This window comes from Acanthochromis polyacanthus, chromosome 19 (assembly GCF_021347895.1).
Source record: "Acanthochromis polyacanthus isolate Apoly-LR-REF ecotype Palm Island chromosome 19, KAUST_Apoly_ChrSc, whole genome shotgun sequence".
NCBI classification, from domain to species: Eukaryota; Metazoa; Chordata; class Actinopteri; family Pomacentridae; genus Acanthochromis; species Acanthochromis polyacanthus.
In genome coordinates, this window is record NC_067131.1 from 20,463,483 (window position 1) to 20,605,898 (window position 142,416).

At 40.9% G+C, this 142,416-nt stretch overlaps 7 protein-coding genes and 4 long non-coding RNA genes across 20 annotated transcripts in view; 8 read left to right on the plus strand and 3 right to left on the minus strand.

Moving 5' to 3' along the window:
* Window positions 1-9,526: 9,526 nt before the first annotated feature.
* LOC127531045 (uncharacterized) lies at window positions 9,527-12,069 on the plus strand. The gene is made up of 4 exons (XR_007937904.1): window positions 9,527-10,220; window positions 10,464-10,602; window positions 10,727-10,882; window positions 11,382-12,069. It is a non-coding gene; the product is annotated as an uncharacterized LOC127531045 (long non-coding RNA).
* Window positions 12,070-21,648: 9,579 nt separating this feature from the next.
* On the plus strand, window positions 21,649-24,664 carry LOC127531042 (uncharacterized). 3 transcript variants are annotated; one of them, XR_007937901.1, is made up of 4 exons: window positions 21,649-21,924; window positions 22,831-22,923; window positions 23,375-23,528; window positions 24,438-24,664. It is a non-coding gene; the product is annotated as an uncharacterized LOC127531042 (long non-coding RNA). The 3 variants fall into 3 exon arrangements; XR_007937900.1 differs by having other exon boundaries at window positions 21,677-21,924; window positions 22,831-22,914; window positions 24,435-24,664; XR_007937899.1 differs by having other exon boundaries at window positions 21,693-21,924; window positions 22,831-22,914.
* A 4,979-nt stretch (window positions 24,665-29,643) lies between these two features.
* Window positions 29,644-37,601, plus strand: LOC110956171 (uncharacterized). The gene is made up of 4 exons (XR_002596034.2): window positions 29,644-30,292; window positions 33,785-33,995; window positions 35,498-36,784; window positions 37,043-37,601. It is a non-coding gene; the product is annotated as an uncharacterized LOC110956171 (long non-coding RNA).
* Window positions 37,602-39,465: 1,864 nt separating this feature from the next.
* Window positions 39,466-76,142, plus strand: sap30bp (SAP30 binding protein). 2 transcript variants are annotated; one of them, XM_022201496.2, is made up of 10 exons: window positions 39,466-39,592; window positions 47,257-47,366; window positions 49,846-49,890; window positions 57,041-57,080; window positions 68,391-68,479; window positions 73,204-73,295; window positions 73,483-73,595; window positions 73,672-73,730; window positions 74,311-74,401; window positions 75,365-76,142. In XM_022201496.2, the coding sequence occupies exons 1-10, from the start codon at window positions 39,499-39,501 to the stop codon at window positions 75,544-75,546; spliced, it is 915 nt and encodes a 304-aa protein (XP_022057188.1). In that variant the 5' UTR covers window positions 39,466-39,498; the 3' UTR covers window positions 75,547-76,142. The 2 variants fall into 2 exon arrangements, with proteins under 2 accessions (XP_022057188.1, XP_022057189.1); XM_022201497.2 differs by having other exon boundaries at window positions 75,368-76,142.
* A 4,188-nt stretch (window positions 76,143-80,330) lies between these two features.
* itgb4 (integrin, beta 4) lies at window positions 80,331-120,475 on the plus strand. Of its 4 annotated transcripts, none has more exons than XM_051939218.1 (42): window positions 80,331-81,342; window positions 97,795-97,877; window positions 98,461-98,543; window positions 99,219-99,320; window positions 99,431-99,635; window positions 99,722-99,818; window positions 99,930-100,101; window positions 101,624-101,887; window positions 101,981-102,070; window positions 102,159-102,281; window positions 102,592-102,759; window positions 102,860-102,936; window positions 103,062-103,270; window positions 103,357-103,460; window positions 103,556-103,651; window positions 103,794-103,926; window positions 104,087-104,212; window positions 105,136-105,254; window positions 105,344-105,377; window positions 105,474-105,668; window positions 105,798-105,901; window positions 105,992-106,050; window positions 106,854-106,877; window positions 106,995-107,143; window positions 107,265-107,444; window positions 107,615-107,763; window positions 107,994-108,201; window positions 108,315-108,623; window positions 108,781-108,953; window positions 109,056-109,236; window positions 110,502-110,639; window positions 110,729-110,911; window positions 111,010-111,138; window positions 113,203-113,370; window positions 113,458-113,607; window positions 114,012-114,146; window positions 115,642-115,791; window positions 115,881-116,069; window positions 116,178-116,333; window positions 116,444-116,608; window positions 117,395-117,514; window positions 119,174-120,475. In XM_051939218.1, the coding sequence occupies exons 2-42, from the start codon at window positions 97,802-97,804 to the stop codon at window positions 119,302-119,304; spliced, it is 5,823 nt and encodes a 1,940-aa protein (XP_051795178.1). In that variant the 5' UTR covers window positions 80,331-81,342; window positions 97,795-97,801; the 3' UTR covers window positions 119,305-120,475. The 4 variants fall into 4 exon arrangements, with proteins under 4 accessions (XP_051795178.1, XP_051795179.1, XP_051795175.1 ...); XM_051939215.1 differs by lacking the exon at window positions 80,331-81,342 and adding an exon at window positions 93,551-95,062; XM_051939217.1 differs by lacking the exon at window positions 80,331-81,342 and adding an exon at window positions 93,551-94,950.
* Window positions 86,635-88,980, plus strand: LOC127531200 (uncharacterized). Its single transcript, XM_051939997.1, is given in 4 exon segments — window positions 86,635-87,097; window positions 87,203-87,499; window positions 87,730-87,945; window positions 87,948-88,980. Coding segments are annotated over 4 exon segments (1,980 nt in total). The 3' UTR covers window positions 88,952-88,980.
* Window positions 120,476-120,530: 55 nt separating the features above from the next.
* zgc:194990 (uncharacterized protein LOC568410 homolog) lies at window positions 120,531-126,573 on the minus strand. Of its 2 annotated transcripts, XM_022201491.2 has the most exons (10): window positions 126,420-126,573; window positions 124,699-124,790; window positions 124,474-124,572; window positions 124,290-124,397; window positions 124,034-124,192; window positions 123,642-123,782; window positions 123,279-123,330; window positions 122,895-122,921; window positions 121,863-121,889; window positions 120,531-121,773 (listed from the first exon to the last, which is right to left on the minus strand). In XM_022201491.2, the coding sequence occupies exons 2-10, from the start codon at window positions 124,759-124,761 to the stop codon at window positions 121,214-121,216; spliced, it is 1,236 nt and encodes a 411-aa protein (XP_022057183.1). In that variant the 5' UTR covers window positions 124,762-124,790; window positions 126,420-126,573; the 3' UTR covers window positions 120,531-121,213. The 2 variants fall into 2 exon arrangements, with proteins under 2 accessions (XP_022057183.1, XP_022057182.1); XM_022201490.2 differs by lacking the exon at window positions 126,420-126,573 and having other exon boundaries at window positions 124,699-126,165.
* A 743-nt stretch (window positions 126,574-127,316) lies between these two features.
* Window positions 127,317-128,472, minus strand: LOC127531047 (uncharacterized). The gene is made up of 2 exons (XR_007937908.1): window positions 128,367-128,472; window positions 127,317-127,933 (listed from the first exon to the last, which is right to left on the minus strand). It is a non-coding gene; the product is annotated as an uncharacterized LOC127531047 (long non-coding RNA).
* si:ch211-250n8.1 (uncharacterized) lies at window positions 127,376-136,693 on the plus strand. Of its 2 annotated transcripts, XM_022201492.2 has the most exons (16): window positions 127,376-127,500; window positions 127,800-127,907; window positions 128,119-128,194; window positions 128,417-128,573; window positions 128,739-128,784; window positions 128,924-128,982; window positions 129,173-129,208; window positions 129,356-129,408; window positions 132,001-132,133; window positions 135,316-135,530; window positions 135,626-135,671; window positions 135,761-135,826; window positions 135,941-136,000; window positions 136,097-136,182; window positions 136,437-136,531; window positions 136,606-136,693. In XM_022201492.2, exons 1-16 carry the CDS (start codon window positions 127,464-127,466, stop codon window positions 136,638-136,640), a joined length of 1,308 nt encoding a protein of 435 aa, XP_022057184.1. In that variant the 5' UTR covers window positions 127,376-127,463; the 3' UTR covers window positions 136,641-136,693. The 2 variants fall into 2 exon arrangements, with proteins under 2 accessions (XP_022057184.1, XP_051795189.1); XM_051939229.1 differs by lacking the exons at window positions 135,626-135,671; window positions 135,941-136,000; window positions 136,097-136,182; window positions 136,437-136,531; window positions 136,606-136,693 and having other exon boundaries at window positions 135,704-135,821.
* Window positions 136,694-136,741: 48 nt separating this feature from the next.
* On the minus strand, window positions 136,742-139,147 carry LOC110956168 (histone H3.3A). Its single transcript, XM_022201493.2, has 4 exons — window positions 139,005-139,147; window positions 138,092-138,229; window positions 137,834-137,987; window positions 136,742-137,737 (listed from the first exon to the last, which is right to left on the minus strand). Exons 2-4 carry the CDS (start codon window positions 138,217-138,219, stop codon window positions 137,609-137,611), a joined length of 411 nt encoding a protein of 136 aa, XP_022057185.1. The 5' UTR covers window positions 138,220-138,229; window positions 139,005-139,147; the 3' UTR covers window positions 136,742-137,608.
* A 189-nt stretch (window positions 139,148-139,336) lies between these two features.
* Window positions 139,337-142,416, plus strand: part of unk (unk zinc finger) — an 11,178-nt gene continuing 8,098 nt past the window's right edge. Inside the window, exons 1-4 of one of the 2 annotated variants that reach the window (XM_022201489.2) lie at window positions 139,337-139,665; window positions 140,175-140,384; window positions 141,840-142,016; window positions 142,111-142,241. In XM_022201489.2, coding sequence (XP_022057181.1) covers window positions 139,517-139,665; window positions 140,175-140,384; window positions 141,840-142,016; window positions 142,111-142,241 — 667 coding nt within the window. In that variant the 5' untranslated portion in view covers window positions 139,337-139,516. The remainder of the gene's footprint in view (window positions 139,666-140,174; window positions 140,385-141,839; window positions 142,017-142,110; window positions 142,242-142,416) is intronic. The other variant, XM_022201488.2, reaches the window with a different exon arrangement.

A 142,416-nucleotide genomic window follows, 5' to 3' on the forward strand; every position in this document is an offset into this window, starting at 1 on the left:
CCTCGCATGTTTACCAGCCCAGATGAAAGTGAGTATCAAACTATCGATTGTATTGAAAAATGAACGAGGAAGGTAGATAGGTAAGCACTGGAAGAGGTAAAGGTATCTTGGCAGAGTATTCATCTTTACAGTTTGCACTCTACTTGCTAGAGATAGTGGTATCCGATTCCATTTCTGGAAGTCTGACTTAACTGTTGTTGTTAATGCTGTGAAATTTAGCTCTTTTAAAGAGCGCAGAGATCGAGTGACTGTTATACCTAGATATTTTATGCCCAAGTCAGCAGCCCGAAATGGTATAAGCGAAGTTGGGATTTCTACAGCATGTTGGTTAATTGGTAAGTATTCACTTTTAGAAACATTCAGCTTATACCCAGCAAAGATGCTGAAAGAATTTAAAGTAGAAAGAATGTGTGGAATGCTTGATACAGGGTCGCTAACATAAAGAAGAAGATCGTCGGCATACAACGAAACCTTGTGTTCAGTACCATATCGACTTATTCCTTGGAAATTTTTTCAGCTTTTAACGCTATGGACAGCGGTTCAATGGAGAGGGCAAACAAAAGTGGCGAGAGAGGGCATCCCTGCCGTGTGCCCCGGAAAAGAGGGAAAGAGTCAGAGCGTTGAGTGTTTGTACAGACTGAAGCTTGGGGAGAAAGATATAGTAACTTAATCCAAGAAATGAATTTGTTGCTGAACCCAAAATGTAGCAAGGAGGAGAAAAGATAGGGCCATTCCACTCTGTCGAAGGCCTTCTCCGCGTCAAGCGAAATCACTACCTCAGGGTCTTCGGACTGTTTTTCAATAGTTTTGCATTTGGCTAGGGTCACTGTCACTACTGCTAGCATGAGGCGATACCTGGACCCTACAGAGGTTGAAGAGGCAGTCCAACTCCTCCACAATGGCACATCAATACGTGCTATTACCAGAAGGTTTGCTGTGTTGCCCAGCACAGTCTCAAGAGCATGGAGGAGGTTCCAGGAGACAGGCAGTTACTCAAGGAGAGCTGGACAGGGCTGCAGAAGGTCCTCAACCCATCAGCAGGACAGCTATCTGATTAGCATTTGCCATAGAACACAGGAACTGGCAGGTCTGCCAATGGTGCCCTTTGATTTTCACAGATGAGAGCAGGTTCATTGTGAGCACATGTCACTAGGGCTGGACCCGAATATCCGAATATTCATTCGCTACAGCACTATCCAGATATTAATTTTGGTATCCGAATATTCGCCCCCACCCGTATATATATATCATGGTAGAGACTGTGATTTGGTAGAATTGAAGTCTCTACCAGTAGAGATTGCGATCGCAATCTCTACCAGTAGAAACTCCAATCCTACCAGTAGAGATTTGTCAGGGCTAAGGTTAGACTTTTAAGGTTAGGGTCAGGGGTCAGGGCAGGGGTTAGATTAAAAGGTCAGGGTCAGTTAAGGTTAGGGTCAGGGGTCAGGGCAGGGGTCAGATTTAAAGTTCCATCTCTACTGGTAGAGACTCCAATCGCAATCTCTACTGGTAGAAACTCCAATTCTACCAAATCGCAGTCTCTACCCTGACATATATATATATATATATATATATATATATATATATATATATATATATATATATACACGGTATATATATCTATATAAAAGAAAGAGTACAACAGATGCAATATTTGCTTTGAGGATGTTGATAGAAGCCCTGCGACAGACTGGCGACCTGTCCAGGGTGTCCCCTGCCTTCGCCCGAGTCAGCTGGGATAGGCTCCAGCACCCCCCGCGACCCTAGTAAGGATAAAGCGGTGTGTAGAGAATGGATCGATGGATGGATGTTGATAGAGAAGTACAGAGAAGGTCAGAAGGAGCTGCATTGTGTCTTTGTAGATCTGGAGAAAGCTTATGACAGGGTGCCCAGAGAGGATCTACGGTTTTGTATGAGGAAGTCTGGAGTGGCAGAGAAGTATGTTAGAGTGGTGCAGGGCATGTATGAGGACTGTAAGACAGTGGTGAGGTGTGGTGTAGGAGTAACAAAGGAGTTCAAGGTGGAGGTGGGACTACATCAGGAATCAGCTCTGAGCCCCTTCTTGTTTGCTATGGTGATGGACAGGATGACAGACGAGGTTAGACAGGAGTCTCCATGGACTATGATGTTTGCAGATGACATTGTGATCTGTAGTGAGAGCAGGGAACAGGTGGAGGAGAAGCTAGTGGCGTGGAGGTTTGCCCTGGAAAGAAGAGGAATGAAGGTTAGCCGCAGCAAGACGGAGTATCCGTGTGTGAATGAGAGGGACCCAAGTGGAAGAGTGAGGTTACAGGGAGAAGAGATCAAGAAGGTGGAGAAAAGTGTCAGGTGTGATGTGTGATAGAAGAGTTTCAGCGAAAATGAAAGGAAAGGTTTACAAAACTGTGTTGAGACCAGCCATGTTGAATGGCCTGGAGACAGTGTCCCTGAGGAAAAGACAGGAGGCAGAGCTGGAAGTAGCAGAAGTGAAGATGCTGAGGTTCTCTCTGGGAGTGACCAGGATGGATAGGATCAGGAATGAGTACATCAGGGGGACAGCACATGTTAGAGGCTTTGGAGATAAAGTCAGAGAGGCCAGACTGAGATGGTTCGGACATGTCCAGAGGAGAGAGAGTGAATATACTGGTAGAAGGATGCTGAGTTTCCCACTGCCAGGCAGGAGGCCTAGAGGAAGACCAAAGAGGAGGTTTATGGATGTGGTTAAAGAGGACATGAAGGTAGTTGGTGTGAGAGAAGAGGATGCAGCAGACAGGGTTAGATGGAGGCAATTGATTCGCAAACGGTGAGACCGGCTGGGGGTGACGGCGGTGGGGCCGGTGTTGTGGCCGCGGGTCCCGCGGGTGCGGGGGCTGCTGCCGGTTCCTCGGAGCCAGAGGCTGCGATTGCCTGCTCCGAGGGCTCGGTGGCTGTTGCCGGTCCCGTGGGCTCGGCGGCGGCTGCCGCTGGCGCGCCGCTGGAGTGGCTGTTTTATTCTCCCCATCCATACATGTTACGACTTTATCCAGCTGTGAGATCATGGCGGGCAGAGCTTTAATGGTAAAGGTAGAAATCATGGGGTTTGTTTTCAATTTATTTAACATTTATGCACCCAATCAAAACTCTGAACGTTTAGTTTTATTTAATCTGTTAAAAAACAGTTTACACTGTAAATAGTAGTTCAGTGGTGAAGTTCATATTACTTTAGTTTACAAAACATATCTGCTCCAAAAAATCTATTTAAATTTTATTTTGTATTTCTGAAAGTTACAGATAAGTAATAAGTGTGAATATTCAACGGACAAGGTACGTTTTATCCGTTTGTTTCCTGGCTATAAAAGACACAAGCAGAAACAAAAAATCAAGCCGTTTTTTCGTTTTGAGCAAAAAAACAAAAAAAACAGGAAACGGTTCATTTTTTCGTTTTCACCCCCAAAATGAAAATAAGACTCCATATTCCGTTTCATTGGTGGGCGGGGCTTCGGAGCCTGCCAGTGCACAATAAAGCTCCTGCCCATCACAATAAAGCTCTTGCGCTGGCATTCATAGACAGACTGACTTTCATTGTATTGCCTGCCCCCACTGCACTTCCCCTAACTCTAAATCAAAGCAAGTCGTGTACACAGTAATGACAGTCATAACCAGTGGTGTAGTCTAGTTTTTTCTAGTGGGTATACTCCAACCTCATAAACCACAGCCAGGTCAGGTTCTCATATATGTGCGCGTGCACTCACATGTCCACGCGCGCGCGCACACACACACACACACACACACACACACACACACACACACACACACACACACACACACACACAGCAGCAGCAGCTCCTTTATTTCAAACTACCAATTAGATACTTATAGAAATTATAGCGTCAGCAGCTCCTCCTCCTGCCATCAGGTAGACCTGATGTTTCCTCTTCATCAGGCTCCCTTTCCTAAACTTTAACCTTATCTCCAGCTGTAGTGTTCCCTAAAGTGGCAGTATTCACAGGACAAGCAACAGGCTTATTAAAACACTGAAATAGTTTCATTTAGCTTTGCTTTCTTTTTCTTATTTTTTCTCCACTGACTGATGTTGGGTCATTAGAAGTTGTAGACTCATGTCCCTCTTCTTCTAAGCCAGGGGTATTCAGCTAAAATTCAGAGAGGTCCAGTCAGCAAAGGTCCAGAACATCATAATGTCTAACTTGAGTTACTGTGATATATGCTGATGTAACCTGGTAGTTTTATTAAAGTCTGCCTGTAATCAAAAACTGACCGTCAAATAAATTCAGTACGGTTCAAAAACATTTTGACATTTATTAATAAATAACTTATATGTAACTGTATATCTTAGAATAAAGTGCAGAACTTAAAAAAGCATGACTGAACAACCTGAATTAACTTCTATACATCTTTTACAATACCTAAATCTCATAAATGTAAACATTTGAACACTTACATTTTTGTCTGTCTCATATCACTCCCCTAATATCTCTGCAGCTTCATGGGAGAGCTGAGCTGCTGCTTGTTTGAGCCGTTCTCAAAACATATTTTGATTATGTTCATAGTTGAGAAAGCTGCCTTACAGCTGTTTGCTGAGCCAAACATGGTCAGCATGTGACCACAGTCTGTCCTCTAGAGATGTATAAGGCACAAAAGATACGACTCTCAGAGCCGATGCTTTGTAGTGAATCTGAAGAGCCGACTCCTAACGTATTTAATGGAGTATGGAGTTTAACACTGTCCTAGCAGAAAACATGTTACTGGATCCTAGATTAAAGAAGCTTGCCTTCAGTGACAACAGAGCTGTTGATGAGAAACTTCAGAGAATAAGAGCAGCAGCAGCAGCAGTCTGACACCTCCACCATTAGAGGACCAAGTGGAGGAGGAACCTCAAACTTCTGCTGTGTGGAGGCTCTTTGATGGAAGAGCTACAGGAGATGATTCAGGAGAAATCCTACAGCTGATGTGGTAATGGAGGATCATATCTAGAGGAACCCCTCATCCAACCAGCAGACGACCCACTGAGCTGGAGCAGGACAAGGCCTCAGTCTGCCCCACCTGGTGAAGGTGATGGAGGAGAGACAACTTCTTCCATCTGAGAGAATCTTCTCAAAAACACGGCAGATATTCACTGAAAGAAGAAATGCATCAGCCCATCCAAGCTCAGCCATCTGATTTTTCTAAATGTCAGCCTGCTCTGAGGACATTTATACTGTTTGAATACTGAGTCTGGTTCTGTTTCTGTTCTGGTTCAGTGGGTTCATGTGCAGAGTTTTGTTCATTTGTTTTTTGTGCAAAAAAGTTTGGTTGAAATAATAAACAAAAGCAAGAATACCTGTTTTTGTAACAGAGCAAATGTACAAAATGAGTCAATTATAAGGCTTCTCATAAAAACACTGAATGAAAGAGTTTGTCAAAATACAAATGATTCATATTTGCCTGGTTAGGCAAAAACATGAGGCTACAAAGAATAATAAATTAGGAGCCATTTGGGAGCTGAAAGAACCGGCTTTTCTTTGGAAGCAGTGCCAAAAGCTCTCTGAAAAGAGCTGAACTTCCATCACTACTGTCCTCTCTGTCCCTCATCTCTCAGCTGCTTCTTGAAGGCAGAGCTGCGATGCGATTCAGCGACGTCATTGGCTGAGTAGCGTCACGTGGGATGCCTGAACTCGTACATAATTGGTCTGTGCGTTTCTGAGCCGATAGACCAATGATAAACACTGGAAAGCTGCACCGGTAAAATAGAAGCGACCTGTCAAATTTACACCCGTACAGACGGCGTCTGGGTCCAGATCCGGACCGCAGTCGGCCTTTAGTGAGCCCTGTTCTCAGCCAGACACCTTCCCCTGTCCCATACAGCTTCACCGCTTCCTGACACAGAGAAAAATGAACATTATGTCAAAAAAACATACTAATACATGTGTTTGCGCATTTTTAAGTGGTTATATGGAAATTCGGACCGTATCTTTTGTGCCTTATACATCTCTAGAGGACAGACTGTGGTCACATGCTGACCATGTTCGGCTCAGCAAACAGCTGTAAGGCAGCTTTCTCAACTATGAACATAATCAAAATATGTTTTGAGAACGGCTCAAACAAGCAGCAGCTCAGTTCTCCCATTAAGCAGCAGAGATATTAGGGGAGTGATATGAGACAGACAAAATGTAAAAGTGTTCAAATGTTTACATTTATGAGATTTAGGTATTGTAAAAGATGTACAGAAGTTGATTCAGGTTGTTCAGTCATGCTTTTTTAAGTTCTGCACTTTATTCTAAGATATACAGTTACATATAAGTTATTTATTAATAAATGTCAAAATGTTTTTGAACCGTACTGAATTTATTTGACGGTCAGTTTTTGATTACAGGCAGACTCTAATAAAACTACCAGGTTACATATATCACAGTAACTCAAGTTAGACATTATGATGTTCTGGACCTTTGCTGACTGGACCTCTCTGAATTTTAGCTGAATACCCCTGGCTTAGAAGAAGAGGGACATGAGTCTACAACTTCTAATGACCCAACATCAGTCAGTGGAGAAAAAATAAGAAAAAGAAAGCAAAGCTAAATGAAACTATTTCAGTGTTTTAATAAGCCTGTTGCTTGTCCTGTGAATACTGCCACTTTAGGGAACACTACAGCTGGAGATAAGGTTAAAGTTTAGGAAAGGGAGCCTGATGAAGAGGAAACATCAGGTCTACCTGATGAAGAGGAAACATCAGCTCTACCTGATGGCAGGAGGAGGAGCTGCGGACGCTATGTCTATAAGTATCTAATTGGTAGTTTGAAATAAAGGAGCTGCTGTGTGTGTGTGTGTGTGTGTGTGTGTGTGTGTGTGTGTGTGTGTGTGTGTGTGTGTGTGTGTGTGTGTGTGTGTGTGTGTGTGTGTGCGCGCGCGCATGGACATGTGAGTGCACGCGCACATATATGAGAACCTGACCTGGCTTTGGTTTATGAGGTTGGAGTATACCCAGTAGAAAAAAATAGACTTCACCACTGGTTATGACTGTCATTACTGTGTACACAACTTGCTTTGATTTAGAGTTAGGGGAAGTGCAGTGGGGGCAGGCAATACAATGAACGTCAGTCTGTCTATGAATGCCAGCGCAAGAGCTTTATTGTGATGGGCAGGAGCTTTATTGTGCACTGGCAGGCTCCGAAGCCCCGCCCACCAATGAAACGGAATATGGAGTCGTATTTTCATTTTGGGGGTGAAAACAAAAAAACGAAAAAACGAACCGTTTCCTGTTTTTTTTGTTTTTTGTTCAAAACGAAAAAACGAAAAAACGAACCGTTTCCTGTTTTTTTGTTTTTTGCTCAAAACGAAAAAACGAAAAAATGGCTTGATTTTTTGTTTCTGCTTGTCTCTTTTATAGCCAGGAAACAAACGGATAAAACGTACCTTGTCCTTCAATTAACTTAAAATTTTCTATCCTAAAATTGATTTTACTGAACTTCTCAAAAAATTGATTAAGCAAACTCAATTTTAGAGAGTTTACTAAAAGTAAAGCTTTAGGTTTTAGCCAAATGAACATGAGGCTGCTGCAATATTCAATCCCGACTTTAATGCAGAAGCATGGCTTGTCTTGTTTTCCCACTATGTTAGCCAGTATTGTAGGCCACAAGGTCAGTAATGTTGCTTAATGTGGTGTAGTGAAAAACGGCTAACCTTACAAAGTCTATTTCGTAGACAAATGAGGTTTCTACTGTATATTATCCTCAAGCGTTGTCTTCATGATCGTTTTCTAGTAGGATTATAATTATTTTCATTCTGTTACTGCAACTGTTATCTATTTTTTACTGCTACTGGTACTGTAGAAATTCCAGCTAGCAGCTAGCAGTGCTGCGGGGCTAATGCTAACATGCAAGCTAATCATTAGCAGCGCTGTTTGTAGTTCCTGTTCGATTCTGTACGGATGGTTTCAATTTCTAGGGCACTGTTAAACATAGACATATATACGTAGACGCCTCATTGACTGCGGCTGCCCACTCGAGCGATGTGCCTGCAGCGCCGCCATCTTGGACCGGGGCCAGCCGAGGCAGCGGTGCATAGACATCTATGGAGGAGAGAGGTACTGCTGAATCTAAAAGTGGAATTATTCGCCGAATTTTGAACCGATTGCCAAACTGTTTGATTTTTAGAAACGTCACACGTGTAGCTACTATACAAGGTGCTCGGATATTTTTTTACAATGCAGGTTTTGCCATACTGCTATTATTACTACTGTTAATAATAATAATTATTATTATTACTACTCTTAATATTATATCAGTTATTACTATTATTACTGCTATTATTACTATTATTTTTATCATTATTATTACTGTTATTATTACTATTATATCACGTGTATAAATCACGTTCTTTGGGAAAGCTTAAACGTGAGAAAAGTAGCTAGAGATAAAGAATTGTCTACAACAAAAATAGTTCCATCATAAATCAGGGCTATTAGATCAATCAGATGCGGTATTCTAACCCACCAATTACTGCAGTAAGTTGCTAGGAACGCTAGATTCATAACATCGAATTTTAAACAAAAAATTGTCTCAGATTAGTTATTTCACCGGTAAGCAGCTGTGTAATACCAGGCGTAAACTAACCGTGACGTCACCCGTTGGTTTCAACGCCGAGAAAATGAAGCCCGGATTTTGCTACTTCCTGGTCGCCGTTTTGGATTTTTTGGAGCCAGTGACGTAAAAAGCGTCATCAAACAGACTGGACCAGAGAGCAACTAGGGGCAGGATTGGCTGAAGACTCTCTTATCTCGCCCACATTTTACTGCAGAGGCTTCTGTTGCTGTCTATCAAGTATAGCCACGCCCCCTGGCTCCGCCAACTTTAACGATTTATTTAAAATTCAGTATTGATTTATTTTAAGATCAGCCACCTGATCTCTCATTTTGACCATGAAAACTAACGGGAAAAAATCCTGAGCCGTAGAAAATCAGTTTATCAAATTTTATTTTTTCCAAAAATGAATTGGGGTCTATGGAGAAAAAGCTTTTTGGAGCCAACCCTAGCGGACGGCGTGATATTGCAAGTTTTTGACACTTCCGGGTTGGCTTCAATTCTGGAGCCAGATGCTACGTCCACTATATATACAGTCTATGTGTAATACACAGGATGATGCAGAGAGCTGGTTAGATCATGGGTAGTAGAAGCCAGACACGGAGCTGAGGGGTTCTATCCGTCCTCTCGGCGTTTATTTCACTCTAGCTATGACAACCTGCTAACAATATATTATTCCTTACATACATCTTACATGTGAAAAGTAATCCCACATGCTCTTGTTCCCTTACAGCGCTCATTAGAGCATCCATAGGCTGAACAGAAGTCCGGCATCTAAGTGTTGAGTGGCAAAACCAGCATTGTAAAAAAATATCCGAGCACTTTGTATAGTAGCTACACGTGTGACGTTTCTAAAAATCAAACAGTTTGGCAATCGGTTCAAAATTCGGCGAATAATTCCACTTTTAGATTCAGCAGTACCTCTCTCCTCCATAGACTTCTATGCACCGCTGCCTCGGCTGGCCCCGGTCCAAGATGGCGGCGCTGTAAGCACGTCTTTCGACAGCCTATGAGGCGTCTACCTCAACAGGGCTGTCTACCTTTATATGTCTATGCTGTTAAACACCGTTTTTGGGGCTCCGGATAGTGAAGCTAATGCTAGCAGTGCATGGTGACTGGTGGCTTCAACCAGGAGCATTTCTTCTAAATCGCTGTGGCTGCAGAACAGCTGCAGACGGGTGGTGTCTGAGCGCTGCATGCACACTCACAGACTTAGTACTTACTGCTGTTATGGCAAAGAAAATGACTAAACGGCATATAAAAACAGCTCTCCCATGGATAGGGAACGGCAGGCATAGGTGGTGTGGTCTGTGGAAATTGTTTTTGTGGTCTGTGGAAACAATGTGAGATAATGTATGTCAGATTTGCATGACCTATTATTAAAATGTACACAGGCTTGAAATATTTTACTGCCCATCCAAGTAAAATAGAATATATAAAGGTATAATTTTTAACCAAATTATTAAACTAATGAACTTTTCAAAATATTATTATTTATTGAGATTCACTAGTAGATTTTTAATCCACTTGTTATATAGTAATATTTTTTATCACTTGTTTCTTTGCATTGAAATCCTTTTTGATGTTCTTGTGGCTTCTTCAGAAGACCTTCGGATCAGAGAAATACAACCCAGAAGCTCTGTGTCAACATCAGGTGCAGCAATTTATATCCTGAAGTAAATCAACCAGGTTAGAGGCCATTGCAGTACATGGTTTTTGTGTTATACTGTAATTTAGACACAGATTTAAGGTGTTCATTCATCTCCTCACCCCTTATGGATAGTCAGGTGAAGTTAAATAGTCCATTTTAAAGCTTTACAGGAAAACATAGGTTAAATCATTTTCAGCATTCTGCTGAACTGTTGCTACAAAGTGGGACTTTTGTTAAAGCCTATACCCATAGTATTACCTCTTTATTTTGTTCTGTGACAGATGGGATGGCCCTGTAAATTATAGTATTAGTTACATGATGGCCAAAACATACAGCTACAGAAGAATGGAAGTGGTTGTGCAGTCCCCAGGAGTGGCAGAATTTAAAGAAAGGTGGCCTCCCCTCTTCGAACCATTCCAGGTAAATCATTTCTCGTTTTACTGTTCCTGAACCTACACTTATTTTAAACAGTAATAATGATTGCATAAAATTCAAAGGCTGTGTTTACACCTCCTGAAAGTCCCTAACACCTGCTGTCTTTCAGATCTGTGAGGAGTTTTGTAGGTGCACTGCAGTTCCACTACAGTCAACATTGATGTCCCAGCTGGACAGGTACACTGCAAAGCTCCTGCAGCTGTTCGATGCAATGGGAGGAGCAGAGGGTCAGCACATCAAGAACATGCTGATGGAACTGATACAGGTCAGGCAAGAGGGGTTTATTAAGCCCCAAATCATACAACCACACTGAAATCTCAAAACTACTCAGACATGATGGGGTTTACTTTCCAAATAACAGTAAGTTTAGTTTCTGTTTTGTTGATTTATAGTATGTTGTTGTTCCCATCCTCCTTGTCTCCCATCCCTCCTGTTCCCCCTCCATCTTCCCCTCCCTCTACCTCTATCTTTCTACCTCTCTACCTCTTCTGTCCCTCTCATCCTGCCCGGCCAGCAGGCAGGTGGGTTCCCCCACATAAAGAGCTAGGTTCTACTTGAGGTTTTTTTCCCTGTTAAAGGGGTGTTTTTCTTGCCACTGTCACCTTAGGGCTGCTCTGGGGGTTCAGGCATATGGGTTCTGTAAAGCATCTTGAGAAAATTTGACTGCAATTGGTGCTATATAAATAAAATTGAATTGAATTTATTTATTATTTCAACAAATGAGACATTTCATCCTAACTGTGTTCTGTTTGTACGTCACACAGGGAACAACAGAGACAAATATACACGAGGAACTGAAAACTCAAATGTTGAGAATCTACACTTGCTAGATGCTGCTGATATTCTCATCGAGGATGTCCCAGTGCTTCCTGGTCTTGAAACTCCAGCAAGAGTATGCTGCCTACTCCTCGGATTAACATATGTCCTAAATCTGGAATATACACCCAAACTCTGACATTTGATGTCTTCTAAAGACTTTGTTGGACTAGACTTGCTGCGGCCAAAACCAACAGCAAGCTTCTTGCCTAAGCTGGTCCAACAGTTTTAGCTCCTGTTCAACAACGTCATACCTGGGTTTCAAAGACAGCTGTGGAGCTCAATGGAGAGCACCCACCAACAAGTCAATCGTTCTTTTGTTAATTGTCCTTGTAGGCAGGTGTAGGTGGAGTTTATGACAAATGTTTTCACTGTGAAGATTTTATCAGCTGCAGGTCAGAATTTGTATTCTGTAAATTGTTTAAGTGTTCTAATATGAGTCTTAAAATCAAAAACTTTGTTTTGTTATCATACCCTTGGACATATGTACATATGCTAAAACACTGTTCTGTTCAGCACTTGAAGATCGGGTCACAGTTTATTTTGATCTATTTCAGTTTTTAAAACGGAAATTGTATTTAAACAGTTAAGAAGTTGAAGAAAATGCTTTTGATTAATAAATGTTGGACACAAATACGTTTCTTTCTTCAATGTACCAGATTTTATTGTTTTTTCATACTAATTTTATAAAGTAATTTAGACTTTCAAAACATGCAAAATATTTTTTTAAATCAATAAGATTGAGTGTATGACATAATCTTACTTAATTTTATTAAGTATGATGTCATTAACTACTGACTGTTTTTTAAGTTAGTTCAACTCAGTTTTTTTGGCTTTTTCTTCAAGGCTATACTCAAAACTTTTAACTTGGTAAAATTCACATTTTTGAGTTTTCCTAAATCAAAAAAGAGAGAAGTTCACTAAACTACTGAAAAATGCTTGGAAAATGTTGCCTCATTTTTTTGATTAGGATCTAAGCAACAGTTTTTACAGTGGAGTAGCAGTCAGGGGGAGTGCATCATACTGGGGGGGGACTGGAACTGCTGCACTGATGGCACTTTGGACAGGATAGGACAGGAGATTCAGTCTCTGTCATCCTCTTTCCTGGCCCAGATGGTCGCAGAGGCAAACCTTGTTGACATCTGGAGGTTAAAACACCCCTCCACTCGACAGTACACCTGGGTAAGAGTCTCTGACGGCATGGTCAGTACAGCGAGACTGGACAGATTTTATATTTCATCGTCTTTTATTACTCGTGCAGCCAAGAGTCAAATCCAACCAGTCGATTTCTCTGACCATCACCTGGTTTTATTAGAATTGGTTTTGGCTTCAGGTCAAGTTCAGGTCATTCTGGCATTTTAATATAAAACTTTTAAATGATTTTAATTTTTGTAAAAATTTTAAACTGTTTTGGGCAGAGTGGAGGTCCAGGAAAGAATTTTTTGTGTCTCTTAGTCAGTGGTGGGAGGTAGGAAAGGGTTAGATTAGGGTTTTCTGCCAACAGTACTCCGCCCAGTCCACTGCAGAAGTCCGAAGGGCCATGGAGGAGCTGGAGTGCATGTCCGTGGAGAATCCTGAACAGTTGCTCTCCAAGAAACAGCAGCTGAACTCTTTCCTCCTGGAGAAAGCTAAAGGAGCCCTGGTCCGAGCCCACTTCACCACCATCAGAGACATTGATGCCCCAACGTCCTTCTTTTTCAACTTGGAGAAGTCACAAGGCCAAAGAAAACAAATGGTGTGTCTGCATCTGCTTGATGGGGGGTTAACCTCAGACCCCACTGAGATGCTGTGGCTTTCTACTCCAAGCTGTTCAGAGCTGAGCGCTGTGATGTGGAGGCTGCAGCTGAGCTTCTCCAGGACCTTCCTCAGCTGAGCCCAGCAGATCAGGACACCCTGGGCTGCCACATCACCATGGAGGAGCTGACCTCTGCGGTAACAAAGATGGCCTCAGGGAAAGCACCGGGTATGGACGGTTTACCAGCGGATTTCTTTAAACACTTCTGGAGCACCCTGGGACCAGACCTGCTGGATGTGTTTCAGGAGTCTTTCCTGAGGGGAACCCTTCCGGCCTCCTGCAGGCGGGCGGTGATATTGCTTCTGCCAAAGAAGGGGGACCTGACCCTGCTGAAGAACTGGAGATCCGTAGCCCTTTTATGTACGGACTATAAAATATTGTCAAAGGTTTTAGCCAACAGACTGAAGGGTTTTATGGATTTTATCATTGGTGCTGATTAATCTTACTGTGTCCCTGACAGATCCATGTTGGACAATTTGTTTTTAATGCGGGACACTTTCGATGTGTGCAAACTGTACAACTTAAAGACTGGAATAATATCTATTGACCAGGAGAAAGCCTTCGATCGTATCGATCACTCCTTTTTATTTTCTACATTGCAGGCTTTTGGTGTTGGGGAGCACTTCCTATCCTGGGTGAAGCTTTTGTACAGTGGTGCATGTTGTGTAGTGAAGGTGGTCGGTGGGCTCAGAAGTCCTGTTACAGTTGGCAGAGGTATCAGGCAGGGTTGCCCTCTCTCTGGCCAACTGTACAGTGTGGCCATTGAGCCTCTTCTTTGTAGACTCAGAAAGCAATTGAGGGGCATATGTTTACCTGAACCAGCTCAGAACAGGTCTTTAGTTGTGTCTGCTTATGCTGATGACGTTGATGTTTTTGTGCAGGGTCAGGAGGACACTCAGCAGCTAAAACACTGCCTGGGCCTCTATGAGAAGGCTGCTTCAGCTAAAGTTAACTGGGACAAAGGTGAGGCATGTTTGGTTGTCCACTGGAGTGCAGGGAACATTCCCAGTCTTCCTGGTGGCCTCAGGTGGGGAAACAGGGGGCTAGGTCTTGGGAGTGTATTTGGGAAGTGAGGACATAATAGCTCAAAACTGGGAGGGAGTGCTGGAAAAGGTAGAAGCCAAGTTATCTAAATGGAAATGGTTGCTACCTCAGATGTCTTACAGGGGAAGACCTCTGATTGTCAACAATCTGGTGGCGTCATCCATGTGGCACTGACTCTATGTGCTGAACCCTCCATTTGAACTGATGAAACATCTGCAACGACTCCTGGTGGATTTTTTCTGGTCTGGTCATCACTGGCTTCGAGCATCCGTCCTGTACCTCCCAGTGGCAGAGGGGGGACAGGGCCTGACTGACATCGCCTCCAGGACTGCAGCATTCAGGCTTCAGGCAGCTCAGCGGCTGCTGTATAGATCATCTCTCAGCTGGTCGGCATTAACTATGCTGCTGCTCCGGAGAGCTGGGGGACTGGGACTGGACAAGCAGCTGTTCCTGCTGAAGCCCCCTGCTTCACTGAACTCTCACCTTTTTACATCTCTGTGTTTGAGGCCTGGAGGACTCTAGTGTTCACTCGAATGTCTGACCCAAAGCCTGGGACGTGGCTGTTTGAGGAGCTACTTTTCAGTAACGATCTCCTGGTTAGCACCGTGCTGTCCTCCGTCACGCTGAAAAGTGCCTTCGTTAAAGCAGGAGTCACAACGCTTGGACACCTTGCAAGAACCCCCGTTAGGGTGGTCCTTATTTGGAAATTTTGGAAATTTTATCGTCTGACCCCCCTAAAATGCTCCAATCAACTAAAAAATGGGACTTGCAAAGTTATAGAAGAATACATTAATATTTAGAGGTTGCTCAGTAGCCCAGAAGTTTTTTTTCATTGATGCTATTGGGTTGGTGTATACTACGGACTGGATCAAATTCTCTTCACTGTCTTCATAGTCAGTGGAGTAGTGGTTAGCACTTTTGCCTTGCAGCAAGAAGGTCCCGGTTCAAATCCCGGGGTGGGCTTGGGATTTTTTTGCATGGAGTTTGCATGTTCTCCCTGTGCATGCATGGGTTTTCTCCAGGTACTCCAGGTTCCTCCCACAGTCCAAAAATACGCTATTCTAAATTGTCTGTAGGTGTGAATGTGAGAGTGATTGTTTGTTTGTGTGTGTGGCCCTGCAAAGGACTGGCGACCTGTCCGGGGTGTCCCCTGTCTTCGCCCGAGTCGGCCGAGTCGGCAGGGATGGGCTCCAGCGACCCTAGTGAGGATATATAATTTCCTAAACGGCATGTATGGCATGCCGTTTAGGAAATTATATATATAATGAAAGTCGATATATATATAATGAAACTTGATATATATATATATATATATATATATAATGAAAGTTGATATATATATATATAATGAAAGTCGATATATATATAATGAAAGTCGATATATATATAATGAAAGTTGATATATATATATATATAATGAAAGTTGATATATATATATATAATGAAAGTCGATATATATATAATGAAAGTTGATATATCGACTTTCATTATATATATATCGACTTTCATTATATATATATATCAACTTTCATTATATATATATATATATATATATATATATATATATATATATATATATATATCGACTTTCATTATATATATATCGACTTTCATTATATATATATATCAACTTTCATTATATATATATATATATATATATATATATATATATATATATATATATATATATATATATATATATATATATATATATATATATATCGACTTTCATTATATATACATCAACTTTCATTATATATACGGTATATCAAATCTTTTTTTCCTACCGAGCCCCGGAAGGGACATGTCCGTATGGCGAAGCGACAATGGAGGACACTCACCCGGACGAGAATTTTATTGAGTTTTATTTTGAAATCGGCCTGAAATACACAGACATTCAAGCAGTGCGATGCGCTAAGAGTCTGCCATGCAGACCAGCGATCCTGATAATGGTAAGTTTTATTTCTCCAACATCCTGCTGTTATCCTACTATGAATACGCTAGCTACAACAGTCCCACATCAGTATTATGAACGTTCCGCCAGCTAACGCGGTCCGGACACCGGATCAGTGATCAGAGGTTGGCATTGAACTATTGTTTGCCAGCCAGTTAGCCGCTGGTAAGCTAACAAGCTATGAAACAACTCCTTATAAAACCGGAGGAAAGCAGCAGCAATATTTCAGTCCAAGACCTGTATTCAGAACCTCCCACGCTGTTACACAATGACCCATTCATCATATTACTGAACTATATGGTTATCATTGAAATTTCCCTTGAAGAACCAGTGAACTCTTTGCAAACACATTTTAATTTATGTGTTGATTATGTTTCGTATCAGTAATACAAGTCTAAAAAACTGATTCAAATGATCAAGTTAACACAATGAAGTAAAGAGTACTGGTAATCTGCAGCTATTTTCTTAATTTCAAGGTAAAATTCTGATGTGTGATTTTCTAGCTTTGCAGATGTGGAAATCCAATGCACTGATTTCTTATACACAGATGCTTTTGGTGTTTTTTGTTGTAAAATAAAACAAGGCATTTATCACTGTTGGAAATTATTACAGGTATTATTTGTAACACTTTCTAACATTGTATGGACAAAGCAATAAATCAGTTAATGGATAAAATCATTTGTATTACAGATGCTATCAACAGCATGTCTTGTTCATTTTATTTAGTTGTCGGCCTTGGATGATGAGGTCCGGTTACCAGGAGCAGTAGTCTGCAGCTTACTGGTTCCATCCTGCAGCTCCTCCACGCCATCCTCCTCTCTACAGATCAAATCAAGTAAGATCTGATTAGACTATGCAGACATCAACATGATCAGTATGTTATCGTTTGACTCATCCTAAAATCACAAAATAGAACATTTACTTTAAGTTAACTGTGTTTATGAAAATAGAAAATAATTACTGACAACTGGTACTTTTTGGTGCTTTTATGCAGGAAAAGGGAACCAGGAAGCTGCTGTGGATCCTCTGCAGTGTCTGGAGAGGTCAGAGGAACGGTTCTTGGAACAGATCGGAAGACACCAAGACGTGACCTCTGCCATTCTCCAGAACATCCAGAAGATGAATGAAAACCTTGGTTGCACTGATGGGACGCATGGTGTCGGTGCTGGAGCAACTGTCCCAGAATTAAACTGCATTGTTGACTATTGGCTTTTCTAGAAAATAAATCTTTTCTAGTACTTCACCTGTTTTGTATTTTACCCATGCACTTTGGGTGAATAAACAGAAATTTGTGATGAGAGATGCAAATTTTGTCTATAATCTACAGAGACTTTATTCAGTGTTCAGTGCACACTTTTGTTACACACATTTTGACAGATAAGCAGTTGTGCTTTTCAAGCAGATTTAGTCAGAAACATCAGTAGCATATGTTGTTTTTTTACTGTTACACCAATCTAGGTAGATAAACTGCACTACTGCAGCAGATATATTATTGAAATGTGCTTCTATTATGTGTCTACATACACTGCTCACAAATAGTTATTCAACTTTTGGGTGAAATTGATGGAAAATATAAAAAGTGCATGCTGTAGTCATATATCATAAAAGTAGGGTATTTAACTAGAAACATGCAATAGTGATTTCCTCATCTCAAAAAAATTTATTGAATCAAAAGCTAACAACAGTGGAGGGTATGTCACAATAAAAATGTCTCAGTTTGGACAGAACAGCAGCCTTCAGCTGAAATCCAGTACAATTGTGTCCCACCAGTGGCGTGATCATGGATGTGTCCAGGCAGCAGCTGACCTCTGCCTCGTAATTAGCCTTAAGACCAACTATAAAGATAAACATAGATATTATCATTATCATCAACATATGGTGCATGTGTTTAACCTTTAAGCTATGTAGGGATGCAAATGTAGTCGAAGCTAAGTAGCTAAGCTAATGCTAACACGTTCAGTGTTCAGAATCAAAACATCTCTAAAAATTACCTGTTTTCTCAAACGTAGTCGCCGTTCCCTGTGACAACCATGAAGACAGATAGATAATCACAGAAGAGCTCATCTGAAGAGCAAATGTCCAATAAGGTTCCTGTTTTTGTTTGCCATGTCCTTCCAGGGCTCAGTAGGAAAAAGTCTGAATATATGGAATGAAACTTTGAATAGATGGAATGAAAATCTGAACATTCTATATTCCGACTTTCATTATATATATATCAACTTTCATTATATATATATCAACTTTCATTATATATATATATCGACTTTCATTATATATATATATATCAACTTTCATTATATATATATCAACTTTCATGATATATATATCAATTTTCATTATATATATATCAATTTTCATTATATATATATCAAGTTTCATTATATATATATCGACTTTCATTATATATATATATATCAAGTTTCATTATATATATATATCAAGTTTCATTATATATATATCGACTTTCATTATATATATATATATATATATATATATATATATATCAATTTTCATTATATATATATCAAGTTTCATTATATATATATCAAGTTTCATTATATATATATATATCAATTTTCATTATATATATATATCAAGTTTCATTATATATATATATCGACTTTCATTATATATATATCGACTTTCATTATATATTTAATTTCCTAAACGGCATGCCATAGGCATGCCATACATATATATATATATATACATATATATATATATATATATATATATATATATACACACATATACATACAGTGGGTACGGAAAATATTCAGATCCCTTGAAATTTTTAACTCTCTGTGTCATTGCAGCCATTTGCCAAAATCAAAAAAAGTTCATTTTATTTCTCATTAATGAACACTCAGCACCCCATCTTAACAGAAAAAAACAGAAATGTAGAAATTTTTGCAAATTTATTAAAAAAGAAAAACTGCTTGGTAAAATTACATTTTACCTATATTAATAACATTTTTAAACTGATCTCATCAGTGTATTTACTTCATATTTGCAACAAGACCACAAAATGTTTTGCACTAAAGTGCTTTGTAGTAGATTTTATGTTTGGCTGCTTGCTCAGCAGAATGTAAGGTCAAGCAACAAACAATGAGCAACAACAGCATTTCTTCTCTATCGTATATTCAGGCTTGGCTCTGTGGGTGTAGAACAATAAAACACAGTTATCTAACAGAGCACACTCATGCTGTTGCTGTGCAGTAAAGACAACTCTACTATAGAGACCCACTGACCGAGTCCCATTGAACACAACAGGCCATGTCCGTGGGCGTGGGGTCAGCGAGGGAACATGCTGTACTGAGACTTGAATGCTTTTTACTGGATTCCTTGCCTACAATCTGTGCCAAAAAATGAATAAAAGAAGGTGAACACAATTACCTCAGGCTGTGTTATCAGTATTTGACATGACCTCATGATGTACAGCATATCTGTCTGTAAGAGCTGTGCAGTGAGCGGTGGGGAGAGGGGATTGTGTATGTAGGGCTGGGTGAGTTGATGTTCTTCATTCTTTCAAATCGCAACACAGGAGTTCATTAAATACAATATGCACCAATCCACCACAACTTTAAAACCGCTGACAGGTGAAACATAACTATTACAGTGATCATTTCATTCAATTACAATCTAATATTTTGCTGTGAACCTTTGGGTTCTGGTATTTATGTGGATCTTAGTTTTACACAAACCACCACACCTAAACATTTTTGCACCACCAGAGGTCCTGTATCCATGTTGTGATGGGTCAAAGCCAAAGCTGCTTTGCACAGAAGGATTTATACATAAAAGCCAATGGAAGGAAAAAAGGAGGAAGAAAAGTATATTTTCTATTTAAAGCAACCTGAGAATTTCTCATTTGCCTCATTTCAATGCTCTTTTTTGTGGCTTCAAATTAAATTAAGAAAGTCATTATTTTTTTGTGTGTTTTTTTGTTGTTGTTGTTTTTTGTTCTTTCTTATTTTGACTCTTCTAATGCACTCTTGTTAAGAGTGTATATACACTACTGCTCAAATGTTTGGCAGTCACCCAGACAATTTCATGTTTTCCATGAAAACTCACTCTTTTTTCATGTGCTAACATATTTGCACAAGAGTTTTCTACTCATCAATTAGCCCTTGAAAACCATTAGCTAACACAATTCAGCATTAGAACACAGGAGTGATGGTTGCTGGAAATGTTCCTCTGTACTCCTATGTAGATATTCCATTAAAAATCAGCTGTTTCCAGCTAGAATAGTCATTTACCACATTTACAATGTCTAGACTGTATTTCTGATTATCTTCTGGTTATATTTATTGTAAAAAATGCTTTTCTTTCCAAAATAAGGACATTCCTACGTGACCCCAAATTTTTAAATGGTAGTGCAGGCCCGAATGTGAGTCAAAACTTCTCGATACTGGTACCAATAAAATAAATGTTTTTTTTTCTGAAAAAGGCCTTTCACTGCTTTTAACCCTGTAAAAACCCACTGCTGTAAAAGTACACCATCAGTTTTATTTTTCTTCAATTATTGTTATTTTACTATTATATAGTATATATATAATTATGTATACTAAAAGTCCAAAAATTGGGCCCACCTTCTCATTTAATGCTTTTTATTTATTTATATTATTTTCTACATTGTAGATTAATACTGAAGATTGACATTCTTGATTGCAACATAATTCCATATGTATTATTTTATAGTTTTGACGTCTTCAGTATTAATCTACAATATAGAAAAAAATTAAATAAAAACCACTGAATGAGAAGGTGTGTCTAAACTTTTGACTGGTAGTACATGTTGCATATATTATTTATTATTTATGTATTATTTTTGCTATTTTTTTCTATATTTGAGTGTAACAGGGTTAATAAAACAAGTTAATATAAAATAATCTAATATTTTTAGTTGAATTTGAAAAAAACTACATCTCTAATTTTCTCTGATCTGAGCACATTTTGGTCAGTGCTGAATTGTTAGTGAGATTTTATAGACTTGTCTCAGCAAATGTAAATGGAGTGTGGTGTAAATCATATTTTATGCCCCACAATTTGCTAGTAGTTCCTTGAACCTGCTTTGGAAATAGAGTTTTGCAGCAGTAGGTGCTGAGTGAACTGTGTAGTTTAACTTTAAGTAGCTGCTGAAAATGATACAGCTCAGTCAGCTACACCAGTGTTATGTGTTATTTAGACCACTAGAGGGCGAGCTGGTGTTTTTTCAGTAAACCTACCTACTTCGGATATTACTTCCATCTGTTAGTCCCTTGGAAGCAATTCCTTACTGTGATTCCATTATTCAGTGAGATACTATGGGTAAACATATATATATATATAGATTTAACTAATCTTTAGGATAACATTATTAGGCGATGGGCCGAGTACGTCTATCTGCTTTCGTTTACGAAACAATTGATCCCCTGCCGGTAATTTTCAGATTTTTTAGTATTGTGTAGATAAATTATCATATAACATATAAGTTAATGTTTCCAACCTCAAAAGTTGCACATTTTCATAAATAACGTTGATATATTCGTCACACGAGCTAATGGATATGCTGTTAGCTCCAGCAACCACAAACCAATGAGAGCTCTTGTTACTATTTCGTGGACTTCAGTTGGCCAATCAGATTCCTCGTACTTCTGGTAAAGCCATAACACGACGTTAACAACTGGTTAAGGGATGAGAGCAAACGAAGGAAAAGGTAAGATATTATATTATTACTCTATTGTCATGTGGAAACTTTTGATTATTATGAGAAATTGATGCAATGGGTGCAAACGAAGCATATTGACAGCACATTGTAATGCCGAAATTAATGTTAATGTTTAATGAAACGTAACGTCGCTGCAGGTAGCATGTCACCAGTCACAACAGCTGCAGTTGTTTAAGCTAACAAGCGGCAGTAACTAGATGTCCAACACGTTTAAACGAGAAAAAGGTCAGATATTATTAATTACTCGATTATCATGTAATATTTTTAATATGAAAAGTTTATGCAATGGGTGCAAACGAAGCTTATGTTTATTGAAACGTAACGTCGCTGCAGGTAGCATGTCAAGATCCACCAGGAACAACAGCTGCAGGTGTTTAAGATAACAAGTGGCAGTAATTAGATGTCCAACACGTTAGATTTCCCGATCTGATCAGCTTTGCTATTGATACATATTTAATTAATTTCTATTTTTTTAGATGAAGTTTGTAGTTTTGTTAGAGCTTCAGTTGTTGTGCATCAGTGACTAGGATATACAAGCGTAGGTTATCATACGGACATTAAATGAACTGACACCAGAAAAAAAAATAACTTGAACAAGATGAACTTTATACAAAAAGTGCTATGAAAGCCACAAATTTGGCATAAGTATGCCCATGAAGCTTGCTCTCTTTTTTTCCTCTTATGTTTCATGTCCTGCAGAATTGGAGCAGTCAATACATGCACACATGTCTGTGCATGGTAGCTGGTGCTGTTTGCATGTGCATCTCCCCTGCACACATTTTAGTGCTTTGCACCGGCAACACTGGAGGCAGTGTCCATCTTAAGGTCTTGTGATGTTGGTGGCCAGGGCATTTTTGGAGTCACTTTACACTTGGTCTCTATGATCTCTTTCAGTAGCATGGCTGAATGGTACAGGTGTCTGTCTGTGGAGAAGTCAGAGACTGTCACTACACAACCAGGTATAATGGTGAAATGCAGGTAAGCAAGGTGTGTAACATCAACTTAACTATAATTACAAGGACAATATAGATTAAAAAATGTCAAACCAACCTATGCTTGTTGATGGCCTAAATGAGTGGGTTCCATGCCATCCTCCTCTCAGTCACTGCTGTCTGATGAAGGCTGTGCCGGTTCATCCTGGATGACCTCTTCAGCAGTTAGGTCCTCTACATAGACAAAGTCATTTCTGGCTGCTTTAAGGAATTTAAGGCATGGATGGGACTTAGGAAGCGTTGATTTTAAGCTAAATGCTTTATAAGTCGAAATGTCCAGTCCTTCCTTATCTCTAACAATTTCCTTAAAGAGGTCATTTAGCCGTGAAAGCCTCAACACTTCACGGTTTGCCAGTAGGCGCTCTTCCACCACTGTCTGACAGAAATGTCTGTAGCCTGCCTGATACGGATTGGCCTCTTCAGAAACCTCTCTTTGTTCCTCTCAGGTATCGTGTGTAATTTGCAAAGCAACTGTGGTGATACATGGCCTCTGACACAACAAGATCTCTTCCATGGATTTGAAGCAACAGGTGTTCATCCTTCTTCCTCTCAGCAGCACGAAGGAGTTGATCTGCTGTGGTAAACAAAGTTTATACTCAGGTAAATATATTTTTTTTTATTTACATTTTTGATTAAAACAACACAACACACATACACAAATAACAAGAAAAAAAACCAAATTAAAATCAATTCACACAAATAAATCAGCCAAGCAACAGCAAAAACAACAAAAAAAAGAAAAAAAGGGGGGGTTGAAACAAAAATACACAAACAGATCAGTACAAATACTACGTACAACAAAAAATGACAAAGATAAAACAAAAAAGATGTCAGGGAGCAGTAAATTAGCTGTCAAATCACACATTCATGAGATGGTGTGCATTAAATCATAATTTCTTTCTTTTATCTATGTAAATAGGAGAAAAAAAGATAATAAAAAAAAGAAATTAAAAACAAAGCAAGAAGGTAAGAGATGCTAATTGTAATGTCTTTCTTAAATATATTTGTGAACATATGACCACAAATTTCCAAGTTTCCCATCCCTGCAGGATGGAGCTGCTTGCTCCATCATTAGCAGATCAGCAAAATCATTAAGCCATGAATCTAGACAAAAGCATCCTGGCTTTCTTACTTTCCAGTTCATCAACATTTTTCTTTTAACAGCAAGAAATGCCAGTGACAAAAGGTGTTTATACTCAATACTATTAGTAAATATTAGTACTTAGTCATTTGTCTTTCTGAATACTTTAGTATTTACCTGAGTATATAGTAAAGTATTCAGAAAGACAAATGACTAATTCATAAAATAAAAAAAAGAAATTGTCATAAATAGGGGATGTAGCTGATATTTTTATCAGGCATATTGCTTGACATAAAAAAGGTCACATAAAGATCTTACAAGGCAACTGTCCACCCCTGTTTACCTGCTGTAAATGTTAGACACTGAGAGAGTTTTTCCCTCTTTCTGTTGTGCCAGATGTTGATATATCTGTTCTCCTTGCATAGCAGGCATGCAACAGGCAGGAGGTGTGGAGCCCTTTTGGGTTGTTCTGGGCCACTTGAAGAGCGCAAAACCCGAACCTTGGATGCAGCACCATCACTGGTATCTGGCAGCAGTTCTTCTGAACATTGTAATGGCACTAAAATGTAAGTTACAAGTGATCAATAAATGGAAATGATCTAAATTCACATTGTTTCTAACAATTGTAAATAAATAAAAAAAAACATACTTCTGATGTTGTGGAGAGTTTCATTTTGCTGTGGTGGTGCATTACAATCAAGTTGTCAAAACTGTATTGGCTTGCAATGAGTTAGTATGTCACATCTTTAACATATTTGGTCATCATACTTGCAGTATTGCAATATAGATAATGGATTTGATACAAACCTTCATTTTCTTGGACTGACTTGGCTTGCTTACAGTTTGCTCTTCGGATGTGGTCTTTGTTTGTGAAGGCACTGTAGCATTCTCTGTGGTATCCCACATTGCTCGGCATGTCAGGGACATCTTGCTGATATTAAATGCTGAAAATGCTGTCCCTGTGTAAGATGCTCTTCTGGGGGTACAGTATGTGTGTAAGTGTGTGTGCGGAACTACAGTGCAGAGGTCAAGTGAGAGGACAGACCAAGGGACGGACCACAGCAGTAGAGACCATGGTAAGAGACTTATCCATCATTGAAAATAGCCAAAACAATCTAGTACATAGTTTTATTCTTGTAATTCAATTATGCCCATAGTTACACCTCAAAGTTGTGGGATATAAATAACACAGAGACAATTTAACAGACAATGTATGTTTTATTTGGACATTCTGGTATTTAAATAAAAACTGCTTTAAATATTGTTCATTTGACACTGTAATAGTGGCAGCTGTGTTGAATTGGAAAGATAATGTAGTATGAAATATGACAAAGAACGTCAAAGAACGTTGGATATTTAACGCCAGGAGAAAACAATAGCGTTGATTTTTGCCGTGCAAGTGTACCATAACACTGTTAGGAATTAATAATTAGGACCATGTAGTCTAGCTTGTAAGCTCATTCGGAGGAAAAACGTATTCTGTTTATTTTAAGTCTTTCCGAAGCCGGCGTTAGCACATTTTGCCGCGGCTTCTTCCTGGTTGTCATGGAGATGACGTAAGTAGCCCCCTTCGTTTGCCTGCTCAAAATTAAAAGTTATTACTTGCTCTCTTTCATTAATGTGCACGAACTGAAGTTGGAAACAACTACTAATATACTTAGAATAATTTTATCTGTCTGCTGTGAAAAATATTCCTACTTACGCGGCGGGGATCAATGAATAACACGTTTTTTGGCTTCGGCCCACAGCCTATATATTCTGATCTCTCTCTGAGCCATAGTTGCAATAAATGACATTCAAAAAAAAGTAAATGTCACAATATTACAGTTGAACTCAGCACATTGTTCTTGTCTTTAACTCCTCAGTACTTTCTTCAGAAAACCAGTGAACTAGAGCATTTTACATCATAAAAGCTATTTTTGTGTCACTGTTCCTTGAGAGGTGGGTCATTAAATCCCCTATAGCAAGTCCTGCAACTATTTATAGAGGATTGGGATGGAGCCGTGGGCTTTTCAGGCCAATAATACAGTGGTTGTCAGGGAAAAAAAAAAAAAAAAGACATCATTGGAGCCCTAAGTTATGAAAACATGTCAAATGTAGGATGTATTTGTGCGTATGTGGTTTGAGTTAACATTGATCTGTTCGAAATACACTGACATGACTCCCCCACAGAACAGAGATATCTATAGCCTTGATGAGACACTGGAGCTACAGATGGTGACCAGACTCAAGCTGGAGATCCAGTCAGAAGAGCTGTTTTCACTCTTTCTGACAATCTGTTGCTCTGCAAGGACTGATGGCTGTGAGGAGACGTGTCCTCTGAGGGTTGTGGCCGAATAACTTGGTTGGGCAAACACATTCTTTTTTTTTATTTATTTTATTTTTTTATTATTACAACAGTGAACATTAAAGACATACAAACAGGTCACTTTTACAATATAGAAGATAGTGTTAAACAAAGTAGAGAGCAAACAATAATAATGAGTAATAACGATTATATATGCAACAAAGACGAAACGGAGAAAAGAAAGGTAAAAAATAAATGGAAATGAAAGCAGAAATAGCTGTTCTCTGTGTGTATGAAGGAGGGAGTGTGTGTGTGTGTGTGTGTGTGTGTGTGTGTATGTGTGTGTGTGTGTGTGTGTGTGTGTGTGTGTGTGTGCGCGCGCGAGTGTGTTCGCGCATATTCCATATATGATGTATAATATATATGCTGATAATGATAGTGATATAAATAAGGAGATCAATGAATAATAACAGTTATTTACCTCATTACAATAATAATAGAAAACATAACAATTGTCAAAACAAGTGATTGAAACCGGACAATCCCCACACACAGAAACCAAACACATTCTGAAAATAGTTGCCTTATCTATACCAGCTGTTGTTGAGATGAGTGTAATTGGACATTTCTGAGTTGCAGCTGAGGCAGATATGACCTGTATTAATTTCACTGACTATTGTGCCATGACAGCATATGACTTTAGAATTAATTGTCCATAAGTGACAGACTTGTCAGAAGTGTCATCTTCCCCCATGGCTTAATCACTGTGTTGCAACACACTTATGAAAAGTCATCAAACTCTGGTTACAGTAAACAGGAAAAATGTGACTGAGGGCTATAATAGATCTGATTCAAACAGGCTCTCAAAAGACCTTGTAACCAACACAGACCAGCCTTGTGTTGGTTACAATGTGACAGAAAATGACCAGTTTTGCAATTCAAATGGATGTTTTGATGTTTAGTGTGGTATTTACCTTAATACATACACTACCAGTCAAAAATTTAGACACACTTTCTCATTCAATGCTTTTTATTTATTTGTATTATTTTCTACATTGTAGATTAATACTGAAGATTAACTTTCTTGATTGCATTTTTGTTCACAACATAATTCCATATGTTTTCTTTTATATCTTTGATGTCTTCAATATTAATCAGCAATGTACAAAATAATTAAATAAAAACTGTTGAATTAGAAGGTGTGTACCATCAGTCTGACTGTGGGTTAATGGATGAGCTTTTTTTCAGCTAATGGCTCAGCTGTGGTGAAGGATAAGTGCCATTAAATGTGGGGGACATGACTACAAAACACAGAAGGCAGTTTTGGACCACTATAAATGGAATTATGGGGCTGATAATCATGCTGTTGTCTCTCTTCTCTTCATGTGCACAATGTTTTAACACAGAATTTCACTCTGCTGTTATTCACACACCGGCCTTTCCTTTCTTCACCAAACTTCAGGCACACTACTATACATACACTACTATTCAAAAGATTGGAGTCATGTAGAAATGTCCTTATTTTTGAAAGAAAATTATTTTTTCCAATGAAGATAACATGAAATTAATCAGAAACACAATCTAGACACTGAGAATGTGCTAAATGACTATTCTAGCTGAAAACGGCTGATTTTAATGGAACATCTACATAAGGGTACAGAGGAACATTTCTAGCAACCATCACTCCTGTGTTCTAATGCTGAATTGTGTTAGCTAATGGTGTTGAAAGGCTAATTGATGAGTAGAAAACCCTTGTGGAACTTTGTTAGCACTTAAATAAAAGTGTGAGTTTTCATAGAAAACATGATATTGTCTGTCTATCTTTTGTATGTGAGATAGTGTTTTTTTCTTTAATTGACTCATCTGCACATTTATAGTAACTGCCAATTCTAACAATCAAATGCAATATTTAAAAAAACAGAGCCACAACAAAACAACACAATTGACATATGCAGCAGTAAAGGAATGTTTTCCATCTGTTTTTAATTTGAAACACATTTTATACAAAGCCAGGACCTTAAAAAATATGCATCATCAACAAATGTGCATTTTGCCATCAGAGAAACAGATGACTGTAGAGAGTCTGACATTCAAACAGGGCCATGCGAGGCCTTGTAGACAGAAACAGTGGATTGGAGTTATTCTACTGTTATTATTCATCGTGTGAACAGGTCAATGGTAGACATTGTAAGGTGCTTTGTGAACTGCTCAGGTAGAAAAGTACTGCAAAGTAACACCCATATTCATATTCCTGCATCTCTGAAGGTGAGAAATTATTGAAAAGAAAGAATTATTCCATCATAAATTCCAAAGAACCAAAGCGATCCATGTAGTAGATGTACTTGGAGAAGGTGCTGATAGAAGGGCTGAAATGTATCTGTTACAAATGTAATTAGTGGCTCCCATTAAGTGTATAACAGTTGAAACCTGATCTTCAACCATACAAAAATGTTTGATTTTGACAAATTAAAGGAAAAAACATAAAGCGTTGGACCAACATTTGCTGCTAGTACAGTTTAAGCACACCTTTGATTCTCGAAGTCTCTAGAGTACTACTGGAGGGATGGATGCCACTTTCCTAATTCGCATTTGATGTTTTGATGATGGCGGTGCAGAGTGTTGTCAAACACATCAACCCGGAATCTTCCTCAAGGATGTTCAGTTGTGTTGAGATCAGGGGACTAAAGGCCACAGCATGTGAAGTACTTCATCACAACATTAAGGTGATCGGTGCCCTCCACAGCATGACAGAGCCATCAGATCCTCTCACCATAGAGGTCAAGGGTTCAGGTTTTTCTTTTAACTTGTCAAGCATCTGTATGTTTTTCCAGAACACAACAAAATGAGCTCTGACCAAGACCCAGTATTCAAGGCATCGTCTTTCAAAACATTCAACTATAACACATTTCCATTCCAGGAACTATGTGTTGAGCTGTGATAAACTTTTGGGAAATGAGTAATCTCCATTTGTGGATGAATCAGCTCAGCCTGGAATGTCGAAATATCCTCTGAAGCACCCCCACTCCATTGGCTTTCATCAAAGCTCTTGAGCTAAGTCCATTTTTCACAAAAAAACAATAAAACAACGGAGAACACGCACAAACCAGAATGGTATTTTGGAAAATAAACAACAGCAAAGCAACAGAACAGGCTTCATTGTTCCTTTCATTCTTTGTCACACCCCAACCTCTGGTATAGATGGAAGAGGAACTCACAGGGGGAAAAATCAGACACACCTCTCGTCTTACAAATGTCCCCTGCAATAGTTTGAGCATGTGCCCATGGAGGAAACATGAGGGAATTAACAGCAAATGCAGAAGAACATGTTCTTAAGAAATAAGGGAGTCAGCTGGCAGGACACCAGACGGATGCACACAAGCACACCACCCCCTGCTCCTTTTAGAAGGGGCCTCGTCTCCACGGCGACTGAAGACAAAAAAGGAGGCCCTGGCACAGCTGGTCTATAGCAACAGAGAGAGAGAGACAGGAGGGGAAAAAACAGTGAATAAGTGTTCAGATGTACAGACAGCACAGAGGGTGAGGGGGAGTGAGAGACAGTGAAAGCAGCAGTGCCGAAGTCGATTTGGGAAAAGGAAGAAGAGGGAGAGACAGAGAGGGAGGGTGAAAGAGGGGGAGGAGAGGGAAGACATATACAAACTCCCAGAGAACAGGAGGAGAAAGTGGAGCAAGGCTGCAAAAGGAACAGTTGCACAGAAACGGCTGCTGATCTGCTCAAAGAGTCAAATTACCTCCAGAGCTAGTGACTCAGGCTGAACTGGAACAGGCTAATTAGATGAAGAGCCTGAGAAGCAGCAGGCACCACAAACAAACTTGAGAAAAAAGGAGAAAGAGAAGGGGAAGGTGAAAACAAGAAGTCTGTGAAACATCGTGGTGACAGTTTTATGCACTGCTGAGTTTGGTTCTCGTTTCAAAGAAGAGTTCAGAGATGGAAGCAGTGACGCTGTCACTGTGAAGCTGCACACATTCACTGCAGAGGTAAGAACTTGTACTTTACATGTGTCAATGCACTTTATGCAATCTTTATTCATTTAAGTTTAAAGATCATTATCAATATCATTTACAATGCATGTCAAGAACAGGCTTTATACTTAGTTTTTGCTTGGCAATATGTAAATACTAAAGCACAGAAAGGGAAGAAAAACAACTGCAAAGGCCTATTGAGGACACCGACTTACTTACACTAGTTTCAAAGAAAGCATTGTTCCCTTTATCAAGATTTCTTCCGCATGTTTTGATCCCTGTCTGACTGTGTCCTGCTGCTTATGAAACATAACGTGGGAGTGCAGTGGAAGGACAAAGACAAGAGTAAAGAGGGAGTAAAGAGCAGAGATCACACATTCTTTAACTTAACTCTGGCAGGTGGTGGAGATCAGCTGCAGGAGCTGCCAGAAAACCAGACAGAAATATCAATATATAGGTACCAATTAGAAATGTATGCACACGTATATACAGCAACTGGAAACATTGAAATATTAGGACATTTTAAGGACAACATTTTTAAAAACACACAATATCCTGTGGACTTGCACAACATAGTAATATCAGATGTCAAATTTGGTTCTTCTTGTAAGAACTGCAGACTGATGTTTCATCTCTAAACCAAATCATGAGACAAGCAAAACAGCCACACACACACACACACACACACACACACACACACACACACACACACACACACACACACACACACACACACACACACACACACACAAATGTATGCAAACTGGTAGCCATGTGCCATTTAAACACTTGCTGAACTGACCAACAACAGGTAGAAACAAAACATCAGCGAAATATTTCTGAATAATTATTTTTATTTCCTGTATTGATCACAATGTTATTTCCTTTTTACACAGTTTTTGCAATACAATGCAAAATGTACACTATGGAATAGCATAATCAGATATGTTTTCAGTTTAATATCTTCATTACAGTTGTGCATACATTGTAAAAGATATAGTGCAGTAGTATGTAGTAGAATATAGATGGTTCAGTATACAAGCAATGAGGTTTAGCTAAGGAGAATATGCAAATATACATTAAAAAAATCAATCTTTTTTTCCAAATATGTAAGAATACAGAAAGAAGAAATCTGAGAAAGTTATTCAAAGGCATGAAAACTGACAAAATATGTATATCTTAAAATAAAAATAAGATGTCAGAAAACTACTCAGAACATTAAGATATTTGTACACACATTAAATTATAACAAATGCACATATATAATTATCCATCCAAAATATATAAATGAAAATGTAAATTTAGAAATATATCAGTTTGTAAATGATTCTTTTTTAAAAAAATTACTAGATTTCATGTAGTTATCATAATAACTCCTAACTACTGAACAGTGAGATCCATATGGGTCTGCTAACTGTCCCTGTTGTTTTAATTCTGTTGCCTAGCAACACAAGCGGCAGGAGTTCCAAGGTACAGCATACGGTCTAGTTTAAAGTCAAATAAGTAGTTATTTAGGTAAATGAAAACTGTTACTCTAAATTTAACTTGAAATGACATTTATTTGTCCGTTCCATAAGCGGTATTATGTGTAATGCCTTTCTGGCATTAGTTAAGCAGGACCTGTAGAATTCACTGAACAGCTAATTAGCATTAAAGTAGAATCTAGCATTAGCTTAGCTGTTGAAAAAGTCATGACTTTGGTAAAATTAGGCGTAATTACTGATTTGTAGTTTTGAATGGTAGTGCACATATTTGTATGTGTAGCTTCAGTATTAATAATAAATGTCAGACATATCACGGTTATTAAAAGGATCATCATCTTAATCGTTCAGTTTGTCATCAGGCATATTATAAGGCTGTAGGGTGGAAGAGAATACCTCAATCTGTCATGAGAAGAACAACTTTCTAAAGTGCTGTTTAGCTAGCTTAGCACAGCAGCAGTAACTACCATTCTACACAACTTTGCTAAGCTACCTAAGAGTAAAGCTACATATTACAATAACACTTTATCACTACACTACCGTTCAAAAGTTTGAGGTCACCCAGACAATTTCATGCTTTCCATGAAAACTCACACTTTTATTCATGTGCTAACATAATTGAACAAGGGTTTTTTTTAAAATCATCAATTAGCCTTTCAACACCATTAGCTAACACAATGTAGCATTAAAACACAGGAGTGATGGTTGCTGGAAATGGGCCTCTGTACCTTTATGTAGATTTTCCATTAAAACCAGCCATTTCTGGCTAGAATACTAATTTACCACATTAACAATGTGTAACTGTATTTATGATTAATTTAATGTTATCTTGTAAAAAAAATGCTTTTCTGTCCAAAATAAGGAGATTTCTACGTGACACTAAAGTTTTGAATGGTAGTGCACATATTTGTATGTGTAGCTTCAGTATTAATAATAAATGCCAGACCTTTTGCAAAATAGAAGCACACTATGAACTACATAGTGCATAGTGTTGTATTAGAAAGAAACAGAAAAACTTAAGAAGCAAGGACATTTTCCTTCAGATTTCATCAGGATTGTTCAAAAGCTATGCCTAAGTGTTTTGGATATTATGCAGGTGATTTCAAAGACTTTAAGTGATAATCAGCCTAAAAAGTTTTAAAATAAGGCATTATAAGCTTTCTATGACTAATTCAGTTTCAACTTATCTGCTTGTGTTGCTCTCTGGCTTTAATTAGGGCAGCACAGTGTAGTACTATGAAAGGAAGAGAGTAAAATGTTGATTTGCTGTGTATGTACTGAAGCAGCCTAGAGGTACATGCTCTACTGACTGTATTTTAAGCAACAAAGTAAGAACAAATCATATTCAAGGAATACAAAATATTTGTAACAGTTTTCTCTCTCTTTTTGCTCAATAAATGTAAAATACAAGAGCTTCTAATGCAGAAAATGAATTCGTGTTCATTGCTGACACACACTTGTCCATTCAGAATTTCTCTCTCAAAACTGGCTGTGTTTCATGTCCTGTTCTTTAGCCACAGCCCTGTGCCCTTATCTCCTGCACACCCTGTCTAGTATCAGCCTGTATGCGATCTCACCCACACACAGCTGCTCCAGTAATGATGACAGGCCTCAGTCTTGAAATGCCAGGCCTGAAATAGTTAGTCTTGTTTATAATTAAACTGAACATGCAGAATGCTTTCTCCTGTGTGTGTACAAAGCCTTGAACAGGGGGTCACACATAATCTGTCTACAAACAAACACAATATAGACACGTGGCATATCCATACACCTACACAAGCAGGAAGTTCATCAGTTGGCTAAGTAGGGGTGCTGATACATAATGACTGAGTACTCACTGAGCACATGGAGTATTTAGGGATCAAGGACGCATGTTAGGCTTGAGGGGTAATTGCAGGGTGGGAGTATAAAATCACAGTAGTGAAGGGTGGAGCTGAAGATGAAAGTAACTTTTCTACATTCAGAGCATTTTCCTCAAGACAGTATAACACTCATTCATTCACTTTATCGTCCTCATTTTTTCTAGTGAAACAAGTTCTGCAGTTACCCGTTTGCTTCGAAAGAAAAGCCTAAGCCATTACTGCATCTTGTCTTGCCTCACCTGCATCTGAAAGTCAGCATGGATGCGAAAAACGAGATAATGGATATTCTTCAGAAGGTGTGGACCAAACTGCAGGGTCTCCCACAAGCAACTTCACTGGAGCTGGGAGCCTTCTTTGTGCTCGTTCTGTTTGTTGGTGAGTTTTGCCCATCCTTTCTAAGACACAGTTGCATTGAGTTATGTTTAAATGACTTACGTTTAAATCCTAAATATGAGCAGAACTGTAACCTACATGTTTGGCATATTGTGTGGTCTTAAAGTTACCACTGTTTCACAAACTTACTCCCAGCTAGAATTTTCTTGTACTAAAAATGTTGTGTAAAAAGTTTTAGTCATGTTTCAGGGGAGATTTTTTTTTTTTCATTTCCTAGAAAGTTCTTATTAACAGTAAGATAACATTCTCTAAAGACATTCTAAAAATGTTTGCTGATAACACTATTCGACTATTGTTCCCTAATATCCTTAAAACATTGTCTGAATGTTGCATTGAGAATATCCTTCTTATGTTATCATGTCACACTGATGTGGGAATGTTTTAAAAAAGTGTTCTATAATGTGTTACCTCAGCAATGTCTGGAAAACATCCTCAGAATTTTGCAGGAAAAATGATCTACCTTTATTTATATAGTGTTTCAAAATGCTCTGTCACCTAAATATTGGTCTAACAATGTTTTCCCTCTGTTATCATTTAACATAATCTGTGACTTTTACAACATCCTAAAAAACATCATTTTAGTGTTGCAGTGAAAAACATTACATCTGAGTCAACTCTTCACCTTTTAATCTTTTTTTTTTTTAAATGAGAAACATCTTCAGGATGTTCTTTGAACATTAGATTAAAACAGTTTTTTTGTGACATTAAAACATACCTACAAACAGAATTTGTAGGTAATGTTAGCTAATGTTGTGGAAACATTCCCTGCTTCCTCAGCTTCCACCACCAACCTCAGCAACTTTTGACCAAGAATATCTACGTGGCTCTCTGTCTTTTTTTTTTCTTTTTTTTTTTAATTGTTGGCATAAAGATATTTAGATTAAACTCAATGTCAGTTTATTTTCTGGCCACTTGAGAGAAGCCATACGTGCTGTAAACTAAACACTTGCATATTATTTTCTTATAAAGCTGATAGGGCAAAGGTGTTAGAATAGAATAGAATAGAATAGAATAGAATAGAATAGAATAGAATAGAATATCCTTTATTAGTGCCACAAGGGGAAATTTGCAATGTCACAGCAGCAAAGTGACAGTAAGAAAAATAAAAAAAAACACATCTATATATTAAAGATGTAAGATATATACACTATATATACAATATAAATAAGAAAAACAGAAGAACACAAGGACACAACACAAATCAATTGCACTTAGGTGTATTTGCACATGACAGTTGGCTGTCATTAAGTGAGTGTATTATGTAGTATTGTGTTAGCAGACATTTGAATATTTACACATCCAACAGATGCAGGACATTATCATTTAGTATCATTTTTCTTCAGTAAGACCTCTGGTTTGAGCTCCACCTCCACATATTTTAAATACACGTCTCTGTAGTTGCTAAATGCCCCTCTGTGCTCACTAGGTTCATATTACCTCCCCCAGCATGAGCTGACCCCACCCTGTGTCTTCTGTCTTTGTAGCCATGGTTATCTTCATGGTCGTGTTGTCTTGCATCCACTGCTGTTGCTGTGGGAAGCCAAAGTACCAGGGCTCAAGAGTCCAGCCTTTACAGCCCGTCTGAGAAGAAGACAGAGAGAAGAATCCACCAACAAATACAGCCTTCACCTTTCTTTCTGCCCTCCATGGAATCACCCACGTGATAAAGGGCATTTACTCACACACATTTCAAATGAGCAAACGATTTTCAGAGCCACTGATTTCTTTAAAGGGCATCAAATGAGATTAATCGAGGGACGACAGAGAAGTCATTGCCATTTATCCAGCTGCGGGTTAAAGACTGAATCAGCATCCAGAGAGCCACTGGAATCCATATAAATCAACAGACTGGCACGACTCATCAAGATTCATCACAAAGGAGAACAATGAAACACTGTGTGGCTGCATTTCATGGACACAAAGATATAAGAAGCTGATTTGTGCTCAAACGTCACAGAGACACCAGTCTTACAAATGTAGTAGTTTGGTATGCTGTTGACATTCATTGAGAATGTGAAGAACAGCAATGAAAATATGCATTCCAATAAGTGAATGTGTCATGGACTTGAAGTTACATGTTTTGAACAACAAAAAAGAGAGAGAAAGACAGAGCGCCCTCTGCTGGTTAATTTGCAAGCATTTGTTTTTGAAAGTTGCGCCAATAGAAAATGTGATCTGTTGTCCCAGCAGTTACAACTGTATATTCTCTTTATATGAATCAAACTGTCTGCTACGCTTAGTTGCTCTTATTTGTATAAATGTAATAAATGTTCAATGTATTTACAAAAAAGAAATATATGTTTCTGGTTGTTGGATTCTCTGTAAAGATACCAGAGGGTGTGTGAGCATATTAACAATGGTAAATACTGCTCAATTTTATTCCTATAACAACATTTTTATCTAAATCCCATGAGCGAAACACTGAACAAGTGTGCAAGCCTTATCATTACACTTCTATTTGCCTCCACCAGTATTTTGAGTTTAAACATTAACCAGGCACTGTTGCTTTCATTTTGCCAACACGTAGCAAATGTCATTGTCACCTGGAAAGCAACAGGAACTGTTCAGAGTTTGGATTTATAGAAAGCCTCTTTTGTTCACAGAGCGACAGTAAACTGCAATGTTTGGGCTTTTTAAATAGTTCTGACGCTGTGTGTGGATCAAAACAGTAGCTGAAGCTGGGCTCTGACACACAACTACAGTTTATTCACCGTCTGTTAGAACTCACTGAGCCGTGAGAGGATCATTTAGCAGGACATGGCGGTGGAGAGGTGAGTGTTTGAACAGGAATGTGTTGGGTGACAATACCCGGAAACATCAGCAGAACACTGTGGAGCTTGTTCATAAAAATATACCTTTAGCTCAGCTTTTGAAATGCTTTACAACTTTAACAGACGTATTATCATTAGCAGGCGATGCACATCTGTCAGCTTTATGAAGTATTATTGTTGGCAGCTAGTGGTACAAAAAAACATTGTGTCATCTGTTCACTAGTTCAGCTCTTATCTGGTTTGTTGCTTCTTGTGCAGTTTAATAGAGCAGCAAAAACCTGCAGGCTCACCAGAGGACTGGGTGGAGTGGTTCCTGTATCGACTACAACGGGAGCCGTGGGCACTGGGTGGTTTTGTGGTCATTGGAGTGTTCGCTCTGGGAACTCTGTCTCTGACAATCTTCGCTCTCCTGTATGGATGCTGCTGCAGCCCTGGAGAAGGAAAACCAAACAAGAAGAGGCAGCAGAAGAAGTCAGAGGATACAGTGATCTAGATGTGCGAAGAGAACAGACTCATGCTGCAGAATGAATGTCAACTTCACGTGGAATTGTGTATTTTTTTCTTTTTTAGATGTGGTGTAAATCAAAATTGAGAGTTTTCAGTTTTATAGATATCAATTTCTTCAAGATAATTTTACATCAAATCAAAATGTTTTTTTTTCCCTATAATCTTTATTTCTGTATTTGGAGAACATTAGGATCATATCACCAAAATCTAATCGTTGTTTCAGTTTAGAATGGTGCAGATGTTACACACAAAATTAAACCAGCACTGTTTTTCTAAGGTCAGCTGTATAAAAACCTTTTTGTAAAATTAATTTTGTGATTTCATTATTATTATTATTATTATTATTATTTATTTTACCAGGTAAGATCAGTGGAGAACAATTTCCCATTTACAATGATGACCTGGCAAAAGGCCCCAGCAGGAAGAAATATAACACATAAATAAACAAGTACACATACAAAAAAATGACACACAAGTGTTTAAACAGAGATCAAAAACACACTAAATTAATACTAGAAATTTAATGAAAAATTCAGCATGTACAGTGGTCAACAAGGGTCTGCTGCAGCTTCCGCTTAAAAATGTAAGTTGATGGAAGCGATGACAGTTTCAGAGATTTTTGGAGGGAATTCCAATCGATTGCTGCAGCAAAGCGAAAGGAATTCTGGCCAAAGACAGTGTGAACCTTCGGAATAGAGAGTGTTAAGAAATCCCTTGACCTCAGGTGGTAGTTGTTATGGGAGGGGTGCAGGAGGTTGGAGAATTAGAGTCTTGTAAATGAGTAAAAGCCAGTGTTGGAGTCGCCTGGTGTAAAAGGTGGGCCAACCCACCAGTTTGTAAAGGTCGCAATGGTGGGTGGAGAATGGAGCACCGGTAGCAAGACAGATGGCTGAGTGATGGGGACATCAAGCCTGTTAAGGTCACACTTAGGGGCCATTTTATAGATGACATTGCCGTAGTCAAATATGGGAAGGATGGTCATCATATCTAATGTCATTTCTAAATATCTGTAGCCATCCTCTGTTCAAAATGTGAACAGAATCAGCGCTTTTTTTGTAAATTTTATATTTTGTATATTTTAAACATAATAAAGACACTATGAAAAAACACAAATCACTGATGTCGCAGTCAGATCATTTGCATATAGAATGGCTACGTTTTGGTGTGCTTTACTTTCAAATACAGTCATTTACTGCTGTTGAGGCAAACTCACCCATCAAGTCAAAATACTCAAGGCAAAAAAACCCAGTTCTCACTTAGATAATGCAGAATAGGGCTGCAAATGATTAAATCAATACCTATCTGTTGTAAGCATTAATCAGTACTACAGGCTGGGGGTACTATAAAATGCAACCATCAGAGGTGGATCAGTAACAGTGCTGTCAAACAACAAAATAAAATTCTGCATGGTAAGTTTTACTTTAAATTGTTTTAACTCAAACATTACAGTCATCTCCATGACAAATTTATAGGTTTTGCAGCTTCATACTTCATATAAAGTCGAATATTGCACAAACTATGTGTAAAGCAGGCATTACTCAAATACTGATGGGAAACTAGATGTGAGAACTGGGTTGTCAGTGTGTGACAGCATAATAAACCTTAACCGAGGTTTATTAAAAAATACAAATCGCAAATCGTTAGGCATGTAGGTATGTTAACTTCTCATAAGATATGTTAGTGGGAAGTACATGTTTAGTGTTGACTCAGTAGCTTGAAGCCTCAAAGTTTCCTTTATAGTAGGAACTAATGTTTTTATTTGCACAACTCTGTCTCTGCTACACAGGAAAAGTATACAATATAAAAAGTATTTATCTTCCTTGGAAGTTTTGTTCCTTTTCAACATTGGCTAATAGTCAATTTAATGTCTTTTTTTAAAACAAGAATTTACAACAAATACAAAGTGAAAACAGATTTCCTCAACGTAAAGGCCATTGATTTAAATATAAAACTTAAATTACTTACTTTTATCTTTTCTTGCCTTTTACATTTTAAGTAAATTGCAATATTTTTTAGAATTCGATTTTCACTTTGAAGTGTTTTTTCCCCCCTTTTAGCATGGCCTGAGAAACGAAAGGACTACATCCATAGATATCTTCAAGATGTATGACTACATCTTCCAGAGCTACACTGAACCTACTCACTGCACAGGACCGTTTCAGTGACGTTATTACTCTGCGACCAGGCGTTTATGCGGGCATACAGTTATGGCGAGCGGTAAAAAGAGTGTTCCACTGTCGTCTTTGGCAGACTATGGAGACGATTCGGAGCCCGACTCTGACCCCGAACCAGAAGAGACAGGTATATTATAACAAACCGAAAACTTTCAGCAAATCCAGTGGCCGTAGAACACTGTCTGATGCTGCGCGAATCTAACCCCGGAACTTCATGTGGTGGCTAACGTTAGCTTGTGGCTAACCTAGCTTATAGTAGTTTGCTGAGTTTTTTTCATGATGTAAACACTTACTTGTTAAAACGTATATATAGAATTCAGGCATATAAAATAATTTTACCAAGGGATTTTTGGAGATAAAGTGTCGTTGGAGATGCTCACAGTGGTATGGTTTAAAACGTGAATGCTTCGTTAACGGAGGTGTTGCTTTGTGTCAAGTTCCCGGTTCACTTCATCACTCAAGTCAGTGAGATGAGTTAGTTTTAACCTTCGTGTGATTTTACAGAACAGTGAAGTTATATTGCTTTCTGAATGCACTGTGGCTTTGCATGTCTTTCTGTTGTCGCGATCCTAGTGTCACAATAGCTGCATGATGTCTTCAGTACGATGTCTCGATACTGATATTGAAACAGTACCACAGCAGCCACCTACAACTTTAGGAAACGTTACAATGTGACAGTGTATGACGGAAAATGGAAATTCTCATGCATGGGGAATTTCTGCTGCAGCCATATTGAAATCTATTGAAAATCATATCAAAGTATTGACAATAATTCCAAACACAGCTGAGTGTAGTTGTCAGCTGAAAACCGATTCAGGTGATCCGTGTTTGGCCTCATCAGAAACCGTATAGAAGGAGATACTCAAAAAGGTTCTAGCCACAGTGCATCGCCAGAGAAGACAATAGATGTGATGTGGATGGAAACATGGCCAAATGCAGATGACACGGTGCGAATGTTACAGTATACATGTACATGTTGTTAGTTTTTGACTTTTATCTCTTGATTTCTATTCTGCCCACTGAATTCTGAGATTCTGCATTTTTTTTTGATTACGGTAAACTTTATTTTTTGTAAGGTCCTAAAGTTTCATAGCCTAGCTGCGCTAGACCCATGCTCTCAAGACGCAAAGGTCGAGGCACGCTCGACAGGGAGGGAGGCGGGCTAAAAGGTTGTCTATCAAATCACTCTGCAGCAACTGGGTAGGTATACAACCAATCAGCGCAACGAATAGGCTCCTAGAGCGCCGGAAATCGGAGGATGCGGTAGTTCGGTGAAGCCTTATTTATACAGTCAATGGGTGAAGCTCAAGTATATTACAGACATGTTAACAGAAAGATTATTCAGAGTCGGTGCTAATGGAGCTCAACGACTGTTGTCGTTTTTGTTGTCGACCCTGGCAGAGAATTAAATTCGTTGCCATGCTGTTGTTTCTGTCAGAATCGTCGCGCCTCTGTCGTCACTTAGTTACGCCCGGCTTCTGACTCTACACTTCATGGTGATTCGTCCTGCCAGTTTTAGGAGCATCCAACCTCGAGCCTTATGGAGAGTAACTAGACCCACCCTGGCAGAGAATTAAATTCGCTGCCGTGGGTTGTCTAGTGTGGCTAGGCTAAAAGTTTCATGCAAAGGCACAGAGAAAATATGTAAATGTTGTTGAAGTAAACTGCTGCATTCCTGATTCATTCTCGTTGCAATATATTACAATGATTTAACACTCAATGTGTAAAGATCTTATTTTATAATAAAATACTGATTTATCTAAAAAGAAATCATTCAAACTTGAAAGATTACAATTTATTTCATGTGATGCTCTCTGTTGTTGGTATTTTGTGGTTCAGCGTGCTCAGAGTAACAGCGTTTGTTTCCAAAGTGAGACTATTTTCTAGTGTTGTGGTTGAATGAGCTTATTTTGAGACATGTATGAAGTGTTTTGTTGATGAGAAACAGTTTTTGGGACAAGATTTACTGTTTAGCTGAGATACATGATGGAAATGCAGGCTGTGTTAAGAGTTTTGAACATGTGACTTCAGTTTGGACCAATGCTTGTTAGCAATCGGAAAAAACTGTAATCACCCACTGAAATTCTAATTTCAGTTTTGTAATTTACATTTTTTTTTTTACAAGTGTCAGTGATCTTACACTGTTTCCCCTGGGTTGAAATGGCTGTGAGGTGGTGGGGTGTAGGCAAGGGCCAAAGGCCCTTGCATCGGTGAGCGCCACAGGCGTGAAACAACTAGGGGGGTCCGGGGGCATGCCCCCCTGGAAAAATTTTGTAAATCAAGATGGGGCATTCTGGCACAATTTGGAGCACATTTTGTTGTATTTGTAGCCATTTCCAAAAACTAAATTAAATAAAATTTTCATGTTTCTTTTCTAAAAATTAGCGATAGGGAGAAAATATGACAAATATAAACTCACTTGTCCTTGCGATCCAAACATGTCAACTAGTCCAGTCTATTATATTCTGGTCAGATTTCCACAAGCCATTCCAAAATGCCACATCAGTTCTTATTACAAATTTGAAGAAGATGACAAAGGACTTGAATCTAGAATCAAGTGGTGACTTTTACTTTTTTCTAAAAACAACTACATGTTAGGTACCAAATTCCCACTTCATTTTTATTTATAATAAAAAGGTTATGTCATGAGTCATGACCCTCATTTTACTTAAAAATGTGAAAGGAAACTTCAACTCTGAGTTAACAACTGGTTTTCTGAAGGAGTTAGTTCTGTTTTCAAAACTGTTACCTTTTTGAACAAAGAAATAACTTCTTTAGAATACCAGTTGTTAACCTTGAGTTAGAATACATAATTTTGCACTGTGATATGTGTCAGGTAGCTGAATTAAAGACTTTAAGTAAACATTCTTGAAAACACAAACACCAAATTTGAACACATGCTCTCTTTATTACATGAGGCAAATCAAATATAAGTGGGGATTAATGATGATCAGTCTAAGCTTTCCATTGGTGTATAGTGTTTCTATAATCGCGTAGGCAGTGTCGTTCTATTTTGAAAAATGCTTATGCAGATATCAAAACTGCACGGCTGCGGGCTGCTGAACCGTTGAAATTACAGAATTTGTTTTGCCATTGAATGATATAATTTCGGGCACTCTATAAATCATTTTATCAAAAGAAACTAGGGACTTTATATTCCATTGAAATCATTTGTCTCGTTCGTGAGAATGGGTTTTGTCGTGCCTAAATGTTTTAACGGGAGCCATTTGTGAAAGTCACTGTCAATTCGTATGGCCGCGGACAACCAAACAGTAAGCAAACTCAGTAAAGGAAGCGAGATTGATGCCTACACCGTGTTGCTCACTTTATTTTGATGACATGCGATAGTTTTGATACTTAATTTGACATATGTCTGTGATACACACCTGCTTTTAGCCCCGAAAAACGAAACCATGGAGCGCTGCCGCTTCTTGTCCGCAATGGGGATGTGCCTTGCTGTCTTCAGCCACGGCGAGAAAAGGCTGCCATTCTGGCTTGTTGATTTCAGCGGCGAATATACCGGACTTATGTGTCAATGCTTTCTAATATTTAGCATTACTTTTTTTTTTTCTTTTTTTTTTTTGGCGCGGACCAGTGAGGTGGCAATGTCGGCAAAATTGTAATGAGGCGGTGGCCTATACCAGCGAGGCGGCCCGCCTCGTCGGTCATATAGGAGGGGAAACACTGATCTTTATAGTTGTACTATGGTGAAGTTAATGTTATCAGTGTGAATGCAGCATTAGAGATGCTTTGTATTTAAAAGCAAAAGATCAAGGTATTAAAGTAAAATATTAAGCAGTTATCTTATCTCTTAGCAGATTTTTTTGTCAAACTCTGATGGTTAAAAAGAACCCCAAACTGTTAGAAAATTAATCACTTTTTTTTTTAACTTATATTTGAGAGCTTAGAATTTTTTTGTAGAAGCCAGCATATCTGTCAGTGAGATGGTTTGCTAAGTTGGATGTGTGAGCTGCCTTGGTCTGCATAGCTTTAAAACATGTTCTGCTGATAGGCTGTGGGGTATATGTGGACTTTTCTTCACTGTCGGATACCTAATCGTAATAATTCCATATTTAACTTTGTGCGTCTGTCTTATCCACAAACTGAAGGTGGTTGGCATCAGCAGTTGGATTTGCTGCCATGCTTTAGGACTGTGAAACCTGCCAGAGAGAAAAAAATTGTAGTTGGTATGCCCACTTTCCCTGCAAGGATTGGAAGCAGAGAGATACAAACACACACTTGAATTGCTGTGGTACATCAGAAATGCTGCTTGTAGCAAAAGACTGCAGATCTATTAAAGTATTAGCCTAGCCATGCTAGATCCCATGTTTCTGACGGCACAAGGGTCTAGGGAAGCTCGACAGGGAGGGAGGCGGGCTAAAAGGTTGTCTATCAAATCCCTCTGCAGCAATTGGGTAGGTATACAACCAATCAACGCAACGAATAGGCTGACATGGTTCCGAGAGCACCGACGGATTGTGGCTAAGTCCCATTAGCTTCCCAACCAGCGGAGCCGCGGAGCCAACTGGTATATTAACAGGGTACCCGCGGATCCTTAAAAAGTCTTAAAAAGTCTTAAATTCGTGTATGTAAAATTAAGGCATTAAAATGTCTTAAATTCATTAGAAATTCCTTAAATACAGTAGTCAGTGGTCTTAAATTGTCGGGTCTGTTTTTTTTTTTTACTCAGGGGGACTTTGAGTGACGTAAAAGTTGCGCCGAAAGTTTAATTTTAGTCGCGCGCAGACTCCTTCTTTCCTTTCTTCCTCGTGTCACCGGTCAGTCAGGATGGGTAAGTGCAAATTTAAGCAGTGTTGGCTGGAGGACAGACGGTTTCAAAGCTGGTTGAAACCTGTTGCCAATCTCGAGGAGGCCAGGTCAGGGCTTAAAGTTTTCCGGCGCCGCGCCGGAAGTGTACCATTTAAAAAATTTCATTCATCTCCGTCCCGAAGGCTCCAAGCATGTGCGTCATTGTGCATTCAGTTGCTCCGCTTTAATCAACTCAATCAAACTCCAAATCCTACATTAAAAAATATACACCTTCTGTCCAGGCATGCGACTTTCTGATAGAACTTTTATCCAATTACAGTTTTCTAACTGCGAGTGCGCATCGACTGCTGGGCGCACGATATGCTGCGCCCTCTTGGTTCGGCATCGTCAGTGCTGCTGAGCCACTGATAAGAAATAACAGTATCCCACAAACAAAAATCCAAATTTGCAATATTTGTTGGTGTTTTTTGTAATTATATTTAAAGGGAATTAATGGAAACACATTGATATATATTGCAAATTATTTTATTTCTGCTTGGACTGTATACCCATTCCACGTGTCCCAGCCCTGTGGCTGCCTGGTCTCTCCAGAGCGCACGGAGCTCCAATCCAGAGTGGTGCAGTGAAGAATTGAGCAGCTGATCACTGGTCAGTAGCGTTGGAGCTTGTGTTTGGCCCAAAGACGCAGATACTAAAGTTTGCTCAGATTTTGTGTGACAGAGGAGAGAGGATGTGTCTCTGCTGATTAACAAAGAGAACAGCCGCTGCCGCGATCCCTGAGCCGCGGTGTGTTGACTCGCCCCATTGGCGTAAGTGCGTGCCGTGGAGAACTGCAGGTAGTGGCGATGCGCGTGCACGCCCCACAGTCCCCATGGTTTCGCCACAAAATAAAAACAAACGGGCTTAGGTATTGAATTTTTAAAAAAAGTAACAAAAACAGAAGGTGTTGATTTTGTTTGATTTCTTAATCTTTAAACATTTTCTATGTTTTACAACGGCAAAAGGAAAAAAGGAAACAGCTATTTAGTTTGCTGGATTTTATTTTGAAAGGAAAAAAAATCAAAGATCAAGCCATACGGATTTGTCCCATTATTCTCCTCAGAACATCTGTTTAGTTAAATATGCACAAACTGAATGTAGCTTAGGTGATATGAACTTCTTTTATTTGAGGACATATAGGATGTTTGTAATAATGAGTTAAATAGCTCTCAGCAGATTTTGTGACCTTATGCATCTGAATGATGTCTAGCCACAAACAAAAAGTCTCCAATCTTCAGCAAATATTATTAGTAAGAACAGGACGAACGTATGGGTTGTGTGAAATGAATAATGGATAGATAGTTAAATAAGAATGTTCTTAGCCTGCTTTTCACCGTTTTTTCTTCCCAAAATATAGATAAAAAATATTTAAATTGAGTTAGTTTTGTAGCAGTTTTGTTGTGGTTGGTGTTGTTTTGAGTTCTTGTTAAATCTACTGAAGAGATAAAAATTATTTAAAGGTATTAATAAGACATGTACTTGATTTTCATGATTTTTTTCCCCTTTACACTAAAATAAAGTTTTGCCATTATAGTGATGTGGTATTGAAACATCAGCACAAAAAAAATCTGACTTGGGGCACTTTCTAAAATGCCTTGAGTTTAAAGTAAGGTATGCCAAGTAAGGTTTTACATTTGAGCAACAATAAAATAGTGGGATCATAATGGGCATTATTTTCACCAGATGACCTCATATTTGCTCTGAATTAATAGAATCTCATATATATTGTGTTTTAGTGAGTTTTAAAACACATTTAAATATGTTTATTGACACTATAAATTGGATCTTAGAAGTTCAGGCTCAGGATTTTTTCTCACTTTAAGCCCTGGGCCAGGTGCATTCTTTGCAAGAAGGATTTCAAACTCAGCACCATGGGAATTAAAGCGGTCAAATCGCACATGCAGGGCGCTAAGCATAAAATGGCGACAGAGAGCCAAAAACAAACGCCGGGCATCTCTCATTTTTGTGTGGGTCCAGCGCCCCAGCTAACAACAACCGCCGCTGCTACCGGTGCTGCTACTGCCGGTGCTAGCAGCACTGACCTGACGGTTATCTTTGGTGGGACAGCAACACTCAAATCCGAGGTGTTATGGATCTTGAACACTGAGTGTGTGTTCAGTGTTTTGTCGTTGACATATAGTACTGTTATTGCACTTGTAATTTTATGTGTTTGACCAAATGCAATGTGCTTTTACTCACGCCAAGTCTCGTTGGCAAAGCAGTGTTTTGTATTGATCAGTATTGTATCAGTTTGTTTAATAAACTGACAATAAGTAAACTTGAATGATTGTCATTGAGGTTCTAGTACAGCGGGATCCCTAGCCATCGCTTGTATTTATAGGATTTTTTTTTTTTAAATGCAGTCTTAAATTTCATTCAAGACAGCATTAAAAAGGTCTTAAAAAGTCTTAAATTTGACTTGCTGAAACCTGCAGATACCCTGATTAAGGATTTGCCATATCCCGTCGGCATAAGTCCAAATACGTCTTTCTTCTCAATGAAACACTTAAGTGCCGTCCTTTGTTTATCTTTCGAGTTGAATTTTAGCTTCAAATCTTTAAGTGCTGTGGCCAAAGCCGAGTCGAAAGATAACTGTTTATTGTGCGCCGGTTGTTTCTGTCAGAATCGTCACGCCTCTGTCGTCACTTCGTTACGCCCGCCTTCTGACTCTACACTTCATGGTGATTGGTCCAGCCAGTTTTAGGAGAATCCAGCCTCGAGCCTTATGGAGGGTAACTAGACCCACCCTGGCAGAGAATTAAATTCGTTGCCGTGGGTTGTCTAGCGCGGCTAGGCTATTAAAGTATAGGTGCTGATAAGGCAGGATTTAGTATTGTTGTTAACAGTAAGGTATCATGACACTAGTATCAGTATACCATGCAATGATATCCGATCCACTGCTGCTCCTTTAAAAAATAGCAACATAGAGTTTCTGTTGTCTCTGTGTGATGTTACTCTCCCTGTATTTCTGTCCAAAACCAGGGGGGCGTGGAGGAGGCTTGGTGTACGGCTATGGAGACGATGACCTGAATCGAACGGAGGACATTGATGACAAAGAGTCTGTCGATGAAGACAGTAGAGAGAGCAACTCGGTCAGTATTTGCGTTTTGTATTTGTAGGTTTAATTTATCCCTGGGTCTTTGTTTTTTGTGGCCTACATGGTGTGTGGTGTTTTTTCCCATGTTCATAATTGGATATCTTGTCACGTGCTGAGACTTTACTGAACTCTGAGGGGATGAGGAATCTCATAGATTGGTTGTGGCAGTGGCTGCATCTTATTCAAGAGGAGCTATGTTTCTGAGTACAGCATTAGTATTTGTTTGTACTGTTGAAAGGGATCTTCTCATCTCCATCTCACATTATTTATGTTTGCATTCACATTTAGACATTGTCTGTGGACCATGAAGTAATTAATGACAGTGTGCTGAGAATAATATCCCTGGGAGTCATTGTGAGATAGACCTGTAAAAAAGATAATGCTTATTTTGAAGTATCTGTGTTGGAAGTATCTCAACCGTTAAAGCTGACTTTGAAGCTCAAATTAGTGTCACAACACTTAAATGTTCAGTCCTGTATTGCAGTGAAACCATGATGTCCGATCTTAAAGGTATAATCTGTGACAAAGCTTTTAGTTACTTTTTAATTGTTTACAATTCAAATAATCACAGCCCCAAAGTTAAAGAACTGTAAACTTTCTGAACTGTAAAGCCCACCACTAGATTTGAAAGGTGTATTACCTTGATTAAAATCACCAACATTTCTCCATCTGTCAGAGCCATAAACTGTAACAACAAAGCAAAAAAATTCAACTTTCTAACAGTCCTTGAACTAATCCAGTATTTTGTGCAGGTCAGCCAGGAAAATTTATCAAATCTTAGCTTTAAATAGTTAAATCACAATTACTTGATTATGTCTCACTTCAAATTTCACCAAAAAAGCAGAATCCATAAAATGCAAAAACATCTGTCAGCTGACAAGCTGTGACTGACTCAACTGTCATGTGATGAAAAGCAACTGAATATTTGGCTAAACAAATTCAGAGAGACTGAGAGAAAATAAAACATATACTGGATTAATAAAATGCATCATGGTTCAGAAATGGTATACAGAGTAACAAGTTATCAGCAAATTTTTGGAAAATATATTCAGTACGATGAAATGTATTTCTGGAGCAGAATGATGGACAGAGTTGTGTGAATCCCTAGGTTGTAGAGAATATAAAATGTTGTACATGCTGACTCTAGATCTTTCCAATTTTTGAAAAGTCCCTAATCAAAGTAATTCAACTTTTTTGTTTCTATATCCAATATTTGCAGCATTGTAACTTTGTCATACTGCACAAAAGACATGTTTAATTATCTCTATGTCTGGCCATGATTGTACTGTTTCCATAGAGGTGCAGGACTTTATACTGTGATTAAGAATGGGCACACAGTAACTAAGAATGTACAAGGAGAAAAATAACTGCCCAGAAAGTGTTTGGGGTTCAGAGTGTTAAAGACTTTGTGGTTTAAGGACGAGCTGAGTAGTTTTAAAATGCTTTCCTGGGAGCTGGTTGTCATTCAATTCAATTCAATTCAATTCAATTTTATTTTATTTATATAGCGTCAATTACAGTCAAATCATCTCAAGACGCTTTACAGAACCCATATGCCTGACCCCCAGAGCAAGCCCAAAGGCGACAGTGGCAAGGAAAACACCCTTTAAACAGGGAAGAAACCTCGAGCAGAACCTGGCTCTATATAGGGGGGACCCTATATAGCTGGCCGGGCGGGTTGAGAGGGACAGAGGAGGGCAAGGGGGAGGGATGGGAGAAGAGGGAGGGGTGGGAAAGCAAGGAAAACACAACACACATTTGGATACATGTATGACAAGATATGTGACACAAACAAAGTATAAGCTAACATTGAAAACTGACTCATAGTTTACTCTTATGATGTATGGCTCTGACATTAAGCATACTCCATACATAGCTAGCAGTAAAATTCAAACAGTATGTAAGTTAGCATAACAAGTATAGTGAAGGCGATGCAGAGTTGACTGGTGGAAAAGGGGAGCTGGAAGCAGAGGGCTGGAGGAAGGTCAGCAGCAGCATCCCACAGTGGACATGGTGGAGACTGGACCAGTTGGTGGAACATCAACCGCAGATCTGAAGCATCCAGCTCTGGGACCAGGGACACTCGGAGAAATAGCACAGGGGGAAACAGAGTGAATGTACTGCAATAACGGTATACATATTAAATGTAAAGGTAGATAGAGAAGGGCTCAGTGCGTCAAGAGAAGTCCCCCAGCAGCCTAGGCCTATAGCAGCATGACTAGGGGCAGAACTAAGGGACGTCCAAGAGGGAGTCAGCTGTGCAATGAAGACACAGGCCGAACCCCTGTGGGTCACCCAGTCAGCCCTAACTATAAGATTTGTCAAAAAGGAACGTTTTAAGCCTGGTCTTAAAAATAGAGAGGGTATCTGCCTCCCGAACCCAAACTGGTCTGTTCTGTTGCTTGGTTCCCCATTCTGGTCCCCTCTCCTTTTGACCCTTACAGTGTTAACCTTTTGCATTTTTGTTTTTATAGGAAATGGAAGAATCTGACGAGGGGAGGGACCCAGATGATGTTGAGGTATTTGAACACCCACCTGCTACGGGATGGGATGGATTGGATTTGGAAAACAATTTAACCTGACTCATTTGTGTTTTTGCTTTGTGACTAACCAAAGCGAAGGTATGGCTGTCACCACGTGCTATGAAGGAGCATGTTCACTAGATGGTGCTGTGAGTTTATGTATGTCTCGTGGATATTTAAATATCTAATGGGACACTGTATGTTGTAGTTAAAGCTGCTGTCCGGAGTTTGAATCGCAGCATCTCCCAGAACACTGTTGGTCCCACCCTCCCTCCCTCTGATTTCGCCCCTTTATTTGTGCACGCGTGCAGTACATGAGAGAAGTGCCCGGAGTGCTGCAGCATCTCGCCTGTTTTGCTGTTTTCCCCTCTTCTACATTTAGTACATTTAGTAAATAATAAAGGAATTACGTTAGAATGCTGTATTGAGTCTAACTTGTCCTAATACCAAAATAACATGAATCTGCTAGGACGAACTAGTAAAGTTTCAATATGTGATTACACTCGTGTATCCCTCTCAATGACGTTGTTTATCAAACTTAGTGCATTTACGCGTGTATATGTGTTACATTGTTTATTTATTTCTATCTAGAGTTCAGAATTGCATGACTCCTCTGACGAAGAGTATGTCCCAGACGCCCCAACATCTTCCTCCAGAGGTTGGGCATCTAAACGAAGCCGTCAGGCGGGCTATGGAGGGCCGTGGTCGGGGAGCGAGGCGAGCACCCCGACCACGGCATCTAAACGAAGCCGTCAGCCGGGCTATGGAGGGCCGTGGTCGGGGAGCGACGCGAGCACCCCGAGCCAAAAAACGTCCTGCAGTCTCTTGGCCTGACAAGCCGTGGGATTGGTAACTTTTCTGGAAGTTGCTGATCCCTGATGCTCTCTCCTCCACAAGCAAAACAAATGTGCGCGCGGTTGCGTAGTGCGTAGCTCGCCCACCTCTGCATGGGCTTGCTTGCTGTGCGCGTAACCGTTGATTGACAGCATGACAAAGCTGAAGCTCGAACTTGATTGGTCGGCAGCAACCGGCGCTTTTTGGAATAACATGGGGGTCTATGAGAGGAAGGCGGAGCTCAGGAATAAATTTTCATATCGCGTTATTCTAACTTTATATTATAGTATCGAACTAGACTAACACATTTAAGCTTTGTTAAAAAATGATACATAGATTGAAAACAAACGGAAACTCCGGACAGCAGCTTTAAAGTGTCCCTTGATTTGCTTGACTGATGCTTCTTCATGTGTGCCGTAAATCTCTTCTCAAGTGAAGAGCTCAACCAACAGTGTCGTTTTTCAGAGCACACTGCTTGGACATTCACGCCATACTAACCCCACCCTGTGTGTGGTACAGGCCACTCAGGTGAGAGTGACTCACAATCCTAACAAGTAGAAGCAATAATTCAAAGGACGTCTACCGTCTGAGGCTTTTTTTTTACAACATAGGGATCTGATAAGCTGTTGTTTTGTGAGTTTTGTCTGTTGGTGTGCTATGCCAAAAACAGGAGATAGCAGCCATGGCAATAGGGTAATTGTTAGTGTGCGTCATGATGTGGTTTCCTAATAATGCATGTATCAACATGTGGATATTTTTTTCCAAGAAAGAGAAGCAGGGTAGTCATGAAAATAATAATCTTGACTTTGCAAGATAATGCTCAACATTTGTGCTCTCATAAGAGATGTTTTTTGTTGTATTCTTTAGCAATTCAGGATTTGAGATCATGTGTATGTTTTCCAGCTTAGGGCTGGTTGTTTAGCCTGGTCTTTGCGTTTAGCTTTCACTCTGTCCTCCTATATTATTACTATTCCTTGCAGTTGTCTCATCAGCTAGCTAGCGGCTGCTATTTGGGTTTTCATACAGTTCTGATAAGAGTTGCAATGCAATGCTTGGACCTCATTTAACCAGAGAAACTGAATACACCAGAACTCTTTGAAATATTGCTGCAGTGTGGTTGCAGATGCAAATGATCTTACCAAGATTTAATTGAGTCACAGTACATTTAGTTTGGACTGTCATTGGTCCAGGAACTGTCTGGAGGATCACAGGCAGAATCTGTATCTTAAACCAGTCAGTCTTTGTGAAATGTGATTTTGATATAGTTGACACCTCTAACAAGTGGAGAGGGTTCCCTTCCAACTGTGTGTCAGAGTTGCAGGTTCCAAACTAGGAAACATGGATGTCTTTTTTGTTTTGTTTTTAAGTTGGTCCTGATTGAAATATCTGTAGTAATCCAGTTATGTTGATGATATTGTCTGTTTTATGCAGCACCATCAACAGGTTAGTATTTTTTAATTTGACTGAAATAGCATTTAAATGGACTATTGTGAAATCTGATACAGACATTTAAGGTTTCTTGAGGATAAATAATTTGGGTATTCCCCAGACCCTCCATGCACAAACATCAAGTGAAAATTTCAGTTTCCTAACATGTATTTTGAATCAGTTGACTTTCTCATCAGCCTTAGCTTTACTGTGTTTAGGGCTTATTGTTACCATGCTAACTTGATTGTACTACACCTACTAAACATTAGCATTTTACCATTGGCACTGTGTCTCACTGCATCTTCACAGAGATGATTTTGTGGTTAATGTGTTTTTCCTGAATGAAAACAAGGCAATGGAGCTACCTCTACCATATACTGCTGAGTGTTTCATTTCTTATGCAAATCTCATTGTAAAGCTCCCCCATCACTATTCATATAAGATACAACAGCTAAGATGCTGTGGTGTTATAGTTCTATGCTTGGATCTAATATTTGTGTTGAAAACCATATATATATATATATATATATATATATATATATAGAGAGAGAGAGAGAGAGATAGAGAGAGAGAGACAGAGAGAGACAGAGACTCCAGTTTTTTGTTTGTGAACTGTCATTTAAAGCAGGAAAGGGAAAAGATATACTGACAGCTGAGTAACAACGAGACAGAACTTCATGTGTAACATCACTGGAGTGGTGCTTTATTAGAGAAATAGAGGTAATTTGTTTGTAAGGTACTCAAAGCAAAAACAACAAAGCACCTACTTTGCCACCCACATGATATCCAACCAAGATCTCTTCCACAGTTTGGAACATATACACATCATTCTAAAATAAAGATGTGCTATCTAAGGTCTAATGCAGCCTCCCTGCAACAAATCCCTCCATGATAAAAATGCCAGCGCTCTGTGGTTGCAAAGGCAGATGATAATAAGGCAGTATTTTATGGCATTGCTTTACTTTACTTAAGTTGTAAAATAATTTTTCAAACAAATAGATTCATGGGTAACACTTTATAATAACTATACACTATTAAGCATTAGTTAAGCATTGGTTCAGCATAATTTAAGCATTAGTTAATCCTTAAATCCTCATGAACTCATCATGAATTCACCATTAGTAATGCATTACAAAGCATTAGTAAAGACAGTTTTAAATGTTCAACTAACACATTATTAAGCATTAGTTAAACATTAGTGAAGTGCTTAATTCATTGTTAACTCATCATTTGTAACTAATTAGTTATACGTGCTTAATTAATCATGAATTCATGATCTGTATGGCATTTATTATGCATTACTAAGCACTTAATAAATCCGGTTAAAATGTTTTGTTGCTCATTGATAATCTCAGTTGTTAATACTTTATAAAGGGTTAGCAACTGTGTTAGTATATGATTTACAAACACATATTCATACTCAATGAATAACTTATTAATGCGGCTACTACTCATTAGTTCAGTATATTCCGTGAGCCCATCTAAAGTGAGGACTATCTATGCTTTATAAAGCATTTATAAATGACACAGAAGCAAAGATATACAAAGTGTCAGTTTTATTGGTCCCAAACAATACAAGCTCTTTTAAATACACACTTTAAACAAATACAATCTATAAAATTTCAAGTAAACTTGACAAACATCTTCAAATAACAACAGTCTGTGATCGTATAAAATAGAAAAATAAAATACAAGCTCTTTTAAATACACTTTGCAATCCTTAACATTTCAAGTAAACTGGTGAATTATCTCTTTAGGTCACACACACACCAGAGGTAAGTGGCTGCCTGATTCTGGGATTCCGCCAGTGCATTTCAATGGGAAACGAGTACATTCCTCCTCCTGCCAAAGGTAAAAGTTGCAGGAGGAGGAATCCGCTCGTTTCCCATTGAATTACATTGGCGGAATCCCAGAATCAGGCAGCCACCTACTTCTGGTGTGTGTGCCCTTGAATTGCACAAAGTGCTTTACAGTAAAACAAATATACCGTTTTCAAATATTGCAAGATAACACTAGATAATTTCTGCAACCTGTTTGCCTCTACGATCAGCTGCCATCTCTCCAGCGGGTTCTCTCTCCGACTTCCGCATTTGAGAAAAATTTAAAAACCCGCGCGGTCTCGCTCTCCAGAACCGCGGAGGAGACTGGGACTTGTAGGACTCTGGGACGCATAAGACGCTACTGCGCATGCTCTTACCGTCCAAAACGCTAGTGCGCATGCTCCAAAATGCAGAAGTCACGCTGGTAAGATGACAGCTGATCGTAGAGGCAAACAGGTTGCAGAAATTATCTCGTGTTATCTTGCAATATTTGAAAACGGTATATTTGTCTTACTGTAAAGCACTTTGTGCACTTCAAGGGCACCCACTTACCTCTGGCGTGTGTGTGCCCTAAAGAGATAGTTCACCAGTTTACTTGAAATGTTAAGGATTGCAAAGTGTGTATTTAAAAGAGCTTGTATTTTATGTTTCTATTTTATACGATCACAGACTGTTGTTATTTGAAGATGTTTGTCAAGTTTACTTGAAATTTTATAGATTGTATTTGTTTAAAGTGTGTATTTAAAAGAGCTTGTATTGTTTGGGACCAATAAAACTGACACTTTGTATATCTTTGCTTCTGTGCCATTTATAAATGCTTTATAAAGCATAGATAGTCCTCACTTTAGATGGGCTCACGGAATATACTGAACTAATGAGTAGTAGCCGCATTAATAAGTTATTCATTGAGTATGAATATGTGTTTGTAAATCATATACTAACACAGTTGCTAACCCTTTATAAAGTATTAACAACTGAGATTATCAATGAGCAACAAAACATTTTAACCGGATTTATTAAGTGCTTAGTAATGCATAATAAATGCCATACAGATCATGAATTCATGATTAATTAAGCACGTATAACTAATTAGTTACAAATGATGAGTTAACAATGAATTAAGCACTTTACTAATGTTTAACTAATGCTTAATAATGTGTTAGTTGAACATTTTAAAACTGTCTTTACTAATGCTTTGTAATGTATTACTAATGGTGAATTCATGATGAGTTCATGAGGATTTAAGGATTAACTAATGCTTAAATTATGCTGAACCAATGCTTAACTAATGCTTAATAGTGTATAGTTATTATAAAGTGTTACCGATTCATGCTAAAAAAAAAGATCAATTTTCTAGGAGTGTAACGAAATGGTCAACTCACGAAACAATACAAAATACGAAACAGGGCTCACGAGACGAAATACTCACGATACGAAATAAAGATTAAAGAAAATCCCCAACAGTAGGAAGTTATGCAAAAATCTCATTTTCTTTATTTTCTTCCTTATACAGACATACAAAAAATAATGCTGCATCAGTACAAAATACATGCTCTTTGGGGGAAAAAAAAACCAAAATTGTAGTTTTTTCCCCTTATTTAGACTACAGTGCAAATACAAACATAAAATCTCAATAAAAAAGTGCTTTGTTAATGTAATAATCAGGATAACTACATTCTTGAATGAAAAGGAAAACAAATAGCAGTCCTAGGAGCTGCAGTCTAGATCTATAAATGTCTGAACTGTGAACTAGTTGTACTCGCCGCAGTATACGGCGAACTGTAGTGGCATATTTTGCACACAGTTTTTGTTTTATCTGCAATCTTCTCTCCGTTCTCTCGTCGTTTACATAGGAAGCCAAAATAGGTCCACACAACCAATTTATTTGACGAAGGAGCATCAGCTAATTCCTCAACCTCATCTTCCTCCGTTTTGGAGCGAGTGTTTTGCTTCGGTAGGCGAGGAGGGTCAAAAATCATCAGTCTCAGTGATGCGCGGCGCCCCTTCGCGTTTTTTATTTTGTGCTTTTATTTCGTGCGTCTTTGAATTTTATTTCACCATTTTTTATTTCGCGCCTACAATTTTCCTATTATCATGGTCAGAGTGGTTCCATGTGGCACTGTTATTTATACGGGACAGATGACTGAATGACATGCAATTGCCTGAAATTGGAAGTGGTTTATTTTGATTAGAAGTGTTGGTTATATTTTATCCTCTACCCAGAAAAACCTTGAAAACCCTGAATGTTATTACTTGCAGTGCTGCCATTTTTTTCCGGCTTACTGCGACCCCTGACCTTACTGTGAAGGGCAGCCAGATGGGAAAGAAATGTCAGGTGGGAAAATCAATGAAATGATGAGCATTTATTGGCTCTGTCTCAAACAGTATGTGCATCAGCTGCATTTATTTCTTTATTTTTTCGGTTTGGACTATCTCCAGCGGGCTCTGCTGTACCTCCATTCCTTTCTGTCCTCCTCCCGTCTCCCTCCTTCTTGTCATTTGGCCAAGTTCAGCACAATTCTTTGATGTGCCCATGCAGTTGCTAGGTGACGATGTGATTCCTGTGAATAACAGCACTGTTCTTTTGTGCTGAACCTGTGTTATGCCCACAATGCTGGCACAACAGGCAGCATATTTTAGCGGCTGTACAAGACTCCTCCTCGTGTCGAGCAAAAGCATTCACTGGAAGCTGCCTAGATTTAGTATTCTGGTTCCTATTGCTTCTTAGAAACTATTCTCCTATGTGCTTTGTTTTGTGCAGTCTGCACCACTGGCCTCTATGATTTGCAGGTGTCAGGTACACATGGAATGAGGTTTCGTCTCCAGCTCCACATCTTGCACCAGAACTGGCTTTGCTTGTTTGCACAAGTCATCCCATTAGCTTTCCTATACTTGCCTGTAATTAACTATACCAAAACTGAGAACATGGTTTCATAATATATGCAACTAATGCTCTTTATATTTCCCACTCCCGAGTGTTAATGATTAGATTCTCCTGAGTAAAGGAGACCTAAAGATCCCATGTGTCTCTTTTTCTCTCCTCTTCCCTCTTCTTTTTTTTACAGATCCCAGAAGCAGAAAAAAAGGACCCCAATGAGCTTGTTGGTGAGTACAGACTTCCATCTACATACACACATAACATTGACCAATTCCTGAAGGATAGGGCTGGTGTTTATAGTCAGTAATATCCAAAGCTTGCTATATCTTCTTCCTCTGTTCCATAGAGCTCCACTGAAACTATTAAACTGTAGGTTTTAAAAAGTATGTCCTCAAAAATGCCTTCAAAGGCATTTACATAGGCATCTCAGTACAGCTACGGGCAGTAGAGGTGGATTTTTGTGTCTGATAGTGGGCAGTCAGGATTCAGTGCTGCTAGCTACAGTAGTTAGGAAGCTCATTGTGTCATACTGGGAAGTTTAAGTTTTGGATTTGTCTGTGTCCAGCTACCTTTCATTTGAGTCAATATAAATTGGAAATAAAATGTGATAGAAATAATGCTACAGGGTGGGCCTCCTTCTCATACGTAGGAAAAATAAACATTTTATATTGGACAACCGTTTCTATTTATATAATGTGCTCTATATGATTACCATTGTTTCGAAAACACATATTAATATTTGTTTTCAACTGATGATGAACTAGCATTAGCACAGTTGACGTTATGCGTGTAATGGCAGGGTTCTCGCCAGCGCATTTCAGCGTAACGGGCCGTTACGCTGTCATAACGTCCCGTTACACTGTCTAACGGGCCGTTACGCAGTCTTAACGGCCCGTTACGCTCAGTTTAAAAGATTAGGCTGTGATTAGGGCCTGCTACACCAGCGCATTTCAAAGATTACGCTGTTATGACAGTGTGTGGCTCCGTCATGAGAGTGGGAGAGAGAGCAGCGTGTGTGTGGGAGGGAGGGGGAGAGCGAGTGAGACAGACGGGCAGTCGGAGGAGGACAGAAGGTGTGTAGTTGCTGCTTTGGCGGTACTGTGCGGTTCAGCCACTGTTTATAGACAATAAAGGCTGCAGTGTTCTTCGATACAGCTGGGCTCCTGTGTCTTTGCCTCTACGGCTGATGAGGAAGTGAAGGGGTTAACCCCGGGCTTCCTGACCACGGTCGGGGGCCGAACAGGAAGGGTTAACACTGTGATTAGGGCCGCTGCGCTGTTATTTTGACAGATAACGCCATGTGCGTTTGTTTTTATCGACTGGGTGCCTATCTAGGCTAATTTATGTCTCCCCACCTCAGCCGTACTTTCCTGTCGATTGACCCGTTCCCGTCTATTGCGCGCGCGCGTTCTCGTCTATTGCGCGCGTGCGTGCAGGAGGACCTGCCGTTACGCTGAAAAAAAAATCCTGGCGAGAACCCTGAATGGTGTTGGTGATACGTTCGAGATGATTTATGTCTCATATCTTTACCTGATACATCATGGCCATCAAGTGCCCCCAAAGATAGCGTCAAACGCATCTTCTAGAGCAGGAGTCAGAAACCCGCGGCTCTGGAGCCGCATGCGGCTCTTTCATCTCTCTGTTGCAGCTCCCTGTAGCTTTGGAAAATAAATAATCAGCAGGCTAATTAAAATTTATTTTAGTTTGTTAGTTTTTAAAATTTAATTCTGAATTTGAAGATTATGGTGATCTTGTAACATCAAAATAAAACGTCTTAATTTTTTTGTCTGTCAAAATATGCGTCCCAGCCGTCAATCTGCGACACTCGCCGGCCTGCGTGTATTCATTTGGAGTCCTGTTGATCTTTGGATCCCAGTGTTTGCTCTACATTCATTCGGCAGTGGCGAGCCACCATTCCTAAATCCTAGCCGTCGCTCCTTCAAATTTCTTTCTTTTTTTGTTCTCGCAAATACACCACTGCCGCACGTCTCCGCCTTCCCAGCAGAGTCCTGCAATTGTGTCGGGTACTCCAGGGTTCTCACCAGAATTTTTTTTCAGCGTAACGGCAGGTCCTCCCGCACACGCGCGCGGGAGGACCTGCCGTTACGCAATAGACGGGAACGGGTCAATCGACAGGAAAGTACGGCTGAGGTGGGGAGACATAAATTAACCTAGATAGGAACCCAGTCGATAAAAACAAACGCACATGGCATTATCTGTCAAAATAACAACGCAGCGGCCCTAATCACAGTGTTAACCCTTCCTGGTCGGCCCCTGACCGTGGTCAGGAAGCCCGGGGTTAACCCCTTCACTTCATCAGCAGCCGTATAGGCAAAGACACAGGAGCCCAGCCGTATCGAAGAACACTGCAGCCTTTATTGTCTATTAACAGTGGCTGAACCGCACAGTACTGCCAACCCAGCAACTACACACCTTCTCTCCTCCTCTCAGAACTGCCGTCTCTCTCGCTCGCGCTGCATTAAGGGTCGCTCGGACATCTCGCTCTCCTCCTCTCTCACACTCTGCTCTCTCTCCAGCTCTCATGACGGAGCCACACACTCTCATAACAATATTTTAAACTGATAGTGTAACTGGCCGTTACGACTGCGTAATGGGCCGTTAGACAGTGTAACGGGTCGTTACGCTGAAATGCGCTGGCGAGAACCCTGTACTCGTGAGTACTAAGGTAAACTACGGATAATTGTCTTGCTCAGTATCTACTCTTTGATACGTCAGATTAATACGACGTTACTCGTGAGAGCACAGCTCGATGTCACGTCCAGCATCCAGGCAGCAGGTCAGAGAGTCAGAGGAGTGTCGTCTAGGAAAATAGGGCAGCGACTTCCCAGAGAAAATTTATTAGCTTAAGATAAATGGATAAATAGATTTTACAAGTTAAATAGACATTCGCAAAATATTGATTTCCAGCTAACATTACGTAACATATGAGGTCCAGGAGCAAAAATGACATTAACCAAGTAAGATAAATATTAGTGGTAGGACACAATTTAAAAAATGAATTTATCTAATTAGAGGCTTTGTAATTAATTCATCACGACTGATGGCATCAAATAGCAATATCTGACATAATCAGCAAAGTTTTTCAATTTAAGTAATTTTTGGTTGATGACTGAATTGGTGAACAGACATATACGTTAACTTAAACAAGAAGTATATTTCATTTATATTTATCTGCATTTTTCATCTGTCTACTACATTTACAGATTACTGCAAACTCAAAGTTCATTTAGAACGATTATATTCAATATTTTTCAAGCTTTTTGTAAACTCAAGCACCTTTAGCATCTCGAAAAGTGGTCTATTATGGGATGGATACACTGGCTTGAAGTGCTGCGGTGATCAGAAAACTATTTGTTGCACAATTTCCAAATAACCACGCTTTTATCCAAGCTGCCATCAGGAAGATTTTTAAATGAAACTTTCTGCCCAACACACTCAGAGTGTTCTCGTCTTCAATCACTGTTCACCAAACTTTATTGTGCGCTGACAGTGCATCCTGTGAATCTTCTTCACAGCTGGAAAACAGACTTTAGGTTCATTAGCGCTACCTACCTGGCTGGAGTGTTCATCAGTGTTATCGGTGTGCCAGAAATTTGGGAACTGAGAAAGGTGCGGTTAAATACATTATTTTTTTAATTCATTATTTTTTTTATTAATTAATTAGTCAAAATTAACCCCTTAAAGCTGCTGTCCGGAGTTTGAATCGCAGCGTCTCCCAGAACACTGTTGGTCCCACCCTCCCTCCCTCTGATTTCGCCCCTTTATTTGTGCACGCGCGCAGTACATGAGAGAAGTGCCCGGAGTGCTGCAGCATCTCGCCTGTTTTGCTGTTTTCCCCTCTTCTACATTTAGTACATTTAGTAAATAATAAAGGAATTACGTTAGAATGCTGTATTGAGTCTAACTTGTCCTAATACCAAAATAACATGAATCTGCTAGGACGAACTAGTAAAGTTTCAATATGTGATTACACTCGTGTATCCCTCTCAATGACGTTGTTTATCAAACTTAGTGCATTTACGCATGTATATGTGTTACATTGTTTATTTATTTCTATCTAGAGTTCAGAATTGCATGACTCCTCTGACGAAGAGTATGTCCCAGACGCCCCAACATCTTCCTCCAGAGGTCGGGCATCTAAACGAAGCCGTCAGGCGGGCTATGGAGGGCCGTGGTCGGGGAGCGAGGCGAGCACCCCGACCACGGCATCTAAACGAAACCGTCAGCCGGGCTATGGAGGGCCGTGGTCGGGGAGTGACGCGAGCACCCCGAGCCAAAAAACGTCCTGCAGTCTCTTGGCCTGACAAGCCGTGGGATTGGTAACTTTTCTGGAAGTTGCTGAGCCCTGATGCTCTCTCCTCCACAAGCAAAACAAATGTGCGCGCGGTTGCGTAGCGCGTAGCTCGCCCACCTCTGCATGGGCTTGCTTGCTGTGCGCGTAACCGTTGATTGACAGCATGACAAAGCTGAAGCTCGAACTTGATTGGTCGGCAGCAACCGGCGCTTTTTGGAATAACATGGGGGTCTATGAGAGGAAGGCGGAGCTCAGGAATAAATTTTCATATCGCGTTATACTAACTTTATATTATAGTATCGAACTAGACTAACACATTTAAGCTTTGTTAAAAAATGATACATAAATTGAAAACAAACGGAAACTCCGGACAGCAGCTTTAAGCTTCAGTGTACCGCCGGCGGTACACCTACTAATTTGCATAGGAATTTCAAGAATGTCCGACGGCTGCAAACACGATTATACAAACACTATACGCCGATGGAAAGCTTTGATTCTCATGAATCCGCCGGTATAAACCACTTTCAGATGCGATTACCACAGTGGGTGAGAAAAACACATTTGTCCGACAAAAATGAATATTCATCCATCCGTTCTCTATACACGGCTTCAACGCACACAGCACGACTCACATTTCCGGGTTTATTATTACACACAAAAAAAGATTCCACAAAAAACGGCCATAATCCAACCTTTTACATCCAGATGACACAAGCCAGTAAACTATTTTATCCAAAACATGTCCTGAAGTCGGTATAAAATCCCCGAATCGGTCATTTTCAAGGAAATGCACCTCGCGATGCCCGTCCAATATTCCCTGTATTTTTCATAATTTTTTTTATTTAAAAATAGAATATTAACGATTTTTTTGTACTGAAAACGGCTGGAATTTACTGAAGCTTAAAGGGTTAACAAGGGCATAGGGGTACAAAGCAATTTATGCAGTGTTGTCTTCATTTTAAATGCCAAAAGGATTTTGCGGCTCCCGGCGTTTTCTTTTCTGTGGGAAACGGGTCGAAATGGCTCTTTGAGTGTTAAAGGTTGCAGACCACTGTTCTCGAGTATCTGAAACATAAAAAATATATACATTATACATTTCCTATGTATGGAAACTTCTGGCCCACTCTGTAGATCTTAGTGTCTCGACCAGGTTTCATGTTTTGGCTTGTATGAATGTCAGACAAGTAATAGACTTATCTGTGTCAGTTTAAGAATCAGTTTTGTTAGGTGGGTGTTGGTGCAATGAATGTCTGAATCACGAACTAGACCTAGCTGACTTATGAAAGTCTCTTTGTCGAATGACTAACAGATGGGTTGTGAAGGTCAAGTAGGGGTTAGCTGGCAAAGGTTTGTGAGGAATGACTGACCTGTACAGGTGTGCTTGTGTGTGAGTAGCAGATCAGACAGGATATGAGTGTTCCAGGGAGTGGCATTTTATACAACAGTCTGTTTGACCATAAACTTTCAGCTGGTACAATTCCCCCTCTGCTGTTTGTTTATGCAGGCTCTTAGCTGGATGCACATGATAGCACACTTTTGCAATGCAACACTCATCCACATCCAATATTCAACTGTGAAATGATGCACATAGAAATGTGTTGCAGTGAGTCGAGAACTGATTACAGTAATTCAAATATTATGATTCCTCACAAAGAAAATATTTAGTTTCAAAATTACTGTCACCCTGAATCCAAGCAGGAGATGATTTGTTGAGTGGATTTGTTTCTAAACCGGATGTAGATGATTGTGTCTTTGTATGCTGCCATTGTGTTTTAAAAGTGTAGTTACCAAAACGGTTCAGTTCTGACACCCAGCCGCTCCATAAAGCAGATAACAGAAGCTGAGTGAACTGAGTGGCTTCTGCCCACAGCTTTGCTCCCTCTATCATCATCACTTCCACTCTTCTGGTTTGTTGCAACCATAAAAATATATGACAGACAAAAGGGAACTGCACTAGAGCAGTTTTTAGTTTTCAGAGCAGCCCCCGTTGCTATCAGCTTACTGTAGTGTCAGAATGCAACTCATAGCCTGGACCCCTGACATTCCTTCAGCAGAGCTTGGCTCCTCTGTCTTGTCTGTCAGTAAATGTCACAGTTCGTCTGGCAGAAAGCCTCCTGTCAGCAAGCTGAACACGGCTCTTTGTCTGTTCACTGAAGGGACAGACATTGTCCATCTGTCCAGAAAGACCCTCAGGGCACAGACTGTGACTTTCTGTCTGTTTTTAGGAAGAAAGATGGAAATTTGGAACCAATATAATCTCTTCTCTGTCAGTTTATTACTGTCTTGGTCTTCCTGACTGTGCTTCCCGGTGTATTAGCATATTCCTCACATGCTTAGCTGAATTGTAAACAAGAATATTTATCACACAGGCTGGGATGTATTCACACCTCTGCTGCTACTGTGAAGCTACAGAGTTTATTTTAGTGTTTAAATTAGAGTTTGTCCAACAAGGCAACAGAGTTATCAAATAAATCTCAGGTTGTCTTGAGCGGATTACTCGGCTTCTACAGTACAAAACCCTTGTTGCAGCTGGACTGCATAAGTGTCTGTGACAGTGTGTGCCTGTGAGAGAGTTTAATGAAATACCAAGCTACCACCTAATCCCTCTGAGTCATCGGACTTGCCTTGTCAGGTTTTTTGTTGTTGGAGGCGACAGTATTTTCTGTGTCCATAATATATGCTGGATAGACTAGTTTAGATGGGACCATTAATCATCTGTTGACTTTTTTTTCTGGAAAAAATGTACATGAACTTGCATACATGCATGCTCTGCATTACTTTAGTATCTTTTCAACAAAGGCAACGTCCTGCCCCTCCTTTGCCCTGCGCGGGGAAGTTAACCATTACCATATCAGCTATGGAGCAAATGAAAAGGGAGGTACTGCTCCTCCTCTGAAATTTCCAGACGTAGGGGAGATGAGTGTTGCAAGTCGGCATCCACACGTGTAAATCTGTGGTCTCACATGATCAGCAGACCAGGGAAAAGATACTGAAAGGAGGGGCTGCTAGAAAGAGTGTGTCAGTAAATGATGACCACCTGTCTGCATATAAGCGCTTCTTAATTTATAAGATGCAGCTACTGAACCTTCAGCTGTACTGATACCAAAACAGTATTTTTTTTTTCAATATCATTTTTGTTTAAAGAGCTCTTCCAGTGAGAATGAAGTTTTTTGTTTTTTTTACCTCATTAACGTATTCACATGGGGTTTTTCATATGTTTTTTCATATGGACAACACCATGACTGAGCATTTCCACTTCCAAACTGCAGTGTACTAATGACAGTCTTAAATGCATGGATTCAGACTTCAATGGTTTCCCATTGAAAGGAAGCAATTCTGTTGACTTGCAGGATGGGACTTTGTGCATAATTAGTCTTCAAATCAGTGTCTGGTTTGAACATGTACCGTTGGATTCATTCATTCATTCATTCAATCAGGGACCATGCAATTATCATAGAACACATAGAACTGATGCATATGAGTTGTGCAGCGATTACTTTTTCAAGAACCTTAGACAGGACAGGTAAAATAGAGATTGGACGATAGTTATTTATATTATCCTGACTTCTTGATTTAAAAACTGGTGCAATGACAGCCTTTTTCCAGTCAGATGGAGATTTACAGGATCAAATAGAGAAATTAATTAGATGAGTCAGTGATTTTATTAATATTTTTCTGTGCGTTTTGAGAAAAGCAGTACTCATGTTATAATTGTCATTAGTTTTAGAGTTAGATAATGTATTTATAATCTTAGCAACTAATTCCTCATTTACCTCATTAATGTGAAACCTGTAGAAATTATCGCTTTGCCCTGGTGTAAAATATTTGGCAGCTCAAAGTTTTTTGTTAATTTTTCCACAGACTCTACAAAATATGAGTTAAATGTATTTGCTAAGGAGGCATTGTTAGTGATAGACTCGCCCTAGATTATAAGTTCCTTAGCCCTTTCTGATTGTTTGTTCTGTTGGTTAAGTTACTTACAGTGCCTTGTGAAAGTATTCGGCCCCCTTGAACTTTTCAACCTTTTGCCATATTTCAAGCTTCAAACATAAAGATATAAAATTTTAATTTTTTGTCAAGAATCAACAACAATTGGGGCACAATCGTGAAGTGGAATGAAATTTATTGGATATTTTATACTTTTTTAACAAATAAAACTGAAAAGTGGGGTGTGCAATATTATTCGGCCCCTTTACTTTCAGTGCAGCAAACTCACTCCAGAAGTTCAGTGAGGATCTCTGAATGATCCAATGTTGTCCTAAATGACTGATGATGATAAATAGAATCCACCTGTGTGTAATCAAGTCTCCGTATAAATGCACCTGCTCTGTGATAGTCTCAGGGTTCTGTTTTAAGCACAGAGAGCATCATGAAGACCAAGGAACACACCAGGCAGGTCCGAGATACTGTTGTGGAGAAGTTTAAAGCCGGATTTGGATACAAAAAGATTTTCCAAGCTTTAAACATCTCAAGGAGCACTGTGCAAGCAATCATATTGAAATGGAAGGAGTATCAGACCACTGCAAATCTACCAAGACTCGGCCATCCCTCTAAACTTTCACCTCGAACAAGGAGAAGACTGATCAGAGATGCAGCCAAGAGGCCCATGATCACTCTGGATGAACTGCAGAGATCTACAGCTGAGGTGGGAGAGTCTGTCCATAGGACAACAATCAGTCGTACACTGCACAAATCTGGCCTTTATGGAAGAGTGGCAAGAAGAAAGCCATTTCTCAAAGATATCCATAAAAAGTCTCGTTTAAAGTTTGCCACAAGCCACCTGGGAGACACACCAAACATGTGGAAGAAGGTGCTCTGGTCAGATGAAACCAAAATCCAACTTTTTGGCCACAATGCAAAACGATATGTTTGGCGTAAAAGCAACACAGCTCATCACCCTGAACACACCATCCCCACTGTCAAACATGGTGGTGGCAGCCTCATGGTTTGGGCCTGCTTTTCTTCAGCAGGGACAGGGAAGATGGTTAAAATTGATGGGAAGATGAATGGAGCCAAATACAGGAGCATTCTGGAAGAAAACCTGTTGGAGTCTGCAAAAGACCTGAGACTGGGACGGAGATTTATCTTCCAACAGGACAATGATCCAAAACATAAAGCCAAATCTACAATGGAATGGTTCACAAATAAACGTATCCAGTTGTTAGAATGGCCAAGTCAAAGTCCAGACCTGAATCCAATCGAGAATCTGTGGGCAGAGCTGAAGACTGCTGTTCACAAACGCTCTCCATCCAACCTCACTGAGCTCGAGCTGTTTTGCAAGGAAGAATGGGCAAGAATTTCAGTCTCTCGATGTGCAAAACTGATAGAGACATACCCCAAGCGACTTTCAGCTGTAATTGCAGCAAAAGGTGGCGCTACAAAGTATTAATGCAAGGGGGCCGAATAATATTGCACGCCCCACTTTTCAGGTTTTTATTTGTTAAAAAAGTTTAAAATATCCAATAAATTTCGTTCCACTTCACGATTGTGTCCCACTTGTTGTTGATTCTTGACAAAAAATTACAATTTTATATTTTTATGTTTGAAGCCTGAAATGTGGCGAAAGGTTGAAAAGTTCAAGGGGGCCGAATACTTTCACAAGGCACTGTAAGTGCTTCCATAAAGAAGTGCTATTACCCCTTGCATTATCTATTAGTTTACTATAGTAAGGTACTTTAGATTTGCGTAGTTCCTGTTCCACTTTATTGAACAAACTTGCTTATCTTATTTGTATTTTATTAAATTGTCTGAACAATCCTTTTTTTGTGCTTCCAGTTTTAGGTTATTAGTGTTCTTTAGTAAACAGTTAAATGTAAAATCTGCTTTCAGCCTTTACAAAGGCTGAACAAAAGAAGTAATGATTATCACAGTAAATCACCCTAGCAATGCACTCCTATTTGTTTATATTTAAACAAGCTTTGCTGCTCCTGCTCATTCTATAATCTGTCCCATCAGTTCAGGCAGGCAGAGCATCAATACTACACAGTTATGAAAAACACCAGCTGCTTGACTGCTGCTCATATTGAACATATTTGTACTAAACAAATATTTGCCAATGTTCCCATTTTAGGGTTAGGGTTAGGAAACACTGACAAGTATGTTTTTCTACGGCTAAATGCCCTACTCAGTATATATCTGTATGGTCATTTAAAAATACACACACAAAGAGGGGATCTTAGATTGCTTGTGTTCATGTAAAATACCTGACCATCAGCCAATTCTTAGTTGTTTGCAGCCATGTTTGAAGGAATGTTGGAATGTATACTTGAAATAACAATTTGTGACATGAGCATTTTTAAAAGCAAACCTGTTTCTGGTTCTTCACTGAATCCTACTGGACAGAAGATTTCTATTACTCGATTGTTTAGTCCATTCCACATCACACATAGGTAGGGCAGCTGAGGTTTGATACCCAGGCTTATGTGAGGCTGCAGTCAGGAAATATTGAAAATTGTAACTTCAAGTAAAAGTAGTCGACATAGGCGAAGTGGTGTGAGAGTACATGCTGGTGGAATTTTCCTGAAATGTTTTGTAAGTGTTCAGCATGACAAAGTCAGCACTTTAGAAAATTATCTTCTCATGTCCAGTCAAGTTTTTACTTGTCGACATTCTTCAGTGAGTCAGCAGACACATCTCCTGCATTTAGAAATGTGCACAGATACATATACTTGCTGCTCTTATTCACAGTATGACAGACAGCGCTGAATGAATATTAAGAATGTCAGTCTCTAAGTGACACTGAAGAATGTCTGGGCTGCAGTCAGAGAAAGCAGAAGGTTGATCAAGGAAAACAGAACAAGGGACAGGTCAAAAAAGGAGGGAAAGGAGCCTCCCTTCACCGTACAAGCCCCAACAACAGCCACTCCCTGCCTGGGACGTTCACTCCTAATACCACACATCCCTATAAAATCTACTGACATACACTTAGGATGAAGATGAACAACAGGATACTCAGGGATTCACCAGAGATGTTTGCTTAACACACAGTGAACCTTTGTTTCATTAGCTGAGTTCAATTCTCCAGCACATATCCACATCCCATCTTCCTTCTAATTTGTCATCTGTCAGATTTGGTCCTCCTGTTTCATTACCTTTGTCTATGAGCAGTTTCCCAGTTAATCCGTACTCTGCCTGTGAAGACATGCAGGGTGGAGCAGAAAGGGAAAGCCACTGAGGTGAAAACACAGAAGAGCTCATGTTTATGTTTCTGTCTTCTTGCCAGCTCTATTCTCAGAGAAGGTGAGGAACATGTCACCTGATGAGATCAGGATCCCACCCGAGCCACCTGGTCGCTGCTCGAGCCAACTACAGGTAAACACCACCACTGTTAAATATCTATTTAATTACATCAATTTCACTTTGAGCACGCCATTAATTCAATATACTGCTGCTATCATCTGGTGAAAGCTGTTTTTATATCGCCACCAAGGCCACAAATATCCCTGCTAATCAGACCAGAGCAGTGGGTGTGTGGATTTAGTTGAAGTTATGGGCTTTATTAGCACTCAGTGCCTTGTGTTGTGTGTCTTAGTGTGGCTGTAGGCTTGTTTATGCACTGAATAAACACTTTGCAGGTGGTAAATTCATCTTACTCAAAGGAGAAAACTTGTCATTGGCTCCTAAGGAAGATGTTGGTGCCATAAGTACAGACGGTCTGCACCCGCTCCCCTTTGGCACATGTGTAAGGTTTAGAGTGAAGATTTCAACATTAAGACATAAAGTTTATAACGTTAAGGGCTGAAAACTACCTCATCTTGGATGTTGATGCACTCAAAATAACCTTTTCTTGACGCCAAGTGAATAATTTTGTACTTCAACTCACTCCCTCTGGGGTTCGAAATGCATTCTCGTGGCTACATAAATTCTGAGACTCGCCCCTGTAATTAAACCAGCACACAGTGTCATCTTCAGTCAGCGTATTCTCACCACCACTGTGCTCTCTTTCTGCGTTGCTGCTGTGCATGAGGTGCTTCTGACTCCAAAAAGGTTTGTTTTGTGTGGAGCTAAGGCAGGTCAGGACACACAGCTGACTTTGTAAGTGAACAGCTCAGCAATATCCCCTCTGGGCTGACACTCCCCCACCTATCAGATGACTAATGATTCACCTTCCCTAGAACAGCCTGGATATCCCTGCCCTCAGGTAACAAAGGAGCAGGAACGTATGCACTCAGAGTGGGGTTTAATTGGATTTCGCAATTATTGCATTTTTGCAATAAAGTGGCTGTTTTTTTTCTGTAATTTTCACCATCACTGGAATGCATCCATTTGTGAACTCTTTCCAAGTGCCTTTGGCAATCGTGCCCTGACCTTGGGATTAGAACCAACACTGACATTCCAGGAAAACAGGCTGAATGAAAAAGGAAAGAAAACTACCTTCATTTATGTTCACCTGACACAGATATCCAGGGGTCATGTGACTTATGAATTCTCTCCGTCTAAAGTAAAGGTGAATGCAGCGTGATGCAGTTAGAGCTAGGGCTGGGCGATATGACCAAAATTTTATATCCCGATATGATATACATAACGATATAGCATATTTTTGGTAAATTCAATGAATGAATGGGACCGGGCAGCGGCATACCTTACAAAGTATGGTAGTCTGATCCTTGTCGGTCTTTTTAAGTCCAACCACCGCCATATGAGAGAAGTTCCCCCTCTTTTAGGTACAAGCTCCTCGGTTTGAGCTGGTTGTTCATGTGCATATTTCCCAGTTTGCATGTAATTATAATCAACGTTGTAGGAGAGAGGAATAACATTATGGAAGAGACCAAAAAGTGAGTATAAAACACCCAAAATATGTGTTTGAGCTAGAGGCTAAATGCTGTGGTTTATTTTAGTATGACAGTGAAGAAAACATTTTCATTTATATTCCGCTCCATAAGTCTAGATGGGATCTGTGGTGACTTTGTGCATGCGCGATTCATCTGCCGTCTGGCCACGGAGTGATCAGAAACTGGGACTGCTGTAGGGTTACTGGACTGACGGCCTGTGCTTTGGGAGGGGAAGGGAGAAGCTCACAGCAGCACCTGCTGCTTGTTGAGGACAGTAACTGCAGAATGATCCGGGTTTTCCTGTCAGAGTCTCCAAAACGGCACAAAAAGTCGCTAGATTTGTCGCCTCGAGTAATTATCTGAGCATGAAACGGCATCAAAAGCGGAAGTGAGCGCGCAATGCAACAGAAATCCCCATCCGACTGGAGCGCGGAACACCGACGGACGTCGGTGCATATATTATGTATGCATCATGCAGCGCGGATGTCAGCGTTTAGATACAGCTGTATAGTAAACGCTGACATCCGTGTTTACGATAGATCGCGGATATCCGCGCTGCATCGTGCATATATAATATATGCACGATGCAGCGCTGACGTCCGTCCGTGTTCCGCGCTCCGGTCGGATGGCTCACTTCCGCTTTTGATGCCGTTTCATGCTCAGACGATTACTCGAGGTTTAGTTAGCTGCAGCCCTACTAGTGACTTTTGACAAAAAAAAGTCGCTAGGACGCTTTGGAAAGTCGCTAGATTTGGCGAGAAAGTCGCTAAGTTGGCAACACTGCCGCGTGCCTGGGATTGCCGTAGGGCACGTCGGTGACGTAAAATACTGCGATATAAACGATAGGATCTTCACATAAAACGACAGACATTTTCTATCATCCAGACGATATCTATCGTCATATCGCTCAGCCCTAATTAGAGCCACACAAAATCCTGTTAGGGGGAGGTGCTGAAAATTGGGTCAGCATAAGTGTGTAGCGTTAAGACGGAAGACTGCTCAGTGTCGTTTTCCGTCCCTGTCATGAATGGTCAAAACTGCAAAGACAAACCTGTCTAGACTTTGTCAAACACGATTCAAGCTTCAGAAAGGCAGAATCCTACATTTCTCATGTTATCATCCTTTTGCTAAGCTTACCCCGCCCAGTAAACACCCAAACGTCTTTAAACTTTTAATGCCCATTTTGTAACACTGTCTTCCTGTGAAAACATTTGTGTCCAAACCCAAGTTGAGAGAATTCTGATGCCATCACTTGGTTCTTTTTTCATACTTTAGTAATAATACATCTACATAACATTAGATAACTGTCTTCAAAGATGTAGTTTTTCCTTGACGACTAAAGTTAAGTTGATGTGCAAAATTGGCAGTGACCCTTTAACCGATTAGTAAGTTAACTGAAAATTGATTTGCAATGGTTTAAAAAGTGTTTTAAGCAGAAGACTTCTAAACATTTTGACATGTTGTAGACTTCATTGACAGTGAATAATCTGATAAATTTGAAAATGTTCCTTTAGTTTCTATTGTGTTGCTGTGACGTAGATTTTTGTTTTTTTTTCTCAAAAGCTTCAATGTACGCTGTAGAGTTGAGGTTGATAGAATACAAATGGCTTCCACAAGATTAATACTGTTCCACAGACAGACTGCTGGAGGCTGTAATGCTCAAAGAAATGTAACAGTATGCTGTCAGAAATATTGAAGAAGACGACCGCTAGCAAGCAGATGTAAACGATGCAGGTTTCAGTCTACTCCAAAAATGATGCAAATGTTTCAGAAGGCTTAAAGCTGCAGGCTTGTTAGACCTCAAAGGTACACACACTTAATTTTAGACAACAAACATTTAATGTAAACATAGTGGGGCTGAATAATTTGGGGAAAATATGGAATTGCGATTTTTTTTAAGAGAAATGTTACAATTTCAATTTGATTTGCCATGTACACTGCCGTTCAAAAGGTTGGGGTCACTTAGAAACGTTTTTATTTTTGAAAGAAAATCTTTTTTTTTTTCAAATGTAGATAACATTAAATTAATCAGAAATACAGTTCAGGAATTGTTAATGTGGTAGATGACTATTCTAGCTGGAAACAGCTGATTTTTAATGGAATATCTACTGATCTACTATAGGGGTACAGAGGAACATTTCCAGCAACCATCACTCCTGTGTTCTAATGGTACATTGTGTCAGTTAATCGTGTTGAAAGGCTAATTGATGATTAGAAAACCCTTGTGCAGTTATGTTAGCACATGAATAAAATATGAGTTTTGATAGAAAATGTGAAATTGCCTGGGTGACCCCAAACTTTTGAACGGTAGTGTACTTTTTTAAAGTCAAACCTAGTTTCATTCACTGTCGATTTATAATGTGTTTGAACATTTCCACATGAGACGCCAACAAAAGTGTGACTATTACACAATTAAGTCAAAATTAATTTGTAAAACCATTGACAGGGTAGTTTAAAACCCAAGTCAGCACGAGGTGTGGTTGTTGAATAATGAGACTGGGCTTTTGTCAGCATACATGATGAACCAAATACTGCACTTATCAATGAGTATAATTGACTGACAGCATTCGTCTCATTATTTAATATTAGATTTTGATTTGAAACCAAATAATTGTTCAAGATAATATGGGTCATCCTTAACCAAGTAGTTAATTTGCCTAACCGTAGCCACCACAGTGGTTAGGACTAGGTTAGCCACTGTGGTAGCTCAAAAACTTAGCTGTGAAAATAAAAAACATTTACATCACTCCTTTTTTCATCATTTGTAGAGATTTGGACCATGTTGTCCAGCTAATAGTGGCGCCAGTCCAGAAAACACAACATCAAAATAAAAGATTTAACGACTGACTGCATGTATGAGTTTCATAAGGTAATAACAAAGAACATGAACCAGAAGGACTCATTTTAGGAGCAGTTCCTTCTTCCATCTTGGTCCATGTCAGCCCTGTTGTACGACTGCGGACACTTTGCATTCATCTGCCAGCTCCCTGTGGCTTAGTAGAACCTGGTTGTCAAATATTTCTCAGGGGTATCACAAACTTAATATACAATAGCTCCATTCACACTACACTGACCCTTACTGGGCAGGGATGATCATATATATATATATATATAGGTCTTGTTTATTTGATGACATGAACATCGCATCCTGCCAAATGTCTAGTGTGGAAGACGTTGAGTCAAGGCAGAGGTGTCAGTCTCGTCTCATTCAGGATGACCTCTTGTCAGTTTATGTCCCTCATTGATTTGTTTGTTTTGTAACAGGAGAAGATCCACAAGCTGTATGAGAGGAAGCTCCATGGAGATTTTGACACAAACAGCCACATCCAGAAAAAGAAAGAATTTAGAAACCCAAGGTATGCTGCTCAGCTGAAGCCCACACCCAAACCAGTAAACACACACTCAGGCTGTCATTTACACATGATGTCAGATACACTTTTGAGTATAAAAACTAAACAAACACATGAAGATTTTATGCTCGATTATATGTACATGCATCCAAGTATCTTTTTAAGACTTCCTTTGTTTTTTGTTGTTTTTCAGTATTTATGAGAAGCTCATTCAGTTCTGCGGTATAGATGAACTGGGAACCAACTACCCAAAAGACATGTTTGATCCTCATGGCTGGTCAGAAGACTCCTACTATGAAGCTCTCGGTAAGATTTATTTCTTCTTCACGTGTTCTTTGTGATTGAAGCCCAACACTCATATAATCATGTTTTCTTCTTTCAGCCAAAGCCCAGAAAGTGGAGATGGACAAACTGGAGAAAGCCAAAAAGGAACGGACCAAGGTGAGACCAACTGCAAAGAAAAGTGGATTACGCTGCTGTCAGTGCTCTCCTCTGAGTGCGTCAGGGGCAAGTCTCCACCAGCTGCACTTAATTTCTGCTTTACGTCCTTCATCAGACACAGAAATCAACATTGCCAAGTTTCGCTCTTGTAGCAGCAGTTCAGACCCAGCCCAGCTTTCCAACTCAGCGACGCCCCTTCAGGCTCTGCTGGGTTTCCATGTAAATACAAACATCTTGAGCAGAAAAAAAAACTCCTTGATAAATAGCATGTCAGGGCTGATATTGAGGAGGTGAGAAATCGGTATCTCCATGGAATATGCACATGTGGATAGCAAACAGTGTGATAACATGCTATTGTTCTTTAATGCTATTAGCAGCAGCATTCCTGCAGTTGCCCCAAGTTAGTGATTGGACTTGAATGAACATGCACTCTACAAGAGCTGTTCTGTTGCTCTCTAGTGTGAGCAACATAACACTTACAGTTGGTGTTATGTCGATGGGATATTTGTTAAAAGCTATAACATACCAAACAGCACCAGGAAAGAAAATCAGTGTTTCAATGTGTTTGTGTGCTCTTCAGATTGAGTTTGTGACTGGCACTAAGAAAGGCACCAATCCCTCCAGTACAGCAGCTTCTACCACCAACAGCACCACCACCACCACCGCCACAGGTAAACTCCGCCACTGCAGGATCTGACAGCTTAGGACTCTTTCAAAAACGGCAATTTTGCATGGTCTTGTAACATCTGGGTAGCATTTCCAACTCTGAGTTAGCAGCTTTCACATAAACATGGTGGTTTCAGCAAGGAGTTACAATTTACACTCATACCTTTTTTAATTTATAGTCAGGCTCTATTGGCTTGTGGGATATAAAACAGGCAGAAGTTTGTGATACTCTGTTTAATAAAATCTGACATTGTTGAGAAATGTTATCAGGAGATTTTAGAGCATTGATTAGATCACAAGAGATTAGAGTATAAAAGTGAGCTGGATTTCTCTGAACTTGTCATGGCCATAAAGTAAGGCCCAAACATCTTAGAGTGAAAGCAACAAGACAAAATTTTCTTTTGTGAGATAACTAAAACTGTTTTGCAAAATGGTATGTATTCATGTGGGATTCCATTGCTCATAATAATATGGATTAAAAATGTTCCTGGCTGATTAAAGTGACACAAAAAAGCAGTGATTTAAATCCACTTCTTGATATCACTGTCATGTTTTAGGTTTAGATTTTTCCAAGTTTATTTGCAAGTTTGTTTGTTAGGTTTAATTAGCCAACCCAGTATTTCATGTTTAAGAGTGTTTATTAAAAATGTGCTAAGCATTTATGATTCAAAAGCCCAACAGTCATGATTCAAACAGATACATGTAGCTGCAGGTAGTGGCGCCCAGTGCAGTTTTTGCAACAAAAATTGTGTGTATTCATCACTGGTTATACAGGCCCATGGTTGTTACTACAACCAGTGGTGTAGTGTGAAACCATCAGCAGGAGCATATACCTCATGCTTTATTTGTGATAAACCAAAACTCCACCAGATATCTTTGATCCAAGTAACATCAGGCCTTTTCTAAGCAGAGCTGCTGCTTTCCACCCTGAGCTCCTCTCACTGACTCCTCCCGTTTCCTCTGACCAGCAGACGCCCAGAAGAGGAAAAGCAAGTGGGACTCTGCGATCCCTGTGACCTTGGCCCAGCCCACCCTCATCACTACCACGGCAACCTTGCCAGCTGTCGTCTCCGTGACAACCACAGCTAGCGGCACCAAGACCACGGTCATCTCTGCAGTGGGCACCATCCTAAAGAAAGCAAAGCAGTGAACGCAAAGCACAGGCACAAACATGTTTGTCCCCAGCTGACATCAAGTAGACACACCTGTGTAGTGCAGAGAGAGGACAAAAGAACTGATGGACACTCGGTGTATGTTTTCAAAACCAGCCGACAAGCACCCTCTGCTAGACATAGACTATTCTAAAGACTAAACTGCCTTCTGTCTCTGGGATTGTATCCGAACTTCTGCATCATAGAGCCAAATTACCCAAACTGCTCGTAGGCCCTCCATAAATCTGATGCATGCAAATCTCATTTCTGATGAAACTCGTTTGTCATTCATTTTTTATGTGTTGGCAACAGCTGATGGTATAAATCAGTTCAAGACAATAGTTGAATATGGAAGAGTCCCAAACTTTGGTAGAAATGTCTGAAAGACTTTTTATTTTTATATTCATAGTTCTGGTGCACTGTTTTCATGCTTCCAGTAGCAGTTATGTGTTGTAGCTCAACATCTTCATACATTTCTCAGCCTTCTTTTTCTCTTGTGACATTGTGAGGGACTCTGAGGTAAGATTTTTTTACACTTGTACATATATGTATATTGACGATAGGGTAAATAAATGGATCAGATGTTGCCTTTTCAGTTCTGTTCTCATTCTTTTTTTGTCATTTTCACAGTTTTTTTCATCACTTTGAAGCCGCAAAGTGAGTCGTCTTCAGTGCGTGGAATCACAAATAGGTTTTGGTGTTCAGTTTGCTAATAACCCAGGTGAACAAGCTGTGTTGCATTTGACTGTTTATAACAAGGCTTTCCATCTTTGTATTTTACTGTGGAATGCTCCACATTTATGAGGGAACAAGCTCTATTGACTGCAGGCATTGGCCTGAATCTGGACTGAAGAATCTCTTGCTTTCATGCTGACACCCACAAACACATCCACACAGTTTGTCTTCTGTCTCGGGGAACGCATGTGTGTTCCAGGTGGAGTTTGTGCTCTTTTTCACTCCACATCTGACTTCTGTCAAAGGGAACATCAAGAGGTCGGTGTATTTCTGAAGCACTGCAGGAGGTTAAAGTTAATATCAGTGCGCCCCGAGCTGCCTTAAAGACAAGAATAAAGTTATTTTAAAAAATAGGTTCCACCCAAGTTACAAATATTTTTTGATAATCTTTCATACTGTGGTATTCTTAAATTGGGTGTAGCTGTTTTACTTGCCTAACAAAACATCACAACTATGCAGAGATGACTTTCTTGTGTGCTAATTGTTTGTCGAAGCATAACCCAGCGTTTTCAGTTGTATGAAATTAAAAAAAATACAGCCAGTACTAAAGCGACACTTTCATTCCCCTTAAAAAGCAGTTAATTTGAAATCAGATTAGACATAAAAGAAAAAAAAATTCAAACTAAAATCATTATTAACATTTGTTAAAATTTTGCATATTTAGATCGAGAATATGGCAGAAAGTAATCCAAACTTCCAGTGATATCTTGGTGTGACAGTGGAACTAAGAGTTAACAGAGGTTTAAAGCTCAGATTGTAGCTTTGACTTGAGTCATATATATGACATTCAAGTGAATCATACCCACATTTGGGGCACATGAGCTGTAGCAGAAGATGTGCATTTGGTACAGTAAATGAACAAATATCAGCTCTCCTTGTAACTCGACATGTTTTTGCAGAACCTGAAATGCAAATACAGTCAACACAAAAACTACGTGGCGGGCTCTGTTATAGAGGTCTCTCTGATTCTTTGTGTTTATGCGGCATTCACACTTATTTCCACTTGCAGATTTTCATTGCAGATTAAATAGCCTTCACGATTGAGTGATTGAGGCTGGCAGAAAATACGAGAGGCAGAAATCAAAGCCTATTGGACAGTTTCTTCAACCTATCTGATAGAAAATTATTCCCAAGGCACATGCAGAGACTTTGAATATAATAAAGGTTAAGTCCTCAAAAATTACATGCATTAGTTTTTACATTTTCACTGGGTTGTATATACCTATGAATGTATGTTAGAACTGGACTTTAATACAGTAAACTGATATTATATAATGATATAAACGCCATTTAAGCATAAAATGGTGGTATACCCAGCAAAATAGATCAACTTAGCTGCAATTAAAAATGAATTTCCCTTCTTTATTGGTTATAGTTTAACAGGCACAATAAAAATATGATATAAGAAGTGCCCCAGTGGTGTAAAAAGACTGAGATCAGCAGATACATGTCAACTCCTTGCAGGAATTTTGGTGATGATTCACCGTGAGGAGACCTTCATCACTGCAGCTGTTTGTGTGTGTGTGTGTACGCATGTACACACTGTGCAGGTGTGCCCAGGAGACACACCTAGTGTACAGCCTGTACTGAGCAGGTCACAACTCTTCCTCATCCAGCCGCTGCCGTCACCATTTCACTGAAAAATGGGTTTATGCAACACTTTTAACAAATACCAACTGTATATTACATTATTTAGCTTTATTCCTCTGGGCTGTTTTGGATTTATTGTATTGTAAACATCTTCTGGTAAATAGCAAGATGAACGTATATACACTGATCAAGCATAACATTATGACCACCTGCCTAATATTGTGTTGGTCTCCTTTATGCTGCTAAAACTCCTCTGACACAGTAGGGCATGGAAACAGGACCTCTGTGGATGTCCTGTGGCAGTGCATTCTGTGGGTCCTGTGGGTTGCAGGGTAGGACCTACCTAGATCAGGCTTATCCTGGCACATACCACACATGCTGAATAACATTTGGATCTGGGGAGTGTGGAACCCGGGTGAACACCTTAGCTCTGTCGTGTTCCCTGAGCCACTCCTGAGCAGTTTTTGCGGTGTGTCGGGGTTCATTGTCCCGCTGAGGGTGGCAACTGGCATCAAGGACTGATGTCATGGGAGTTGAGGGCTGGGGGGTTTTCCCAAATAATTAAATTAGCATAGCCTTCTGTAGTTATAGAAAATACGTTGGGGACAGGGTTTTACTAGACTACATAGTTAGCATAGCGTTCTGTAGCTGCAAAAATTATATTATTGCCCAAATAGAATTCTTAATACAGTTTTGTTTTATATGTATTTGATTTTATTATTTACTTTTGTTAATTTAGCTTGTTTCAATGCACCGTCCATTGGCACCTACTTATAGTTTCATCATGCCCCCATATATAATGACAATAGAGCTATTCTATTCTATTCTAAAAAAAAAAAAAAGAATAGCATTCAATTGGCATGTATAATATGTTATATTCAGAGTTTTACTAAATTAAACAGTTAGCATACACACGTGGACAAAATTGTTGGTACCCCTCAGTTAAAGAAGGAAAAACCCACAATTCTCACTGAAATCACTTGAAACTCACAAAAGTAACAATAAATAAAAATTTATTGAAAATTAAATAATCAAAATCAGCCATCACTTTTGAATTGTTGATTAACATAATTATTTTAAAAAACAAACTAATGAAATAGGGCTGGACAAAAATGATGGTACCCATAACTTAATATTTTGTTGCACAACCTTTTGAGGCAATCACTGCAATTAAACGATTTCTGTATTTGTCAATGAGCGTTCTGCAGCTGTCAACAGGTATTTTGGCCCACTCCTCATGAGCAAACAGCTCCAGTTGTCTCAGGTTTGATGGGTGTCTTCTCCAAATGGCATGTTTCAGCTCCTTCCACATATGTTCAATGGGATTCAGATCTGGGCTCATAGAAGGCCACTTTAGAATAGTCCAACGCTTTTCTCTCAGCCATTCTTGGGTGTTTTTGGCTGTGTGTTTTGGATCGTTGTCCTGTTGGAAGACCCATGACCTGCGACTGAGACCAAGCTTTCTGACACTAGGCAGCACATTTCTCTCCAGAATGCCTTGATAGTCTTCGGATTTCATCGTACCTTGCACACTTTCAAGACACCCTGTGCCAGATGCAGCAAAGCAGCCCCAAAACATTACTGAGCCTCCTCCATGTTTCACCGTAGGGACAGTGTTCTTTTCTTCGTATGCTTGGTTTTTGAGTCTATGAACATAGAGTTGATGTGCCTTACCAAAAAGCTCCAGTTTGGTCTCATCTGTCCAAAGGACATTCTCCCAGAAGCTTTGTGGCTTGTCAACATGCATTTTTGCAAATTCCAGTCTGGCTTTTTTATGAGTTTTTTCAGCAGTGGTGTCCTCCTTGGTCGTCTCCCATGAAGTCCACTTTGGCTCAAACAACGACGAATGGTGCGATCTGACACTGATGTACCTTGGCCTTGGAGTTCACCTTTAATTTCTTTGGAGGTTGCTCTGGGCTCTTTGGATACAATTCCAACGATCCGTCTCTTCAATTTGTCATCAATTTTCCTCTTGCGGCCACGTCCAGGGAGGTTGGCTACTGTCCCGTGGGTCTTGAACTTCTGAATAATATGAGCCACTGTTGTCACAGGAACTTCAAGCTGTTTAGAGATGGTCTTATAGCCTTTACCTTTAAAATGTTTGTCTATAATTTTTTTCGGATGTCCTGGGACAATTCTCTCCTTCGCTTTCTGTTGTCCATGTTCAGTGTGGTACACACCTTTTCACCAAACAGAAGGGTGACTACTTGTCTCCCTTTAAATAGGCAGACTGACTGATTATGAGTTTGGGAACACCTGTGATGTCAATTAAATGACACACCTGAGTTAATCATGTCACTCTGGTCAAATAGTTTTCAATCTTTTATAGAGGTACCATCATTTTTGTCCAGGCCTGTTTCATTAGTTTGTTTTTTTAAATAATTATGTTAATCAACAATTCAAAAGTGATGGCTGTTTTTGATTATTTAATTTTCAATAAATTTTTATTTATTGTTACTTTTGTGAGTTTCAAGTGATTTCAGTGAGAATTGTGGGTTTTTCCTTCTTTAACTGAGGGGTACCAACAATTGCTTTCTGTGGCCAAGTAAAATATGTTAAAGACAGACTTGTATCCAATTCAAAAGCTAGCATAACACAGTTGCCATGTAAAATATGTTGAAGACAGACTTTTATCTAATTGAAAAGCTAACATAGCATTGCTATCATGTAAAATATGTTATTTTCAGGGTTTTACCCAATAAACAGATTGCATTGCATGCTGTTGATATCTAAAATATGTTAAAGGCAGACTTTTATCTAATTCAAAAACTAGCATAGCACTGTTACCAAAATATATTAGTTATAACCCTTATTAAATATTTATTATAGCATTCTATTACCATGTAAAATAGGTTAAGACAGGGTTTAACTCTGTTAAATAGATAGCATAGCATTCCGTAGCCTTGGAAAATACCTTAAAGAAAGCCTTTTACCCAAGGAAATTGTAATATGACACCCTCTTTCTACGTTAAATGTGTTATACAGTTATTCTTATATTGTGGTTTTATTCACATACGTTGCCATTCATTTCTAAATAAACACTACATTGTCCTATATCACGTGCTATTATATTGTTGCTCCGTTACACTCTGGTTAACTATCGTGTCTTCTTGGTTTGTCTCCCGTATCTGCATCGCTGTGTCTGCGCTCTCTACATCACTGTAGCAGATTTAATGGTGCGGGAGAAAACAGAGACGCCATTAGAAGTAGTGAATGAAGTCAGTGATCCAAAAAATGCGCAGTTCTTGTCATGTAAATTGGCGAGGAGTTGGCTATAAACTGGACTCCGATAGAGATGTATCAAGTGAGCTGAAAGTAGAGACATTTTTATCGGGCTTCCTTTCTGAATCTAACCCCCCCCCCTTTTTTTTTTAACTGTGCTGGTCTCAGCAGTCTGCGTGGGTATTCAGCTCTCACTGCTTTGCTCAGTGCTCATGAGTCCACTTCACCTCGACAGCATCTTGTTCACAGTAAGTAACGACCAAAGTTATAATCTACACGTTTGTATGGAGTTTACACCAACTGCAGCTGTGATACCTGCTTTAACTGTCTGTAGTTGTGTGCGTCTGTATGTCTCCAGTGCACTACTTCAGAGTATTAGGTGGTCCATGGACAATTTAATATCACTTCTACACACGAAAAACCTTGTCCAGTGTGTAGACCAGGGGTGTCAAACTTATCTTAGTTCAGTTCCACATTCAGGCCAATCTGATCTCCGGTGATCCGGACCAGTAAAGTCACAGCATAATAACCTAGAATAAATAACCACAACTCCAAATGTTTCCTTTGTTTTCGTGCAAAAAGTACATTCTGACAATGTTCACATTCAGTTAATTATCTTTTTACAAAACATTATGAACCACCTGAAATTGGTTAAATAAAATAAATTCAATTTCAACAACATTATACCTCAGTTTATCATTTACACATTACAACCTACAGATCACAGTTTATCTACAAAGGTACAAAACATGTAGTCACAGGTATCCGGAACTGACCAATATAGTATTTTACTTTAAAAAGCAACAAACATAAGACAAAGTATTACAAAAATGAGACACAAAATAACAAAAGCGAGACACAAAATGGCCAAAAATGAGACAAACAACACAAAACAAAACAGGAAAGAGACAAAAAGTCTGACAAACAACACAAGTGAGACAAAAAAAGCCCAAAATGATACACAAAACGACGGATAAAGCGAAACACAAAATGACAAAAATAAGACAAAAAACACAAGCGAGACAAAAAGGAAACACAAAAGACAAAAGCGGGAAACAAAATGAAAGAAACAGATGAACGACAAAAGTCAAACAAATAACAACAAAAACAGACAAAATATTACAAAAAATGAGACAAAATGGAAAAAGAACAATGAGCAATGTAGTATTTTTTTTATGATCAAAACAACTTGTCATGGTCTAGAAATGATTTTAAATTTATAGTTTTACAAATTTACAATTTGCAGTTAATGTCTTCTCTGTAATTTTTACACTTTGAGGGTCAGACTGGACCCTCTGGAGAGCAGGTTTTGGCCCGTGGGCCGTGTGTATGACACCCCTGGTGTAGGCAATCACAGTGCGGTTGAATATATACAGTATCATCTAAATTAGGGGTGTCAAGCATACGGCCCGTGGGCCAAAACCGGCCCACCAGAGCGTCCAATCTGGCCGGCAGGATGACTTTGCAACAGGTAAAAATGAGAGAAGACGTTAACTGCAAATTGTACATTTATAAAACTGTTAGTTTGAAATAATTTCTAGATCTTGTTTTAATCATAAAGTAAAATACTATGTTGTTCAGTTTCAGATACCTAGGACTAAAAATTTTGCCATTGTCGATACTCTGTGATCTGTAAGTTGTATTGCATATATGATAAACTGTGCCATAATGTTAAAATTTCACTTATTTTTCTTCAGAAATTTCACATTGTTACCTCCGCCAGGAGGTTATGTAATCACCGGAGTTTGTTTGTCTGTCCGTCTGTGTGTGTGTGTGTCTGTCTGTTTGTCTGTTAACAGCATAACTCAAAAAGTCATGGATGGATTTTCACCAAATTTTTACAGGATGTCCAGAAGAGCAAGAGTAAGAATCGATTAGATTTTGGAGGTGATCCGAATCACCGTCTGGATCCAGGAATTTTTTGAAGGTCAAAGGACAATTGGACAGAGATGACTTTTTGAGTTATGCTGTTAACAGACAGACACACACACACACACACACACAGACGGACAGACAAACGGCATGGCGGAGGTATGCACTCTCCGAGTGCTTTTCTAGTTCATAATGTTTTTTTAAGAAACATTACATGTAAACATTTTCAGAATGTACTTTTTTGCAATAAAAACAAAGGGAAAAATTTGGAATTGTCCTTATGTATAGGTAATTATGCTGTGACTTTACTGGTCTGGCCCAGTTGGCATCAATCTGACGTGTTTGTGGCCCCTGAACTAAAATGAGTTTGACACCCTGATCTAAATGTTTTTAAAATGCTGTAATTGGCACAACAAGAAGGTGAATCACAGAGATCCCTGTAACTCTCATGTATGGTTCTTAACTTGTACCGATGTGGAATATTATTTTCAGAAGTCTCGCTTGCTGGAAATGACTACCTGTATTTATTGCAAGCTCAAATGTATTTATTAAAAGTATGGCTAAATGCGGGCTGCTCAGCGGAGTAGTGGTTAGCACTTTCGCCTTACAGCAAGAAGATCCCCGGTTCAAATCCCAGGGTGGGCCTGGGATCTTTCTGCATGGAGTTTGCATGTTCTCCCTGAGCATAAGTGGGTTTCCTCCAGGCACTCCGGCTTCCTCCCACAGTCCAAAAACATGCTGAGGTTAATTGACTACTCTAAATTGCCGGTAGGTGTGAATGCGAATGTGATTGTTCGTCGATGTATGTGGCCCTGCGACAGACTGGCGACCTGTCCTGGGTGTCCCCTGCCTTCGCCTGAGTCGGCTGGGATGGGCTCCAGCACCCCCCGCGACCCTAGTGAGGATAAAGCGGTATGATGAGGATGGCTAAACGCTTTAGGGAAAATGTCTAATTTCTATCCTCCCAACATTATATTGTGATATAATATTTAAAGCTTCAGTTTTATATTTATTGTTTAATAGATTTAAAATATATGCTATATCACCACCACGTGATACACCATCAAATTCTAATGCAAGGATAAAAACTTAAAGATATTTCCAACAAAAATTTATAGTTTTTTAAAAATGGCATAGAGAGATAGAAAAAATATTACAAAAGCTGCAACTGTGTTTGATCAAATAAATTACTTAAAATGATAAAAAAAATTTTTAGAAAACCCAATGAGAATAGGGACTTTTTTTTAAATATCTCTGACACCTAAGCAGTTAAAATAAATATAATAATAATTGTACAAAACAAACTCTGGATCAAATGTCCTGCATAATGTAAAAACTAAATTGCAGCTGCAGTTTGCTTTGAAACTGATAAATTTTAAGTGCAGACAGCTGTATTTCTTTCACACAGAACCATTGTTCAAATTAGAAAAATGATGCCGTAGGTGGACCAAACCCTTCCAGCTCCTACTTCAACATATGAAAGGCTGTTTGGACTGGCATCACTGCTCAAGTGTAAGCCAAGACAGCCAGACTGCAGGGAAGAGTTGTTTCTGCACAAGCGCTGTTCCCCTGCAGAGTTGTCTATGGTATCAAACCAGTTCTGGTTGTTTGGAGCGTAACTGCGTCTGTCCACTTTAATTCTGCCCAGTGTGGTTTGTACACTATCAAGGAAAAAGAGCAGCTTACACCAAGTCCCAGATCTGATTTAGCTTTGGTCCTGATATGAGTCTGTGTGACTCCAGTCACTCGTTGTTGGATAAGATGTAGTGCAGAGACAAGAACTGATTGTGCAACCTTTGACACCTGATGTGTGGTCAGCTGGAGCTCAGATGAAAAACATTTCCAGAGAAATACACTGAAAGCAAACTGCTGGCACGCACACCAGCCCTATCTGGAACTCGTGCTACTTCCTTCTTAATACAATTGCGCTATCTAATCAGCTCCTATTCACACAGAACCTCCCAAACAACAATATGACACCAGGAAATCTATCAAAATGATAGTGCCATTAAAGCAGTGATTAAAGGGTTGCATTTAAAGGTTAAGATGTGACTTCTTCAAACAGTTCAACAAAATAAAAAAAATCTGTCAGGACCCTCTCCTCATTCCCTCCCCACCTGGCATCCCAAACAAGACCCCCTTCCTTATCTTTCTTCCCCCGTCTCTCCTCCTGTCCCCCATCCATCCCATTTCCTCTGTTTTCCCTTGCAGCACAGTACCTGAGTGGAGCTCGGCTTCACAGCCGTCTCCACTCAGGTAATCAACCTCCTCCACGAGTCCCGGGCAGCTGGAAGAAATCATCCTGATTACTCACCAAGCAATAAGTACCGGCTCAGCCCTCCACACCCTGCCAGATTGTTGAAATAGACTACACAGTCAGTTCACTCTCTAGCCTCCAGAAAGTCTGTTGCATTTTCGGCGTTTTTCTAACGTGTTTTTCTCCTGCCTTCGTCTAGACCCAGCTGCCCGGGAGCTTCCTCACCTGGAACCCTCACCTGTCCTCCTCAACCCATTCAGCACCGGTGCCCTCCCCATTTGGATCCCCCATTCTGCCCGGACCCCCTCCTGGAGCCCCCGACCTGCTTCCCTCCCGACCACTGGAACCTGCAGCAGCCAACCGGCTGCTCCCTGCCTCCCGGAGCCCCCCCTGGAACATTACCGGCGAGACGCCCTCCTCTGCCCGGCCAACCCAACACCTCGGCCCCCCGGACCGTCAGAGTACGACGTCCCATCCCCTCCGAACCCCTCCTCATCCACCGAACACCGAGCCCCTCCAACGTCGGGCCGCCAGGGATCCCCCACCTCCATCTGCGACACTCTGGTCCTCCCCGGACCTCAGACGACTGCCGATCCCCGGCCCCAGACCCACCCGGCCACATCCTCCCTCCATCAGCCTCCCCGTTCCTGCGTCCTGGTTCCTGCACTCCTGCCATATCCACCTGTGTACAATAAAAACCCCTTTCCATCTCCTCCGGTCTTGGTAGTTGTGGCTCTCTGCTCGGGTCCGCCTATCCTAAATCCGTGACAGAACAATCTGGCCATAAATATGGACCCGGAGAGCCCACTATCAGGACCGGACCAGCCAACACCACCCGATGTCATGCAGGCCGTCACGAATCAGGGCAACTACTGGGACAACACCACCGAACCCTCTGTGAGTTAACAGATACCAGTCAGCAGATGAATGCCCAGCTCACCGCTTTATCCAGTCAAATGGCCCAAGTAGCTTCTGCCCCGTCCCCCTTGAACCAGCACAGCCAAGCCCTGCAAGATCTCGCTGACACCACCTGCCATATGAACACACAGATGAGTAATATAACTACCCAATTATCACAAGTAGCTACTTCCCTCGTCCAGTTGTCCACAGCCCAGAATCCCCCAGTTTCTCCTTCGCCATAACCCCCTGGTCTTCTGCTCCGCCCTCTCCACCGGCCCGTGAACCATACATCCCCACTCCCGAACGATACTCAGGAGATCAAGGAACCTGCCAAGAGTTCCTCATGCAGACGTTACTAGTGTTTGCAATGCAACCGCTCACCTATTGCACGGACGAACAAAAGATCTCCTACACACTGAGCCTACTCACCGGAGCAGCGCGGCGCTGGGGATCGGCGGTTTGGATGAACAACAACCCAGTTTGCGATTCCTACACAGCGTTCACCACCGCCATGAGACAGGTATTTGACCATCCTGTCCAGGGACAGAACGCAGCCAAGCGACTGGATAACCTCACGCAGGGAGGACGGAGTGTCGCAGATTATGCTGTCGAGTTCCAGACCCTGGCGGCCGAATGTGACTGGAACAATTCGGCCCTCTGTTATCATTTCCAGAACGGCTTAAACGAGGAGCTTAAGGATGAGCTAGCCCCTAAGGAGGAGATGAGATTCCTGAAAGAGCTCATCGACCTGACGATCCAGTTGGACAACCGGCTCCGGGAGTGCCGGAGAGAAAAGAGAACCCAGGCCTCCTCGACCCATCGGCCCTGCCTCCCAATCCAGCCTCGGTCCCCCTATCCCGGCACCACCGGCCCTCCTTCCAGAATCAGCCCACCTTGCCCCGCAGTTACTCAGAACCGGCCGTTGCCCTCTGCCCCAGTCCAGTCCACGTCGGGGGAGGAACCCATGCAGCTTGGTCGGGCCCACCTCTCCGAGGAAGAAAAAAGCGGCGCGCCGGCAACAGAATGCCTGCTTGTACTGCGGTGAGGTAGGACACTATTCAGCCACCTGCCCGGCCAAGCTGGGAAAAGCCGCGGCTCACCAGTGACCGGGGAGGTCCTGGTGAGCCGAACCATGCTTTCCTCCCCGTCGACTCACTTCCGGGTGACAACCACCCTCGAGTGGAGAGATCACCAGCGCTCAGTCGTGGCGTTGGTGGACTCGGGAGCAGAGGGTAACTTCATAGACGAGTCCTTGGTTCGACAACTACAAATCCCCACAGTACCCATCCACCCTCCCCTCTCAGCCTTCTCCCTTAATGGCCGCCGTCTAGCCCATATCAAGGTTCAAACCGTCCCCATCACCATCCGCATTTCTGGTAATCACGCTGAGTCCATCTCCCTCTGCACCCTCCCTAACCTGCACACCCCCCTGGTTCTTGGGTTCCCCTGGCTGAAACTCCAAACCCCGATATCGACTGGTCCCAGGGGAAAATCCTATCTTGGAGCCCCACTTGCCATGCCACCTGCCTCTTCTCCGCCCCGGCCCCCGGTAGTCCCACACTGCCTGCCCGTTCCAAGCCCCCTGACCTCACCGGCGTACCTGCAGAATACCATGATTTAGCCCCCGCGTTCGATAAGGATCAGGCCCTCTCCCTTCCTCCCCACCGACCATACAACTGCGCCATTGAGTTCCAGAAGGACGCCCCCCTGCCTAGTGGAAAACTGTACAACCTCTCCAAACCAGAACAAAGAGCAATGGAAGATTATATTAAGGAGTCGTTGGCAGCAGGGCTAATTCGTCCCTCAACCTCCCCTGTCGGTGCAGGTTTTTCTTCGTGGGGAAAAAGAATGGAGGACTGCGCCCCTGTGTGGACTACCGGGGGATCAACCAGATTACCGTCCACAATAAATATCCCCTTCCCCTTCTGGACTCAGCCTTCACCCCGCTTCACGGTGCCACCATCTTTACCAAACTGGACCTACGCAACGCATACCACCTGGTCCGGATTCAGGAGGGAGATGAATGGAAGACAGCCTTTAACACTCCCTTGGGCCACTTCGAGTACCTAGTCATGCCCTTTGGCCTTACCAACGCCCCGGCTGTCTTCCAGCATCTAGTCAATGATGTGCTGCGCGACTTCCAGAACTGGTTTGTCTTCGTATACCTTGATGACATCCTGATCTTCTCCAGCAGCTTGGAGGAGCACCGTCAGCACGTGCGGAGGGTAATTGAATGCCTCAGCGAGAACCGCCTTTTCCTGAAAGCGGAGAAGTGCGTGTTCCACGTGTCAACGGTGCCCTTCCTGGGGTACATCATCGGTGCTGGGAAGATCAGAATGGACCCGGCCAAGGTAGCGGCGGTGGAGGGCTGGCCGGAGCCCAGGGACCGTAAACAGCTCCAGCGGTTTCTGGGCTTCACCAACTTCTACCGCCGCTTCATCCGGAACTACAGCCAAATCACTGCACCACTGACCGCCCTCACCTCCACCTCCCATAAATTCGCCTGGTCCCCCGCAGCCCGCACCGCCTTCCAGACCCTCAAAGACCGGTTCACTTCCGCCCCAATCCTGGTCCAGCTGGACCCTGGCCTGCAGTTCGTTGTGGAGGTGGATGCCTCGGACACCAGAGTGGGGGGCGGTGCTTTCGCAGCGCACCGGCGGAGACGAAAAACTCCACCCGTGCGCCTTCTACTCCCGAAAACTCTCCCCGGCCTAGAAGAACTATGCGGTAGGAGATCGGGAACTACTTGCAGTGAAGCTGGCCCTGGAGGAGTGGCGGCACCGGCTGGAGGGGGCAGAACAGTCGTTCCTGGTGTGGACCGACCATAAGAACCTCCAATACCTCCGGTCGGCCAAGTGGCTGAATCCCCGGCAAGCCAGGTGGGCTCTATTCTTCGACTGTTTCCGCTTTACCCTTTCCTACCGTCCTGGAACCAGAAATGCAAAACCTGATGCCCTGTCTCGCGTCTACTCTAAGGAGGACGCATCTGAAAATCTGGATCCTATCCTATCTCCCTGCCACCTGGCTTGCCTAACCTGGGATATTGAAACTACAGTCCGTCGAGCCCAGCAGAACCAAGTTTTCCCCGAGAGCGGTCCCCCAGGAACGCTGTTTGTCCCGGAGGCCGTCCGTCCAGACGTGCTCCGTTGGTGCCACTCCAGCCAGCTAACGTGCCACCCAGGGCTGTCCAGGACGCCGGCGGTTCTTTGCCGGCGGTTCTGGTGGCCTTCTATGGACCACGACTGCCGTGAGTTTGTTTCAGCCTGCTCCGTCTGTGCACAAAACAAATCCCCCAACCAACCAACCTCTGGTTTCCTGCAACCTCTCCCAATTCTGCGCCGACCTTGGTCCCACATCTCCCTAGATTTCGTCACCGGTCTACCCCCATCTCAAGGTATGACAACCATCCTCTCAATAATTGATCGGTTCTCTAAATTTGCACATTTTATTCCCCTGTCTAAACTCCCTTCAGCCCGTGAGACCGCCGACCTGCTGGTGGTCCACGTGTTCCGGGCCCATGGCATCCCCACCGACATCGTCTCGGACCGTGGGCCCCAGTTTACTTTGCAGGTCTGGCGGTCCTTCTGTACAGCACTTGGGGCCAAGGTCAGCCTATCTTCTGGTTTTCACCCGCAAAGTAGCGGCCAGACGGAGCAGCTGAATCAGGAAATGGAGGCCACCCTCCACTGCCTAGCGTCCAAGAACCCCAGCTCCTGGAACTCCCAGCTCCACTGGGTGGAGTACGCGCATAACACCTTGCCCTGCTCCTCCATGGGGTTGTCACCCTTCCACTGCGCCTATGGTTACCCGCCGCCCCTCTTCCCGGACTGGGAGAGAGAGATCGAGGTTCCATCTGTGGAGGCGCACCTCCGTCGGTGCGCTCGCACCTGGCGCCAGGCCTGCGCCGCCCTCCTCCGTGCCTCCTGTAAGACACAAGATCAGGCAAACCGACACCGCTCCGAGGTGCCTGTCTACATCCCAGGTCAGAGGGTCTAGCTACGGGCCAAGGATCTCCCCCTTCGTGTCCCCTCCAAAAAACTGGCTCCCCACTTCATTGGTCCATTCCCCATTGATAAAATCATTAACCCATCTGCCGTTCAGGACTAATCCGTTGGGGGGGTGTTTCCGAGTCCCATTACTTCCCGCCGCCCGCTACATATTTACGTCATGCAATTCAGTGTCTGTACATAGCGTACACATGCATATCACATGCCTGTGCTCAGCACAAGGTCATTTTGTTTGTGGGTATATCTACTGTATATTAAATGGCCACATTCTATAGTGCTGTGATATCTGACACAAATTTTTTCAAGATTTCAGTTGTCAGAAATGATACACCGTCTGAGCAGACTTGTTGGAGTACTGCGCTCTCCGAATGTTCTTGTTTTTACTGCTTTCCTTTGCTGTCAGACAGCTTTCTCGGACGTGGAACTGAGGCAGTTATATCACTCTCTTCAGAGACACCAGACTCTGCTGACTAAAACAGTAATTTTACCTGGCAGAACATCGGAGTTGCAGTCTGACATTAAAATTCCAAACAAACTAATTGATTGAGACAGTGGTAGACCAGCAATAAACGTGTTCTGTGAGGTAAAATTACTGTGTGCATTACACAAATGAGTCTTTACTCTGACAGTTTAGGAATTTAGCTAGTGCTGTAATTTAGAGGTGCAGTGTCTTTGACAGGATTCATGGCTGCCGATGAGGAGCAGTGTTGCTGGAATTTAGGTTAGTGGGCAAAACATAACCATGTCAAAGATTAGAGTTCAACAGAAGTGTAAGAAATATTGGTTGATTTATAATTAGCACAGAATTCTCTATCAAAACCTGACCTTTGAGATAATCCACATCAGTAAAACAAGAATATTGGTTGTTTAAAGCTCGTGTCCAGAGTTTCCGTTTGTTTTCAATTTATGCATCATTGTTTAACAAAGCTTAAATGTGTTAGTCTAGTTCGATACTATAATATAATGTTAGTATGACGCGATATGAAAATTTATTCATGAGCTACACCTTCCTCTCATAGACCCCCATGTTATTCCAAAAAGCGCCGGTCGCTGCCGACCAATCAAGTTCGAGGTTCCGCTTTGTCATGCTGTCAATCAACGGTTACGCGCACAGCAAGTAGGCCCATGCAGAGGTGGGCGAGCTACGCACTACCAATCCCACGGCTTGTCAGGCCAAGAGACTGCAGGACGTTTTTTGGCTCGGGGTGCTCGCATCGCTGTCCAACCACGGCCTCCATAGCCCGCCTGACAGCTTCGTTTAGACGTCCGACCTCTGGAGGAAGATGTTGGGGCGTCTGGGACATACTCTTCGTCAGAGGAGTCATGCAATTCTGAACTCTAGATAGAAATAAACAATGTAACACATATACACGCGTAAATGTACTAAGTTTGATAGACAACGTCATCGAGAGGGATACACGAGTGTAATCACATATTGAAACTTTACTCGTTCGTCCTAGCAGATTCATGTTATTTTGGTATTAGGACAAGTTAGACTCAATACAGAATTCTAACGTAATTCCTTTATTATTTACTAAATGTACTAAATTTAGAAGAGTGGAAAACAGCAAAACAGGCAAGATGCTGCAGCACACCGGGCACTTCTCTCAGATACTGCGTGCGTGCGCAAATAAAGGGAGAGGGAGGGAGGTTGGGACCAACAGTGTTTTGGGAGGCGCTGCGATTCAAACTCCGGACACGAGCTTTAATGATCTCTGTTGCTACCGTACTTCTTAAGGCTGCTGTAATCAGTATTTTTACCAATCAAGTGATAGTTTATACAGTGGGGAAAATAAGTTTTGAACGCGTCAACTTTTTCTCATCACATTTATTTCCAAAGATGCAATTCAAACAAAATTTCTACCAGACATTGATATTAACTCAAATAATCCACACATGAAAAGAAATCACAACGTTCAGGTCCATAAATAATGATTATGTGGAATTAAGTGCGATAACACAGGAAAAAAGTATTGAACACGCTAACTGAGACTCATCTAATACTTGGTGGAGAAGCCTTTGTTTGCAATGACAGCTTCCAGACGCTTCTTGTATGTTTTAACTAATCGCCCACACTGCTCAGGTGTGATTTTAGCCCATTCCTCTGCACAGATTGTCTTTAAATCTTGAATATTCTTTGGTGTCCTCTGGTGAACCCTTTTCTTTAGTTCTTTCCACAAATGTTCAATTGGATTTAAGTCAGGTGATTGACTAGGCCATTCTAACGGATTGATTTTCTTTTTTGAAACCATTTGAGAGTCAACTTTGCCGTGTGCTTTGGATCGTTGTCCTGCTGGAAGGTCCAGCCACGTCTCATCTTCATCATCCTGGTGGATGGCAGCAGATTCATATCAAGAATTTCCCGATACATGGCTCCATTCATTGCTCCGTCAATTATATGAAGTTTGCCAATACCATGAGATGAGAAACAACCCCATGCCATGATGCTTCCACCTCCAAACTTCACTGTTGGTATAGTGTTTTTTGTGTGATGTGCAGTGCCATTTCTCCTCCAAACATGGTATGTAGTATGACAGCCGAAAAGTTCAATTTTGGTCGCATCTGACCAGACACATTCTCCCAGTATTCTACAGGCTTGTCAAGATGCTGTTTAGCAAACTTTAAACGAGCTTCAACATGTCTTTTCTTGAGGAATGGAGTCTTGCGGGCTGAGCATCCATGGCGGTGGAGTGCATTGCCTATCGTTTTCTCTGTAACAATTGTACCTGCTGCCTCCAAGTCTTTCTGGAGCACTTTCAGGGTGATCCTTGGGTAGTTGAGTACTGAGTCTGACTATCTTTCTGACTCCCTGGTCAGAAATCTTGCAAGGACCTCCTGTGCGTGGCCTGTTGATGGTAAGGTGGTGTTTCTTCCACTTGCGAATAATGGCCCCAACGGTGCTGACTGGAATATTCAGGTGCTTTGATATAAGTCTGTAACCAGTTCCATTCTGATGCTGAGCAACAATCAGGTTGCAAATGTCTTCAGAGAACTCTTTGCCTTTACCCATCATGAGGTGTGTCGTATTTAACTGCTTGGTGAAAAAACGACCTTTTTTACAGGACCATCAATTTGCTCTAGCCCAGCTGATGTTGGTTTGCACTAATTGGAAGTTTAAGTAATAATTATTGACAGATTTCAGGTGGTATGGTGCATTTCCTTGCCAAAGTATACAGCCTTTCCATGGTGTGTTCAATACTTTTTTCCTGTGTTATTGCACTTAATTCCACATAATCATTATTCATGGACTTGAATGTCATGATTTCTTTTCATGTGTGGATTATTTGAGTTAATATCAATGTCTGGTAGAAATTTTGTTGGAATTGCATCTTTGGAAATAAATGTGATGAGAAAAAAGTTGACGCGTTCAATACTTATTTTCCCCACTGTATGTCATCACTAAATTATTTATTTAGTGCCCCTCAGCTACACAAAGGCTTTTAGCGTCTTTAGCTCGTTGTGTTTGTTTTACAGTCTGCAGCTTTAATGTTTGGGTTCACTCCTCATCACTCTCATAATTACCAAAATTATTGGACATGCAGTTTCAAATGAATGCTAATGTTGCTCTGTTTCAAATAGACTAGTACTGCTGCTGACATCTTTGCAACAGTACCGTAACCTCCTACCAGCAGTTAGCATAGTTATGTTTCTTTTTAGCCTTGACATAAAGCTGTTACGTAACATTAACCAAGGAGGAAGGTTGGAAAACTCTCAAAAGGCACTCAAAGGATGTTATCCTGACACAAACAATGGTCATATGAGCTGTGGTAGAACTTATTCAACTTCTTTTGTTGTCTATGTTGGAGGACTTGTTGGACACTAAATGCTGATAAGACATTTTAATATGTGGACTTTAGAATGGTGAGACTTTCTCCACTCTCTCGTCAAAACCCATAGACAGTAGGTAGTTTCTAAACTCCTTTATCAAAAGTTGTGGGAACACGGTTAAACACAGTGAGCACCAGGATTGAGTGTCAGGGTTGCTGGTCCTCTGTTCAGGAATGCATTATCCTCCTGTCCTGGTCCCCTGCGTTCTCCACCAAATAAAAACCTACTCTGTGTCCTGAAAAGGGAAAACGAACATGTTGCAATCATGATGTTAATATCAAATATTTGACAGGTAGAAAATGTGCCCTTAAGTGTGAGTACGTGATTGTGTAAACATGAGTCACAAAGCTGTTTCCCATAGCCTGCAGGCAGTGTTCTGCTCTGTGTGCCACTCCCAAGAGTTTAGGAGGAGGCTGCTGAAGGAGGGGCCTGACTCCAGAGTCTCAAGCCCACACAGGTGAACTCCTGTTGGAGTGGAATGCAGGAGAGAGAGGTGGGGGCTGACACACAGAGGTGTGGAACTTCTAACTTGTACCAGGGTGGGGAAGAGAGGTAGCGGAAGGGAGTTGACTGTCTTCGTCAGAGCTACTCACCTGGATAGGAAAGGGATTGTGTGTGTGTGTGTGTGTGTGTGTGTGTGTGTGTGTGTGTGTGTGTGTGTGTGTGTGTGTGTGTGTGTGTGTGTGTGTGTGTGTGTGTATAGTTGTGTGTGTGTGTCTGCGCAGAAGCTAAAGGAGGGATCAAGTCTCAGCACTTAAAGTCATATTCACTCAGTTGCTCTGTGTCCCACTGTGTCTCATATCTCACACTCTGAGACACACAGCCGACAGAGCGAAGTTTAAGGACAGACAAGTCAATATTTGACCAGAGGACTACACAAGAAAGAAGAAACAATAGACAGAGGAGGAGAATAAGACGTCTGTCCGTCTGCTTTCTTTGGGGGGAACTTTGAACTTGGATACAAGGACGTGAAGAGCTTTTTTTCAACACAGGTGAATACAAAATTTTCCCAAACTCCAAGATCAAACAAAGCAAAAAAAGGGGAAATATTTTTTATCCATTGTTGGACTTTTGGACTTGGATTGGGCGAGAGCACACTAAGAGGTTTGTTTGATCAGTAATCTCTTTGTATCCAGAATCATAAATGTCCCAATAGCTCTATTGTTTTCATTGCCCTTCATTTTAAACGTGTTCTTGTACGCCATGCAGAAGGGAGTGTTTATTTTGCTGATGAACATTTATATGACATTGGAACAAGGTGGATGGCTGTAAAGTGTGTGTTATGTAACTTTATATCACACTACATGCTTTACGAGTTGCATGCAAGACTGAAAACAAAGCTATTGACAAATTTCAGTGTCGCTTGATGGTTATTTTCCATTGAAACTCTTTTTAATGATTAATTTGGCTGCTCTTTCTGCATGATTGCCCACATTAAAGCACAGACTACAATGCAACACAGGTGAAAGATCAGAACAAAGAACGGAGAGAGAATTCCTTGTGCTTCTATCAGCACAGTAACTGTCATCTACTGATAGATACATTTCATCTGCAGACCTTCTGTATTCATTTGCTTTGTCTTATTTAGGTGTTTATGCAGAGATAGCTGAAAAGGCTGAGAGATTTTCCAGGTGTCTTTAGCTGTTTTTTCATCAAAGACCCCCAAACCTGTTACGAAAGATCACCACCCCTTACTGATGATGTCATGACAGGCTCAGACCCACACCCCGCGGTGGTATGTTCACCTGGCAGGCATGTTGTTGTCCGTAAAGAAACAACTACAGCTTGAAACTCAGGGAAACATCTCTTCTTTTTTTGTGCCACATAGTCATTCACATGAAAGAAAAAGCAACATGTATGACTCAGTTCTATTTTCTGTCTCTTGGAAGCTGTAATTTGTGTCTCCCAGTTTCCCGTCAGTGTCATAATTTTTTTCCAAACAGGAGCAATTACAAAATGCTTTTTTGCTCATGTTCAGTGACTGATGACCGAGTTGGAAGAATAAGAGCTGGTTTGTTCGGTTTTCTTCCCTGACCCACTCTGGACAGTGATTTATGTGACTCCTTTTGCCACCTCACACTCCCACACATGCACACACCTGTAGCCAGCTCAAGTTCACACAGAGGTGCTAAGGTGCCTTTCCCATGTGTTTTCCGGCTGTGTTTTTAAGTCAGATAGGCCATTCTCTCGCCTGAAGGAGAAATTCCTTCTTGGAGTTGTAAATCGTCAGGGCACAAATCGTCATCTTTTTGTGCAGTCGAATTGCATCTGCCCACTGAAACAATTACTGAGACATTTTATACTACACAGTGTCCTTTGTTCGCCCTCCACCTCCTGTGTTTAGGACACATTTTGCAGCTTTAGATCTATCGGATTGTTCTCCATCCAAGATTCCAGCATGAAATTATGAAGTGGTTTTACTGTGAGGAGTCTATACAGCATGCTGCCTGGAATATTTCCAGGTCCCACCCTCTGTTGGTCTTTTACTGTCATGATTTCTCCATCATAGTGTATCATGCCTCAACTGGCTCTTAGCACTAAGTCTCTGCCTGAAATGAGCTACTTGAGAATAAAAGTGGCACATTCGTTTAACCATTTTTATTTTAATCTCGTAAGACTAAGCTCCAAAAAGTAAAAAAAAAAAAAAAGACACTCAAAGTGAAATTTTTAACCACCATCATATTAGAATTAGTTAATTAGTGGGCTGCACAATGGAGTAGTGGTTAACACTTTTGTCTTGCAACAAGAAGATCCCCGGTTCAAATCCTTGGGTGGGCCTGGGATCTTTCTGCATGGAGTCTGCATGTTCTCCCTGTGCATGCATGGGTTTTCTCTGCGCACTCTGGCTTCCTCCCACAGTCCAAAAACATGCTGAGGTTAATTGGTTACTCGAAATTGCCCGTAGGTGTGAATGTGAGAGTGATTGTTTGTCTGTATATGTAGCCCTGCGACAGACTGGCGACCTGTCCAGGGTGTCCCCTGCCTTCGCCCGAGTCAGCTGGGATAGGCTCCAGCACCCCCCGCGACCCTAGTGAGGATAAAGTGGTGTACAGAGAATGGATGGATGGATAGTTAATTAGTTAGTCAGGACTTTAGGTTATATATGGATATTATTTTAGACCAATGGATTCTGCTACTAGCCAATGTTAAATTAACACAAAATAGTATTGTGGTTTCGGGGTGTTTTGTTCTTTTATGTTGTCAACATACATACATGTGTGTAGATAGGCCTGTTAGTGTGGATTCCAAATCTCTGTTACTGTTATTTTGGGGATCAGGGACTGAAAAGATTGGGGAATCCTTGCTGTAGAAGTTATTTGCAATGAAACTGATTCACAGCATTTTAACTGAATATGAAAATTCCATTTATCTCCATTGTATTGGGGTGTCGGCGCATGTTCTCAAAACCTGAGCACAAAACTTATCTGCATAGTGACAAACAACTAGAGGCAAAAGAGCAATGCTGCTATTGGTAATGCTGATAAACAGGTGCTTTAAAACACTATATAGGTCACTATTCATGTCTATAAATTACTGTAGAAAAATAAAGTCAATGTTTTTAAGTAGCAACGTTCCTTTTTGAAAATCTTTCTGTTTTGAACCACTCTAAAGTTTGCTGCTGTTTTCACAAAATGAAGTGAAGGTGAGGGGAGTGTCTGGGCCTGTTCACTTTCTCTGGGCTTTGACCAAGCAAAATTACAGCTGGTTTGAGTTACACCTTAGTCTGCAGAGATTTCTCCAGGGCACTTTAGCCTTTTTCTGAGTTTTCTTTGACTCTCTGTCACAGTGATTATTGATCATTTGCAAATGTGATCGCTTCTGTTTTTGTGTTGCAGGGAGGAGATGGGGAGATGGACGTTACATCTGTCAGTGGGGCTCGGGCTTCTCGCCATCCTGTTGACCTGCTGTTATGCTGAAGGTGACAAAGACCAGAATCATTTTTACCAACAGTAAATCAAACTAAAAAAATAGTGTCTGATTCAAGCCAGAGGAACATGGAGGCTTTGATGATGTTTGCTTTTGTCATTAAAAGTCAATTGTACATCACAAAAAAAACAAGAAATATATTTTTGAATATATAACTAAATTACAAATTGATCAGTCAAAGCTATAACTGGCATGTAACTCAATGATTAAGCTAATCGATGGTTGGGGCCCTAAGTTTTACAAAAGCTCAGTGAACACACTATTGTAGACTAATGTACTATAGCACACAGTAGAATGTTACGGGCTACACAGAGTATCAATGACACATGACGTAATTTGTAATTGGAAAGATTTATCTTAAGATTTCTTTATCTATCTTTTATGCTTCTGTATGACTGTTAGGAAGCCCTGGGTTTCATTATCAACTCTATCAGCAGGAACTAAGATGTGCCAAAATTTGTTAAGTGTTATTGCAGGTATTCTAGCTACGCTTCACGGGTATTATTCTCACGTTGTTGCCTGTCTGTGACTCCTGACACTGTTCCTCACAATCTCCCTCTGTTGGACCCCAACAGTGAACTACTGCTTCACTTCCAGGGCCAAGACCTGCTCTGAATGTCTGCAGGCGGGGAAAGGCTGCGCTTACTGCCCAGATGAGGTGAGAGCCAAAAAGTGTAGTAATACAAAAGATCAAATCTGTCAGTACACCCTGAGTAGCATTTTGAGTCTTGGATGGTTCAGAGACTGGATAAAAGAAGCCTTGAGCTTAGCTACCGGAGGTGACTAATGAGGGGTAGATCTAACTAAGTACTCTTGAATTCTGCACACACAGATGTGGTAGCAGCTTGTGAATCACATTCTAAACATCCCCTCATTTCATTGTTAAGTTTATCTAAATAGGACCATAATTTACAATATAAACGTCATGCTGTGTTGAAGGAGACTTGAAACTAGCAACTGAGACCATAAACACATTAAAAAAATGTTTACTGAAATAACAAAGTGAGAAGTTGGGTCATGTCCTTATAGATTTCTATTCAATCGAATCTGTTTTTGAAACATAGGACTCGCCCCTTGCTGGCTGTTATAAAGAATGCAGTCTTAAAGCACTTCCATGTTGCCTTCACTTTTCAGACCAGGAAGCTGCGTTCATCTTTTACATACAGTCTGTGGGGGGGTAATGTACCCTTGTGCTGATTGGAACAGGGTTTATTCCTTGTCATTGTATTTACAAAAATTAATTTTATTCTGCTTCCAAAACTTTAACATGGTTTGTTAAATGAAGACATTACAAGAACAAAAAGCTTACCAATCAAACTTCTTGTTCTCTCAGACCTTCAATGGGCCTCGCTGTGACCTGTATGAGAATATACTCGCCCATGGCTGCTCTGCTGCAGCTGTCATTACGGCTGCAAGCAGTATGAAAATAGAGAAAGTAAGTTCATCATTTCATTTCTCTTCCAATCATTCTGTTATTCTTTTGTCTTAACTTTACTGAATTGTTTCAAATCGTAACTTTCCTGTGCTTCCTCTTTATTTCCTCAGAACCAACAAATCAACATGAAGCTTCAGCAGTCGCAAGTGTCTCCGCAACAGATGAGTATGACCTTTCTGCCAGGAGAGGAGAAAATGGTGGACATGGAGGTGTTTGCTCCAACCAAAGGCCCACTGGATCTTTATATTCTTATGGACTTCTCAAACTCAATGGCTGATGATTTGGACAACTTGAAGAGAATGGGCAAAGAACTAGGTGATCATATTTGCAACTGATATATGTTGTCATGACTGTCAAGTATGCATTCAATGTAATATTGATGGTGAATGTATTTCTTGTAGCTTTACTGGTGGAGAAGCTGTCAGATGATTACACAATTGGATTTGGAAAGTTTGTGGACAAAGTGATCGAGCCCCAGACTGACATGAGACCCTCAAAGTAAGAGAGAACAAGTGATAGTGAAGAAATCGATGCACATACTGTACATACAGTGGCATGATTATAAAGTGTTTCTGTTTTGTCCAAATTTGCTGTCTCCAACTTTCTCAGACTTGCTCAGCCATGGCCCAACAGCGATCCTCCATTCTCTTTCCAAAATGTTATCAAGCTGACAAAAGACTTGAACTTCTTCACCAGTGAGCTGCAGAAAGAGAGAATATCTGGAAACCTGGATGCTCCTGAAGGAGGGTTTGATGCCATATTACAGGCTGCAGTGTGTACGGTTAGTACAAACACAAAACAGATTTTCTGCCTAAATTTGGGTGGAAAAATAGACTTGAGTCCACAGCAATTGTGAGTTTAAATCTTGGGTCTAAAAATCACCCATATCTCTCTTAAGAAAGAGGCTAGAACCAGACTTCCCATTAAATTCTGTATCAATTATAAAAAAAATAGTATAGTAATACTATGTTCTTTTAGAAAGACAAGATAAATAGATCATCTATTACATATATAATTACCTAATACAAATGTTATATTCCTAAGCATTTCAGTACATAGTACTTAGAGTAGATAGGTTTTCTTAGTTTGATGTGACTATGCGTAGCTAAAGGTAGCTAACTTCAGAAAAATATTGCTTACTTTGGGATTTATAGTTAAATCAATGTCCCTTTAGGCTAAATTGTCTTTAAAGTTGCTATAATTAATATTTTTATTACAACAATAAATCAAATAACAATGCACAATATGATGCTTTTAGTCATAGCTCATTGCCTCTCAGCTAGATCGAGGCAACTACAGAGAGTAGCGTTTTTTTTAGCAAACTGTTTTGGTTTAACAGTCTGCAGCTTTAATGTTTTTATGTCACTACTCTCATAATCTTCATAATAATTTGACTGTCAAGTGGATATAAACACAATAAGAAATGAATGCAGATGTTGTGTGATGAACACACAAAGAATTAGAGCTTTTTTAGGACCTTTTGGTTCAGTGTTTTGGATTTCCAACCTGCAGCTTTAATGTTTAGATTGATCCTTAATGCATTCTTGACTTTATTTTTAGACACAGTAGGTCACTATAGCCTCTAAAAGCAGACTGCATAATACCCTCTCAGCACCAATAAGACAATGGTGGTGACTAGCTGGTGAACATTGTGGAGCTTTTAGCAGCCAACAAGCTTTTGTTTGTCATTAAAATGAGTGAGACCACAAACAGAGATAAAAGAATGTGAACACAGGAATTACACTTAACACTTGAATGCAACCACAATTCCAGATGGATGCTAACTTTGCTACCTGCATATTGTGTAAAAGCACAAATAAGTTCACCTTCACAACCTTAAATGTGGTGCTAAATCAGTGTAATAATCACAGATTTGTTTTTGCTGCCCCAAGTGTTCAAAATGTAGGCATTGCAGTTTTAAGAGATGTGGAATTAAAGGTACTCAAGAAAGGTTTTCAACCACCAATGTCCCTATCTCAGAGTTTTAATTAATATACTATAAGTCCACATCAATATTAATGAATTCTCCCTGACCATGTTCCCACCCTCTACTTAGTTTCATGAAATTTAATTTATAAACAAGCAAAAAATAAATAAAAAAATAGACAAACAGCATCTCTGCCTTGACTTTTCTTTTGCAGTGGGATAAAGGTCACTTTATATCTACAGTTTCCTTTTTTTTGTTTGTTTGTTGTTGTTTTTTTAGCAAAGGTTGCATTGTTTAGTATCCTTTCCCAACATATCCATGTTTTCTGTTAACCGTTATATCTTCTGCTCTCATTATATTTGTATGCTACTTCCAGGATCGGATTGGTTGGCGTCAACACAGCACCCATCTCCTGGTTTTCTCCACAGAGTCAGCCTTTCATTACGAGTCTGACGGTGCTAATGTGCTGTCGGGCATTTTACCGCGCAATGACGAGAAATGCCATTTGGATAAAAGTGACAAATATACAGAGGATATAAATCAGGATTACCCCTCAATTCCCACACTGGTCCGTCTGCTGGGAAAACATAACATCATCCCCATCTTCGCTGTCACTAACCACTCCTACACTTACTACATGGTTGGTGGGCTTTAGTTGTTCAACTTTAAAGTTATGAAATGTGGTGTAGGTCATCAATTTAATGTTTTGTATTGTTTGTGCCTCTGTGTGCAGAAACTCCAACAATATTTCCCCATTGCTGAAGTTGGTCTACTGCAAGAAGACTCATCCAATATCCTGCAGGTCATGGAGACTGCCTTTGAGGTAAAAGCTTACAGTTGCTCGCACTTTGGTTCAGTCAAATGACTGTGAGCGAAGCTTGTTTTGCTGATATTCTCATATATCCTTTCAGAATATCCGTTCCAAGATGAGTATCCGTGCAGAGGAGAGACCTAAGGCCTTCGAGGCTCAGTTCTTGTCCACCAGTGGACGAGTTGCAGAATACGGGGCCTTTGATTTCAGGCCTGGAGCGATTGTAGGTGGCAAAACTAGATGGAAACAAATTCAGTAATGTTGCTACCAAAGAGGACAGGTCCTCAGTCTGTCACCAAAATTGTAGTTTGTGCCAGGATAACTCTGTTTTGGTGCCTCAAAATAAGTAATTACTTTGGACACATTTTCATCCTGTCAAACAGAATAGATAATATTAGGTTTTACGGACACTTGAGTTGTAGAACCATATGGCCACAACTTTTTTTTTTTTTTTTCATTTGTAGGGGCTGAAAGTCAATGTAATGCCTTCTGAAGTGGTGGAAACATGAATGTCTGTGCGTGTGTGATTCCAGGGCAAGTTCAAGATGCGACTCAAAGCCCAACGAATGATCGATGAAGAGCCTGTCTGTCAGATGGATCCAAATGAAAAAGAAGGGACAATGAGAGTCAAACCTACAACCTTTAACGCTGCCGTTAACGTGAAGGCCTCGGTTTTGTGTCCGACCTGTGACTGTGAGAAGGTTAGACACAGATTAACACCAAACTGCACAAAAAGGAAAGTTGAAGTCAGCTTAATGTAAATTAGCTAATTGAAAAATGTCTTTCTCATCTTTCCTCCAGACTCCCATCACTAAAGCTGCCAGATGTCACTTCAACGGAGACCTGGTGTGTGGGAAGTGTCAGTGCTATGATGGCTGGTGAGACTTTAATCCTTAGTCCTTAAAAGAGACTAAAAAAGGTGGATTATGGCACCTCATGATGGACAGTTCCAGGTCTTTGGATTTGCTAAAATCCTTTTGTTCTGTCAACGTCTCTTCTTCAGGTTGAGTACCTTCTGTAACTGCTCAGCAAGTGCTTCAGCTCTGGACACAAACCAGTGCACAGCTCCAGGTATATCAGAGCCTTGCTCAGGCCGTGGAGACTGTCTGGAGTGTGGAACCTGTGTGTGCTACAACCCAGATCAGTTTGAAGGTCCCTACTGTCAGTACGACAAGACCCAGTGTAATAGATATGGAGGCTTCCTCTGCAATGGTACGCCAAATTGCGATATACATACAATGTATACAATATTACCTCTACAATCAAACTGTTAAATCATTTTTAAATTTTCCTTGCAGACCGTGGTTCTTGCGTTATGGGTCAGTGTGCGTGTACTGAGGGCTGGGAGGGCAATGCCTGTGAGTGCCCGAAGAGCAACCAGACCTGTCTGGATGCTAAGGGGGTGAGTAGAGCCCGCCATATTTGTATTATAATTACATTATCATGTCACCTTACATACATGTCTAGATTGTCTGACAATGTCTTTATGTGTACCAGGGTGTCTGCAATGGACGAGGTAAATGTGTGTGCGGCCGTTGTGAATGTCCAGACTCTGGTATCGAGATGACTTCAACCTGTGAGCCGAACTTCCAGGTGTGTGGATGTATTATTATATGTATATGTGCTGCAGTATACATCAGTGTGCACACAAGTGTGATTATAGATTTTTAGCCTTGTTATGCATGTCTGTGCATTGTTGCCTGAACTTCTTTTGATGTGTTTGTGTCCTGTTCAGGCCCAGTTAGGTGTGTGCGAGGCTACGAGGAGTTGTGTCCAGTGTCAAGCCTGGAAGACTGGGCAAAGGAAGGAAAAAGAAGAGTGTGAAAAGTGCCCCTTCAAAATTGTCCTGGTGGATGAACTAAAAGAAAGTAAGCACATCCAAATGGGGCAAAATGACTGCATCTGTTTGCCATTCAGTACTTTGAATAAATAATTATCCAGATATACTCAGGAAGACACAATGACACTTTGGCAGTAATGTGTAAATACACTAAATACATATATGTGTGTCCATTTATGTGTTTTCAGAGGAACAAGTGATGGATACATGTAGTTTTCGTGATGAAGATGATGACTGTACATTTCACTACACTGTGGAAAACCCTAAAGATCCGACGGTTAAAGACTTGGAGGTTCAGGTGCTTGAAAAGAAAGGTGAGTAAGAGGCTGTAAATGCAACACAAATGCTCTGTGCTTGCGTGTCAGCAAGGTTTGGATTATTTGTTATAACACTTTCCAATGTGATTTTGTCTTTTTAAAGACATTGTTTCGAAAATTACATGTAGTGTTCAGTGATTAAACTGCATGGCTTCTTGCTATGTGTGATTTTTGTAGTAGTTTGAAGAGTAAAGTGTTAAACTCTTACTAAAACATGAGTTATGAAGGACTTTAACTGTTAATTATTTATGTGGGAATATACAAAGGCAAAGAGAATTATATAAGAAGTAAAAGCAAGTTTTCAGTGGCAACAAGAAAACCAGCTTAACTTTCAGAATACTTAAAGATATCTCATTTTGCAGACCTGTTTTGCATCACACCATTTATATAGCTAGGGTCATGGTCATAGATACTTGATTTGTATCAGGATCTATAGGATTGTTCAGCCAAACAGCAAAGAAAATGTGGCTGTTTGATCCTTATTTAATTCATACAGTTTTTTCCTACCACTATATCTTACCGAACAATACATACCTAGAACCTTGAGTGTTTTTTGTACCCTTGAAATCTATTGCCTTGGAGCAGTTGCACATTTGATCAACTTTGTAGTACCATCTTGATTTTGAGGGTTAGGTTCAGAAATGGCTGCTTTTCAAATTTGGGAGGACTACAAAAAAATCCTTCCACCCCCATTTTATTGAAGTGGAGGCAGATATTTATTGACAGATGTCTTAAAAGCGGGACACATAAAATCAAAACTATGAATGGCTAGATACCACTAGAATTTCCAATGAAACCAATACAGTCACTTCAGAACAGGTGTGATGTGACTCTTACCATGTTGCAGTAAAATATCTAGCAGAAGTGCTTTGTGTCATCCCTGTTTTTCTGACTATCTACTTTTCGTGCCAACTCTTCAGATTGTCCCCCTGCTAGTCTCCTGTGGTTGCTGCCCCTCCTCTTGTTCCTCTTGTTGCTGTTAGGACTTCTGCTGCTCTGCTGCTGGAAATACTGTGCCTGTTGCAAATCCTGCTGTCAGGTATAAACACTCACATTTGGATCTTTAAATGATATATGATATTTCCAAATCACAGTTGAAGTAATTTCTTCTGTCTTTTCTTGACACAGAGCTGTCTTGCCCTGCTGCCTTGCTGTCGGAGAGGTAAGACATTTGTCGTAGTATACGTGTCAGTGTCGCTTTAAATCCTTCATCCTGCCACCATGTTGAAAGTGAGTCACTTTGTATTGTTTTCTCCAGGTCGCATGGTAGGCTTCAAGGAGGATGAGTATTTGCTCCGTCAGTCTCTGCTCACCTCAGACCATCTGGATACACCAATGTTGAGGACTGGCCCACCCAAAGGAACTGATGTGGTTCGCTGGAAGGTCACAGATAATGTGCACCGTGCACCCAATCACCAACAGGTTCTGATGAAGCCTAACCCCAAGGAGACCAGTGAGTTGATCTTTAAGTCTTTGCAAAGCAAAGTGGACTTTCAGTAAAACACCGTGTGTGGCAAAGTTTTGTCATGTAAATTATGGAAGCTATAACTTCTTTACATGTTTTCTCTTTCATTATTTGTAGTCCAGTACCCGATCTCCCTCCGACTAAACAGACTGTTCTCTGAGAACCTGTCTCGCCCTGAATCCAGAGACTCCGAACTACTCCGCAAGGATGTGGCTGATAATGTGAGTGTGTTTTTGTTTGTCAGTGGGCACATTTATTGATAAATAAATGATGATTGTACCAGTGAAGACCGTATTTGTTCTTCCCTACAGCTAAATGAGGTGTACAAGCAGATTCCTGGGGCACAGAAGGTGCAAAAGACTTCATTCAGGTAAGATCACTATATACATTGAAGAGGTTAGGAGTTCGCACCTATGAAAAGCAAAAACCATAACCGATTTTAATTTGCTTGCTATCCACTTTAAACCCTTTTATTGAAATCATACATCATTCCCAGCACTGCTGCCACAATTGGAATACTTTGTGGAAGTTCGGTTCCGTTAGTATGTCCAAATTTATGTTTTCAGTGCACTATGAGCTTGTCCCAGTGACATGGCCTGCAGTTCAGGCCATGATGTTACTCTAGGACTGGATTTTGACAGTCTGACTCATAGTCCTGTGAATGTCAAAAGAAAACAACAAACTTATTTTTGATTGCCCTGTGGCCTGATGCTCCTTCTTCAGTCTTGGACTCTGTTGTGGGTCATTTCTTTAGACCCAGTGATGATCCTTGACACGTAGAATGTGTTAGATTGACACAGAATTGGATTTTTACTCTCTGTAAGTTTCAGGTCCATGGTGAATTTTCAAGTGCATACCTGCAATAGATCAGAATAGCTCTTCCAGAAGGTGTTTTTAAACATGGAAGTAGCACTGGGATCAGTGGATTGCTGCACAAGCAATCCACTGATTGCTCATAAATTTCGATCAGGTGTTGTTTTTTTTGGAGTGGACTCAGAACTTCTTGATAGCACCGTGTAGATGTATAGTAACATGATTTTTAAAAGACCAGTTTTTTGCACTGTATGGAGATGTAGTTGTGAGATACGGTTTTCTTCATACTCAAAATCAAAAGTGGAATTGAAATGTCTATTCTCTTGCAAATTAATATAAAAATGCATTTGGTTCTTGCAGAATGCAGAGAAATGCCGGAAAAAGGTAACAGTCACATTGATACATTACATTACATTATCATCAGCATCACAGTTTGTTTGCCTTTTTAAAGATCTCAAGGTCATGTATGTCTGACTTTTCTGATTTTCCTGTACTCTTCAGGCAGGACTTCACCATCATGGACACCATCTTGTCTGCCCCTCGGAGCAGCTACCCAGATATTGTCAAACTCACTGAGAAGAATGTCCAATCTGGAAACTTCCATGACCTCAAAGTGATGCCAGGCTATTACACTGTGGCCACAGACAGAGGTAGCTATTCGTGTGTGTGTGTGTGTGTGTGGATGAAATGACAATTCTTCAGTTTGTTGCAGAGTTGAGCTGTTCACTGTCATTTTTACCACCTAAACCTTTGTCTGCTCTTCCTCTGCAGAGGCTGCGGGAGCAATAGAATTCCAAGAAGGTGTGGAGTCAGTAGATGTTCATGTGCCACTCTTTGTCAAAGATGAAGATGATGACAAGAAGCAGCTGCAGGTGGAGGCCAAAGATGTGCCACTGGGCATTGCAGAGATTGGAAAACGTTTTGTTAACATCACCATCATCAAAGAGCATGGTGAGAAGTCTCTGGAATTATAGGTTTGAACTTAAAAGCCAATTTTAATTATGCATGTACACCTTCTAAATCTAAGAAAATTAGACTTCCAGTTCTTTAGAATCCCTGTGACTTGACCTAATAAAAGCTGTTTAATCTTATTGATTGATTTTCCCCTTTCTTCTTCCCAGCCTCCAGTGTCTTCTCCTTCCTCCAGCCGTCTTACAACTACAGCAGGCAGGATGGAGTCGCCAACATCCCAATCAGCAGAGAGATCATTGAGGATGGACGTGCACAAGTCAGCTACCGTACACGGGATCTGACAGCCAAGGATAAAAAGGTGAGCGGACAACTGTGTACTGATGCTTTGCCATATATTTAAATTTTGTCTGTTAGCTTTTTTTCCTGAAGTATTATAAGATGTTTCCAGATGTCTTGGCATTTTTTTAACTTGATTCAAATGGGATTGGTAAGTGAACAAACTTCAGAAGCTATAGCCTGTTTGCATTGACCAGTTACTGTGATGAAGGTGAGCAATTTAACAACATCACTATCTTCTTTGTGTTTTAGGACTATATGAATGTAGAAGGAGACCTGACCTACGGTCCTGGTGAGACCCAGAAATTAGTTCCTGTCCGTCTGCTGGAGCTGGGAGAGGGAGATGGCCTGTTGGAAGACAAACAGGTCAAGCAGTTTGTCATGGATCTCAGTAACCCACGGCAAGGGGCCAAGCTGGGACGCTACCCAAGAACCACTGTCACTATCACAGACCTGCCAGGTGAATAAATGCAGATGTGTTTGGATTTAGTGCATTTTACCTACTTGCTCCCAGGCAAAGCATTGTTAACTAAGGTTGCTTTTCTGTTTTGCACATCATGTTTCATTATCCAGATCCCAGCGTAATGATGTTCAAAGATGGCATCCAGAGTTTCACCACATCAGATCCAACCTTTACCATCCCTGTGGTCCGCACTGGTAACCAGGACAGTCCTACCATAGTGAAATGGCGTACCAAGAAGGGCCAGCCATCTGGCACTCTGAAGTTTGGTCCTAGAGACACAAAGAAGGACATAGTGATAGACCCCAAAGCTTACCCTGGCCTGAATCAGCCAGGGGAATTTCAACTGGAGCTGTTTGATCCGAGCAGCAATGCTTCAATTGGAGAGAGAAAAACCACTCTTGTCAAGGTCACAGATAACGGTAAGACGCTAGTGAGGAGACTTTAAATTAATCTTTAGTTCCAAAGCAAGTTTGAAGTAAAGATTCAATGTAATGGTGTTAAGCGGAATTTTAAAGGGTCATTCCTAAACAGAGATCTGGTTTGTTTGTTTCCTCTAACTTCCTATGCTTCCTGCAGGTCCAAGATCTCCAGAATTTGCACAGTTGACTCAGAAGGGCTACATAAACCAGAAGTGCACCTCCCCTGGCGGTCACCTTCTCTCCCCCGAAAACCTTCAAGCCAAAGCAACTGGACCCAAAAACATCCACCTCAACTGGGACCCATTGCCTGGTAACCCCATGGGGTACAAGGTACATCAGATTTACATGATGACAGCTATTTCACTGTAGTTGATTCCTAACAGCTACATTTTTTGTATATCTCAAATACATTTGTTTGGCTATATGTTTTAGGTGAAGTATTGGATCTATGGTGACCAAGAGAAAGATGCCCAGGTCTTAGATGTAAAGACCCCTCAAGCCACCTTAACGAATCTGTACCCCTATTGTGACTATGAGATGCGAGTGTGTGCCTACAATGCAATGGGAGATGGCTATGATACCGACATTGTTTCCTGTCAAACGCTAGAGGATGGTAATTATTTTGAATCTAGTAAATTACAGTTTAAAGGAAATGCTACAACTATACTGGATTACAGTGGAAGAGCAATCCTTTACTACATTTTGTCCTTTTTAAGTTCTTAATTTAATTTTGTGTGAATCTACTTTGAGGAAACAGCTATAGCACTGTCAAATCTAAAGCAGTTAACTGCAGTGTTACAATCCAACCGCTAGGGGCTGGCTGGATGCAACAAAATAACCAGGTGTTGTTGGTTTTAGGTAAAGGGATTTATTGCTTAGTAGCAATAAGGAACCTAAAAGTGACAAAAAACACAAGACTGGTGGGTGTTGCTAAATCAAAGAACGGGATAAAACAAAACGAAGGCTAACAGAGTTCCCAAATTATCTAAACCCAAAACAAAACAACGAAACTCCTTAGCCAAACTTAAATACAACAGCAACACCCACCACCAGGAACAAAAACTAATACAAAGTGTGCACAAAATTAACTAAACAAAACTGGTGCCTCACACTCACTGATTACAGAGTTCACAAAGACTCTAAAGACAGAGTGGCTTCTTCACTAAGGTGGCAGGCTGATAACTGGAGTCTCAGTCTCCACTTGAGACAGTAGGCTCCACACCAAGGTAGCAGCCGCCAACAGAAACCCAAAGTGTCGGCAGAACCCACCAGGAATATCTACCGACCGAATTGTCTGTGGTACCCACCAACCCACCACAAATACCTGCAGACTGAAACACATCGACATACAAACAAATTTTCACTCACAAAAGAGGCACCAGGGTGGACTGGTCATGAATACCAGCCACCCAGACTAATGACATGGTGGCAGCTATATAGTTTGCAGGTGTGTGAAGGCTGCCTCTGGTTGGTCTGAGGAGGAGGGGAGCTGGAGGGTGGCCCAATCAGGAAGGTCTGAAGGCGGGGCGAACAGAGCTGCAGTGCAGGTCGTCATCTTCATGGCCATTAGCTGCAATGGCTGGCAGCTGGTGTTGCAGACTCTCAGGGACAGCCACAGCTAAACCCACTCTTGTAATTTTTCCCACACAACAGGCCCTAAAAAGACACCTCAAAAACAGACATACTATAGAAATGTGGTGTACTGATTCATGACAGTTAATGCTCACACCTGTTGCACACCAAGACCACGTATGCTTAACTGTTCAGTTAGCTACACCACAGTCACACCTTGCAGCTACTAGGTGTAAATATTCAGCAGTTACTCTCTGTACAGGAACTAGTATGAATTAAAAACAGCTCCTGCTCTTTTTCCTGTAGTGCCTGGTGAACCTGGTCGTCTTGCCTTTAACGTCATCAGTCCAACTGTCACTCAGCTCAGCTGGGCAGAGCCTGCGGAGACCAATGGCAACATTACAGCTTATGAGGTCATCTACACACCCATTGATGATGAACTGAGTAAGAGAACCACCCAAAAATGGAAAGATTCTACACATGGTTGCATCATATAATTTTCGTCATATCCTAACACATTTTTTCTCTCACAGAGCCCGTAGGAGCAGCTAAGAAAGTGAAGATTGACAACCCTAAGAAACGAATGCTGTTGATTGAGAACCTCAAGGACGCCCAAACCTACCAATACAAAGTCCGTGCCAAGAACAGTGTAGGATGGGGCCCCTTCAGAGATGCTAGCATCAACTTGGCATCGCAGCCTGCCAGACCTCTGTCCAGTAAGTCTGTGATGAACACATTACTGGAGCACTTACTGTTAATCTGCTAAGCTCTTGTCTTCCTGCAGAGATTTATTTCTCTCTCTTTCTGTCCATAGTTCCCATCATTCCAGACATCCCTATTGTAGATAATGAGGCAGGAGATGAGTATGACGGCTACCTGATGTACAGCGATGATGTGCTGAAGACACCTGCAGGCTCCAAGACACCCAGTGTCTCTGGTGATGGTGGGTACCAAGAGGCAAAAGCACAAGCTTCTCATAACAGTTGATAGTGTAAACTTGTTGTGCTGCTCCTCTGTTCTGATGCATTTTTGGCTATGGAAACATGCATGTGCCTGCCAAACTTGGAGAGTGAGCTATTACCAATGGATCCAATTATTTCAGTCTACATTTTCAGGGCATCTTTGTTTTTGTAGCCCATGCAGCATGACTGGTGTCATACCTCCGTCAGAGGTGTTGGTTAGATCTGTGCTGCAGAAAATCATCCAACTTGATAGGCTCAATATGTAAAATGTCCTTCTCCTTTTGTCCTGGCTCATTCTTATTTTTTGGGTTTTCTATATAAAATGCCTGAAATGTTGTCAGTAATGCTTTCCCCCACTATCATCGCTGACATTAAGGAAAAAGCTAGAAGAGCTTTGATGCTCAGAAATGGCACCATACTCATGGCTCTACCTTTCTTTTAGCGCTTCCATCTGGCATTTTTCCTGCAGGCAATGCCCCAGCCAGGCAGCAGCAAAAATCTGCTTCCAGTGCATCCCCACATATATGCAGTAGATGTTTTTTTATGATCACTAACCTCAAAATCTTCCCTCATCGAATCTGCTTTCACTCCTGCTTTTTGCGGCCACTGTGTTCTTAGCTCTCTCTGGAAGACAGTCTTAAAGTTGCTTTTTGCCTTAGAATGTAATTATGACAGTGATGTATAGTGGAAAAAGCACTTCTTTCCTACAAATCTATCCTTCGCCTGCTTGCTTCTCCCCTTTGACCACAAAATCAAGGCTGGAAATATGTCAAGTTGGTGGGGTCCAACCTGGATCTCCGTAAGGTGTCCTGGAAAAAGCGAGTGGAGGTCATCCCCCATCGGCTCAGCACAGACACAGAGGCGAGTTCAGATGAGGCCCCCCGCCCCAGCCGCACCCAAACACCCTTGCCAGGTGAAGACCTCTCCATCAAACCCACAGATAGACAGTCAGGCAGATAGCATGTCAGCTGCTGTGCACGGCCAGTCATGTCCCCAGCAAGGCAGTAGCGTTTCTTTCTGCCTTCTTGATGTGATCCACTCAGAAATATTACCATTTGCCTACTCATTCAGTTTTGGGCTTCAGTCCTTGTCCGTTTGCCCCTAGTTGGCACCTATTCCATCTATCCTCCCGCCACCAGAGAGGAGCTCTGGCATCAACTGCTCCACCTCCAGTTGATGATCGGGAGCAGGCTTTTCCAGGTGCCTGTCTCTGTCTCTTCTCTCTACATCCCACTGGGAAGGCAGTGATCTGGATCAGCTTGCAGTCGTGCTAAAGGCTTCAGAACTCTACAGCAGTGTGAAAATAATGGGTCCCGAATAAATTACAGTCTCATTTCTGCAAGGCAGTTTCAACGATGACATCTTGTTCTTCAGCTGTTTTTACTTTCATCTTCAAAAGTGCCTTGTTCGATGTGAAGCATCTCATGAAACTGGTGTGTAGAAATTCACCTATTTACATTTACTCACAAGGGGGAGCTGTTCGGCCAGCATAAGACACGTGTCAACTGTTAAAGTAATGCCATCCTACTTGAGATCTGCAGATGAAGACATGTTGATGTTTCTAACTTCCTGCTAAAAAAAATGAAAATTATAAACCTACATATTGTCTTTTGCACCACATGTAGGAAATTTATGTTGCAGCTGCATGCCAGTGTGTGCAAGAGGTGTGGCTCAAGTGATTTTGTAGTTTTATACAAAATCCTTTGGCAGAAAAAAAACCTCTCAACTGGATTAACATTCATTTTTGGATGGTTGTAGTGCTCTTTGCCTGCAGGTGGAACAGCTGACACAAAAATATTTTCTTCCTTGTAGATGGCAAACATTTGTTAAACAGTGTACCCTGTAAATGATATTATGAGGACTAAAAATGTAAGTCTGAAGCTGCCATTGATTGCTGTCCCTCTGTAGGATGTCTGTGGCTGGTTTCAGGTGCTTCATGTCATCCTGGCACTGTGTTGCTCTTTTCAGGATAAGAATAAATGAATTCTAGCGACTACACTTGTTTGTCTGTTGACAGTCATTGCTCTCACTGTGGCATTTTACAGATTACATGATGAACGGGAAGTGGGACCAAAACTTCCTTTTCCCAGGAGGTTCAACGACACGCAACTTGTCAGCATCTTCGTCACCAATGTCCACTCTGAGCTCAAACTACAGAGGGGGAGGCGGCTCCTTCACTACAGAAACAACCACCACCTACATGTCCGGACCAGGTAGGGTAGACACCAGTACCTGCGCTTAGAAAAGTATTGACAAAATGTCAAGCTATTTCACATTTTTGTCTTTCTATCTTCATGTAGGAGGCTCTCGCAGACAGGACATAATTGGAGGAGGGGTTCACACATCTGAGGTCATCATGAGAAAGCGTTCAGAGAACAGAGGTTACACAGATGAAAATATCCGTGACTCTATTGTCATGGGAGATGTGCCAAGCAAGTTCCCAGATCTAGGTATGTTTCAATCAGCGGTTTGACTTCATTCCAGAGAGGATGTAGCAGGAATTATTTTTGTCTTTCCGACCACAAATATTTACTCTGGAGTGCTATATTCATGATACCTCGGCGGGTAAAGTGTGCAGGTGCATGAGGCCGATGGCTTGGACATCTGTTAGCAGGGTTGGGGCTGTTGGCTGCACAGCAGGCTTATCCAGCCACACTTTGCAGGAGCTACGCTGACTATCGCTGTTTCTCCCTCCCTCCCCCTGTTTCCTCTATTTATTTTATTCTTCCTTTATTACTTCACTCCCTACCTACCCTCCTCCCCGTCCTGTTGTGGTACTTCCTTCATTTTATTTTCCTCTCCTCTTTTTCATCCCGTCCTCCTCCTTTGGCCCCTCTGCTCAATGCGTCATCAGGTGGGTTCGGCTACACTGGGATGCAGAGCACCTCTCAGAGCCAGTTCAGCTACAGCCTGTCTCAGGGTTCGAGGGCCAGGACCCAGTCTTCAGACATCCATGAAGCTTTGTATAATCTGGACAGGGTACTCCAAGGTAAATCTGCAGCATACAAGCATGAAGGCACTGGATGTTTGCTGGGTGTAACGCAGCCCTCTGCAGTCATCTTCATTGCTGCTTCTCTGATACTTTGTCTCCCTCTCTGTTTTAGCAACTACCAACCCTTATGTTTTACATTAATGGTAGCCATCTTTTAAAAAAAATGTGTATTATGTTTTTTATGTTGTCATAAAGTCTGATAATACTGTGGTGGTAGAAACTGTGTATGTCTGAATTGGCTAATGAAAAGCAGTGCATTTGAATGCGATGTTGTCAGCAAATGACACGTCAAATGAATGCCACTGCTACTCTGCTGTTACACATCTGTGCAAATATGCAACTGTTTGCTAACCTCTTTGCCAAAGCAGCTTTATGAGTCCAGCATTGATCATTCCTGTGTCCAAAAAAAATTATTTTTGCTTCACAGATTTCTCAAAAATCCAATGATAATTGGATATACATTACCGTTCAAGAGTTTGGAGTCACCCAGACAATTTCATGTTTTCCATAAAAACTCACACTTTTATTCATGTGTTAACATAATTGCACAAGGGTTTTCTAATCATCAATTGGCCTTTAAACACGATTAGCTAACACAATATAACATTAGAACACAGGAGTGATGGTTGCTGGAAACCGGTCTCTGTACCCCTATTTAGATATTTCATTAAAAATCAGCTGTTTCCAGCTAGAATAGTCATTTAGCACATTAACAATGTCTAGACTGTATTTCTGATTCATTTCATATTATTTTCATTGAAAAAAATGTCTCTTCTTTCAAAAATAAGGACATTTCTAAGTGACCCCAAACTTTTGAATGGTAGTGTGCCATCAACAAAAGATTTTCACATTATAGGTGTCATGATAATGACAGCCTGGTAGACACGTCAGCATCAACACAGCATACGTTAGAGTTATTGTTAAAGAATCTCTCAACACTTTCATTTTGAATATAGTTCTTTTTCTCATTCATTCATTTGACTTTTATCTGGAGAGGTCATTGAGGGCATTTCTCAATTTTCAGTATGTCAAGAGTTCAATTTTGTATTTTGTATTTTTTGCACAAAAAGTGGTAACATACTCAGTTAGCAAAATTAAAGATGAATTTTACCGACAGCATTTTCTTTAAAATTCTATGAATATTGCAATATTTTCATCATGATTTTTTTGGGTTACAATATTTGTCTAGTGAAAATGGGATATCATGATAGCCCTACTTAAAAATAGGTCTCTACTAGACACTGCATTATGAAATAAGGACAATGAAATGGACAGACAATTAACACGTCTCTGCTCATTGCTTTCAACCCTACAGTGACATTAATGGACATAAATTACTTGTGAGATACCAGGACTCAATTAGGATTTTGTTGGTTAAAACATGTCTTGAAAGATATGCTGTAAAAGTACTGTTTGTTTGTTTTTTTAATTTGAGTCTGAACCTGTCTAATTCTGTCTCTTTGTCACTCACATCTTGTGTGCCATTTGTCAGATGCCCGACTTTCTCCCGGTGTCCCGGACACGCCCAGCAGACTGGTATTTTCTGCTCTGGGACCGACTGCTCTCAAAGTCAGCTGGCAGGAGCCCCATTGTGAGAAAGACATCCTGGGCTACTGTGTCCTCTACCAGCTGCTTAATGAAGGTAGTTGCAAAGATTTACTTGTGCCAGTTGCATCCACACTGTCCCCATGTGTCAAACAATGATGCTGAGTAACCTCCTTTTTCCTGCAGGTGAGATGAAGCGTATCAACATAACAAACCCAGCAGAGAACTCTGTGATTATCCAGGACCTGCTGCCCAACCACTCCTACCTGTTTAAGGTGAAGGCTCAGAGCCAGGAGGGCTGGGGTCCAGAACGAGAAGGAGTCATCACCATCGAATCCGCTGTCGACCCAAAGAGCCCCCTCAGCCCCATGCCAGGTGCCGATCCTGCTCTTTCCAGAATCAACTCACAGACTCAATGACTATGTTTTTATCCAGAAGACACTTTCTTTTGTTCATTCTGTTTTCTGTCTCATCTTCCTCCAGGCTCACCATTCACACTGAGCACTCCCAGTGCTCCAGGCCCTCTGGTATTCACGGCTCTGAGCCCTGATTCTCTGCAGCTCAGCTGGGAGAAACCTCGCAAACCCAACGGAGACATCCTGGGCTATGTGGTCACCTGCGAACAGCTGCATGGTGGAGGTGAGGCTTTCATAAATTAAAAAATACTTCTATATTTGATTTGTGCTTCTTCCAGGCCCCATAAAGCTGTTAGTTTTTGGTGTGAAATGTCTGTCTCTTGTTTCTTCCAGGAGATGTGCGATCCTTCCAGGTGAATGGTGACAGTGCTGAGACCAGCCTGACTGTTCCAAACCTGACTGAGAATGTTCCCTACAAGTTTAAGGTTCAGGCTCGAACCACACAGGGCTTCGGTCCAGAAAGGGAAGGCATCATCACCATTGAGTCTCAGGATGGAAGTAAGATTAAACCTACAGGTTTCATTGCATTTGATGAGTAAAAAATTCTAATAGAGACTGAAATGCTGTGTAACATCTGTCATAGAAACATTATGTCTAAGATTATGTCTAGGATTTTACTATTTTCTCTCTTATTAGGACTGAAAATGCATAAATATAAATTTTCCTAAAGATGGCACAGGAGAAATGATCTAAAACAACTCAGTTTATCCCCTTAGCAACATGAATGTTAATGACAACATAGCTTTAGATTCAAGGACATCCTCTGTAGAGAGAGTTTTGGACTGAGGGTATGATAGAGCAAAGCTTGAGTGTTGGAATTTTACAGTTTGATTATGTGGGACATAAATATGCTCACTAAATTTAAAAGTTGCTACCAGAGAAAAGTTAGAGGTTCCTCTGTAGAGCATGAATGGTAAAGTGTTATGCGATCAGGCCTATAGATTTTAAAATCCTGTGTAAATGCTTGAGAATTTGAGTTAAGGCTGGTATTTTAAGGTTAAAGAGCCGCTAAAAAGCAAAAGGTTGATCCTCTGGACACCAAAAGTTAGGCAGCTATTATTCATAAAGTTTAGTCACATGACTGTTAAATTATAAAACAATATGCTGAGACTTCCTGCCTTTGATCATCCAATGACCTAAAATATTCTCACCTGTAGACCATTTACTCATATTTCAGGATTATTCAGAGTGGCGTTTTACCATCCCAATCACTTTCTATTTTTGCCTTTTAGTACATTGCAGTACGCTAATGATTGCATTTCTGTCCTTCCCTGTCTTCTCTAGGTGCTTTGTCTCAGTATAACACCCAATCTATGACCAGGAGGGAAATTTTCCAGATGCCAACAGAAGTGAGCACGCTAACCAATGTGTCCCACACCATGATCAACGACCCCTATTTCTCAGGTATTAAAAATAGTTAGTTTCATTTTGGGGTGTTGTGATATACTGGTATTGATGATACATACACTACTGTTCAAGGGTCTGGGGTCAGCAATCAATTTCATGTTTTCCACGAAAACTCACTCATGTGCTAGCATAATTGCATAAGGGTTTTCTATTCATCAATTAGCCTTTCAACACCATTAGCTAACACAATGTAGCATTAGAACACAGGAATGGTAGTTGCTGGAAATGGTCCTCCATACCCCTATGTAGATATTCCACTGAAAGTCAGTTAGCTCGGCTATAATAATCATTTACCACATTAACAATGTCAAGACTGTATTTCTGATTAATTTAATGCTATCTTCATTGAAAAAACAACTGCTTTTGTTCAAAAATAAGAACATTTCTAAGAACACCAAATTTTTTAATGGTAGTGTATGATACCAAATAAATAAATAGTAAATAAATAGTATACAATAATAAATAGTAAATAATTCATCACCAATAGCAATCTGGTTCAGACCAATTTAAGAATAGCATAGAATACAGTTATGATTACAGATTGTCTCTCCACAGACACAACACACAATAACCAACTCACATTTGACTGATTTTCTTGGATATTGTAAATTGTTTTGATCATGATAAGTGTGTAGTGCAGGGGTCGGCAACCCGCGGCTCTTTCATCCCCGTGTTGTGGCTCCCTATAACTTTGGAAAAATAAATAATCAGCAGACTATTTAATTAAATTTTCTTTTATTTTAGATTGTTAGTTTTTAAAATTGAATTCTAAATTTGAAGATTATGGTGATCTTGTAACATCAAAATAAAACATTCTAAATTTTCGTCTGTCAAAACATGCGTCCCAGCCGTCAATCTGCGACACTCGCCGGGCTGCGTGTATTCATTTGGAGTCCTGTTGATCTTTGGATCCCAATGTTTGCTCTACATTCATTCAGCAGCGGCGGGCCACCATTCCTAAATCCTAGCCGTCGCTCCTTCAAATTTCTTTCTTTTTTATTGTCGCAAATACACCACTGCTGCACATCTCCACCTTCACAGCAGAGCCCTGCATTGTGTCAGGTACTTGTGAATACTAAGGTAAACTATGGATAACTGTCTTGCTCAGTATCTGCTCCTTGATATGTCAGGTTAATATGACGTTACTCGCGAGAACACGGCTCGATGTCACATCCAGCATCCAGGCAGCAGGTCTGAGAGTCAGAGGAGTGTCTTCTTGGAAAATAGGGCAGCGACTTACCGGAGAAAAGTTATTAGCTTAAGATAAATAGATAAATAGATTTTACAAGTTAAATAGACATTCGCAAATTATTGATTTCCAGCTAACATACGTAACATATGAGGTCCAGGAGCAAAAATGGCATTAACCAAGTAAGATAAATATTAGTGGTAGGACACAGTTAAAATAATGAATCTATCTAATTAGAGGCTTTGTAATTAATTTATCCCGACTGATTAACAAGGGCATAGAGGTAAAAAGGCGACATTTTAAATGCCAAAAGGATTTTGCGGCTCCTGGTGTTTTCTTTTCTGTGGGAAACAGGTCGAAATGGCTCTTTTGAGTGTTAAAGGTTGCCGACCCCTGTGGCAATCTGGCATTATGTCATTGCTTAAGATGCATTTTCTCATTAACCCATGGTGTTTTCTCTCTAACAGACGGGATGATGATGACCACACAGCACACAGAGACCAGCGGCATGATGACACATCAGATCACCAAGGAGGTGGTTCAGAGGAGCGTCATGGGAGGAACTACTGTCACAAAGAAGATGTTTTATGAATCTTAAAATCTAATTCAACTAGGTCCAACTTAGCATCCAAAGGTCTAACATGATGAGGAATCCTATCTTTTTAAAAGGAGTCAGCTTCAGAGTACTGACCCACCATCACTGCATGTTTGTATATATGTGTGAGTGAGATTCCAGCCAAATACAATCCATTTCATGTAATAATTAGATGGAGAGGAGGCCGTTTTCTCATGTCTGTTACAAACTGTGGCCACTTTCCTCCGTAAGTGAGGTTCAGTTTAACGATTCCATTTGTTCCTGATGTGTTTCTTACTGTTGGACTCCACTCCCTCTGTCGGCTCAGATCTGGTAACACACACTGGGGCTTTAAAGATGTCAACATGGGTCAGTAATCTGGCTATGCTTAAGTAATCCAAAGTGACCTCTCCCCTCCTCTCCTGTCCTACTCCAGCCTATAAGAGCTATTTATTCTGTTTTGTATATTTCAGGTTAAACTCCACAAATTTCAGCCCATATTTTGACTGAACACTCTCCGAGATGTACCTGTTTCCAGGAGGTTAGTGGTTTTGGATGCTCCGATTAGGTTCAGTTTTATCCAAGTGCTCCTGTCTTGAGTGATCAGTGGTGAGTTTATGGTATTTGTTCATAGATTTGTGTTGTATAAAAGAGTGATTAAAAAAAAAATTTCAAGCATATTTAATACTTTTTAAGATTTTTACTTATGCAAACATTGACTTTAATCCCAAATATAGAGCTACATGTGCATTTCCTGCTGTATTTTACAATACATGCGAATGATCAAATGTCTGTTAGATGTAATATGTTTTTGTATTTCATAAGTTGTCATCACTTCAGTTTGGTATTTTTCATGTGTTTCTTCACTTTGCAAGGCCATTTTCAGTAGATTAATATTTGAACAGTAAGATATCTGGGACAAATGGTGTGTTATGACAGAAAGATTGTATTCGCTTCTACTACAAGTCCTGCTGTATTTTGGCTTGAAAATACTTTAATAAAACACATTGTATGAAAACACTCTTAGCATGAAAAGATGACATTGATAAATGGATGAACTTTTCACTAAAAACACCTTCAGTAAAGTGTTCATGCACTTTTAATCAACATGCATCACTTATTTTCTGGCAGTTGAACTTCTTTTTGCATGTCATTTCTATTGCACTTAATAAAGATTTGAAATTTTGAAAAAGTACTATAATGTATATGAGTGTGTATCTAAAACATTTGTGATCACTGAAGACAAGATGGAGCGTTTGCAGTTAATTTATTCATGTTTGGAGAAAACAGAAGCGTTGACATCTTTATGTCACACACAAACAAAAACACAGCTGCAGAAACAAGCTCATGCCTGACAAATGTTTACAGGAAGCTTGAGACAAAGAATCAAACAGTAGGAATTAACTATTCACATGCATCAGGCCAGTCTGTAATCATATGCCTGTTTGACTGGGCTCAGGCTCTATGTTGCTGGTCACACATCCTTCACAGCACCTTCACGATATTGCATTTGTGAAATCTGTTTTTCATCTACAAGTAATAAAAAAACTAATAAAAAATGTACATTTCCATATCATTGTGTGGCATGAAAGTCTTCCAACTGAAGTTTTGGATTTCTACATCTCATCTCATATCATACATCTCATACTGGACAGTGTGAAAAAACAGCTAAAACAAGGCTGTTTTTGAGGTTTCCACCTGACACTATTAAAACATTCATCTTTTAAGTACAAATAGTCAAATACTGTACATCTCCATGAAGGCAGAGTAACAGAAAGGGTAATGCAGAAAAAATGGTGGTTCTTGCTCCTGAAGCAACTCAAAGAGAGAGTCAGATTTTTAGTCCATAACATTGAAATTCACCAGACTAAAAGTGCAGACTCGATGAGCTGCTGAGCATCAGGACTGAAGAGTGATCAGAGTGTTAAGCAGTTCAGGTCCAGAGGCAGGGCCCAGGGCAGAGGCACAGCTGTCTGACATCTGCAGGCCTGATCACCAGGTCTTTGACCACCTCCACAGTCCCAAACACTGGATACAGTTCCTCCGTGAAGTTCTCATTGTAGGTGAAGAGGTGCGAGCGCTTCTCCACATCATAGAAGGACAGCTGGCCCTGTTCATAGTCCAGATACACTCCAATTTTCCTGGGAACCAGGCTCTGTTGTAAGGGAGTAGTGGGCACAGTCAGGGCTTTTAGATCTGTGCCTCTCTCCAGACGGAGGGTTAGGTAGCCTGTATCGGTGTTGAGTGAACGGAAGCCCTGCCTCATTGCAGATGCTTTGGCCACGCCCAGTCTCCAGTCCCTCTCCCCCACGTCCACCTCCCAGTAGTGGCGTCCAGAGATGTAGCCCTCCTGACCCACAGCACACCACCAGCCATCAAAGCGCTGCTGGCTCCGCTGCACGTCACGGCGCTCCAGGCCGCACCTCATACGCTTTTCATCACTGGAGACGAGCAGGTCTGGGTGGGCAGATTCTGAGTCCAGGGTGACGTCCTCTGTGAAGTTGTAGAGCAGGATGTAGAGATTACAAACTGTCACATTTGATATCAGAGTATCATGAAGAACAGAAGACAGATTTCCATACCTGCTGCATCGCAAATCCAGTTCCACACTGTGAAAAAATAGAAAAGCTTTTATAAGAATTTAAAAAAAAATAATACCAGATTAAAAGATTACATGTACAGTGAAAGCACTTGTAGCAACTCTATAGTCCCTTCAACCATTCTTCATATTATAAAATGCTCTTTCAGCTCATTGTTGTGGTTTTATGGCCTGTAGCGTTGTTTCTTTGGTTCAATCTTGTAGTTTCCAGCAACGAAAAGCTCAGACAAAGCCACAGTTCAGCATCAAACAGCTGATGGCAAAGTTAACAAACTGGTGAACAAAGTGGAGCCTTTTACAACTAAAGTATTCGGTGGAGACCAGAACATCACTCAAAGAGAGTGAACTGAAATTACATCAAGAGGTCATAAGAATGAGAAATGAATGCTAATCTTGTGCTGTGTCTGATACATCTGTAATAGCAAAAAAATATTACTTCATCGGGTGGTAATGAGGAACGTCAATGTTGTCGTTGCAGCTCAGTTCTGCTGCTATATTGTGACCACAACATCTGGGAAAGCAGCCTTAAGACTAAATATTAATATTGAATTGATTAATTGATCAACAAAAAAAACGAAAAAAGTTGCTGCTGTATTTCTGTGTGTTATGTTGGACTGTAAAGTAAATATTTCAATAATACTGGTCAAATAGAACAAACACACTATACATGACCTCAGTTTGGTATAAAACTTGAAAATTGAAATTTAGAATTCCATATGATTAAATTGTTAATTACTACAACAAATGGCACAAGTACAATCAACCAACCACCTTTAGTCCTGGTACCTTGAACTGTCAAACTGGACTGACAAACATTTCTAAACTGAACACACGCAGTGAGGAAATATAAAATGGTGTATTATGAAAAAGGTTGAATATGACAGTTTATTATGACATAGACTGCAGACCATATTATTCAGTCCAGAGTTGTAAAAAAAAAATTAATATAGAACAATATTACAGGGTTTTAATGTAATGATCATTCACTTCAACAACAGTAAGGATCTGCACTCACCACTGTGGGGGATGTAGCGGGCAGCATCTGAAAGAAGACAAACCATTACTGTGATTACGAGAAGACAATCGAGTGTTTCAATCCTCCTACATGCTCCTTTCCCAAGTTGCTTTCATGCACTATCCGCTAATCACATATCGATAGATTAGCTCTGATGGAAAGCAAATTTCACTGCTGCTACAGAGGTTGATTAAGTCTATAGTGCTGCTGCATGCACACATAATGTCATAATCAATAGAAATTCACACATTATTGATGGATGTTCAGCATCCTGTGGGCAGGGTGTAGCATCCTTTACTGTATATTGCTGATGTCAAAATTAGACGCGTTTCCAAGTTAACAAGAGACGCTTCAAACAATCTCCACTCAATGAGCTCCACTCACCGACTCGCTGGTTCCTCTGCTTTTTCACCAGCCACTGCTTCGTCACGTCCTCCTACATCCCCATAGGCAGACAACCCATGCATCAATATAAAGCAGGCCATGGTGACATGAACAATAAGCCAAAAACATTAGCATGACTGGATGGCATGCTGTGTGTATACATTATGTTCACCGTGACTGATCTGAGAGCATCATGGTCATTTTATATGTTTACAATGTTTTTGACCTCAGGTTAAATTAATGCACTGCTTATTTCATCACTTTCAATGAATTCAAGCAGAGAGGATTACTCAGTATCCTCCTCTAACCAGATGAATATTCAACACAGTCTAATCAGGGGAATATTGTGACAAACATCCAGACCTTCATGGGGCTGTCAGCATTCATCACGGCCAGTATGACGAGCTCCATGGCTGGGAGCAGGCTGGGCAGGCGGCCCCTCTTCCACTGGAACTCCAGGTCGTCCAGCATCATGAGCACTGGCTCCCCTGGCCACACAGTGGGCTGCACACAACCAGTTAGAAACAACTAGCATTGCTGGTCAGCGTCCACTGTAGCGTCATAATTACAGTGTTTACTCTAACTTGTGATCATAGCTCCAGCTCACTGTGATTATGACGGGATAACTGTCAAGGGCAGGGTTTAGCTTAATCATCTTTATCAGATGCAAACAGGGAACTGGGTCAAACTTTAATCACCAACCACCCACAGGAAGAAGAAAGCCAACACGTCATTGTTCACCACGGTATACTCACCTGAGGTCGGCTTTTAATGTCACGTGTCCAATCCATGATGACCCTTTTGTAGGGTCCCATGTCGTACTCGCCCCCAGACTCCAGCATGCAGAGGAGGTGTCCCTTCCAGTCCTTCTTCTCTGGCTTCTCATACTGGTAGTCAGATGGGATGATCTTTGTCTGAGTAGAAAGTACAAATGTTTAAGAACATTCAGAAAACAGCGAGTTAATTTAGATATTCTGACTGGAAAAAAAATACATGGCATCTATAATTTACCTGTACTTTCTTCTCCAGCACAGCAGCCCATTCAACGATGAAATCCCGGCACACACTTGCTGGCCAGATGTCCTCACTGGTCCAGATGTGACCAAGGACGTTCGACCTCTAAGGTACAGAGAGATATATATGAGTATCAGTGAACGTATGTGGCACAACTAAATCAGAGAGGATAAGAGCTTACTTGGCAAATTCTGTTGAGTTCTCGTGCCAGTTCCATAATAAATAACTGACTTTCCACCAGAGGCTCCTTTTTCTCAAGTTTAACTCTCTTACGAGACTCCTGGAGCACAGAAACAGAAGATTAAAAGGGAAAAACCATGACTAAAGGTACATTTTGGAGGGAGGAGTACAGATTTAGTACTGGTAACAAACACAGTAATCATCAGAGGAAAACAGAGCTGCATACCTTGAGTCTGATTTTGAGCTTTTTGGCTGGTTCAATAAGGAACTGCAGGCAGTCTTTCATCATGCTGGCAGCTGGAGAGCGAGGCCGATGCCCTGTGGTACGATAATAAAGCAGCTTTAATACGCTGGCACTCATTCTGTCAGAAGTAGGAGCCCAAACTGCAGCTGACTGAGCTCCTGTCGCCCCCACAAATCGATGAGAGAGCAGAAAGCGCTAATTTATGAGAGGTGGCAAAAAAAAGGTATGTATGTGTGGGGAGAGAGAGAGAAGCACTGCAGAACTTCCCTCACAGCTCTGCACTCAAAATCCACAGAGAGCTCATTATTAGATACTCTGAGCTATTATTGGGAGAGGAGGAGGAGGAGAGAAACAGCACCCATACACAAGACCATACAGCAGTAGCAAACATGGAAACAAAGTAGAATCAGGCAAAAAATATTGCACAGTAAAAGGATTTTCTGATGTGTGTGAGTCAATACATCTTGTTCATGGAAATTGAAATTGGAAATTTATTCCCAAGGAGATGTGCGATAGCAGCAGAGAGCACTTTTTTAAACACTGCGGAGGGTGCGGGGTATCGTTGGACCAGTTTGCTGTTGATTCAGCAGTCCGCCCCTGCACGCCACTCTGATGCGCTGAGGGGATTTACTGTTCTTTCTGTGATGTAGGGGTGGCAGCTGAGCCAGAAGGATGCTGTGACTGACTTTCCAAGTACTGGGGAGCAGATATTGTTTTGGGGAGTCTGAGGGTTTTTTTGGGGGGGAAACTACATCCATTGCCAGAAATTAAATTTTACATTTTAGTCAGCAATATCTGACTGATCTGTGAAGATAGAAAGAAAAATAATTACATTCCGTATTTGAATAGTTTCTTTTTAATTTGTAAATTCAATGCTGTTTATGTTCTTATCAGGAATGATGAGTATTTATCTGTATTAATGTGAATACTGCATTTTGACTAATTGATTGGTTGATAGTAGACATATTTTCTCTGCTATGATCAATGACTGTTCTCTCAAAGTCACATAAAGTCATAAATTCACAGAAACAGTCCAGGTTAACTTTAGCCCACAGAGGCCATGACACGTGCAGGAAACCCTGTGAAAAGGCCAAGCTGTGCCACTGAGCCGGTTAACTAATTAAAAAGAAAATCAGTGTTGTTAAAAGAAAAACCCATTTTACGTTTTTTCAAAGAGAATGAACGTGACACTGATTTGCTGGTCTATCAAACTGTAGAGTCGTGATAACAACACAGCGCCTCCTGGTTAGATGCTAGGTTTATTTCTGGAGGTGCAGGCTGAGCTTGTAGGTGGCAGAGGAGCCGGAAGATTAGAGGAAATCCAGGATTACCACCGGTGCCACTGCTGCACAAACCCAAGAGTGACTTTCTATATTGGGAATGAGAGACCAACCTCTGCCTGCAAGTGAGCACCAAAACAAACACACTGCACAGCAACACAACACACAGCAGGAGATACAATAACAACAAATACAGACCATACGTTTGAGGTTATTCTCTGCTCTCGTTGTCAAAATTTATATTTTAAAAAAATATATGAATAAATAAAAGCGGCCCTCGTTGTATGAGGCTGCAAAAAAAAAAACCGACAACAATCACTAGCTCGCAAGCAAACTGTTTAACTAATTACGCAGCTAGCAGCAACACAATACTGACAGTTTGCTCAATTTAATGTCCGTTTACTGTAAAAAATAAAGTCTGACCTTGTTAAGAGAGAATGTTCCCGTCGTCAGGTAACTCTGAGCAGCTCCTCTGTGGTGTTTCCTACAAACTCTGACTGATTTAAAGCTCCGCCATCATCATCTTCATCGCTTCATCCACTACTGCGGCACCAGAGGCACAACGCGCGCTCTTATGCTCCTCTGAGCGGCAGCTTCAAGCCGCCAGCAGAGGCCGCCATCTTACCTCCTGTCACCATGGCAACACGGAGCTCCGCTATTATGGTCTGTCGTCTGAGGACAATTTCTACTAGTACACTGTGAGATAAAAAAAAACAAAAACAAGAAGACAACAGAGGGGGAGACCTGTGTGAGTTGATACGTTGTCTTCAGACATATTTCTTTGACATAATTCATAATAAAATAAACTAAATGTAAGGTTCAAATCTCTGCTCGATATGTGATTGTACAAGTGTAAAAACAAAGCCTTCCCTTTGAACTAGGGTTAGAGCTTAGGCATAGCTTTTTTAAAAATGTGTGCTCATATTTGTCATATTTGTACACCATATTAAACTTAATATGTTAAAAAGTATACGTTAACACGTTTAAAACACAGAATGGCTATGGGCAAAACTTTAATATTTTTAGGCATATGTGTTTGTTATGTCTAATGTCTTTGTAAAGAACATGCAAGGATGGATTTTATATATGAAATTAAAAAAATAGCCCACACTGAATCTGAGGGTTCGTGTATGTTTGACAGCAGAACAGCAGATGTCACTACAGTCAATTATCGGGTTGTATCTCGGCTCTACTTCAGACAGAGCTCGTCTGTAAGATCCTTGATGCTTTGACAGGTAGCTCCGTCTGTTAATTTCTTTGATGTTTCCATAGACTTCACAGATCTAATTAACCCGTCAGTGTGTGCTTGCCCCTCTCGGACAGGTTTGTACTGAGGAATGAACGGAAGGTGTCTCGGTATGTCAGCTACACGGAAGTGTGATCACAGCGTGCGTCCCTGAGCGTAAATGACAGAAGGCTGGAGGACCGTCTCTCTCCAAGGACAGGCTCTGATTACAGCTGCTCAACATGGCACCCAGAGACCCTCTGCTCGGCACTCTGAAGGGTAAGCATCAATAAAGATGATGGTAGGGGGATGTTATTGGCTCGTCATCTCAGCTGATCGCATCGTCCATCTGTACGACACTTTATCATTCTCCAATGCAAACAAACTGTGTTTCTGCCATGGCAACTGAGGTTTTATTTCTGTTGCAGACATCCCATAACGCATCAGCCACACCTTTTATCTTATTTATTGTGTTGATGAGTGAAATGACGATTATGAAAAACGGCGGTGTGTTTTTGCTCACTGTCATGCCGATTGACAGCAGGTTCACTGTTTATTGCGTGTTTTTTTCCTGCCAGTGTGCGTCCTGAACCTGCAGGGTGATGGGGAGATGGTGACAGAGTCCAACCCTCACCTCGCATCCTGCTGTGAGCTCCTAGAGCTGATCCTCAGGAAGGGGCTCCAACGTCAGTGTCACAAACATGTTGAAATCCTATATATTTTTGAAATGTCAGTTCATGCTTGAAAGGACTGTAAAATATATATTTTTTAAATCACAGTATTTTGGGGTAGAATTACAGGAATACCTTTTGATATTTTAATAATAAATCATCTGAAGCCCTGAATGTGAAATACACCTTTGCTGTACGAACTGGTTGCGTTTTGTTTCCTCTCCAGAGCCAGTTCTCAGTCTGGTACACAGAGATTACTGGCAGTGTTTTGAACAACTTCCACACCAAGATATCTGTGGCAGGTATGAACATCCTGCTTACATTAACTGATAACTACAGACAGATAAAGGCAGCTGTATCAAGGCCAAGGTAGCACATTTTTAGAATAATATATCTGATCCAAAATGAATATAAAATAATGATGCTAATAACAAAAAAGCTAAATATTGGAAGTGATAGTTGATCGATTCCTACCATCTCAGCCCTGTTAATGCTTGTGGTCTCTGCTGATGTGTTGTGTGTAGGCTGTCTGCTCTGTCCTTGGCAGTTGAGCAGACCAGAGTTTGCAGGAAGCTGCTTTCAGCTCAGGGTCGAGGTCGCTACCTGCTCAGACTGGCCCTCAGCCGCAAGACCCTGCCACAGTTCTTCACACACCTGCTGCACACACCCAGAGTCCTGGAGGTCAGACACACACACCATTTCTACTGTGATGTATTCAGATATAGATACATTTTACCAGTGTTACCAATGTGTGTCTGTTGGTGATCAGGAAAAATAACATTTTTATAAATTGGTCTGTCTAATAGACCCAACAGCTTTGATTCATATTGTTTCTCTCCCCTCCAGTGGTACAGCCCAACTTTATCTATTCTCAGGAATGAGGAGTTTGTGGGTGAGACTTTTTACTTGATCTGACTGTTTCCACTAAATGCAATGGCTTTAAACAAAGCTGAGGAAATTCTTGTCACCACTGCCATCTCGAGCTTAACATCAATGCCAGACTTTCAGTGGCACTGCTCTTCCTCTTCCAGAGCCTTTCATGTCGCTGCTGCTGGTCCTGTCTCACATGGAATTCAAACTGGACATTGAGGTCAGAGCAACAGCTTCTTTCTGCAAAGAAAAAACTCCAAATGCGCTGTTCATGCCATTTTGATATATTTTTTAAAGGCACTTTCTTCCCTCTAAAACATAACATTGACTACATTAAAGCAACTGTTCTCTGAAATCACTTTGAAAACAAGCAACTCACGCTAATAGCCATTTCTGTCCACTTTACCCAGAACTGCAGTTTTCTAGATGAGAGCTGGCTTCTACCGGTAAGAACAGTGTTGACTGTTGTGCAAGTCACAGCATCACAACAGTGTTATTATAGCTTTACTGATCTGAAAATATGCAGGCGCAATGACATAAGAAGCAGTGTAGTGAGATCCAACAGAAGGTCATTTGTCTCTGTATGTTTTCAGGTGTGTGAGCTGTATGAAGTGGTGCCCTGTCGGGAGGTTGGGATGGTTCTGAGGTTTGTATCTTTAACTCTACAGAAGTACATTGCCTGTCCAAAAAAAAAAAAAGTCGCCACTTGGATTTAACTAAGCAAATAGGTAAGAGCTTTCCATTGGATAATTACTGCAGTGATGAATATGTTTCAGCTGACAACAACTTATTTAACCCTAGCTGATGTAGTGAGTAGCTTCCCATTTCTGAAACGACCGTGTTGGAAGACATATCCTGTAGTCATGGAAAGGATCTAATCTGTCTCAGAAGGGTCAAATTATTGGCCTGGATCAAGCAAAGAAGAAAACATCTAAAGAGATTTCTGAAACTGCTAAAATCGGATTAAGAACCCTCCAACCCATTATTAAAACCTGAAGGATAGTGGTAAACCATCGTCTTCGAGGAACTATGGTCAGAACACAGTCTTAGATAACCGTAGGAAATCAACAGTAGAACTTATGGTTATGTTAAATGGTGAAAGTAAAATCATTTTCACACACACAATGCAAAGGGAACTCAAAGGATTGGGACTGAACAGCTGTGTAGCTCTAAGAAAACCACTGATCAGTGAGGTTAATCACAGAAAAAGAATTCAATTTGCGAGGTAGCATAAAGATTGGACTCTGGAGCAATGGAAGAAGTTCATGTGGTCTGATGAGTCCAGATTTACCCTGTTCTAAAATGATGGGTGCATCAGAGTAAGAAGAGAGGTGGATGAAGTGATGCACTCATTATGTCTAGTGCCTACAAGACTGTGGGGGTTAGGGTTATGATCTGGGGTTGGTCAGGTTCAGTGACGTTATGTTCCCAAAGAATGAGGCCAGCTGACTACCTAAATGTACTGAATGACCAGGGGCCTCATTTATAAAACATTGTGTAGGATTCATACTAAAGTTTGCGTACGCCGAAAATCCGAAATGGGCGTATGCCCTTCGCCCCTGATTTATAAAACTTTGCGTAAGCACAGCTGCATGCAATTTCTTGATAAATCACACACCAGCTGGAAGATTGCACAGGTGGATCCACCTCACATTCCGCCCACAACACACCCACATTTTACCATGAATGGTCAATGCAAAGTAACTCATGAATGTATCTGTATATAAATAAGCTGCGGGATCCACGGCATTTCACGCAGCGCCGGCCGGCAGTCTTTTCACTGCTGTGCGTCCGGATGAATGAATCACGTGTTGACCCAGGCCACCCTACCACTAAATTTGTTATGATCATGTCAAATAATTTGTACACTGATTGAATGTACATTTTTCCGGTTCATATAGACAAATTCATTTTCACTCGGGGGTTGTGGTGTGAAGCATGTGTGCCTGCGTGCCTGTACAGGGCTGATTAATGGTTGGACGCTCATCCCATTCGGCCGCATATGGATAAATAAACAAAATTCTTTACTTTTTTTTGCCTTTTTACTGTGATAGTGACAGTGAAGAGTGACAGGAAATGGGGAGAAGAGCAGGGGGAAGACATGCATAAAAGTGCCGCGGGCAGGAATCAAACCCGGGCCACTGCGTCGGAGACCACCCCTGCAAATGGGTCTTCTGCTTTCCCCGATGAGCCATACGGGCGCCGGGTGAGCAGTAAACACATTTTTTAAATAAAGATCACCGCACCGGCCCCAGATGTGGACCGGCCCTTCGGTCAAACGACCGAATGAAATAACGTTCAATCCGCCCCTGTTGATATATGAACATAGTTCTGCAAATACAGTCGTCGGCCGAATGACGCACTATATGAACATCTACAACAATGAGGGTTCTACAAGTCTAATATGTGATAACAATAAAGGTTTGAGATCAATCTGGTTTCAATTCGCCACTTCACCCTCCGGCACTGCCGTTCCCTCTGTCTCCAAAATGTGCTTAAGCAAGCATCAAAGTTGGCGCACCGGTGCTCACATTCTCACGCCAAGTTTGTTTTTAGAAATCACAACGTACGCCACTTTCTACGCAAAGTTTGTGATTTACGCCCCGTTTTGTGCGTAAGCAGGCATCAAGGTTGGCGCACATTCTCACGCCAAATTTGTTTTTATAAATCACAACCTTTGCGTAGAAAGTGGCGTATGCCACTTTCTACGCAAAGGTGCAGTGGTGCAGTGGCCCCGTTTTGTGCGTACGCAAGCTTTATAAATGAGGCCCCAGGTCTTTCCATCAATGGAGGTTTTCTTCCTGGATGGCATGGACATGGTCCAAGATGATGATGCCAGGATTCATGGGGCTCACATTGTGAATCAGTGGTTCAGGGAGCATGAGACATCATTTTCACACATGGATTGGTCTCCACAGAGTCTAGACCTCAGCCCCACTGAGAATCTTTGGGATGTTCTGGAGAAGACTTTCTGCAACGGTCCAACTCTCCCATCATCAATATAAGATCTTGGTAATTAATGCTTCTGGACAGAAATAAATGCTGTGACATTGCAGAAGCATATTGAAACAATGCCACAGCAAATGTGTGTTCTCAGAGCTAAAGGCAGTCCAATGAAATATTAGAGTGTGTGCGGCTTTTTTGGCCAGGCAGTGTAGATTCTCGTTCTATTGAGCAGTGTCCACTAATATAAAGAGCTTTCCAACCTGTTGCATCTGTCTCTCCGTCCACCTGTCAGGTATCTCAGTGGGCGTGTCTTCGTCCTGGACCTGATGCCTGGCAGTCAGGCTCACGTCGACAAGTTCATCTCTCCTGGTGACATTATTGATGAGATCAATGGGACCTCGCTAAGAAATTCTAAAAATGGGCAGGTTAGAAAATCCAGTATATTAGCGGAATAACTGTCTCAGTGATAGAAATGACAGTTTTTACATTGGTCTGGTGGATCTTTTGATAGAACATGCTGATATCTGTGCCTTCCCACAAAGCACACAGGAAAGAGTGTGATATGAACTTAGCTTTGAATTAGAAACTTCTTAATGGTGTCACAAGTAGACATTTTACCAGCTGGACCTTTGTAGGCAAAACACCTAATGACCGTTCATGTGATGTAACTGGAACTAGATCAGTCTTTTTCCAGAGTAGTAGGGCTGCAATTTAAGATGATTTTTTTTTTATTTTTCTGGTGATCAATTTCTTGTAGGCAACAAGTTGTTTGGCCTTTAAATTGTCAGAAAATTGTGAAAAATGTCAATGAATGTTTTCCAAAGTCCAAGACGACATCCTCAAACGTGTTCTTTTGACATTTGTTTTAAAAAAATACTCAAACTGCATAATCAATTATCAAAATAGTTAGCAATTAATTAAATAGTTGCCAAATGATCATTTAATCTTTGCAGCAGATGACACAAACATATTTTCACGGTATAGTCATGATGGCTTTGTTGTCCCACTAAGTGTCATACAACTGGGAGTGTGAAGCCAAGCAGCAGGCGTAGACAGGAGGGTGAAGTTAAGTACGATTTAATTAAAGAAAACCAGAAGATTAACTGAACAGAAACACTGAGTGAGGGAAGCCGGAGGGAAACAACGGAGAGGAAAATGTAAACTAACAAAGGGCGGACCAGTAGGCCGAGAAGAACTAAACCAAAAACTGAACCAAATAGTGGGGAAGATAACTCACAGCAGTCCAGAGTGTCCAGTGTCTGACTGGGCGGAAAGGAGGGGCAGAGCAGACTGAGTTGCAGGAGGGGGTGAGAGGCAGGCAGGGAAACAGGCAGAGTAATCCAAAGGAGTAACAGAGTCCAGGAAACAACGTGTGGGGGATGATGAACGGAGCGCAGGATTCCAACGGAGTGTGTAAAGGCGTGGACAGAGGAGCATGGCTGAGTCAATGAACCAACAGCGTGTTTGTGCAGAGAAGCCAGCTTAAATGCTGCAGTGATTGAACATGGAGCTCAGCTGTGTTTCCTCGGCTGAGCTTCTCCTCAGCTGAGCTTAATTAGCTGGATCAGAGGGCTGGCACAGGAGGAGTGTGACACTAAGGGGCCGTTTACACGAGGACGCTTGCAGGTGAAAACGGCAAAATATTTCAACAAAACACCCTACCGTTTATACGAGGACGGCGTTTTGGGGGCTTGAAAACGCAAAAATTTGAAACCGGCCTCCAGAGTGGAAAAGTAGAAAACGCTCCGCCGTTACGTTTCCGTCTAAACAGCAAAACGCAAAACTTTGCCGAGATCAGACCACGTCGCGTACGCGATTACGTCACATACGCGATTACGTCACATACGTGCTTTGGTTTGCCGGCCGGTACAAGGACGTAAACAAAGATGTGTGATTATTTCCATCCTTCCTACCTTCAAGCAACTCTGGCAGCTCTATGTACACTACAGGAGTCGTACCAACAAACGTACAGAATCTGTACAGATTCCATTCATGAACATTTACCGCGGCGGAGATCCGAAAAGGGAGATAGTAAGCATGCGCGTAGACATGGCAGAGTTTTATCACAGCGCCACCCAGCTGCCTGGCATGCATATCCAATCGAATTCCACACACTATAGAGTCACCGTATATACGCAGATTTCCTTCAAAACCGCTCGTCTAAACGTGAAATGACGAGACGCCACTTTTGCGTTTTCTGTTAGGATGGTCCTCGTGTAAACGGCCCTTAAGTCATGCTACTTTGGCAATGAGCCACCGTGAACAATACCACAACCCTGAAATTGTAGTAGCCAAGGGACATTCATAAATCAGTAGTTTTATTGTTTTTAGTTTTGCTTTTCCTACTATAAATATCTGCCAAGAAAAAAAATACATGAGTTTGTTGCATAAAGCTCCTGCATGACACCCGCACAGGTGTTTTTATGTAGGTTGCCTGATCAGAACTGTTTACAGGGTGACCCAAAAGTTTGGAAACAAAGTTTAACTGCAGTGTCTATTTGAGTTGGGGATGCATGAATTCACTATTTTACCCATTTTTGTTATAGAATAATAAAATAACTTAAAAGCATAGTATTTGCCGAGTGCAATAACTCGGAAGAAAATTAATAGAACCATAAGGTCCAGGTATGCTGGAGCATAACTTCAAAATGCAGGCTATCAGTGTCAGATTTCAAAACTCTTGATGGTAAAGTATCTGACAGTTTTAATTTTTTTAAACATCCAAAAGTACTATGAGGCAACATTTACTGGCCAGTTTGAGGAACCTTCATAAGCATGAATGAAGATACATTCCAGAAGATACCAGTGTAACCAGTTGGTGGAAACGTTCACAACTTTGTATAAGAAACAAACATGAACATGTCGAAATATGTTTGTTTTACACTAATCTGTTACTCTTCTGAATATATCTGTGGTACTGATTTATTGAAATAACATTATATTATTTGGATTATAGACTTTTCGTTTGTTTCCAAACTTTTGGGTCACCCTGTACATAAACGGACTGCCATAGATAGCCAGATTCTCCTGTTCATTTTATTGCACCAGTTCCAGTAGAACACCTTATACTTTATTGTTTTTGTGACATTGTGCAATTCCCAGTATAACTGCCCCCACCTTGAGCAGTTCTTTAATCAGCCAGAAAAGCTGAAAATGCCTGTGTAGGTGTGAGCAGGACTGTACTTATTAACACAGTAAACATGACCCTGGCACGATAAAGCGAAAATGAGGAAGTTTATTTCGATTTTTTACTGAAGAGAAACAGCAACACTGAACTCAAGAAGTGTCTAACTGTACTATTTTTCCATGTGTTCTGAAAGAATTAGCATTTAATGATACATAATGCATTAGGGCTTATGGTCAGTTTCTCTGCAGCTCTGTTAGTACAGTAGAAAGAAGGAAGACTTTCTGGTGAGTCCAGTACACGTGGCTTGTCCATTAGAAACAGACTGTACGAGACACTAGCCAGTCACACCCTTGACAGCCATATAATTGTTTGTATACTTTAAAAATCTGCCACTCTCAACATTGTACTTAAATTTGCTACTGTACAAACTTTAGAAGTTCCCTCACATAGTCATCTAACATCCATTTTCTTTTTCCCCAGGCAGGTTTGGTTTTGTCTCGGCTGAAGGGCTGCCCTTTGACCATCCGTGTTATGAGGTGGAGGGCCCATGATGGAACAGTGTATCGGCCCCTTATTAAACTCCTGCGAGCTCTGAGGGCAGAGAACCCCACTCTGCAGCTCGGTCCGGCTTCCACCGAACAAACATCCAGTAAAGACCAGAAGCCTCTTCCTTCACAGTGTCTCAAAGAGGGAAGGCAAGTGTGGACAGTTCTCAAATCAGAATTCGCCTCTGTCTTACCTTATGACATTTTAGAAACAAGCTGCTAAGTGACCAACCTCTGCTCAACAGGATTGTGTACATTGTGCAGTTCTTGGGAAAAGCAAACATCGGAATGGTAAATAATTGTTTGTTCTTATAATTTTCCAGAATTCAAATCATTGTGTATATGTCTCCCATGACTGGCATGGTTTGATCCTCTCATAGTTTGGAGGCAAGGAGGTGCTGCAGCATGCAATCCCTCAAGTGTTGCAGAAAAACCTGCCCAGCAAGGTAAAGAACCCACTCCCCTGCCTCAGGGCACGTTGGCTTAATGAATGTCAGATTCTGTCATATTGTGCAAAGCCTTTACATGTTAACATCCACTCAGAGTAATTTGTCCTGCAGGATGTGCTCTTAGATATGAAGGAAACACATCTGACGTGCACAGACAGGAACAGTAAACAGGTATGTTGACACGTTGTCTGCCACAGCAAATAACTTGACACTTTGCCGCTACTTCAGTTCTCCTGGAATTACATACTGATTGTCTTGCCTCCTCAGGAGCTCTTTGAACATCATTATCCAGAGATTTCATGTGTAGGGAGATTTTCTCAACCAGACTACACAATATTTGCATTCTGTGTGGCGTGAGTATTACATAAATCAAAGCTTGTATGACAAAAGTATCATTGATATCACAGTCTGACACCACAAAATGTGATCATTAGGAGTATTTGTATTAAACACCTTTCCACACATCCATGTTAATCTAGACTTGGGAATTTAGGTCGCATACACTGCAGAGACAGGATGTGGTGATGTGACACATGAGGCTTTACAGCCGAGTTGTCGTTGGTTGAGCCCAGATGTCATCCAAGTACATGATTGGTTCTGTTCACAGATACTCTCCAGAAACCCCTCAGTCCACAGGCTTCTGCTGTATGGTCCTCAGAGCCAGCACTGTCAAGGAGTGTGAGGAGATAGTCTGCCGTATTGGTGAGGTATAAAACAGTGAAGTGAAACGAGCCTGTGTAGCCCAAACACTAAATGTCTTGTATTTTCTTTTGCAGCTACTGGTTTTAAACATACTGAATGGTTTGTATAACAAATCAACTGTGTTCAACTCATGTTATAAATAAAATGCACGATGAATCAGTGTCTGAATGCCTTATATACATTTCCAATCAAATGCAGAACACGCACATGTCTACTCATAAAGACCTTTAATAGAAAGACATGACAACATTTCATAAATAGTATTAAATGTAGCTGCCAAGATTTTATGTTGGAAAAACATGTAAAAAGCGATCCAGAAAAATACAGAGGGTCTGCCATGCTCCTTGTCACCGAGTATAGAGGATCAACTGAGGTAGCCAATACCCTGACACTACAGCGAGGCCTATTGAACATGACATGCTGGCATTTTGTGGCAGATGGGTAAAGAAACCCTGGCCCTCCTATGGAAGAATTCATCCTAGCTTCACAGACAACGCCATCCCCAGAAGGAGCCCAATACCCAAAATGAACTTGAGTGGTGCAGCAATGTTATTCAGTACAACAGCCATGTTTCCATATTGTCAAGAAAATCTGTAGCCAACTTGAAGGCCTTCAGGATTTGTTCTCAATTGAGCCAGCTGCAATTCTTTAATGTTAGCTGGTAGTGGCCATATTCCACTATGTCTGAATGCAAAGACACGCAAGAAGCGAAAATAGCTGCAAGTCAAATGTCTGCTACATCAGAAATTATGCGCATCAACTTTTGAATGCACCAAAAGTCACCACAAACAAGCATAAAAATTTGTGAAATGCAGGAAACTTGTAGAATTTGACATTTCTTTCCAAAATTAGATCAGTTATGGAAACACTGCTAATGACCCATGATGGAACAGGTAGATACTCCTGCTGTTATACCCAAAGTATACTCAGGCTTATGGAATGGTTGATGTATTGTCTCAATCTAAAATACAAAATTCAAAAAGAACTTATAAAAATAACCCAGGAACTAAAATGTCCACAAAATGGTTAAGTATGATAAATAGGATAATTTGTTGTGACAATGCTGCCACCAGCCACTTAAGCCCTCTCTCCCCTTATCCTACGAGCCAGCTGGATGTCTTTGGGCATGATGGTGACACGCTTGGCATGGATGGCGCACAGGTTGGTGTCCTCAAACAGACCCACCAGGTAGGCCTCGCTGGCCTCCTGTCAAAAGAAAATGGAAACCAAGTTATTAATTTACTGCTGCTCATGTTGCACTCCAGCACGTCTGTGCAAGAATTTCAATCCATTGTAATTTACCTGAAGAGCTCCAATGGCAGCACTTTGGAAGCGCAGATCGGTCTTGAAATCCTGGGCAATTTCTCTCACCAGACGCTGGAAGGGCAGTTTGCGAATGAGCAGCTCAGTGGACTTCTGGTAACGACGGATCTCCCTCAGAGCCACAGTTCCAGGCCTAGAAAACAAGAGCATGTTATGCACAGTGTACATTTTCGTATCGTAATACACTGCATGCTACAGACAAATTACTAGAATTAATAAAATTTAAGTAGTACTTGCCTGTAACGATGAGGCTTCTTGACTCCTCCGGTGGACGGAGCGCTTTTCCTGGCAGCCTTGGTAGCGAGCTGCTTCCTTGGCGCCTTTCCTCCGGTAGACTTACGGGCAGTCTGCTTGGTACGGGCCATATCGAACTTGCTAAAACGGTTGAAAACACATTTTAAATATGTGGTGTATAATAAAAGTTCTCAGTATAGCAAAACCGAACTAAACCAGCCACATACAGGTGTGATGATTGCTAAGCTATCATGCTAACCTAGCTGTAACTAAATAACAGCCCCTCCCCCAAAGCTGAAATCACTAGGAGGCGTCGGGTTTTACCAGGAATACAACCACCGTTACGCCAGTATATAAGCAAGGCCTAATTTAAAAGTCGCCACTGAAATGTTTTCAATATAAATTCAATTCACGCAGATAGGATGTTTGGCCGTAATCATGTATACCAACGATTAGTCTGAGGTCTACTTCAACCACAGACAATGGCGTCAAAACATTTGTCGCTTCAACCAGCCAGTCAGGCTCTCCTTTTCAACTTCGCCATTTTCAGTTTCTCGTTTCATCTCAGTCAACACAGCTTCGGTCCTACTTTACCGACGTTAGCTTACACATAATTAACTTAGCTAACGGCTGTGTTGTATAAACTCTCAACAGAGACTTCAACGCAAAACATAAGCGATTTTTTTAGCTGGTTTATGTTTTCCCCTTTCAGTCAAGCATTTTAATCTCGTCGTTTGACGATAACGTCAACCCTGAGAGACTCCATTGTTCTATTTTTAGCTAGTGCTATGCTAGCAAGTCGACATATTAGCCTAACAAGGCCTGTACATAAAAAAAAAAAAGACGACCACTACTCATATTATAATAATGACAATTCATTCAATGAATACATTATTAACAAAACAAATGTTCTTACCTTTAATGCCAGTTGACTATAAAATAACTGCCCTTAACAACACAGCGGTGTCCACTCAAAACGAGTTCTATCGGGGAAAACCGATGAGGCCGAGCATTAATACTCTGTCTGACGTAATGGTTATACAACCCTCTACGCCCGTTGGCTTGCTCTCCTGAGTGACACAGTGGTCAGCCAATAAAAGGTAGCAAATTAAAAACACTTAAACATAATTAAAATATCATTCCTTGTGTTTATGAGTTTCATTTCTGTGAATTCCAACATAAGTGTCTATATCAATGTACATACTATGTTCTTGTAAGAATTTCATGATTTGCGCAATAATTAGTGAAGTCACGAGTGAACTCCATACCCCATGGTTCCGTGTTCTAGCTAGTTGTCCCTTTGCTACTACTTCCTCTTGCCCTGCGCAAGCTCACAACGTTGTAGAATGCGGATTTCGAAGCTAATAGGAATAGCTAGCTAGTAAGCTAAAAACAAGCTTCTTGTTGTTAGGCTTCAAGTGGGTTAAAATGTCTAAAACACATTCACAGCCCCCGTCATCTTCGGCAGCGACGACTACCGGGGGTCCCTCCTCGTCCTCTTCGTCTTCGCCTGCAGGGGGGTCGACATCTCCCGCAACCGTGTTGAACGTACAGCCCGAGAAACCTCAACATTACACGTACGTAGCTAGTTAGCTGGATTAGCCAGCTAAGTGTACACAACCTCACGTGTAGCTGCATACGCTTAACATCAGTTTTGTTTTACTTGAAAAACTGAGAGTGTAATATTTTTAAGACTGTTTGAAATGACTGAACCAAGCCTGTCCAGTGATTATGTGCTTGTAAACCGGAGCAGGTCTCGATAAAGAGGCCTAACGTTGCTCAGTAAAAGTAGCCATTACTCACAAGCTGTGTGGTATTGTATAGTTTGTTCTGTGTTTGTGTGCGTCATTGTAGCTTAAATGTTAGTTTAGTTACATTTCATAGGAACCTTTCTGATGGTTTGACAGCAGCATAGGCTATACAGTACTAGGGGAAGACATGTAGGGATCCCTGGAATTCATTATAAGCAAAGATAATTAATGTAGTACAAATTGATATCATTACAGTCTTGTTTGAGAAGCTGAAATTATACAATAACACTGTATAAAAATGTATTCCACTCTCTTGTTGCTTCTTTCTCTCCCAGATATCTGAAGGAATTTAGAACTGAGCAATGTCCCCTGTTCGTACAGCATAAATGTACACAACACAGGCCCTTTTCCTGTTTCCACTGGCACTTCCTGAACCAGCGGCGGCGCAGACCCATTCGCAGACGAGACGGGACCTTCAACTACAGCCCAGATGTTTACTGTACCAAATACGATGAGGGAACAGGCACCTGTCCTGATGGAGATGAGTGAGTGCAGCTAAGGCTTTACTGATTTGATGCATGTTTATTACGGACCCCTCACCATACACATGTATTTAGGAGGTAAAAACAGTTCTCTCTGTGAAGGATGAATTTTGTTTTTGCACTTAACTGCCAAACTGGCCTCAGTGTATCAGGAACAATCATAAGGGAGAGTCTGCATAATTTTTCTTGAAGTTAGAGAAACAAAATTAATTTACAGTAAAAATACTTATCTCGTGTTTTGAGGAAAACTCTAGAACATCATTGTTTTGTAGTTTACATTAGCAGCTTCAACCACAAATATTTATATGTTGTTTATGTCCACAATATCACCCCTGTCCTTTTTCAAACCCTTTACATTTGAATTTTAAATTGCTCAAGTGAATCACCAGAATGTCTAGGTCATAGCATTACAAAAGATCTTTTACATTTGGGTGAAAAGCAATAAAGTAGCAATTGAGGATACGCCCTGTCTACCTCTGTGAGTCCAATACCTTGGAAGAATGGTGTCTAATCCTCACAGGGAGCATCGGTACCTATTCATTTACTCTGTGTGCCTCATTTCCACTGAAAAGAGATAGTATGGTCTTTATGACAGCCCCTTTGCTCATTTACATACAAGGAGAATGCAAATCTAAGGCTGAGAGGTGATTGAGGAAACGACTGGGGTGGCTTTGAAACGTGCTAATGAACCACTTTGGGCATGCTGAGTGTGCCTTACCATTTTTTCTGTCTTATGCTTCATTTCAGTATGTTGCAGTGTCACATAGAGGTGGAAAGAGTACTTTGTAGATAGAACTTTAAATAAATACACATTAACTTAAAAAATATTTCTAGTCAAGTAAAAGGTTAGCTGTAAATATAACTATTTACTTGTATTTATTCAGACTTTAGACTTTTGTGTTTTTTGTGTGTTGTGAATTTTGTGAACTCACAGCATCCTAGCTAGCATATCACTAGTGTGTTGTGATTCTTGTAAATTATGTCAGAGAGTGTTTTGTGAATGTTCTTTTCAGCCCCATACTATGATCACTTGTAGCTTTTACAGCCTGTGAAATCCAGATCATATTTTGCTTATGTTCCTGTTGAAATAATAACTGCAGCTATCAGTTGTACAAAAACAAGGATGTTTTACTGTTTTTGGCTTGCAAAATAGCATACTATATGACAGAATTAAACTGTTTAGCACAACAAATATTGAGCCAGTGTTCAGAATTAATTTGGATACAGACAAATTAAATGATTCTCTCTGTGTTGTAAATGGAATATGTTTGCATTTTAAACTCTTAACTAAGCAATGCAAGTGATTTTAGGACATTCCTTTGGACTCCACGAAAAAAGAGATGTATTTTACTTCAATTTCATTGACAAAATGATAAATATACATAATAAAAATACTAGTAAATTAGCTGCATCCCTAGTGTTTATAACATAAACAACTTGTTTGTCTGTCTTTTCCAGATGCCCATTTTTACATCGAACTGCAGGTGACACCGAGCGCAGATACCACCTCCGCTACTATAAAACTGGATCGTGTATTCATGAAACAGATGCAAAAGGCCACTGCAGCAAGAATGGCTCCCATTGTGCCTTTGCTCATGGATCACATGACCTGCGCAGCCCTGTATATGATATCAGGTGCACAAATGCTAACAAGCCAGCAAACCATTTTTTTGATTCTGATGTCTGCGCTGTAGTTGTTGACAATCTTTTCAAATCGCATGCTTTACAGAGAAGTGCAGGTCATGGAGTCTCAAGGCAGCTCGGGGGCCACAGATGGAGGTGGAGGAGATGGACAGTCAGGGCAGGCAGCGAGTACAGCTCTGATTGAGAAAATCCTGAGTGAGGAGCCACGCTGGCAAGGTACGTGTTAGCTAAAGTACTAGTGCAGGCATTCATGCTGAAAGCAGCCCTCTCTTAAATTAACTGAAGCTTGGTGACGACAGGTTGTGATCATTTTTCAAGTAACAGTGAAATCTGGAGTGTGACCCAGATTTATGAGTTTGGAGCCTTGGCAGATGTTATAGCACTACAAAAG

Bases quoted from the DNA above. Each gene is read 5' to 3' on its own strand.
- sap30bp (XM_022201496.2), top strand. From the start codon at position 39,499: ATGGCGAGCGGTAAAAAGAGTGTTCCACTGTCGTCTTTGGCAGACTAT. The intron at 68,480-73,203 runs GTAAACACCACC...GTTTTGTAACAG, and splicing joins GCTGCTCGAGCCAACTACAG to GAGAAGATCCACAAGCTGTA. The intron at 74,402-75,364 runs GTAAACTCCGCC...TCCTCTGACCAG, and splicing joins CACCACCACCACCGCCACAG to CAGACGCCCAGAAGAGGAAA.
- itgb4 (XM_051939218.1), top strand. From the start codon at position 97,802: ATGGGGAGATGGACGTTACATCTGTCAGTGGGGCTCGGGCTTCTCGCC. The intron at 106,051-106,853 runs GTAAGATCACTA...TGGTTCTTGCAG, and splicing joins GTGCAAAAGACTTCATTCAG to AATGCAGAGAAATGCCGGAA. The intron at 115,792-115,880 runs GTAGTTGCAAAG...TTTTTCCTGCAG, and splicing joins CTACCAGCTGCTTAATGAAG to GTGAGATGAAGCGTATCAAC.
- zgc:194990 (XM_022201490.2), bottom strand. From the start codon at position 124,833: ATGAGTGCCAGCGTATTAAAGCTGCTTTATTATCGTACCACAGGGCAT. The intron at 121,890-122,894 runs GTGAGTGCAGAT...ATTTTTTCACAG, and splicing joins CCGCTACATCCCCCACAGTG to TGTGGAACTGGATTTGCGAT. The intron at 121,774-121,862 runs GTATGGAAATCT...ACAACTTCACAG, and splicing joins CTGGATTTGCGATGCAGCAG to AGGACGTCACCCTGGACTCA.
- si:ch211-250n8.1 (XM_022201492.2), top strand. From the start codon at position 127,464: ATGGCACCCAGAGACCCTCTGCTCGGCACTCTGAAGG. The intron at 127,501-127,799 runs GTAAGCATCAAT...TTTTCCTGCCAG, and splicing joins TCTGCTCGGCACTCTGAAGG to TGTGCGTCCTGAACCTGCAG. The intron at 128,574-128,738 runs GTCAGACACACA...TCTCCCCTCCAG, and splicing joins ACACACCCAGAGTCCTGGAG to TGGTACAGCCCAACTTTATC.
- LOC110956168 (XM_022201493.2), bottom strand. From the start codon at position 138,219: ATGGCCCGTACCAAGCAGACTGCCCGTAAGTCTACCGGAGGAAAGGCG. The intron at 137,988-138,091 runs GCAAGTACTACT...CTTGTTTTCTAG, and splicing joins AAGAAGCCTCATCGTTACAG to GCCTGGAACTGTGGCTCTGA. The intron at 137,738-137,833 runs GTAAATTACAAT...TTCTTTTGACAG, and splicing joins CTGCCATTGGAGCTCTTCAG to GAGGCCAGCGAGGCCTACCT.